Source organism: Primulina tabacum, chromosome 8, assembly GCF_025594145.1.
Source record: "Primulina tabacum isolate GXHZ01 chromosome 8, ASM2559414v2, whole genome shotgun sequence".
NCBI classification, from domain to species: domain Eukaryota; kingdom Viridiplantae; phylum Streptophyta; class Magnoliopsida; order Lamiales; family Gesneriaceae; genus Primulina; species Primulina tabacum.
The window spans coordinates 9,189,078-9,329,695 of NC_134557.1; the positions used below are offsets into that span (position 1 = coordinate 9,189,078).

At 34.2% G+C, this 140,618-nt stretch overlaps 20 protein-coding genes and 1 pseudogene across 33 annotated transcripts in view; 13 read left to right on the forward strand and 8 right to left on the reverse strand.

The window, feature by feature from the left end:
• Window positions 1-4,903: 4,903 nt before the first annotated feature.
• Window positions 4,904-5,377, reverse strand: LOC142554551 (uncharacterized). The gene has a single exon (XM_075665215.1). The coding sequence runs from the start codon at window positions 5,375-5,377 to the stop codon at window positions 4,904-4,906; it is 474 nt and encodes a 157-aa protein (XP_075521330.1).
• An 8,374-nt stretch (window positions 5,378-13,751) lies between these two features.
• Window positions 13,752-18,612, forward strand: LOC142553635 (hexokinase-3-like). Its single transcript, XM_075664026.1, has 9 exons — window positions 13,752-14,378; window positions 15,484-15,634; window positions 15,731-15,913; window positions 16,005-16,079; window positions 16,658-16,813; window positions 16,916-17,014; window positions 17,115-17,242; window positions 17,851-17,932; window positions 18,026-18,612. The coding sequence occupies exons 1-9, from the start codon at window positions 14,092-14,094 to the stop codon at window positions 18,389-18,391; spliced, it is 1,527 nt and encodes a 508-aa protein (XP_075520141.1). The 5' UTR covers window positions 13,752-14,091; the 3' UTR covers window positions 18,392-18,612.
• Window positions 18,613-20,230: 1,618 nt separating this feature from the next.
• LOC142554552 (metalloendoproteinase 2-MMP-like) lies at window positions 20,231-21,131 on the forward strand. The gene has a single exon (XM_075665216.1). It carries the CDS (start codon window positions 20,253-20,255, stop codon window positions 21,129-21,131), a length of 879 nt encoding a protein of 292 aa, XP_075521331.1. The 5' UTR covers window positions 20,231-20,252.
• A 3,674-nt stretch (window positions 21,132-24,805) lies between these two features.
• LOC142554553 (metalloendoproteinase 1-like) lies at window positions 24,806-25,672 on the forward strand (annotated as a pseudogene).
• Window positions 25,673-29,696: 4,024 nt separating this feature from the next.
• LOC142554508 (ubiquitin-conjugating enzyme E2 20-like) lies at window positions 29,697-31,383 on the forward strand. The gene is made up of 6 exons (XM_075665177.1): window positions 29,697-29,996; window positions 30,318-30,345; window positions 30,467-30,694; window positions 30,784-30,847; window positions 30,995-31,054; window positions 31,178-31,383. Exons 1-6 carry the CDS (start codon window positions 29,857-29,859, stop codon window positions 31,219-31,221), a joined length of 564 nt encoding a protein of 187 aa, XP_075521292.1. The 5' UTR covers window positions 29,697-29,856; the 3' UTR covers window positions 31,222-31,383.
• Window positions 31,384-34,265: 2,882 nt separating this feature from the next.
• On the forward strand, window positions 34,266-37,165 carry LOC142553636 (uncharacterized). 2 transcript variants are annotated; one of them, XM_075664027.1, is made up of 4 exons: window positions 34,266-34,451; window positions 34,561-34,663; window positions 35,460-35,628; window positions 36,828-37,165. In XM_075664027.1, exons 1-4 carry the CDS (start codon window positions 34,374-34,376, stop codon window positions 36,874-36,876), a joined length of 399 nt encoding a protein of 132 aa, XP_075520142.1. In that variant the 5' UTR covers window positions 34,266-34,373; the 3' UTR covers window positions 36,877-37,165. The 2 variants fall into 2 exon arrangements, with proteins under 2 accessions (XP_075520142.1, XP_075520144.1); XM_075664029.1 differs by lacking the exon at window positions 36,828-37,165 and having other exon boundaries at window positions 35,460-35,892.
• A 2,030-nt stretch (window positions 37,166-39,195) lies between these two features.
• LOC142554509 (transcription factor BEE 3-like) lies at window positions 39,196-40,771 on the reverse strand. The gene is made up of 5 exons (XM_075665178.1): window positions 40,251-40,771; window positions 40,030-40,143; window positions 39,871-39,936; window positions 39,701-39,769; window positions 39,196-39,597 (listed from the first exon to the last, which is right to left on the reverse strand). Exons 1-5 carry the CDS (start codon window positions 40,644-40,646, stop codon window positions 39,367-39,369), a joined length of 876 nt encoding a protein of 291 aa, XP_075521293.1. The 5' UTR covers window positions 40,647-40,771; the 3' UTR covers window positions 39,196-39,366.
• A 722-nt stretch (window positions 40,772-41,493) lies between these two features.
• LOC142553638 (uncharacterized) lies at window positions 41,494-45,074 on the reverse strand. Its single transcript, XM_075664032.1, has 4 exons — window positions 44,414-45,074; window positions 44,004-44,106; window positions 42,461-42,655; window positions 41,494-41,911 (listed from the first exon to the last, which is right to left on the reverse strand). The coding sequence occupies exons 3-4, from the start codon at window positions 42,594-42,596 to the stop codon at window positions 41,520-41,522; spliced, it is 528 nt and encodes a 175-aa protein (XP_075520147.1). The 5' UTR covers window positions 42,597-42,655; window positions 44,004-44,106; window positions 44,414-45,074; the 3' UTR covers window positions 41,494-41,519.
• Window positions 45,075-45,267: 193 nt separating this feature from the next.
• On the reverse strand, window positions 45,268-58,509 carry LOC142553637 (DDT domain-containing protein PTM-like). 2 transcript variants are annotated; one of them, XM_075664031.1, is made up of 9 exons: window positions 56,766-58,509; window positions 56,070-56,684; window positions 49,705-50,848; window positions 49,076-49,364; window positions 48,861-48,985; window positions 48,075-48,535; window positions 47,697-47,725; window positions 46,226-46,750; window positions 45,268-45,978 (listed from the first exon to the last, which is right to left on the reverse strand). In XM_075664031.1, exons 1-9 carry the CDS (start codon window positions 58,322-58,324, stop codon window positions 45,377-45,379), a joined length of 5,349 nt encoding a protein of 1,782 aa, XP_075520146.1. In that variant the 5' UTR covers window positions 58,325-58,509; the 3' UTR covers window positions 45,268-45,376. The 2 variants fall into 2 exon arrangements, with proteins under 2 accessions (XP_075520146.1, XP_075520145.1); XM_075664030.1 differs by having other exon boundaries at window positions 46,226-46,831.
• A 6,708-nt stretch (window positions 58,510-65,217) lies between these two features.
• LOC142554510 (protein GAST1-like) lies at window positions 65,218-66,462 on the forward strand. The gene is made up of 4 exons (XM_075665179.1): window positions 65,218-65,532; window positions 65,756-65,809; window positions 65,904-65,937; window positions 66,077-66,462. Exons 1-4 carry the CDS (start codon window positions 65,233-65,235, stop codon window positions 66,256-66,258), a joined length of 570 nt encoding a protein of 189 aa, XP_075521294.1. The 5' UTR covers window positions 65,218-65,232; the 3' UTR covers window positions 66,259-66,462.
• A 5,135-nt stretch (window positions 66,463-71,597) lies between these two features.
• Window positions 71,598-76,956, forward strand: LOC142553639 (uncharacterized). Of its 2 annotated transcripts, none has more exons than XM_075664034.1 (12): window positions 71,598-72,028; window positions 72,299-72,366; window positions 72,652-72,735; window positions 72,894-73,187; window positions 73,719-73,858; window positions 74,217-74,304; window positions 74,555-74,734; window positions 75,105-75,266; window positions 75,569-75,762; window positions 75,914-76,064; window positions 76,275-76,445; window positions 76,663-76,956. In XM_075664034.1, the coding sequence occupies exons 1-11, from the start codon at window positions 71,683-71,685 to the stop codon at window positions 76,443-76,445; spliced, it is 1,878 nt and encodes a 625-aa protein (XP_075520149.1). In that variant the 5' UTR covers window positions 71,598-71,682; the 3' UTR covers window positions 76,663-76,956. The 2 variants fall into 2 exon arrangements, with proteins under 2 accessions (XP_075520149.1, XP_075520148.1); XM_075664033.1 differs by having other exon boundaries at window positions 76,275-76,441; window positions 76,658-76,956.
• Window positions 76,957-79,169: 2,213 nt separating this feature from the next.
• On the forward strand, window positions 79,170-83,467 carry LOC142553640 (1-acyl-sn-glycerol-3-phosphate acyltransferase 2-like). Of its 2 annotated transcripts, none has more exons than XM_075664035.1 (11): window positions 79,170-79,512; window positions 80,058-80,180; window positions 80,288-80,327; window positions 80,457-80,530; window positions 81,172-81,231; window positions 81,444-81,521; window positions 81,614-81,772; window positions 82,155-82,280; window positions 82,571-82,663; window positions 82,820-82,906; window positions 82,999-83,467. In XM_075664035.1, the coding sequence occupies exons 1-11, from the start codon at window positions 79,435-79,437 to the stop codon at window positions 83,212-83,214; spliced, it is 1,134 nt and encodes a 377-aa protein (XP_075520150.1). In that variant the 5' UTR covers window positions 79,170-79,434; the 3' UTR covers window positions 83,215-83,467. The 2 variants fall into 2 exon arrangements, with proteins under 2 accessions (XP_075520150.1, XP_075520151.1); XM_075664036.1 differs by having other exon boundaries at window positions 83,125-83,467.
• Window positions 83,468-87,818: 4,351 nt separating this feature from the next.
• LOC142553641 (ADP,ATP carrier protein, mitochondrial-like) lies at window positions 87,819-91,072 on the reverse strand. The gene is made up of 4 exons (XM_075664038.1): window positions 90,934-91,072; window positions 89,140-89,661; window positions 88,665-89,055; window positions 87,819-88,311 (listed from the first exon to the last, which is right to left on the reverse strand). The coding sequence occupies exons 2-4, from the start codon at window positions 89,640-89,642 to the stop codon at window positions 88,015-88,017; spliced, it is 1,191 nt and encodes a 396-aa protein (XP_075520153.1). The 5' UTR covers window positions 89,643-89,661; window positions 90,934-91,072; the 3' UTR covers window positions 87,819-88,014.
• A 7,363-nt stretch (window positions 91,073-98,435) lies between these two features.
• Window positions 98,436-103,779, forward strand: LOC142553642 (outer envelope protein 80, chloroplastic). Of its 2 annotated transcripts, XM_075664039.1 has the most exons (16): window positions 98,437-99,217; window positions 99,664-99,757; window positions 99,882-99,964; window positions 100,061-100,155; window positions 100,236-100,305; window positions 100,625-100,718; window positions 100,824-100,908; window positions 101,015-101,050; window positions 101,265-101,418; window positions 101,493-101,633; window positions 102,082-102,152; window positions 102,236-102,314; window positions 102,410-102,525; window positions 102,674-102,821; window positions 103,151-103,220; window positions 103,421-103,779. In XM_075664039.1, exons 1-16 carry the CDS (start codon window positions 98,534-98,536, stop codon window positions 103,573-103,575), a joined length of 2,175 nt encoding a protein of 724 aa, XP_075520154.1. In that variant the 5' UTR covers window positions 98,437-98,533; the 3' UTR covers window positions 103,576-103,779. The 2 variants fall into 2 exon arrangements, 1 of the variants encoding a protein (XP_075520154.1); XR_012821980.1 differs by lacking the exon at window positions 103,421-103,779 and having other exon boundaries at window positions 98,436-99,217; window positions 102,403-102,525.
• A 4,636-nt stretch (window positions 103,780-108,415) lies between these two features.
• Window positions 108,416-109,287, forward strand: LOC142553643 (zinc finger A20 and AN1 domain-containing stress-associated protein 5-like). Its single transcript, XM_075664040.1, has one exon. It carries the CDS (start codon window positions 108,683-108,685, stop codon window positions 109,109-109,111), a length of 429 nt encoding a protein of 142 aa, XP_075520155.1. The 5' UTR covers window positions 108,416-108,682; the 3' UTR covers window positions 109,112-109,287.
• Window positions 109,288-114,649: 5,362 nt separating this feature from the next.
• Window positions 114,650-118,914, forward strand: LOC142553646 (uncharacterized). The gene is made up of 11 exons (XM_075664043.1): window positions 114,650-115,785; window positions 115,897-116,297; window positions 116,378-116,449; window positions 116,523-116,618; window positions 116,697-116,776; window positions 116,865-116,940; window positions 117,066-117,276; window positions 117,395-117,591; window positions 117,675-117,783; window positions 117,889-117,976; window positions 118,075-118,914. The coding sequence occupies exons 1-11, from the start codon at window positions 115,272-115,274 to the stop codon at window positions 118,820-118,822; spliced, it is 2,592 nt and encodes an 863-aa protein (XP_075520158.1). The 5' UTR covers window positions 114,650-115,271; the 3' UTR covers window positions 118,823-118,914.
• Window positions 118,915-120,733: 1,819 nt separating this feature from the next.
• LOC142553644 (uncharacterized) lies at window positions 120,734-123,387 on the forward strand. The gene is made up of 6 exons (XM_075664041.1): window positions 120,734-121,206; window positions 121,621-121,746; window positions 121,822-121,965; window positions 122,193-122,312; window positions 122,392-122,478; window positions 122,734-123,387. The coding sequence occupies exons 1-6, from the start codon at window positions 120,832-120,834 to the stop codon at window positions 123,139-123,141; spliced, it is 1,260 nt and encodes a 419-aa protein (XP_075520156.1). The 5' UTR covers window positions 120,734-120,831; the 3' UTR covers window positions 123,142-123,387.
• Window positions 123,388-123,768: 381 nt separating this feature from the next.
• LOC142553645 (LOB domain-containing protein 4-like) lies at window positions 123,769-125,006 on the reverse strand. Its single transcript, XM_075664042.1, has 2 exons — window positions 124,728-125,006; window positions 123,769-124,252 (listed from the first exon to the last, which is right to left on the reverse strand). Exons 1-2 carry the CDS (start codon window positions 124,926-124,928, stop codon window positions 123,944-123,946), a joined length of 510 nt encoding a protein of 169 aa, XP_075520157.1. The 5' UTR covers window positions 124,929-125,006; the 3' UTR covers window positions 123,769-123,943.
• Window positions 125,007-130,793: 5,787 nt separating this feature from the next.
• On the forward strand, window positions 130,794-133,842 carry LOC142553647 (lysine-specific demethylase JMJ30-like). Of its 4 annotated transcripts, none has more exons than XR_012821981.1 (6): window positions 130,794-131,284; window positions 131,931-132,140; window positions 132,418-132,552; window positions 132,655-132,932; window positions 133,201-133,293; window positions 133,445-133,578. XR_012821981.1 is itself a non-coding variant. In XM_075664045.1 (6 exons), exons 1-6 carry the CDS (start codon window positions 130,835-130,837, stop codon window positions 133,622-133,624), a joined length of 1,212 nt encoding a protein of 403 aa, XP_075520160.1. In that variant the 5' UTR covers window positions 130,794-130,834; the 3' UTR covers window positions 133,625-133,842. The 4 variants fall into 4 exon arrangements, 2 of the variants coding, with proteins under 2 accessions (XP_075520160.1, XP_075520161.1); XM_075664045.1 differs by having other exon boundaries at window positions 132,655-132,798; window positions 133,445-133,842; XR_012821982.1 differs by lacking the exon at window positions 133,445-133,578 and having other exon boundaries at window positions 132,655-132,959.
• Window positions 133,843-134,974: 1,132 nt separating this feature from the next.
• Window positions 134,975-137,854, reverse strand: LOC142553648 (ETHYLENE INSENSITIVE 3-like 3 protein). The gene is given in 3 exon segments (XM_075664047.1): window positions 134,975-136,097; window positions 136,099-137,136; window positions 137,643-137,854. Coding segments are annotated over 3 exon segments (2,034 nt in total). The 5' UTR covers window positions 137,678-137,854; the 3' UTR covers window positions 134,975-135,136.
• Window positions 137,855-138,578: 724 nt separating this feature from the next.
• LOC142553649 (multiple C2 domain and transmembrane region protein 5-like) overlaps window positions 138,579-140,618 on the reverse strand; it is a 3,288-nt gene continuing 1,248 nt past the window's right edge. For all 6 annotated transcript variants that reach the window (XM_075664052.1, XM_075664050.1, XM_075664051.1 and 3 more), the window contains exon 2: window positions 138,579-140,618. This exon is cut by the window's right edge and continues 419 nt beyond it. In XM_075664052.1, the coding sequence (XP_075520167.1) occupies window positions 138,589-140,618 (2,030 nt within the window). In that variant the 3' untranslated portion in view covers window positions 138,579-138,588.

Here is a 140,618-nt window from a genome sequence, read left to right on the forward strand (position 1 = left end):
AAACGAGATGTCGTGAAGAGTTGGAGATTTGGAGTGTTGGTTGGACCTTGAGAGTCGAGAGTGGAACTGGTGGTGTGAATTGAAGAATGGGAATTGAGGGGTTATGTTAGATATTATTTTTATTTTGTATATTATTATTAATATCATCGGGACGAGTTCGGGGACGGGGATATCATCCCCATACCTGCCCCCGAATCATTACGGGGATTTAAAAATCCACGAAACCGAAACCGAACCCGAACCCGATAGCTCTCCCCCGAAACCGCCCGCAGGGAAAATTGCATTCCCTAAAGTCCACCTTCCTCTGCTCGGGTCAACTTTGGGGTGGGCTTTGATTCCTCATTCAACACTTCTACGAATCAATAAGTCGGCGTTTTGAAGTTACTCTTGCCCAATTCCATCCTAGCTCATTCTACCTTATGGATTATTTTTATTATTCAACTTAATGTACCTTGTCATTAATTCCGAGGTCTTCAAATATTTTTATATTTTCCAATGCAGAGCTATTATTTCAAATTTCGGTCCAAAAATCTTGATTCAAGAAGGGATGGAAAGAGAAGTACTTCTTCATAAGCCTTTCATCCACCTTAACTTACAGGCACTATCAATTATATATAATGGATCATCAAATGCTGTTAATAGATGCTTTTATCATCATCTTATGGGTGCGATCAAATTTAAGTTTTGAAATTTTTGTGATCAAAGGGTTGTTGCGCATAATGAAGCTAATTAGGGTAAAATTGTATAATAAATAAATGTTATCTCGAATCACATGAGTTGTGAACTCACGGCTAACTGTATCCCTAAATTATTGAGAGCCACACAAATATTGGATTTTGTATTCTTGTTGAGAAAATCTAATTCAATTAGCTGAATTTGATGACTAAGTTTGATGAATATCAAATGTATCGCTTATAAATGAGTTTATAAGTAAATTTCATATTTGAAAATTGTGAAAATTAGCATGACTGTTAATTTTGTTGTGAGAGTGTAACTTGTCTATTTTAATGAAATAGTTAGAAATAGGCAACTGTAAAAAATGGATAAGTGGAAAAAAGTTTGAATTTTTTCCCCATTATATGAACGAAATTTGTGTCTTAGTAGCATTGGTGTTGTCTGATCGTCAATCGAAAGTATAATATGTGTTGTTGGAAGCGTAATATTTTTGAGAGAAAAAAGACTCAGAACCTTTGAATCTATTTTATTTCTTGTTCTCACACCTGCGTGAATTACCTAGCCATATATTTATACTAAAATAATATCTAATCCTATCTAAGTTTTATTTAAACTGAAGAGTCCTACTCCTATCTATATGGGAAACTAACAAAACATGAGATTGATTTAAATAACTAGGACTCTTTGTTGTCATCCAACAGCCTCCCTTAAATCAAGCTCATCAGACTTCATAACACCGAGCATCTTCTTGCAGCTGGAGAATATCTCGTATTTAATGGTTTTGTAAAAATGTCAGCGACTTGTTCTTCGGTCTTGCAAAACTCAAGTGTTATCTCTTCTTTGTTCACCAAATCTCTGATGTAGTGATACTTGATTTCAATGTGTTTGCTTCTTCCGTGAAAAATTGGATATTTAGCCAGGGCTATTGCTGACTTGCTATCGCATTTGATAGTAGTCGGATGTTCTTGCTTATGTTGTAACTCGGCAAGCATTTGTCTCAACCAAATTGTTTGTGTAGCACAATTTGTTGCTGCTATATATTCAGCTTCTGCTGTCGACAAGGCAACCACTTGTTGTTTCTTTGATGACCAACAAAAAAATCCGGATCCTAACTGGAAAGCGTAGCCGGAAGTACTCTTTCGTTGTTCAGTGTCACCACCCCAATCACTATCAGTATATCCCACGAGCTGAAAACTATCAGACATAGAGTAGAGTACTCCATCATCTATAGTTCCCTTTATATATCTCAAAATTCTCTTTGCTGCCTGTAAATGAGATTGCTTTGGATTCTCCATATACCTACTTATGATTCCCACACTATACACAATGTCTGGTCTGGTTGAAGTCAAGTAACGTAGACTTCCAACCAATTTCTTGAAATATGATGAATTTACTGGTTCACCAGTACCTTCCTTGGTCAATTTCAGTCTTTCTTCCATTGGAGTGCGGATGGGTTTACAACTAGACATTTTGAATGTGTTAAGAATTTCTTTAGCATACCTTTTCTGGGAGATAAATATTCCTCTCTCTGATTGTGTAACTTCAATGCCAAGAAAATAAGACATGAGACTCATATCTGTCATCTCAAACTCTTTTATCATCCCCTTCCTGAAGTTTGCAATCATCTCTGGACTATCTCCGGTGAAGATAAGATCATCGACATATAAGCAGACAATTAATATTTTGTTGTCTTTCCCAACCTTGATATATAGTGTATGCTCAGAAGGACATTTGCTAAAGTTTTGATGTATGAAATATTTGTTGATTCTTGCATACCAAGCTCTAGGGGCTTGCTTAAGCCCATATAAAGCCTTGTGCAATCTATACACCATATTTTCTTGTCCTTTTCTTGACATATCCGTCAGGTTGATTCACATATACTTCTTCCTTAAGTATGCCGTTGAGAAATGCAGACTAGACATCCATTTGATAAATTTCCCATTGATGTTGAGCTGCTAAAGATATGATCATTCTAACAGTGTCTAGTCGAGCAACTGGTGAAAATACTTCAAAGTAGTCTATCCCTGGCTTTTGTTTGTACCCTTTGGCTACTAATCTAGCCTTGTACTTGTCAATTTCTCCAGTTGATTTGTATTTAGTTTTATATACCCACTTCACACCTATAGGCTTCTTTCCTTTTGGAAGACTTATTAGTTCCCAAGTACCGTTTCTCTCAATTGCATGCATCTCCTTGTCCATTGCTTGAATCCAATTTTGAGCACTTGACGCTTCAGCATAAGTTGTTGGATCACAGTCTGCAAAAAAGGCAAAGTTGATGATTTCATCATCAGAGGCATCGTTGTCGTTTGATAGGATGCAATCTTGTAGTCGCGCTGGTAAGATTTTTTCTCGTTGTGGGCGATCAGATACTGTTACTGTAACAGGTTGTTCACTTGATTCATCATTTTGTGTGTGGGATGCACCATCACTATGATAAGATTTATTGTCAACCAGCACAAATTGAAAATTATTTTCTTCTTCAATGCTCCATTGCCATTCATCATTTTCAAGAAACGTGACGTCTCGACTAACAATTATCTTTTGTGTAGCGGGGTTATACAACCGATAGCCTTTGGTCACACTGCTGTAGCCGAGAAATATGCACTTTTCGCTTTTAGCATCAAGTTTCTTTCTCAACTCCTTAGGCACGTGTGCATATGCCACACATCCAAACACACGAAAGTGTGCAACATTAGGAGGTCTTCCGTTCCACATCTCGTATGGAGTTTTAAACTGGAAGGTCTTCGTTGGACATCTATTCAAGATGTATGTTGCACATGCAACTGCTTCTGCCCAAAATTGCTTTGGTATATGTTTAGCTTGCAACATACAACGAACCATGTCCATAATAGTGCGGTTTTCCTTTCTGCAACTCCGTTTTGTTGAGGTATGTATCTAGTAGTTAGCTGATGCTTGATGTCAATTTGTTTGAACAATTTGTCTCCAACCATATATTCAGAACCTTGATCTGTCCGCAGGGTTTTAATTTTAAATCCACTTTGTCTTTCTACATAAGCCTTGAATTGCTTAAAAATATCAAGAGTCTCTGATTTATTTTTGAGAAAATAGATCCAAGTCTTTCTACTGAAATCATCGATGAATGTGATAAGGTACCTATATCCTTGGTTGGAAGAAACCTCAAAAGGACCACAAAGATCAGAGTGTACTAGCTCCAGCGGCTTTTTGGCTCTCCAAGACTGTCTTGAAGGAAATTCCTTACGGCACTTCTTTCCAACAACACAAGTCTTGCATATATTTTCGGAGGTGTGATGAGAGGTAGTCCATACACCATTTGTTTACGACTGAGAACGTTCAAACTGTCGAAGTTCACATGCCCAAATCTCCAATGCCATAACCATGATAGATCTTGAACTGATGTGCTAAAACAAGAAATATCATATTTAAGAGTCAAAGGAAAAAGTCGATTCGGAGTCATGTTTATATTTGGTATCAAACCATATTTTTTGTCTCGTATAGTGCAGTTCCCTTCATTGATATTGATGGCATAACCTCGTTCGGACAACTGTCCTATACTGAGAAGATTCTGGTGAAGACCAGGAACATAATATACATCTGTGATTAATGTCTTTGATCCATCCTTTGCAATTATGTTGATTTCTCCTTTCCCTGAAACAGGAATCCTCGTGTTGTTCCCAAATTTTACTTCTGACCGAACCGTTTCATCCAGTTTTGTGAATAGTTCTTGTCGCCCACACATATGATTGCTGCACCCTGTGTCTAAAAACCAAATATTTTTTTGATCTTCTACTGCAATATCACATGTGAATAGCATGGCTTTTTCAGATTCATCACAATAATTCACTTCTTTTGTGGTATTATCTCTCTGCACCTGTTCATTAATTTTTTCTGTGCATTGAGATTTGTAGTGACCATATTTTTGACACTTGAAGCATTTAATATGAGATTTGTCCTTCTCTTTACCATTGTTTCTCTCTGTTCCTTTGACAGATTTATTGCTGTTCCTTTTATTGACTTGTCTATGGTAACTTGGTTGTCCTTTGAAGTATTTTGCTTTATCGATCGTCAACTGACTTTGTAAAGCTTCCTCAATTGTCTTCTCAGATTTTTCTTTCAGACGTTGTTCATGTGCCAAAAGAGAACCCATCAACTCGTCAACTGTCATAATTGACAAATCTTTGGATTCTTCTATGGCTGTTATGATGTACTCGAACTGTATGGTCAGAGAACGGAGGACTTTCTCAACTATCTACTGTGGACTAAACTTCTCGCCATTGGCTTTCATCTGGTTGACTAACGCTAGCATCCTTGTGAAGAAATCAGAGATCGTTTCTGTTTTCTCCATTTGAAAAAGTTCAAATTGTCTTCTTAAAGTTTGAAGGCGAATCTTTTGAACTTTCTCCACACCCTTATAGGATCTTAAAAGAGTGTCCCATGCATCTTTTGTTGTCTTGGCTGTCGCGATTTTCTCAAAATTATTTGAATCAACAGCTTGAAAGATGATCAATAAAGCTTTTCGATCTTTCTTCCGATTTTCTTGCAATATGCTTTGGTCGTCTTTTGACAATGTTTCTACATTATCTGGTTCTGTGAATCCTTCTTTGATGATGTCCAAGATCTCTTGGTATCCAAATAGTACCTCCATCTGAATCTTCCAATGTTCATAATTCTTTCCAAGAAGCTTTGGAATTTGGGTTTGAAAGAAATCACTGTTGGAAGCCATCAAATAAGGATAACTCTGTGAGAAGAATTATTTATCACTCCTATAATTTCTTCTCACGATTTTGTTAAATCCTGAAGCTCTGATACCAGATGTTGGAAGCGTAATATTTTTGAGAGAAAAAAGACTCAGAACCTTTGAATCTATTTTATTTCTTGTTCTCACACCTGCGTGAATTACCTAGCCATATATTTATACTAAAATAATATCTAATCCTATCTAAGTTTTATTTAAACTTAAGAGTCCTACTCCTATCTATATGGGAAACTAACAAAACATGAGATTGATTTAAATAACTAGGACTCTTTGTTGTCATCCAACATGTGTTCACAATTTTTTAACTAGTAAATTTAGAATATGTTGATTAAATAATAATTAAGTAGTTTAGACCGCCATGTAAGATTCTCAAAGAATATTCTAGAATGTTCTAGAATTAATTGATTGATTAATTAAATATTAATCATGTTATCAAAAAATGATAATTATTTAATTGTATTTTTCAAAAGTTGAAAATATATATGAGAATTTTAACATAGGAAAAATACACTGATGAAGAATCCTGATATGATGATGGTTTTATTATTAAGAATAACAAATATAAATATGTAATGTAATAGTTGATAAACACGTAACCTGATACACAAGAAAGTCAACCTAGATTCTCAAATCCTTAATAATAACAAGAGTAGGTATTGTATGAGACACTCTTACGAATCTTTATCTGTGAGACGAGTCAACCATATCGATATTCACAATATAAAGTAATACTCTTAGCATAAAAATTAATATTTTTTCATGAATGATCCAAAAAAATATATGTCTCACAAAATACGACCCGTGAGACCGTCTCACACAAATTTTTGTCTAATAACAAATATAAATATGTAAATGTAATAGTTGATAAACACGTAACCTGATACACAAGAAAGTCGATCTAGATTCTCAAATCACTCTCTCCTCACAAGTCTACATAGGTGCTGCACTGCTGCCGGAAATGTACAATTTCCGCCAATTGACATCAACACATAACTTTGTGACTACTATCGCAATCTAAACAAAGAGCATCGATTCCAATCGTGGACTTGATTATGAGAATCAAAAGAGAATTCAAGTAGATCATTTGAAAGAATTTATAAAAAACGAAATTACCGCCTAAACAGCGAGTTAGCTGGTGTCATCAAGTGCTAATATCATCTAAACATCCTATCAATGTTTAATTGAATCATATGACGTCCAAGAACATTTTGAATGTTACTTTTTTAAATTTCCAATATATCTTGGATGCGAGAAAACGGTATTGAAACAATATTTTCTTAAAGAAAACAACATTATAACATACCTTGGATTTGGTTTTTAATTAATTCGAAGAGTTAATTGAGTTGGAGCATGAAAGAATTCCCACCAACATATTAATCATACAATTATAGGAAATTTGAAATATCACAAACAAACTTCTAAAAATTCAAAGTTTGTCTCCACAAAATAAGTTAGATACATTGATGGCACGTAATTTCTTCAAAAAATAAAAATAAAAAATTGATGTACTGTTCCAACTGCCAATCTAAATTCCAGTAATTAATGTCTCGCATGCATTATGTTTAACCAATATTTTCAACTATGTGCGTGTTGGTAATCATATATAGAGTGAAAGCGGATCGTCGTTAATTTCATTGGCTACGATTTTAGCGTCCATATATCGAGTGTCATTAACTATTAGCAACATATTTTTGAAAATCGTCACAAATTTAGTGAAAAAAATATTAAAATTGTGGTAAGATTTGAGATTGTTTATTGAAATTGTCGCTGATGTTAGCTATTGTTTCAATAAAATCATAAAAATTTTACCACGATTTTAATATTTCATCACTAAATTCGAAAATTTAACGATGAAATTTGCAAAACCGTCGCTAATTTTACCACGATTTTAAAAACCATGGTGATTTTCCCACGATTAACCATGAGCAACCAGTGGTTTTCGAAAAACTTAGTGAAGGGATTTGCGATACAATCACTAAATTTAGCGATGTTGTTTTGAAAATCGTCGCTAAACTAGCGTAGTGACGTAACATATTTATAGAATAAGTTTTGTATTTTTAAGAGATTTATTTCAATTAAAATGATTTTAGAGGCTCATAACTTCGATTTAAAAATTGGAAAGTCGATTATGTTCAATATCTAGATTATTGTTTAAAATAATATGGCTATTTGCATGTTCGGACAAAAATCTTGAAATTTTCCAAAGAGGAGGATGCACAAAGGTAGAGGCTCTTAGAGCTAGGAATTGACTTTTTGGCCGGGTAGACAAGCCGACACTAGCCCTAGCAATTGTAACTTGGATTGAATTAAGTCCATGATTAAAAAGTCGTAAATTTCAAACAATTAATTGATCCAATTTGATGATAATGACCTTCTTGATCACCAAAAAATAATTATTTTGCTAGTTTAATTTAATGGTTTACTTAAATTTGTCCAAATAGTGGTGGATGGATTCATATTTTAGTAGTTTAATGGAATACTTAAAATAGTTAAAGGAAAAAAAATTAAATGGTGTAGGACCGAACGCTTGCCGGTTTACCAAAAGTTATAGCTAGTGGTAATGTTGCAACTCAAATCTTTTAAATCGCACAGCAGCTCAAGCACCACGGTTCGATCGCTCTACCAAGCTTGCACCCAACAATCTCCCTCTCAATAATTGCATTCCCTGCAATCAATGGGAATCGAACTCGTGACCTTGGCTCTGATACCAATTGTAGGATCGAGCGCTTGCCGCTTTACCAAAAGCTATAGCTAGTGGTAATGGTGCAACTCAAATCTTTTAAACTGCACAGCAGCTCAAGCACCACGGTTCGATCGCTCTACCAAGCAGGGACAATTATTGCACACAACAAATGGTAAAATGTAAAAAATACAAAAGTCTTAAAATAAATAATCATCAAAAACTAAAAAAGAAAGATTGGTCATACAAACATACCAAAACCCCTTCGATTTTAACATATAGATATCGTTAGTTATTTAAGTATGTAGTTTTATGTTTGTTCTCAACCCTTTTTATTTAAAATAATATATATATCATTGACCATTTTCCTACTTAGAATACTTAAATTTAAATCCTCCATAGTCAACTCTTATAATATGATATATATTTATTATTGTTTACATTTTTTTCAACGCATATATTTGAAATAGTAAGTCTTTCGTGAAATGATCATACATTTTTATCCATGAGACAGATCAATTATAACTATATTTATAATAATAATTAATATTTTTGGTAAAAAAATACAATATTTTCATGGATGATCTAAATAAGAGATCTGTCTCACATGTTTTTTAAAATATAGTCGGAATTACAATATTTGGAACGGAACAGCTTGTTGTTGAACTTAGTCAATATATATAATATATATATATACACATACATATATGTATGTATGTATGTATGTCTGTGTGTGTATGTGTGTATGCGTGTATTTGACTTTCTATTACCTATTATATTGCATAATACATCACTATTGGTGTTATAAAAAAAGTATAGTACAAAATTAAGATAATTTTATAGGATATTAATGTAATTGAAAATCCAAGAAATTTCCTAGCACAAGATTTATTCAAAAATATATATAATCGGGAGTTACAATAATTTATTTTTTTATTTCACAATGGTTTTCAATGACTTATTATGGGCATTAATTATTTTACACAACACAAATCAATTTAATCAATGCAATCAATAAATATTTTACCCAACCATGCAACAATTCAATAATAAGATTTTTGCATTTATTGTATTTATTATAATTGGTACTTATTATTATTTTTTTATCAAATGCAAATATTATACTAACATGTAAAAGATGTAAGTGTCGAATATATCAAATATCATGGAAGTAAATGCAAAAATAAAAATTAAAAAAATCGTTAAATGATAAAATAAATTGAAAATATAAACTAGCTGGCTAACCATGATATGTTTTTCAAAGATAAAACCCGTAAGTATACATGTATTATTTACAAAATTAAAAGGCTAAACCGGAGAAATTTAAATTAATCAACGTTAGTAGCTAGGTTTCAGAGTTCCCAAGAGCCAATTTATATAAAATGAATAATTAAAAAAGCAGCACATTAAGCACGAGTTCATTAATTGTACATCGACAGTACATGTTACGCGTTTATATAATATTTTTTAAATAAAAATAATATAATAATTGCCAAAATTAATAAATGTCCAACTGGTATGTGGAATTATTATATGTTGTAATTTGAATGGATTATATTTAGATAATGTCATGTCGTAATTACGACAAATAGAGAAATATATACTGCAATTTCGAAATGATAGATTTAAACGAGGTTATACTATAATCACGTGGAATTAATGTTTTAAAATAGGACCAGTCTCACTCTTAAATTACATGTATAGCCTACTAGTATTATTTTTTATTTCATAATTTTAAAATTACATTTCAGACTCTCGTCAGTTAAATTTTATTATAAATATGAACATAGTTAACTCGTGATATATATTATTATTCTTACATATTAATGGAGATTGTCTCGAATTAATCTCTCAAGTTTGAGATTCAATTACAATAAATTTCATTTTCATTTGGAAATGAGATGCTGTATAGCCAACCCGTGCTTAATGATAAGGAGGGAATTTCCTGTGTTACCTCCTTTTCGTTTTGATGGAAAGGGCAACAAAAACCCTAATTAACATCCAACTATTTTTTCCTCTACATTCACCATGTCCACCACAAGAAAAAATAGAGAGTGACACAAAAATCGAGTTTTTTTCTTCTATCTTTTCATATACTTTAAAATCAAACATTTCAACATATCAGACATGAACTTTTCTCGTGAATAGTTGAATCACGTGTATTATCCCGCTCTACCCTATCAACAAAACTCAGCTATTCACATTCTCTAGCACGATTTATGCTATATGGAAAGCTCATAACTAACGTGGAAGAAGATCTATATCCTACGTAAGTTGCGTTTGCATGTTCTTTTGGACAATCTCGATTAGAAGCTCGCAACTAACGTGGAAGAAGATATATGTCCTATCAACGTTGCATTTGCATGTTCTTTTGGATAATCTCGATTAGTGTTGATGGAGTTAGGTTTTTATTTTTAATCGGGCTAGAATTTTTTAAATCATGTTGAGCTAATATTGACAAATGGAGCTCCGAGGTATCGAAAAATAAGACAAAATTTTATGTATTAAAAATATCGGAAAAAAACAAGCCGCCCCAAACGCAACACATGGCTCCGCCCGTGTCGATTAATTTCTTAAATTGATTTCAGTTGTATATTTGATTTAATCTTTGTATATTTCGTCCCTGTTTTTTGTTTACTTGCTCAATCTTATTTTTTTAAAAAAAAAAATTCATTTGTACTTTTTTTGAAAGGAAATTCATTTGTACTTAGCGGATGACAAAGAGTAAGCTGTTTGGGGCAGTGGCTTTTTTGTGTGCATAGCTGTGAATTAGCGGATGACAGCTGGAACAGTGTACGCAGCTACACGGTCGCCGTTATGCCCTGCTGCGCGTGTAGTCCCCAGCCCAGCCTTTTTTTTTAATAAATAAATAATTTAAAAATAAAACAAATATATTATCGAGAGTTTTTTTTATTATTTTATGAGATTCTATATTAAACTTAATATTAGATTTTGATAAATGAAATTTTCGTATTAAAATTTTTATATTATAAATTTTTTTTATATAAATTTGATTATATATGTAACCTGAGTGGAAATAAACATATATCAGGGGATGAGAGAATCTGAGCAAAACAAAAAGTACACACACCACAATCTACCTCTAATGTCCATTTTGCCCTGTGTGTATTTTCGTAGTGGCTTAAGGAGTTCTCGGTATTTAAGTTTTCTTCTTGTTATATCAAGTTGGAAGTAAAATTTATCCATGTTGAGCGAATAATCGAAACAGTAGCTCTTAACTGTTTGATTTAAAAGTTTTGAATTGCACTATTATTAACAATTATATTTTGAGTATGTTTCTTGTGAGACGATATCACGAATCTTTATCTGTGATACGTGTCAAACTTATCGATATTCACAATAAACAGTAATACTTTTTCATGGATGATCCAAATAAGATATCCGTCTAAAAAAATACGACTCGTGAGACCTGTCTCACACAATTTTTTGTCATATATTTTTTTTGAATTGCACTATTACTAACAATTATATCAAGTTGGAAGTAAAAATTATCCATGATGTAAAACTATTACATCTAAGAAAATGTTAACCATATTGATATGATAAAATTATAATAAAATCATTTTTTAAATAATTTAGGTACTTAAGTTTGATGTCATGAGTTGAATATTCTATGAATGACAATGTATAAGCTAAAGCTCATGCTCTACCAACATACTGCTCGTGACCAGTAATGATAAATGAATATGAATTAAGGCTCATGTTAATTAACTTACTGCTCATAGTCGTTAAAGTTATTTATTTAGTTGACTAATAAAATTATTTGTATTAGTCTAAATAAATCATATTGCAACATGACAGCATAATAATGATGCACTAGGAATACAAATTGGAAACTCAACTTGGACATACTACATTAGAGCACACGCATTGGTGAGTATTATAACACCCACCACCTCATCAAAAATCGTAGGATCCACATGCCACGTACACATTACATTAACACATCTATTCTCTCACATTCGTTTTAACATTCACACTCATTATTTGTAGGTCCCGCTGTCCACTCATTCATCTTATTCTTACTTTAAATTAAATAAATTCAATTTCAAATTTTTTAAGAAATTTAAATTATTATTATTTTATATTAATAATAATATGTTTTTATATATTTAGTACGTAAAATAATTTAATTTTATGAGTTGCACTTATTTAAAATTAAAAATTTATTATAAACCTAAAATAAAACGGTACAACATATAATAATAAATAAAACTTGTATAAAAATAAAAGAAAATAAATTAAACTTAAGAGGAGATGCAAAATACTAATTCAAGGATTGTTGTTGTATTGTGATCAAATATGTTCAACTAAGTCGGCACGAAGTTGGTGATGCACATGAGTGTCACGTATTTCGAAATTTGTTCGGAGATATTCATGAAATCCTCGGTTTGAGCCCTGGACGGGTTGTGCGGGTTCGTCACCTTCATCGTTGTACCAATTTGTCACGTGAGCCCCCTCATCTTCGACAATTATATTATGTAAAATAATGCATGCTAACATAATATATTTTAACTTTTTTTTGTACCAATAACGAGCTGGACCTCTGACAATTGCCCATCGAGGTTGGAGCACCCCAAATGCTCGTTCAACATCTTTTCTTGCAGACTCTTGTCTTTCCTTAAAAAGCCTCCTCTTTGGATCCTCCGGGCAAGGAAAACCCTTAACGAAAGTGGCCCATTCCAGGATATATTCCATCTGTTAAATAATACTCATTCGTATATTGAGTCTCGTTGACCATGAAATTAATCTCTGGTGCATTTCCTTGCAAGGCGTTATTGAATATGAGAGATTCGTACAACACGTTAAGATCATTACGTGAACCGGCGACACCAAAGAATGCATGCCATATCCACAAGTCTTGAGACGCGACCGCTTCAAGCACGATTGTCGGTGACCCATGGCCTCTTGTAAACTAGCCTTTCCAAGCAACTGGGCAATTTTTGCAAACGGCTACTTTAAACCAATACATTAAATAACATTAAATAAGGAAACAACGTTTAACGACGATTTGTGGAAATCCGTCGCAAATAGCGACTGTTTTTTCAAAACCGTCGCTAAATGTCCAATTTTATTAAAAAAATAACCGGACAGAGGGGCGTTCATAAAATATAATTAAAATAATTCAAAATACGTGGGACCCGCGTGTCAGCAAATCAACGACAGTTTCTAAAAAGCCGTCGCTAATTGTCCAATTTTTTTAAAAAAATAAACTGACACATGGGCGTTAAATTCTCCCCTGACCCTCTCTCTTGTGAGTGGGCGTTATAACGCCCACTCACAATAGAGAGGGGTGGGTGCCCTTAGTAAAAGGAAAAGTCCCCATCCTTGTGGCCTATAACACCCATTTAACGTCCCATTGTGGGTGTCCTTAGTAAAAGGAAAAGTCGCCATCCTTGTAGCCTATAGCCTATATAGGTTAATTAATCAAAATTCTCCATTCTTTTTCAAAGGTTTAACAATTCCATTCCAACTTCAAATTTAAAGTCAGTTGCAAAGTCGTAATTTCAATCGAGGGTCCATTTGGCATAAATTTTCTCAATCTTCTACGTAGTCAAACCAGAACAAATCAGGCATTTTGCTGATTCCACAGGGGCAAATATGTCACTTCGGTGTTCATTTAAGTACTCAGCAGGGGGCTCGCTTTCCAAACCACTCTCACCGTTGCTCTCTCTCTCTCTTCAACTTTTTGTTCCAGCCCAAGTCTACTTCGTTTCTCCGCAGTCGAAGGTTTGGGGCCGCCGACGGCCGGATACGCCGTGTTTTGTGGTCCCTTGCTCCGGAGTTTCTCTGTCAGCCGCCGTATTTTTCATCGGAGGGGAAGTTAGAGGGAAGAATCGGGTTTTTGAAACGTCGTTGTGTCTTGATCGCTTGGTTCTGAAAGGAGAAGCTTTTTTATTTGCTTTTTGGTGAAGATGATTGATTGATACGTCGTATTTTTAATCGAAAGGGGGGGCACGGATAAAGTCAGTGATAGGGAATGACGGCGTCGTGTGTGGGGAAGGTGGTGGTGGCGTTAGCCGCTGGGTGTGCGGCGGTGGCGTGCGTGGCCTCGGCGATGATTGTGGGGAGGAGGGCAAGGCGGTGGATTGGGTGGAGTAGGGTGGTGAGGGTGTTGGAGGAGTTCGAAGAGAGCTGCGCCACCCCCGTGGGGCGGCTGCGGCAGGTGGTCGATGCTATGGTAGTTGAGATGCACGCGGGGCTTGCTTCTGAGGGTGGTTCTAAGCTCAAGATGGTGCTTACCTACGTGGACACCCTCCCCACTGGGTAAAGCATGGATTTTTTTATATCTGTATTTATTTTATTATTAGTTTTTTGAATTGGTACGTGTTTGTATACGTGTTTTTGTATGTGTTTCTTTTGAAACTTGCATGTGTCCATTAATCGAATTGTGGCTGGTTTTTGACTGCTTTGATGTTCAAAGTTAGCGTTTATTTTATTTTTAGTATTAGTACTAGTACGTGTCTTTTCTCTTTCTCCGATGATTTTATTTTGAAACGTTGGATTAAGAAAATCAATTTTTTTCAAATGTTGTGATTCTTGACATTTTCTGCATTCTCTGGGTGATTTTAAATTTTAAACTTTAGTCACGTCTTAATTTTCCTCACTTGTTTTTACGGAGCATTCGATGCATATCCCCGGATTTCTTGTAAAAATGCGATGCTTTTAGTTATTAGTTTGGTTGCGACTTCAATTATTTGATTATGTATAGAATTAGGAATCCCTCATCTGAAGCTGCGGTAATCGATTTATGATTTCTTGTTTTTCATTCTACCTTATCCAGTGTAATTCGTATATTAAGTTTTGGATCATATATTTTTGCCACATTTACCTCTATCTATCTAGGAAAAATAAAAATTATTAAAGCTTGTGCTGGTCAAGTCTCTTGGCTGGATCTTGTTATGCCAGCTATGGGAGTGTGTGATATACCAATTTCCTACTCATCACCTCGGTTGTATTCATTTGATGTTAACTATGACAATTTCCATGACGGGAACTATCTCTATTAGAGAATATATTTCTAATTGTTCTTGTAATCTGTTTGTCTTACTCAATTTTGTTTATTGTCCTTTTCAATTCTCGTCTGATCATGTGATCCAGTTTAGAAATCACACATTGCTAGGCCAAATGTTTCATGTGTATTGTGTCCTCTATAGTTGATGAGTTTTTGTTGCATGCATTATCGCATTATTCTGTGATTCTGCTTCACATGAAAATTACCACGGTTGGTTGTGTTTTTTTTTTAAATTTAATCCTTTGTTTTGGAAATCTCGGGTTTTTTGTTACTTGTTCCATGCTGCAAGCTGGGTGTTAATTAGGCATTTCAGAATTCTAAGTGTTACCCCCTAAACGTGAGAAATTATTTTCCCAGGAATGAGAAGGGAACTTATTATGGACTTGATCTTGGTGGTACAAATTTCCGGGTCTTGCGTGTTCAGTTGGGGGGTCAACCTTCTGCTGTTATTGGGTGTGAAGTAGATGAACAACCCATTCCAGAACAGTTGATGAGCAGCACAAGCGAGGTGAGCAAGTTCCTATACTTTACAAGAATTCCTGATATAAATGTAATACAGAATAAATTATTGATGTTTCTCTCTTTGTTGTATCTCCAATTCTAGGAGCTTTTTGGTTATATAGCAGCAACATTGAAGGATTTTGTTGAAAGGGAAAATGGTACTTCTGAGCCTTCGCGAGGAGAAGGCAGGGAACTTGGTTTCACCTTTTCATTTCCTGTGAAACACACCTCTTTGTCGTCGGGGATTCTAACAAAATGGACAAAAAGATTTTCTATTGAAGACACGGTTAGTTCAATTTGGTTTACGTTGATGACTCAACTTTTACCAATTTTAAATCCTAAAACTCGTTTCATGACTTCATCGTGCCAAATGTCAGGTTGGAAGGGATGTCTCTCAGTGCCTACAGCAAGCAATGTCTCTAAAACGCCTGGATATGCGAGTGGCTGCACTTGTAAGCTTTCAAGTTCATAATCTTTGACATTTATGTGGATGATAATTCCAGTTTCCCATTACTCTTGGTCAAGTGATAGATTATTGACTTGACTCTATATGTTCATTACATCATCTCAATTGTAGTGTCGAAAAGTTGCAATACAGTTTCTTGGACGGGTTATTGTGATATGTTGAAGTGTTGATTACCTTTTTACTTCTACTCTGTTGGATTGCATTTTGACATGCCCTTTGGCTAGTTATCGCTGTCTTTAGGTGACATGTCTATGATACATCCTTCCATTTGCAATATGATTGTCGCTCTGCGTTTGTCTGTCAACTTTATTGTTTGTGGTGTTCATGTTTGTGGCTCTTTACCGTAATTCTTGGTCTGTTATACTCTAAAAGCTTTGAGTCGAGCTACTACCATATTTGCTATAATTTTTGGTACAATAGCAAGCGATCAACCTAATAATTCACTTCAATTCAATTCAAATATATCATTAGATGTTTTATTTATTCTTTAATCAGATAATGGTTCCTGCTTCGTCACTGTTTACTTCATAGAATATTTGAATGAACTAATTCTCGTTTAAACAGATAAATGACACCGTAGGGACCTTGGCCCTGGGTCATTATCATGATGAGGACACCGTCGCTGCTGTGATAATAGGGACAGGTACCAATGCCTGCTATTTAGAACGAGCAGATGCCATCATCAAGTGTCAAGGTCTTTTTGCAAATTCTGGAGGCATGGTATTCTTTCTAGCACATTGATTACGCTTTTGATTAATATTCCCCATTTACGCAGTTTTCTTTTTGAGCTTAACTATTTTGCAATATTCTTAATCTATTTAGGTAGTTAACATGGAATGGGGAAATTTTTGGTCATCTCATTTGCCGAAAACACAATTTGATGTCGACTTGGATGCTGATAGTCCTAACCCCAATGATCAAGTGAGATCAATTTTTTTCTTTTTCCTTTTCCTTTTTACAATTTAGTTAAAATTCGTCTACTTAACTTTATAATGGTCAATTGTTGATTATCATGCTTTAGGGTTTCGAAAAAATGATATCGGGAATGTGTTTAGGAGACATTGTTAGAAGAGTTATGCTTCAGATGTCACAGGAGTCGGATGTTTTTGGACCCGCTTCCTCCAAGTTACACGAGCCCTTCATCTTGAGGTACTAATCTAATTGTTAATTTTTTTCTTTTGCTATCCAGATTTATTCGCTCTCTTTTTTGTACGTGATAATTCTAGATCGAAATCCCATATTTAAAATTTGAGATGCATCATCTTTAGTCACTTTCTGAATCAGTACTGCAAGATCGAAGAAAATATTTGATACTAGTGGATGAGTTTCTAATTGGAATATGAAAGGAGTATGTTATTTGGCTCAAGGATTTTTTAAAAATCAGTTAGATTTTACACCTGTATAGCTTTCGTGCTATTGAATGATTGATGGATGAAATTAATAACAATGTCCGTACGCTTGCAAGCGTTTTGAAAGATCTGAAATTAAGGCCTTGTTTTTCAAGAGCAAGGAATTCCAGATTGTGCATTTTGAGTGGAATGTACTTGTTTTACTGTACTTCAATTTTTTCCTGTACGTACGTCGGAGCAAAGCTATTATCATTGTAATTTTGTTCTGTCCAATAATTTGCACGTATTAACCCATCGGCGGTCTCTCTCAGTTACGGCTTTGGCATTCAGTGAGTTCATGTATCACTACTGTAGTTGACGGTTTACACATGGATTTTAATATTTACGTCATTGTTTCGAACATTTCAGGACACCTTTGATGGCTGCTATGCACGAGGACAATTCCCCTGACTTGAGGGAGGTGGCCAAAATCTTGCGAGACACTCTCGAGGTATGAACACATTCATTCCATTAGTGTTTCGTCTCAAGTATGGCAGATGTGACTGTATCTTTTTCCAATTTTTATTGTAATTTTACCTTTCAGATCCCTGATGTTCCCCTCAATGTCCGGAAACTTGTTGTCAAACTCTGTGATATAGTGACATGCCGAGCAGCTAGATTAGTAGCTGCTGGTATTGTCGGAATCCTAAAAAAGATTGGCCGTGATGGAAGTGGTGGAATTTCGAGTGCAAAAACGAGGCAATACAAGATGAAAAGAACCGTGGTGGCAGTCGAAGGGGGTTTGTATACAAACTATATGATGTTCAGAGAGTATCTGAACGAAGCGATGGAACAAATATTAGGGGAGCATATAGCTCCTCATGTCATTATTAAAGTTACAGAAAACGGTTCGGGTATAGGGGCTGCCCTTCTTGCTGCGTCTCATACATCATCGGCTGTGGTTACATGAAATATTTGTTGATTTTTGCATCTTCTGTAAATTTGTAAAATGCATATATCATTTATAGTTTGCTCAAGGGGAGATTTCATAGGTTACATGAATCCTCAATCATATTATATTTTAGAATTTAGAAGTTTTGAAATATGGTATCTCTTCCTCTCTGTAATTTATATTGTACGTTGTAATTAATTCATTAAATGTTAATGCTGATAAGGTTTGGTTTACTTGCACATATTTTCAAACATCAAACAAAGTTGTAATAATTTATCATGTGTTGCAAGAAATCAAATTTGCTTTTCCATACACTCTTGTCCTCTTAACTTATATACGCTCGTCATCTGCTATCCAACTGATCCATATGGGACGTAAACCTGAAGAACCTGTCGAAGATTCTCGCTAGTACCACGGTCAACTGTCCCAAACGATAGAGTATCATCGACAAAAAAGAAAAGGATTATGTATTTAGGGACGACCGTGTTTTCATTTTCGTAACGGATAGATGTGACGGAGAGTGGTCCTCTAATTTTTTTCCACAGGTTATTTAGGGGGATGAGTGGCTAGGTTGAAGCCCCTTGCCCCCCTTATTAAGCAAGAGACCTTTAGAGTAACTAACTTTTTGGTGTCATGGTTGTTTTACTAAATATATATATTAATAAACTGTTAAAAAAATTAATGCAAGTCACATGTAGTTTAGTGGATAAAGTCTTTATTACTTAGCCATGAGGTTGTAGGTTCAAATCCTATTTGGGTTTTTTTTATTCATTTTTTCCTATTTATTTTTTAAGTTCATATATCAAAATTACAGTGTAACTACTCACTATTTCTTATAAAAAATTTTGATCTTCATTTAAATATAAACAAAATAAATTATAAAAAATATCGTATAAGCACGCGCACGTGGGATACTAGTATGAATTAGAACTCTGATCCTATTCAATTTTTTGAAATAACATATTTTAACTTAGAATTGAATTGATTAGATCTTAAATTCTAAATTAAAATTGAAAATTTTCGAATTTAAAACCTTGTATCATTTTTTTTCTCCCAATTAATTATCATATAATTTTAAATTCTCAAAGATACCGGATTACCATGTCTATTTTGGGTACTTTTAATTACCGCTACCCCCTTTTTTCATTTCATTATTTATAAGAATTTTACTAGTACATCAACCTTGAATCTTGTTTAATTCTATATATATATTTTTTAAAAATTATATATGGTGATATAGGAATGGTTTAACAAATTTTTTTTTTATCGTTTATTTGTTTTCATCGTAATTTAGGCATTCTGGTTCCCTTTTGTTAGTGGTATTTTTATTTCCCATACCGTTATACGGTCTGGCCTTTTTAGAAGAGTAAAAATTAAAGTCCGATATCAGTAAATCACGGAAAGTAGAAGAATTTTGGTGTCTTGTCAAAGATATGCTTGTGATATGAGTCATGTAATACATAGTATGCGTTTCGAAATTTATGTATTTTGTTATGTATGTGCTCAGACGACCTCAACTTGTTGAGTGACGAATCACTAACTCCTTACTCCTCCTTCCCAGATAAGTTGGAAGAACAGATAGAGAAAGAAAAATATGACTGGTTTTGGGGCTGGTAATGGACAAAATTTTAATTAGATCTTTGTTCAATTTTTTATTATTTCAATTGTAAATGTTTCCGCTTAATTTTATCGTTTTGTGGATTTTTGTCGTAAAGACAAATTTAAGGCATGCATAATTGAATCTAATTGTAACAATATTATTTAAAGTGTTTGGAGATTACGAAAATAGCTAGAAAAGGCATAATTATAAATTGTGGTCGGTGGCAGGGGGAAGTTCTCGAAGAACACACACAGCATTGGCGTGCAAGAAATCAAAATCATGACCTCCAAAATTTCTTTTTTATACATTCTTGTCTTGTCTGCTATTCTTATCATCTGCCATGCACACCATGAATTTCTGAAGGATTTGAATGGAACCCGAAAGGGAGACCACGCAAATGGCTTGATTGAGTTAAAGAAGTTCCTCTCTTATCTTGGATACGTCAACCCCGCCAATTCAATCCACATGAACGATGATTTCTTCGACGACGAGCTGGAATCAGGTGTCAAGGAGTACCAGACGTTTTTCAAACTTAAAGTCACGGGAGTTCTCGATCAAGAAACACTGAACCTGATGTCGAAACCTCGTTGCGGAACCCCAGATCATTATTTCATGAGAAACTCCGAAGTGAATCACAGTTTCGAAAAAGTTCACCTGTCGATATCATCTCGCTATCGACTTGTTAAAGCATGGCCCCCGAACAAGAGAAATCTCACGTTTTCGTACTCCCCTAACACCAGACTAGATGCAAAGGTCCCGATTGTGATCGCGTTCCGCAAATGGTCTCGAATCTCACCGTTCAGATTTCTAATCACTCATGGCCGTTACGTTGATGGTGATATAAAGATAGGGTTCAAGAGATGGGACCATGGGGACGGGTACCCGTTCGACGGCAAGGGAGGGATCTTGGCGCACGCGTTTTATCCACCAGATGGGAGGTTTCACTTCGATGCAGATGAGATCTGGGATACTAAAGTTCGGCAGGGGACATTGGATATTCAGGGCGTTGCACTGCATGAAGTAGGACATATTCTAGGGTTAGGGCATAGCGCTGATCGGAATGCTGTAATGTTTCCGCATGTAGAATATGGAGAACCGAGGAAGAATTTCAGTCAAGATGATATCGACGGGATTAGGGCCCTTTACCCCAATAATTAATTATTCTTTATTGGTTAATAAATTGATATTAAATAAATAAATAAATAAAATCTTTTTGTAATAATTTTCTATATGTATTTTTTCTTCTTCTGAATTTGATTTTATTTTGCTTGATCATGGTTGCATGTTGGTCAAAAAATTAGTTTTCATATGAGACTACGAGAGACTCTGACACCACCAAGCTTGTGGGGGGTGAGATGATAAAATATTTATAATATGAAAATAAATAAGATAATAAATCGAAAGATATTGATCACATAATTATTTTTAGGAGAAATAGTTCTTTTTTGTTCTATTAATTTGTTTAATTTTGATTTTTGGTTTATTATATTTTCAAATTTTGGTTTTATTACAATAAATTTTACTATTTTGATCTAATCGTTGATTTGATTTCGAAAAATCGTGGCTACTTTAATTTAGTCTAATTGCTGGTTTGGCTTTGAATTTGGATGTCAGTACATTAATAACTAAAATCGACGTCACTTTTCACAGATAAGGTACACATTGGCAGATCACGTAAGAAATTTTTGCAACAAGTAAATGATAGATTACTGGCGATCGCCATATCAATTTCTGATTATTATATTAAAAATAAAAAATCATTATAAGGAGCACAATTGCATTCAAACATCACATGTTTCTTCTTTCATTTGTTTTTCGTTCTTACATGTTGAGAGAGAAAATAAATGATCGAGTATTTTGAGAAATCTCAGTAAGTGAGAGGTCGTTCGAGACATGTAACAACATATACATATATTTAAATCCAAATTTTACATAACATATAATAACTTGAATAATAACAAATATTGATACTTCATAATCATAACATATAATTACATATCATACTCGTATAACATATTTGTTTAACACTGAGAGTTATCTCATTTTCATGGTTTATTGATATCATTCTCATATATGTTAATGCTCTAAGGAGTGAGGCCATGTCCAATATGTTAATCTTCTATGGAGTGAAGCCGTACAACGGTTACCATCCTACCGTATAAGAGTCATAGTTCAAAAATCCTTTCACATATCCAATCGAATCATAACAGTACTTTGAACATAATAACTTGACAAATCTTGAAGAAAACATTCGTGAAAAATGAATTATGCTCGAACGAACTTTCAAATAAAAAAAACTGAAGGAAGATTTGTACACAAATTATAATACATCAAAAACTCAATTACGAAATTATATATGCATAACAAAAGCACACTTATGAAGGACAAGTGTGCAAATTATAGTATAACAAAAACCCACTTGTACATAATTCGAAAAACGAGAACTGGTAATGGTAGGATTTCGAAACTGAGCCTGGATTTGGACTGCTGCAGAGCTTCGCTACTCAGCAGAATTTGGAAAACTAACTTTGAAAATATGTGGAGAGTACAGAGAGCAAGTTTCGAAATTTTGCTTTCAAATGTGGTGTGATTTTCGAATGGGGGGAGGCCACCTATTTATAAGGGATGACCGATATCTTGATCTTGCATTATCATGAAGTTTAAACATTTGAATTTAAATTTTGAATCTAAGATAGATGTTATCTCTTATCTATCTCATTATCCTTATCTTCTATCTATATATCCCAAAAATCGAAATATAGACATATTATCTTCTTAAATTTTGAACTCATTGGATAATTATACATAAAGATTTAATTAACCACACATCTTTATATTATCTTAAATAAGAATCTTGATAACTAAATACAAATTTTGAGTACAAAAATAATACACCGAGTTTGAAATTTGCGAGATTTACAACATCAACTGATGATTCATCATTATGAATATAGTGAAATTATTCTGTGGAAGAGAAGCCTGTTTGTTGAGTGGTGGAATAATGCACGATCTTGTAAGAGTGGAGTTTAAATACACGAGTCGACTTGGAAATTGATTTTTTGAAACTTAAATTACAAATTCAAAAACTTTGGAGACATATAAATACACATAATTAAGAAATTTTAGACATTCTATTTTATTGCACATCAAATAGGACAATTTATATTACTAATAGACATCATTTATTCATATAATCATTCATTAAATGTTTTCAAATATGGTATCTCTTCCTCTCTGTAATTTATATTGTCCGTTGTAATTAATTCATTAAATGTTAATGCTGATAAGGTTTGGTTTACTTGCACATATTTTCAAACATCAAACAAAGTTGTAATAATTTATCATGTGTTGCAAGAAATCAAATTTGCTTTTCCATACACTCTTGTCCTCTTAACTTATATACGCTCGTCATCTGCTATCCAACCGATCCATATGGGACGTAAACCTGAAGAACCTGTCGAAGATTCTCGCTAGTACCACGGTCAACTGTCCCAAACGATAGAGTATCATCGACAAAAAGAAAAGGATTATGTATTTAGGGACGACGTGTTTTCATTTTCGTAACGGATAGATGTGACGGAGAGTGGTCCTCTAATTTTTTTCCACAGGTTATTTAGGGGGATGAGTGGCTAGGTTGAAGCCCCTTGCCCCCCTCATAATTTTTTAAAAAATAAATTATATTTTAAAAATATTTATAAAACAAAATAAAGTAACAAATATGAATTAGAAATCATATTCAATTTTTTAAAATAACATATTTTAATTTAGAATTGAATGTATTCGATCTTAAATTCTAAATTAAAATTGAAAATTTTCGAATTTAAAACCTTGTATCTTTTTTTTTCCTGTTTCTCCCAATTAATTATCATATAATTTTTAATTCTCAAAGATACCGGATTACAATTTCTATTTTGTGTACTTTTAATTACCGCTACCCCCTTTTTCATTTAATTATTTATAATAATTTTACTAGGACATCAACCTTGAATCTTGTTTAGTTCTATATTTTTTTTTAATTGTTTATTTGTTTTCATCGTAATTTAGGCAATTCTCGTTCCCTTTTGTTAGTGGTATTTTTATTTCCCTTACCGTTATACGGTCTCGCTTTTTTAGATGAGTAAAAATTAGGGACTGATATCAGTAAATCATAGAAAGTAGAAAAATCTAAGTGTCTTGTCAAAGATATGCTTGTGATATGAGTAATGTTATGCATAGTATGTGTTTCAAAATTTATGTATTTTGTTATGTATCTGCTCGAACGACCTCAACTTGTTGAGTGACAAATCACTAACTCCTCCTTCCCAGATAAGCCGGAAGAACAGATAGAGGAAGAAAAATATGACCAGTTTTGAGGATAGTGATGGACAAAATTTTAATTAGATCTTTGTTCAATTTTTTATTATTTCAGTTGTGAATGTTTCCGTTTAATTTTATCGTTTAGAGTATTTTTGTTGTAAAGATAATTTTAAGTTTGATTATTAGTTATAAACTGGTTTGACTTATTATGTACTACGAGATTTGATATTTTCAATTATGTGGTTGTAAAATAACGTCGGTGTCCACTAACCTCAATCTTGGGACGTGACCTCAGGAATATTTATGGATAGTAAACATAATCATTGCTTTATAAACATAATCATTGCTTTAAAAATTTGACCGAATGATTTTCACATCATATGCTGAAAATAAACAAAATCACTTGATAAATAGAAATTAGGCATGGATTATTGAATCTAATTGTAACATCATAATTTAAAGTGTGTGGAGATTAAGAAAATAGCTAGAAAAGTCGTAATAAATTGTGGTCGGTGGCAGGGGGAAGCTCTCGAAGAACACACACGCAGCATTGGCGTGCAAGAAATCAAAATCATGACCTCCAAAATTGCTTTTTTATACATTATTGTCTTGTCTGCTATTCTTATCATCTGCCATGCAACACCATAACTTTCTGAAGGATTTGAATGGAACCCGAAAGGGAGACCACGCAAATGGCTTGATTGAGTTAAAGAAGTTCCTCTCTTATCTTGGATACGTCAACCCCGCCAATTCAATCCACATGAATGATGATTTCTTCGACGACGAGCTGGAATCAGGTGTCAAGGAGTACCAAGCGTTTTTCAAACTTAAAGTCACGGGAGTTCTCGATCAAGAAACACTGAACCTGATGTCGAAACCTCGTTGCGGAACCCCATATCAATATTTCATAAGAAACTCCGAAGTGAATCACGGTTTCGAAAAATTTCACCTGACGATATCATCTCGCTATCGAATTGTTAGAGCATGGCCCCCGCACATGAGAAATCTAACGTTTTCGTACTCCCTTGACAGTTGACACCAGAGCAGATGCAAAGATCCCGATTGTGACCGCGTTACTCAAATGGTCTCAAATCTCACCGTTCAGATTTCTAATCACTTATGTTTACCATGATGGTGATATAATGATAGGGTTCAAGAGTAGGGACCATGGGGACGGATACCCGTTCGACGGCCCGGGAGGGATCTTGGCGCACGCGTTTTTTCCACCAGATGGGAGGGTTCACTTCGATGCAGAGGAGATCTGGTATACTGAAGTTCGGCAGGGGACATTGAATATTCAGACCGTTGCACTACATGAACTCTTCTTCTTCTTTTTAATGAATAAAGATAAGCTTTCATGTGTGTTTTTTGTAATAATTTTCTATATGTATTCTTTTTCCTGAATTTGATTTTTATTTTGTTTGATCGTCTTTGCATGTTGGTCAAAAAAATTAATTAGATATTGATATGAGACTATGAGAGACTCTGACACTGTCAAAACTTGTGGGATGAGATGATAAAATATTTATAATATAAAAATAAATAAGATAATAAATTGAAAGATATTGATATCATAATTATTTTTAGGAGAAATAGTTTAATTTTTTTCATTTAATTTGTTTAATTTTGAGTTTTGGTTAACTAAGTTTTCGAAGTTTGATTTTATTACATTAACTTTTAATTTTGGCTACTTTCATCTAATTGCTAGTTTGATACCGAAAAATGATGATGTGACATCGGATGACATTAAAAACTGATTACATGACAATAATATTAATTTGCTAACGTGACATTAACTTGTCCAATTTTGGATTTTGATCAATAAAGTTTTCAAAGTTTAGTTTTGCTACACTATATTCTTAATTTTTGGCACAAATTTTGACTTCACGTCAGCATTTTCCGGTGTTACACGACTATTTTTTCGGTGTTAGATTTATTTTTATTTATTTATTTACATATATACACACACACATTGTATGGTGACATACACTATAGTTTTTTTTTTAAATAGAGAATTGTTTTTGAAAGAATCTGATTGTAAAAGTGAAACGGTAAAACAAGAGATTTTAAAATGATAGAGTTGGTGATTAAAAGAAATTTTTCGAATTATAAAAAAAAAAATCACCAACATAGCAAATATTAGTTACTTTATAATAAAACACGAAGTAAATTCGCTTACATTATTGATTTTGACCATTTATTCAAATGTCCATTTTAGGAGACAAATTTTGAGTATATATTTTTTTATTTTATGATAAATCGACTTTTTATTAGGAAAGATTAAATTTCCTCCCAAGCTACATCATCTTTTATGTTGGTTACAGAGGCAACCACGATAATCGTGTGGTTGAAATTTTATACGAAGAAAATTCAAAATTATAATGATATTTTTTTTAAGAAAAATCTTTTATTCTCTTAGTTTATATATTTTAAAATTTTATGAATGACAACCTTTTATGGTTGATCTTGTTGGACTGAATATGCACACAACTCGAGGACCGTCGCTAGTTTTTCGCAAATAAAACTATCTTTATGATTTATGATTACTTAATGATTTTTATGACTTATGATGCTTTGGAGAGATTTTTAAGAGGATGTTAGAGTTAAGTTTATTTTTGAAATAATGTTAGTTTAGGTTGGTTGACGTTTTACGACTTTATGCCTTGAATTACTTTCTTTTAAATTTTCAAATAATAGTTATTTGGTTTATTTTTAAATGGTGCAATATATTCATATTTTAAATATTTAGTGTTTCGGCTGGATGAATTAGAAAAAAATTCTAGTATTTTTTTAAGAAAAACGAGTAGTTGACGTTGCATCAAGAGTATGGAGATGTTCATTCATAGAGATGGATGATCATTTTATGATGCAGTGAACAACCTTCTATCGGACTATCCAAGTGGTTATCACTTATTTAGTGGAATAGTCCACGGTTATGATTGTACACCATTAGTTCTTTTGACCCGGGACAACGTATAGGCTCTACGTACTAAAATCTACTTTGATCCGTTTACCAACTCCATTGAGGGTCATCAGATGGCGAGGTTGAATGTAGTTTCGAAATATGTAGGAGACGATACATTGTAGTTGGGAATTAGCCATTTGCCTAGGGGTGAAGATATCATATGTGATCTAATGAGTTAGTAGTGCAAAAATCTATAGCCAGATTAAGATATGTGCATTTTGGAAAAGTATTTCATCAGTTGCACATATCATGTCATTGTTATTACTCAAAGATACAAGGGGTTGATGAAAAGAATGGAGAAAATGAGAGTAAGCTCGAATAAGAATAAATATTATTAATCACAAGAAGTTGTTAACCCACAGTTATTTGTTTCCCTGGGCCATTGAGGATTACACAAGTATTGTCTTCTGTGTTCCCGTTGATATAGTCAAGTTCAAAGAGTTGAATTTGGTGACTATAATGTGATCGAGATCAAACATAAGGAGTTTATAAGTTGATTCCATGTATTGGAAATTGTGGAAGTTATGTTAACTGCTAATTCAGTGAGGAGAGTAAGAACTGCATGTTTTGGTGAAAGAGTTCACAAAACTTTTGGTTGCCAAATATGGATCAGTGGAAATTTTGATCTTCTAAAATTTTCAGTTTTATTTATATGAAAAATATTTGTTTTTTCAGTACATCACTGATGTCTGATCGTCGATCGAGACTATAATGAGTTCACAATTTTTTTATTTAGTAAGTTAGAATCAATTAATTAAATAATAATGTTAGTACTGATAACTGCTACATGTACATGGTTCTCATGAAATATACTAGAGATCTAGAATTGATTAATTAATTAACAATTAATTGAGAAATTAAATAATGGTTATTTAATTTACATATATGTCTCAATTAAATAATGATTATTTAATTTACATATATGTATATACATGTACATATATGTATATATAGATGTATTAATATATATATATATATATCACGCATTATCAAGAGTTGACTTTGTATGATATATACAATTTAAGAATTTTAATTAATTAATGAAAATAGAAATCCTAATATGAGCGGGATTCCTGATGTGATCAAGAATCAAAACTTATTCTTTGAGAATCATATGAAAAAAACAGAGAAGTTTTACATGCAGATTTTGGCTGGGAAAATCCTCCACTCAAAATTTTGGCTACCTTGTTTTTCAGAAGAAAAATTCACGGTCACATCACCGTAAGATCTCTGAAATTCCGGTGATCCAGTCTTGACGTAAAATTGTTTAAGATCTCTAGTACGATCTAAACAAGAAATCCGACATTCGATCTTGTACTTGATTCGGACTTCATAGGTAGAAGATTCATTCGTAGGGATTGACAAGAAGAACCAACTCCGCTAATCTCGGAATGATTTAGTGTCCAACATTAAATACACAAATATAAACAGTTCTAAACACTATATGAATGTCTTAGTAATACGACACCCAAAGAACGTTTTGAATGTCAAAACTAAATTTTTTTAAACTTAGGTTCGAGAAAAAAGATACTCCAATAAGACTTGGCATATGTTGTTTTTTGAATTTCACCATGATAATCAACATAACATTAAAATCGATTTCCATTTTGCAGCTCTCATGGAAAAATGTAGAAAAACTCTCTTAGATGAGTTGCAAGTGGTCCGGCTTATCGTAATGTCGGTATCACATATCAACATTCATATCGTAGTGCATCCTTCAATTCCATTATGTACGTCCACAAGACCTCATCTTGGTTCTATTGATACAATGTATTAAGGGAATTTGCCCACAATTTATAATACTAATAGATATAATTTATTCATATAATCATTCAATTTCTCCACAATAAATACATCAAATAATTAATTATCCACCGATTCATTTTCTAAATCATTAATCATCTCTCATATCCCAGTAAATCTTCATATTTTTTAATATATTATTCTTAAGAATTCTTCTATTTAAAGCGTTACACATTCAATGAAAGCTACATATAAAATAGGGGTAGAACTGAATCTCGCTATTGATGAGTGGTTGGTTAGAACTCGATTTGATCGAGCTCGAGCTTTTCAAGCACGATCTCGAGTAATTTGATATTTTCATGAGTCGAACTTGAGCTTAAATTTAATACTCGACCTAGCTCGACCCTACAAAATTTAAATCGAGTCTAAGCTTGACTCGGCTAGTGTGCACCCATAATATAAAATGTTGTTTAATATATATATATATAATATATATATATATATATATATATATATATATATAACAATTGAAATGGGTCACAGATCCGGGTGCAGACCCGATACTATATATGGACGCCCAAATGGTCTATTCAGTATAGGATTAAAATATAAAATGAAATCAAATATAGCCGTTACACAGCAAGACTTTTCCGCATATTCTGTAACGGTCAATATTTTAATTTGAAATTCATAACCTAAAGTAAGGGCATCATTTTATACATCTATTCACTCCTTCAGATCTCTCCGCCTCTGCTATTCTAAGAAGAAGAACCGATTCCGTCCATTCTTCTTCTATTTCGACGAAATCTTGGATTTCCGACACTCCATTTTTCAAATCTTGAACTCGATTTTAGGAATCAAACAGAGTAGGGATTAAAGATGTCCGCTGTTAACAACTCCTACAACCAAGACAGAAACCCCAACACAAACACTACAGCGGCTGAGGCTCCGGCGGCGACGCCATCAAAGCAGCCTGTACCCACCGCGAAAACCGTGGATACCCAGTCTGTTTTGAGAAGGTAAGAGTCGGTGAATTCTGGAATTTTTCTTGCCCTAATTTTCATGAGATTTTCTATTGATTCTGTAAACTCTTACCATATGGTTAATATGTTGTATTTTAGGCTGATTATGACCCCTCACTCTGAATTTTGTTTTAAATCTGAAAGGGCTTGGTCGATTGAAATTTTGGGGTCCTATTTCTTCGAGTGTAGATGGATTTTGAAATAGCGTATATTTCTTGATTGTTTTAAAAAAAAAGTTTCGTTACCAAATATTTGTTGTTAGCCCTTGGTACTCTGATGTTACGGCAAAAGTCTAACTCTTGTTGGTTCAATGAGCAGGTTACAATCTGAGCTCATGGCACTTATGGTGAGTACTATGAAAATCCACCTAGAACTTTTCTTTGAGGGCTTTAATGTAAAACTTACATGAATTGTTGGGTGTCCTGAATTTATTTTTTCAATGTTGTTTTTCTTGGAATTATCTTTAGATGGGTGGTGATGCTGACATATCAGCTTTTCCGGAGGAGGACAACATTTTCTGCTGGAAAGGAACAATTACGGGTAGCAAAGATACGGTTTTCGAAGGAACGGAATACAAACTATCCCTTTCCTTTCCAGCTGATTATCCTTTTAAACCTCCGAAGGTGAAGTTTGAGACCAGTTGCTTCCATCCCAACGTGGATTTGCATGGGAACATATGCCTGGATATATTACAGGTTGCTAATGAATTGTGTCTACTGTATTCTTGAATGCATTACCTAGTGTATTTCATGTAAGTTGAATATTTATTTGGTAATGTTCACAGGATAAATGGTCGTCTGCTTACGATGTGAGGACCATCTTGATATCAATTCAGAGTTTACTTGGAGGTAATACCCTTTCCTTCCATCAATGGCCTAAAATTTAGGAACCAAGAACTCATTTTTAGAGAAGTTCAAAAAACTGAGAAGTTTCCTCTTTGGATGCCTTCCATGATTATGTCTGATCTTGTTTTCCTGTTTCTGATGGTATCCTAGAGCCAAATACAAGCTCACCGCTGAACACTGCGGCGGCTTCACTGTGGGAAAACCAAGGAGGTAATATCACACGCTAACACTTGTACTTGAGATCTATCACTTGCCTTGATAAATTCATGGTACTCCTGAAGAGCTGTGCGGTATGTGTGCCTGATTTCAGTTTTTTTGTTTTGCCAATTGCAGAATATAGGAAGATGGTTGAGAAATTGTACAAGCAATCTGCCTAAAGTTTTATCAGTGGAGATGTTTTCTGCTGTCAAATGTTGATGGAATGAAGAGATTGTTTTCTACATGTTTGCATAGTTCTTTGCTTGTGGGAAAAAATTGATGTCTTTTTATTGTTTTTTCTTGTTCTTTTCACTAATAGAAATCTTGGCTTCCGAACTTTACATGATTGTTCCATACTGTTTTATCTCATTCGTTCCCTTTCAAGTTTCAATATCCGTTCCTCAAACCTCATATAAGGGCTTTGCTTTAAGAAAAATTTCAATTCATCCACTACCACCACTGCTACAACTGTGATTATTACTGCCGCCTCCGCCACCCCACGGCTGTGCGTGCATGCATATATAGAGGCTCTCGACGCACCAATAATAAACATTAGTACTAGACACAATCTGGATATGTGTAGTAGAAATATTGCATTGCTCATATACTGCAGTTGATTTTCTGTGGGTGCTATTATTTATGTCTACGTTTTTATAACGTGCGTATGCCAAGCATAGAGCATGGACGGATTTAGCTTAGATCAGTCGAGGCCTATAGCTCACCCCAATTTTTATTTTTTTTTTAAATTATGTATGCAAGTTTTACTTAGTTCAGTCTGGGACACAATTTCATTCAACGGTATAATGTAACGACTTTTTTGTTATATATATAATTTGTTAGATTAAGTTCAAGTCCATTCCAACTTTAATTCTTGTATTCATCCCTGGCATGGATCGACATGTTCTATCAAAATGAGATTTTGACGAATCTAGTTTTAAAGATTTAAATTATAAACGAAGGCCTAAAAGGTTATGCCCGATGACCAAACTTGAATTGTATTTCAAGAATCACAAAATATTATAACCTGCTACCATTGTACGGTTAAAAAAATCGAGGGTCACATGGTCATCGATTATGGATTACTCATTGATGTCCTTTAGATTCAAGAGGTTAAATTTAACGTTAAAGAATTTAATATGATTAAATGATCAAACTTGTAATTGGGATACAAGTTTAGGAAGGTTCCATTTTGGTTTTTGTTCAACTTGCTCATATGATTGGAATATGATTATGAGGTTATTCTTGGATTTTTATTCGACCCTACTAAAAATATTATTAATTGGATGATCCGATAAATATTTGATTGGGATATACGTTTTGCTAAAAAAAAAAAACAATACAAATATAAATATATTTAAGGTTATGAAGGTAAAATTCATGATCACTTATTTTTAAAGATTGAATTAATTATGTTAAAATTAATGATAGTCATTTTACTTTTCAAATTTAATATAATCAGTTTAAAATATCTCTCATTTATTATACCTACAGGTTTTACCTAGGCATGATCTGGACCATATCAGATTGGTTCCAGATTGCCGGGTGATGAAATCAAACCAATTATATACCTATTCTGTCTATTCTATTTTATTAAGATTGAGCGCATGATAGTAACTATCTTAAAAAGACACCAATTTTTTCTTCCAAATTTACCCTTATATAATACTAATATTACACTTTTGTTTTTCGTTATTTTGGTTTTTTTAAAAAAAAATTCAACACAAACTTTTATTTTTTATTTTTGTTATTTCAACAATTTAAATATCAATTTAGTCACTACATAAATTGTCAAATTACACTTAAGTCCTTCGATAATAATAAAAAAAAATTGTAACTAGTATACAATAATGTATTGGATGGTTTCCGGATCTGAACATTCTTCTTCGGTCAATTTTTTTTTTTTTTTTTTTTTGGATTAATTTCTATTTATTAAGCTCAAATATTCTAACAATTTTTACGGTTATTTTTGGAGTGTTCTAAGTAATTGTATTCGTTCTTGATATTTTGTTAAATTGGCAAACATAATCTGTTGTATATAAATTTGGATCATCTGATAATCATGACGATGCTAATGTTAGTTCTAAATTACCTTTGCTCGAATTTTTAGACGAAAAATGTTTGAATTCATTAATTCAATCCATCGAATAAGAAGAATCCCTAATTATACGCCCATTCATCATTATCACATATATTGGAAAGAAAGATATAGTCTAAACCGAAAAATCCAAATTCCAAATCAGAAAAAATCGAAAATCAAATCGAACTCTCATCTTAAATTCTTATATTTTGGTTTTATAATCTAAAATCGAAATTATCATGGTTTGTTTATGGTTTTATGTAACTTAAACCGAACCGGTAGTTTAAATCATGATTTAAGCAAAAAATATTTTATTTACTATTAATAACTAAATATAATGTTAATAATTCAAATATAAATTATTACATTTTATTTACATATTTGTTTATTCTTAAATTTGTGTAGCTAATTATAATTTAAAAAATATTTATGTTTATTTAAAAATAATTTAATTTATAAGTCATACAATTAGCAAATCTATAATAAAACAATTTAAATAACTTAACTTTATTAAAAAATTACATGAAATAAGATAATTTATATATACTTGTAATATCGAAAAATTGAAGAAAATTATAAAAACTGAATTTAAATTATTATTTTATATATTTTAGAATAATAAATAATGAATTAATTGAATTTATATTCTGAAATCGTATAACTGACCATATATGTCAAAACATAATATTTGGTTATGGTATACTCAAAATTAAATTGTAATTGCTTAAAACTGAACTAGATCGATCGTTGTATATCTTTAAATTCAAATATAAATAAAATATATATTTAGGTTAATATTTTTAGTATAAAATCTTATTTGAGTGGTCTTTCTATTTAGAAATGTAATCGAACCTAACCAAGTCGAGCGGAACTCTTAAATGTTTGGGTTCGACTGGTTTATAATCGAATCGAACTCAAATTTTATTTAACGAATGTATTAATGACTCACGAGTTTATTCAATCTTTTATCGAATCTAAACAAGTTTAATAAATATAAATTTAAATCTTCGTTAAATTCATTAAATAATAAATTATATATTTTAAAAAATATAACATTAAATTTAATAAATTTTTTTATATATATTTTATAATGAATATGTAAAATTGATAAATCAATTACGAATTAAACTTTTGTCAAATTTAACATCCCTGTTCCTGCTTGAATCCCAAGATCGTCGGCACGCACAGAGCTCCTTACCTCTTCTTGAAGTAAGCTTTGATTTTGTGAACATTGAAGTTTCATCGATTGAGCCCATGTATAAGCTAAGCGTGCTAGGGAATAATGATATAGACGATGTCCGCTGGCTTTGCTCTTTAACGGAATCTGAATTGGTAAATCCAATTTTGTTTTCAAGTTTCGTGATTTTGTTTCTGTTGGTGCATAATCTTTTCTTAATGACTTAAGCTACGCGGTTTGAATTTCATTATTTTTGTTAATCAGGATTTATTGATGGGTTTAAAAAATTTGGTCTATCTTCGCGCGAAGAAGATTGGTCATGAGGATATAGCGAAGAAATTTGACCTACGGATGCTTCGAACCCTCAGTATGTTCTCTTATGAATCCTTTTTGTCTGTAGTTCAAATTGATATAAAAAATAGGACCTTTTTTATATCTTTATTTTAATGTCAGTATTTTTTTATTATCATCGATATCATTTTTCAAGACCTCTTATCAATGCATTTGGTGACGAAGATATATAAATATAATCGAATTTTATTAAGATGTTATACTTTCAGAACTTTCATGAGCAGTTGAATATGTCTTGTTTATTACATTGTTATTACAAGGCCATGAGGCGTGTGCCTGACCTCAAGACATAGCTAGGACGCACAGTCCACAACTGCGACTGAAACCTCAGTTTCATGGCACATTTGCACCTTTTATAAAAATGATTTGTTATGCCTAGATGCTAATGCATTTGTTTTATGAATTTTGGCATTAAAATATTTGGATTGCTCTTTTGACCTCGCGAACTCAGAGTTTATACCCTCCTGGTCTGTGACTTTTGGTAATTTATAACTATAATTATAATTTGAAAACGGTGAATGTTATGCCCCTAAGAACTGAAAGATAGTGCTTTATAGTGATTATTCAATTGAAAGTTGAGTGATGTCAGAAATCTGAACTTGGATTCTTGTGCATTGCGGACTTGTATCTCACAATTTTTAATGATAAATATGTAACCATATTAGTAGCCTTTATACCCTGGATGTCCTTTCATCCGTTATATTTTGGCTACGACTTTGTTTACTTTTTTCTTTGATTGATTTATTCATTTTTCTTTTATGTTTGGCAACACTCCATTGATCGACTCTGGCTTACATTCGGCATGCTTTCAGGTTTCAATTTCATGGAAAATTTGGAAGGACGGCTTAAGGATTTACTGGGGACTACAGGTTTTGGATCTAATATATCGAGTCAGAATCTCAGTGGTGATTTTGGTAGTATGACCATTGAGGATTTATATCCATTCATCTGTTCTGATAAGAGGAAAAGAATTGCTGATATGTAAGTAATTTCTTTGAGGTGCTTCAGCATAATGTAATGTAGAACAATATCGTAATATCCAAGGTTACCAGTTCCTAAAAGTCTCATATTCATGTTCTGAGAAACAGTTAGTGATTTGTCAAGCAATGAAGATTTGGGGGTTACAGTTGTTCATGTTAAGTCTCTATCTGATTTTCGGGATGTTAGGAATGTTGGTTCTCTCTCATTATAGATTCATATGCTTGTAGGTCTTGTGGTGTATAATTAAAGGTTTCATAAAGTTAATATCCTGTGCTGCACTGCTCAGTTTGGTGGTCAAGATTCATTGAACATGCACACATGTTACATTTGAATGTTGACATTGTTGTAAACATACTCATCATTTGAACAGATTGTTGGTGAATTCGTTTCAACACTAGACATTGAATGAAACTAGGGCTCTAAGTTAAGTGGAGACAACTCATGAGCCTACTGAGATGAGCCAAGTCTCAAGCACGTGAACTTAAGCATGAGCTTTTTTTCTTTTGGATTCTACGAGCTGGAGCTGAGCTCAGTATTTTCCATTTATCTCAAGCTAGTCAGTAAAATTTCACAAGCTCAATTCGAGCTCCTGTCAGTCTCACCTCCTATATCTGGGAAAATTTGGTGATTAACTCTCCCTAAAAATGTTATCATAAATATGACATTCTTATGTATAAAGGTCATAAAACAAAATAATAAAAAAACTATTGCTTTGAAGTTTGATTTCAAACTATCCCCCTATATGGAACTACTTTTGGGGAATAGAAATTTAGGAATTTCTAATTTTACCATAACTTTGGTTAAGTCTGAAATAATTAATGTGATCCATGAAAATGATAAAGTTCACATCCGATTCTGCTTCAGTAGGATTTGTGCCGTGCCCATTGGGTTTCGCTGGAGTACAGAAAATTTTTGCTTGTGATATTATTGATTGAAGGTGAAAGAAGCTGATTATAACGTTCCATAATCATCGGGGATAGTAGCAAGTTTATCGGACCTTTTTATTTGATACCTCAGCCTGATGATACTCATCATATAATCATGCTTCAAATTTACCATGTCTGTTAAATGCTGTCCAATGATTTGCTCGTGTACAAATGGGTTTATTTGACATTTGATTCGTTGACGGGGTTTATGTTTCATTAATATAATCAGAACCTTTATTCATGCTAATGCTAATGAATTGCGTTTCTGTATAGGTTTTCTCTGGATATGTCTGCAAATTTAAAGCAGAAGACCGGCAACTAAAGGTTAACTTAGACGTAGTAAAGTTGTCACACCTGGGCCTGGCCAGCCACTAAAACAATAAATATCCAGTTGCCGTTCAATCTCTAAGAATATAGTGCTGCAGATGCTGAAATTGTATCACTGCTTTGAGGAGGGCCTCACTTGGGGAAGATTTTTGTTAAGTTTTTTATTGTTTGTTTGATTTTTGTCAAGGGACAAAACACTTGTAGAACTGCATTTTATACAAAAGAGTAAGGAACGTATTCCTGTGATTCCCTTAAATCACTGTACATTGGTTTGTACTTTTTTTGCTTATGAGTCCAAAATTTGATGCTGATTACCTTTTAAAACCAAAAAAAAAATTTTTTTTGATGCTGATAAATTGTACTTCGACCTACTACCCAAGTAGCATGTACAGAAATGAAATTACGCAACATGCTGATGCAGGTCAAGGAGACTGGGTAAGTCTATGTGACTTAAAAGTTGGAAATTTCCTAGGATTGCATTATTCTTCTCTAGTCCGGTACAAGTCAAAGAATCCCCCATTTGTTCTGTTTTGATCGTTCATTTCAGATATTATTCGAATATCCATTGAATACAACTGATAACGTCCTTTGTCAAAGTGGCTTAAGGTAATAATTTGAAGAGACAAAAAATATCTACTCCGGAGGGCCTCGACCACCTTTACAATCTTTTCTAACAGCTTCGACACCGATAAGCCACGTTCAAGACTAACAAAGGGTTGATCTCATAATCTTTATTTAGTGAATAATGAACAACTTCCACCATCTTTAAAGCTTGATAGACACTGTTCTTGGATCCTTGAACTTGCCCATATTAGTTAAAAGGAATCTGTCCCATCTTCGCCTGATGTATGTGCAATTACGTGACCCCTGATCAATATTAAGAATATGATTCTATCCAATTTGTTACAAAGGGGTCCCAATAGGCCTAGTTCCTCCTTGTTCATGCATATACTCCAAGAAACAGGCAAGAATGAGTCAAAATGTAGTCAATGGAGAGATTGGATGAAAAGAGGAAGAAAAGGGACCTTAAAGGTTCATAAACTCTTATCATTTAGAGAATTTGGAGAACCCACATTGTGTATCATCTTTGAGGCAAAGTCTGGCCCATTCAAAGCTGTAATTTAATGGATGCAATGTATCTGCTAAGTGGTGCTCTCTGTGGTTGATAATTTTATAGAGTAAAATGCATTATGATCCCTTTTCAATCATTCATATCATGAATTGGCAACATCTGTGAGATTTAGTGTAGTGCATTATTTTTTGTGGGTTTCACTTGCTTTTGTCGACATGGGTTTTTATAGATGGATTCTCATGTTAGATTGATTTTTTTTGTTTCTTGAATATATTTATTCAATAAAGCGGAATATAGGGGAATGTTAAAAGTCAAGTTGCTGATAAATCCATTCATTTCCCTATCATGTTGGTTTCACTTGGACTATTGTCTCCACTAAAAACAACAAATCTCACGCGTTGGTTGCTTGTTTTTTCACTTGACATAAAAGAAATTTCTATTTAGTGTTTTAGTTGGAGACAGATGTTACATCACCTTCTTGCCCAATTATGGTTCTTAAAATTTTTATACTTGATGATTATAATATTTTATCAGTTCATATTTTAAATTTTCAAGTGTTGTCTCACAATCCCAACATTCATTCCATTTAGAGTCTTATCCCCCATCACCTACCCAATTGCACCTTAGTTGCGAGAGCTATTGTCTTTATTTTAAAAACAAGATTTTATATTTTCCAAGGGCCCTACTCCACTCCTCCCTTCTCGACATGTTAATTGAATGTCTATTTAGGTGATTGCTATTTATCAACTGTTAATAATTGGTGAGGCCAAGAAATTTAATGCATCCACTCCAGAAGAAAACAAAAATAAGAAAAAGAGCAGACCCAAGGAAGAAACTCTACTGACAGATGAACTTTTGATGAACATATGATCAACATTTCCAGGCAGGAATCTAATCTATCTAATTAATAAATGGGGTGAACTTTCTTTCCACTAAGAATTTTATTCGTTTCTCCTCTTCAAAATACAGATTTAATGTGAAATGTGGTGCTTATATTAATGCTGTTTTGAGTCCCATATTATTTATCAAAATTATTTGGAATATCAGTGAGACTGTCTGCGTATTTGATTGGCATCATGTCATAAATATTAGAAGTCAAAGACATGGTTAACTTCTGTCTCTTGTGCAATCAACATATATGTCACAAAACATCAAGTCTTGCTGAATAAATTCAAGTCATTACACGTTTAATCAGACATCTGATTGCAACTAAATGCAAGATAATCCAAGAAATAAGATGGAAAAAAATAGATTATACACTTTATTAATAATACTTTGTTAATTCCACCATGTGTCAACGATGGATACAATCGACTCGAGTATAATTCTTGACCTCTGGATTTGAGTTATACAGATTAAATTCGGGGGTGGGGGGGGGGGGTGGTCGGGGTGGGGTGGAGATCTCTGTAATCTTCAACTGTTCTTATCTGGCAATTGTGGATAAACCTCAAAATTGAGATATGATGGAGCAAACTGCGCGGGGGAAGGTCCCTGTCTTGCTACATCTTGAATCTCGAGTGCTTCAAATGGTGCCTTTGCTTTCTGCAAGATATACAGAGGAAGTCCTTGCATGGCCTCTATGAAATCTATGTCTGGACTGAAGTCATTAGCTGTGCTTGCTGCTGTGAGCTTCATTGACAGGAACTGAATCGCAAAATACAAAAAAAATGTACCAAGATTGAATCTTTTGACTAAGATGAAATAAGTTTAGTTAAAAAATAGTCCATGGATCAATTCAATTACTCACCTCTACCTGATTCTGTAGAGACTGAACATAGTTGATTATCTCATCCAACATTACTGCCATTCCCATTGTCTGTTCAGTGGTTTAATTTTTATAAATAACGTTAGTAAATAATCCACATGATCGAAGAAATTCTTCAGAGAACTCTTTGAACTGAAAGATATATTCATCACCTTATAACATCCTGGAACAATGTCTTGCAGACATCTCAATCTCTCATTGATTTTTTCTCTTCTTACCTGGTACAGAGCAGATTTCACACTTAATTTGTTGTGTTCTTGGATTTGTTTGGATAGGATAAGTTAATGGAAAAACAATAGGAAGCTACCCACTCTTTCTGCTAAACTGTGGCTATCAGTAGCTTGGCCCCTTTTGGCTCTAACGTGTACCACTTCCCTTGGCTTTTCATTTTCAGTGTTTTTCACTTTCTTCCCTTTTCTTGAATTCTTAAAACATATAAAAATATATATAATTAAATAACACAATCTATACCTGATCAGATTGAATTCATGTGAAATCAAGAAACATGATCAAGAATTACTAGAAAGCTTACATTTTTCGCCATTTTTCCATTTGCAGACACTTGAGGGGATGAATTTGCTGAGGTACTATGAGGGGTGTTTGCAACTATTGCTTTCCTTTTCTTTTCTCTACGATTGTTCTCGTTCGAGATAGTTTGATTAGTAGCAGCCGGGAGCACCACCACCGAGCTATTATCTTGCATATATAATCCAGGGAAAGATTCCGATTTCCCAGTGTCATCCGATAGACGAGGGAAAGGATTATGATTGGGAAAACCAATCAAGCTTTGAAAGTTTGAGGCAAAGGATTCTTGATGACTTGGATTTAGCCCCGAAAAATGGTGCAAGAATTCAATGCTTGGATCAATGTCTGATAAAGAGAATACCTGTTTATGGGTTTGCAAGCCTGATAAGAAGTGATTTGCCATTTCTACTCGAGGAAAAACTGTTGAAGGTTTGAGCCAATGACTGTTTCTCTTTGTAACAAGTTGTTTCTTGTGATTGCTACTATATATAAACAAGGAAAGATCACAAATTTGGGTAATGGGGTTTTAGTTTTTTTTTTCTTTTTCCTTCTATGTTGTTAAAATATGGGGAAAAAAGATTCAATCCAAAGGCGACACGTGGCAATTTGGACTTTTTGGTGGGGTTGGTGTAATTGGTGAATGGTGATATATCCAAAATGTGTGGTCCATTATAAGCCATTGGCTTTTAAACTCACTAGCATATAAATAAAGTGGCATATCTTTTACTCTGAATTATGCCCTCTTTGGTTCCAAATTCCATGAAGATTTCCCCCTCTTTTGTTTGATGGAACACAAATTCGATTAAGATCTATTTTTCCCTTCGCATAGATCCTAAAATATTAATATTATTTTTGTAAATTGTCATTAAAAATAACTCCAACTTTCTTGTATTTAAGTTCACCAAGAAACGAAGATAATTCTTATCTTAGTAGGATTATTATAATTGCTTTCCTTTTCCTAACAAGGAAGAGGGAACTCCAAATGTCCAAATGATATAAAATAAGTTGATAAATCATAAATTGCATGTCTAATATTAGAAACCAAACGATGAAAGCTTGACTAGATAACTATAATTATATATCATTCATATATATCATCGGAAGAAACAAAGTTTGAATAAAATCATCAAAACTACTTGGTTTTTTTGAACAACAATATATTAAAATAAAAAGAAATCAGATAAAAAAAATGACTCGGTCTTGATCGGTATCAATATATAAAGAAATCAAACCTAACCACTAATATGCTTCGATCAAGATTTGTGATTCTGATGAATCAAATTTCACTCGCCTGGCATGAACGTACTAGTTCGATCAACTGACTATACAAAAGATAATCTTTTTCTTCGTCTTCCTTTTCAAGTTTGGCCCAGATTGCCTTCTGACGTGACAGTTGTGTATGCAAATCATCATCCCATTTGATTTCATCAATGAACATATTAGGATCCATCAGTAGCCTGATATCGGCATATGGGAGGTCGTTGATTCGGGCCAAATACCGGCATTTGGCAACAGAGAATGCTTCCTCGGCTGCTGAATCATCCCAACGCAGGACTTTGTGATGATTCTTCGTGTGCTGCTTGGCTTCCAGGAAATGTTTCCATGTAAACAAACCGACTTCCAGGCAGAAATCTTTTTCCCATTGCGGTATCTCCCTTTCCCCGAACACTAAATATTAATTGTATATCAAATTAAATAATCACGCAAAACCAAATCCATCAATTTAACTCCCGCATACTGTTCCAAAATCAATTTATGTATTCATATTAATCCAAGAATAATCAATCACGTTCTTAAACTAACAATCCATATAAAATTTACAGCCTAAAAGTGTGCACATATATGTTCCCAGGAAAAAAATTATCAAATTAATGGAAGTAAGAATACGTAACAGTTGTTTAAGGAATACAAGAGTATTAATTAAACAGATGAAGTTTCAATATCACTGCATGCGGCGTATACAAATCTACTCGTGCATGCAGTCGCAAATATAAAAAGTTTAACGTAACTTTAATAGATTAACCCAAACCAAACATGAACGATCTTTTTAATCTTTATATTATAATCTTTCATTATAGTTTTTGATTGAAGAAACAACAAAAACAAGTATCCATGCACAGAGATATTCAAGAACGAAGAAGAAATTATTAACACTTTTAATTCTTTAAAAATTAAGATATATATATTCAGAAGGAAGAAAACATGCATTATGCATACCGATATCTGAATTTCTGTTATCACTCGGCATGTATGGCGGACGTATCATCTTCATTCCGCTGTCAGTACCTTCTTGACAATATTTTTCCGCCTTTGTTTTCTTCCTCTTCGCCTTTGTCTTCTTCCTTTTCGCCATCAATTAATTGTTAAAGAAAGAAGAGAAAATTCTGGGGGGTTCGGAAGAAATCGGATGTACTGCACAAGAAAACAACTGGAGAGATTTCTTGCGGTGATCAATCTTAAAAACAATCATGGAAGTAAAAAAATATTTAATGCCTTAATTTTTTTATATAGGTTTCGAGTCCTACTCCTAATCAGTTTGTAATTAAGGAATTTTTCAAATTTTGGTAATAAATTTAAATGTAGATAAGGTGAACCACTGTATGTGTTCAGTCAGGAGTTAAAAATCTGATTTTCAGATTTTTTTTTCATTAATTATAGGGCCAAATCAGATTACATGGATTTTGTGTGATTCGACAAATTTAATTTCGTTACTATTAATTATTAATTACTTTTTCTTTTCTTTTCTTTCTGAAGGTAATTACATATTTTTCCATGTATAATACATAATAAGTAATTCAAGTTATTATTATTATTATTATTATTTGATGCAAACGCGTGATAATTAGAAAAAGATAATTCCAGAAAATCTTGTTGATAAGTTACTGACAAATTGTTAAGATGTGATTCATCGAATGATATCTGTATCTAATTTTTCTTATATTCTTCCTTAAATATTTTAAAAATTAAACACCATTGCCCGATGGAAAATTCATCAATAGGAAAAACAAGTATGGAGTTTTCGATTTGAAAATTAGTTTACAATTTAAAAAATATGGCTTTTAAAACAATACTTTAATTAAATCTATTATTATTATTACGCAAAAAATATAAAAATATATTTCAAGAAATAATAGTATTAATGTATAACATCCATAAACAACATTAATTTTAAATTTTCATAAAAAAACTCGATAAAGAGTCGAATAATTTTGAAAACAAATGTACAGTATTTTTTTTATTAGAGTTTTACGCGTATAAACCTGCCATACTAACTATCTGCATTGTCTCACGAACCAAACAATGTCTAAAAAATCGAATTAAGACGGCAAACTAATCATACGCAGAAAGCGTCGAAATTGTTGATAAACAAGTAAAATCATGGACTCTTCGAATGGTTTGAATTTTGTAAACTAGCTGAAACACCAAACTGTTTAGAGGGCATGGCATAATATTCATGCTCTTATCACATTGCACTCCTATGCCGAGCACGATGCCATATTTCCGAATAGAAAAGAAGCCATATTTCCGAATATTGTTTCTCCATCTGAGTGTATTTTGTGATCTACAATTGTCAATATAAAGTTTATACTTCACAACCAAGAACATTTCTGACTCAACTTTAATACTCCTCTATCTTGGGAGCACAGAGCACACAAAGTCTCTATGTGTATATATATAGATATAGATATAGATTTTTCATCTCCAAGAAAATATCGGTAGCAAAAGTGCTGTGCGGGTTTACTCGATGAGAAAAACAAACCTCAATACCCAGAAGGCAAGAGCCAGATGTGCTCCAGTGTCCTCCAATATGCTTTATTCAATTTTCAGGCAATTTCTCGAATTCTGATAAATTACATGCCTCCCTGCACATGGACATAAAATCCCTTGCAAATAAGGATAATACCCTTGAATTTAAAAAGCACAGGGTTAAATGCGCTGGATTTTTCAAAACACAGGGTGCATAACGCCTATTAATTTCATGCAGGGCATTTTGTGATTTTTTGTATTGTTACAAAGGTGTAAAATGCTATTTGCCTCAAACGTATGTATGTGTGTGTGTGTGTGTATATATATATTAAAAAAAAGTCAACACCCATCAAGAAGGAAGTAGTACAGAAAAGTAAAATTCACAGCTAATTGAGCAAACACCAAATTTCATGGTTTCCGAACCTGGTTAATATGAATTCATTTCCATCTTCAATCAGAACACTCGAAACATTTGATTTGATAATCATGATGGTTCCATAGCATACTCTTCATCGATCCTGACAAATCAGATTGGGACGTAGGCAGGAAAAGTGTGAACGTTGGGAATTCTACTGGAGGCATAAAACATATAATCATTTAACTACAGTTTGTTAGTTTGCGAGCAGAGTACAATAACTTCTCCATTCTTCTGGTCGAATATATCATAACCCTGAAAGCTAAAAGGAATAAAAATTAACATGGAATCGTTTATGCACCAGTACTAAAACAAGCAGCAGTGTATAATAGAACTTTTAATGTGATCGTTCTATTGCCACTCTACACGGCATGGATTTATTGTTCCTCAGTATCAAAATGAAAGGATTTGTTATCCTTTTAGAGAAGAAAAATACCGCACCAACTGCACACAGTAGAATGAATCAACTCTTTCAGAAATCAAATATACCACTAAAGAATTCAAAGCTAACCAAAGATACATATCAAGTTGCAGCTTGAGTACTAGCCACTAAGTTGATAGAGGAGATTGAGAAGCACTTTTCTAACCAAACAGCAAACGGATTTAAAACAGCGCCCTCTGGATTGCTGCTTTTTTATAGATTCAATTCAAATATTGGAAGAATTTAGACCTCCAGGCGATCAGGCAAAAAAATCAAAAATAGAGTGACAATATAAAGCACAGTATAAGAAATTTAAAGAAAACCAGCCTTTTATCTCACAAAAAGTAAAGCAAGAAACAATCATAAAAACAATAAGACATATCTTTGCCAGAGAAAAAGAAGCCAGAAGTTAGTTCTTCATTCTCGGTAAATAGATGGAAATTATCTTAACGAACTTCTGAATTTCAGCTAGTATTTCAAGTTCCACATAATGTTTGAACTATGGTATTACGACATTGTCTAGAAAAGAGAAAAGTATCAACTGCTAGACTTATCTATGTTTTACTCTCCCAACATACAGTATATCACCTGACTGCTTTTGGGACAACTCATGTGAGTTAGATAGAGGTCCGTTTGCCACAGATTCTATTTTACCGTTTGTCAAACTATTCTCCACAAGGTTATTGGTTAATGGTGAAAATTCAGCTTCTTTAGCCACCAGGTCGAAAACAGAAGCTGCAGACTCAGTTTCAACAGCATTGAACACCTCTGGCTTTCTTTCTTCAACAGAACCATTTCTTTGTAATATCTTCTCATCTAGTGCCAAGTCTTTCTTTTTCTGGTCCAACTCAGGCATCAATCCAGGTGACTGCTGCTCAAGGACGAGATTCAATGATGCATTGTTCACTCTATCATCAGATCTAAATTTTAAATCTTCGGGTCTGTCGTATGAGAGAGACAGATCCTTATAATCTTCCTCCATGCACCCGATCTCGGCATTATTTTCGGGCATCAGTTCAGTACTAATGATTCCAGGAGGAAAATTATAAGGGCAGACAGGAGGTGTCCTATTAAGACACTTGTGACACTTAAAGCCGATGAGATTCAAAATTTTATCAGCACTGAGCTCCAAAGCATCTCCATGAAACCAAACTGCGGGAGTCAGCAAAAAAAAAAAATCAGCTTAGGAGTTGGGAGAATATAATATAAAAACTTAAATGAAAGAAGATTGTATTCCATTGACCAAAAAAACGCTAGTTTTAAAAAATGCTGCTTTGACAATACCTGAAACTTGAACAAAGCCACTGTCTAAAACACAAATCATTTGTAAATAAATTGAAGTTGGGTGCAGGTAAGTAAGCAAATGGGTTTTTCAAGCCGATAGTTAAATGATCATTACCTCCACAAATTTGACATGCCACGTAAGCCAGGTTTGGCGTATATTCTAATTCACAGCAAAGGCCGCATTTTGGTTTGTCATTGTTGGAAGCCGCCTCCCCAGCAAGCACCAGAAGCATTTTATTCCGGAACTGCGTCATTCTTTCATCATCTGGTTTTCTTGATAATAGCAGACCATTCGACCAGTAACTGCTGTTAACAGGTGTCCTCTTCTTCTGCCAACAATCTTTGTTCAGCTTCTTCAACTTGTCCTTTTGGGACTTAGCTAGTTTTTTCTTCTTGCCTTTTTTAACCATAGTATTCTGTGACGACAGCTTTGACATGCGTTCAGCATTCCTAGCAGAACGTCGCAAAGTAATAACCAAAGGAGCCCTTTCTGACTTTTTAGGCTTAACTTGTGTTTTTCCTTTTTTCACCAGCCTTTTCCTTTTCCCAGATTGCACCAGCTTCAGTTGTTTGGAAACATTGGTAGGTTTTGGCAACCCAGATTTTCCCTCTGTAGCACCACTTTTCACAAACTCCTCGTCTGGGCATTTATGACAAGTATATGTAGGATCATCAGCGATATAACCAAAAGATTTTCGAACATGCCTTCTATGAAAAAAGCCTGAAAGTTCATTCAACTATCAAATGAGTAGATGTTATAGGTCACAAAGAAAAAAAATGAATAGCCAAACGTGCAACATTATGTACCAGCCAAATTCAAAACTAGTTCCAGAGCATAATATATCAATATTCAATATACAAGCATTTCTCATTCAAAACATCATAGCCATCTCCAACATCCAGAGTAGCACCTTTGTCAACTACATGCATCAAATATTTCCATTTCCTGGCCACCACAATACGAAAATTCAATAGGCCTTAAAAGCCAAAAATAGTGCCCCTGGGCCACTGCGACTAGTTTCTACCTGGACAATATGACTTCCAACCGCCGGAACAATCGGGCAGGAAGTCTAACTAAAAAGTCAATAGTACAGCCATTTTCAGTTCAAGGCCATTGAATTATTAGGATCATTGATTTAAAATAATCAAATTCTAACAACAATATTAAATTCTCGGACGTTAAAGTTCATCCCCCTAGTCTTTATTCCAATAACCCCTTCAAATGCCAGAATTAATGTCTAACGAGCACCAAGCTAGTTCTAATTGTTATTGTATATGATTAGTGACACCTTTGGATCAGATCCCTCAGCTCTTCCAAACAGACTTCAACATGCATGGCCACTAATTTTCAGATACTTCTGCTATTCTGCATTTATCACACGGATTATGTTAGGAGACTTCTGCGATGCTTTAAAGTGTGTCTGTGGCCACAGGAGATACAAATATTTTCTAAATTGGCTTCCAAAATTACAAGACTGACAAACTAAACAAGGTAAATGTAACAATCATTTAATTTTGATAAACTAGCAGTCACAAATAAATTATAGGTCATCAAGAAGAAACCAAAATATGTGAATAGCATTTACCTTTGCAATACTGGCAGCTCACTGCTTCCCTGCACACCAAGAGGAATAATCTGGTCATGCCAATGCAGAACCAAAAGTGATATTTACAAGCAAAACAAATCTCATATGCAAAGATATAACGGACACAAAGTGAAAAACTAGTCTATGAGGAACGAATCTCATTAAATTACGTTTGCTCAGATCTTTCCACTGCATGAAGGTACTACAATAGTTTCTTTCAATCCGAAACATCAAAGTCAATACTCTGGCCATAAATCTGAAAACAAGTTGCATGTTTTGCCCTCAAATCTCCTTACAATAGTAATAACAAGATTGTATGTTCAGTTCTCACCCGGACTATTAATATTAATATACAATAAAGCCACACATATGACATACCTAACAAGGACATCTTTGTTACAGTGCTGACACTGATAATTCTCCAATCTCTCTGCTCTAGAGAAAAGGTATGAAAATCCCCTTTCCTCCAATGGCTTCCTTATTACTCTACTGCTCTCACGAAGTTTTCCAGAACTCATCTTGTTGGATTTACGGGCAATTCGCTTCTCTTCAAAAAATTTCAAAAGATATAACGGGATATGCGACTCTTCCAACCAATATTTCTTCCTTTCACTTGATGAATCTTCAAGCATGCATCCATGTCTAGCAACAATATCAGGGATAAATCTTCTTTTGCCAAAATCTAAAAGATACCTGATAACTGTTCCCTCGGAGCATTTCCTCCTAATAATAACCTTTTTAAATGATCTGGCAGATTTTTTGGATTCCTTTTCCATTTTTGAGAGAAGGTTAGTTTGGCCAATATCATCCCATCTGATGTTTGCATCAAACTCTCTAACCTGAAAATGATATTCATGAACATTTCTTCCATTATATGACAATAAATTGCTAAAGCTACTCTCCACTCCCGCCTCCCCTTGCCCTCTTCTATGAGTAATAGCACTTTCCCTATGCAGCCCACAAGCTAAAAACTATGACTATCGCAAGTGCGATCTTTAACGCAATTTGACCAACGCAGAAAGTAGCTTAGTGAGAAAAATCTAAATATCATAGAAAATCTGTTTCAAGAGAACCTTAGCAGTCTATATGTGGTTGTCCTTCGGCTGGCTGAAAACGTATGTAACAAGCCTATTTGAATTGGAAAACAGAAAATGAGAGATATACCTGAAGAGCAAGTTGCTCCACACTTCTTGATGTCTCAACAGCGGCTCGCCAGGCATCACATTTAGTCCTTTTGGCATATTCTCCAACTTCAGGATATAGAATGCCTGTTATCTTCTTGCATCCACCTGAACCATTTTAAATTTATAGTGCAGTAAGACAACTAAAAATTCACAAGGCCTGCACGTTTGTCACGAAAACATAATAAATGTTTGTACCTTGTCGAGCGGCTTTGGAGACGAGAGAGCGAGGCAAAACCTTCCAATTGAAAAGCCCACGTGAACCCCTTCCACCCCTCCACCATAATAAAGTTAGCCCGGTGATGACATTCGAAGATGGGGTGATCTGTGGCTCTGAACTCTTGGCTCTTTTTCTTCTGATTCCATGTTTCGAAGAAACTCTTGACGATCTTATCACAATATGGGAAGCAGAGCCCATTGTTGCAACAGTATCAACATTCTGTCGCCATCCCGTAGAGAGCGCCAAATGATTCAAATTTGCCTCTACCTGGTAGCAAAACACTGAGATAATTACATAACTAGAACAGCACAAATTAACTACTCATGACATAAATATTTTCCAGTTCTGGTGAACCAACTCAATAAGTTACTAGAATCAACAAATCCGCTAAATATCTACCAGGATTCTTTTCTGGGATACATATGACCCGACATGGTAATCCAGATCCATGTGTTATTCAGTCAGACATGGAAATCAATGAACCGCATCACGTGGCTAAAACATTTACAAAATGTTAACGTTTTATGCAAGGCGTTTTCTTAGTTAGAGAGATGAGTCTAATATATATGGATTCAGTACATATATTTAAGGGAAAAAATGTGTGTACCTTCAGCAACAAATTTTTCAGTGAAGTAATGTCAGTCACTCCAAGAACACATTTACGCCAAAACTCAGAATAATGTGGATTTAACCACGGGCCCAACAGCAGACCATGCAAATGATCTTCAATGCATATGATATGGCACATAATATCAATAAGATGATTTTTCCTATAATTTCCTGACTGAATACCAAATGCCTCACTTTTAAAATTTTCTACAACTCGAAAACTGTCATTCAAGATGAATAAGCAATCCTTTTCTTCTTCAGGACTTTTGCAATAGAAGCACCAGCCACATTTTTCTTTCACGGAATTATGAATATTTGACCAATAAAATTCAGCAGATCTATTCGAAACAATCTTCAGTTGCCCTGCTATGATTCCTTCCACGGATTTCGGGGCACTAGTCCCATCTGACGATTTAGATATCAACTCTTCGAACACAGATGACGCTGTTCGAGCAAATTCATAACAGTTGACATATTTTGACCAAGGCTGTACTTGGGAGATTATTTCTCTATTAATTATGGATGGTTGTGCGTTGTCATAATTTGCAGAATTAGGATTCTTCCTTTGTCTAGTTACCAAGGTAGGAGATATTGTAAAATGATCTCCAGCATTCGCCAGGTTCCCTGGAATCTTAGACTCTGGCGATATCTCGGTCCAGATAGGCAAACAATCCCACCCACCTTCTTTTGACACATCAATTATGAATGCTTGAGAGACTTCAGTTGATCCTTCAGAACTTTCCAATCTATTTTCCACCTTCACAGTATGGTCCTCAGTCCCATGAACCACATTATCACGCTCTGCAATTTCAAGATCTATATAACTGGAATAGGTAGTTACAATAGACTTTTCATCAGACTTTTTCTCAGTATCGACTTTGTACTTGTTTTGTGCTTCTGAGGTTGTTGGGTGTATATCAAGCAGTTGTCTTTTGTTAGTAAAAGCTGAATTTATAGAGTAGGACCGAATGTCCAAATAGTTTCTGGTCCCATCAACTTCACGAACTATATTCCATTGCTTACAGATAGCATGTATAATTGTGTCATACAGAAAATGTGGCGACTCTAGTGCTTCAATAAGGGGCGGCAAGCCATTTCTATCGTAAAACCAAAATGAATATTGATCATTGCATGACTCTAGCCTGCAAGAAAGACACGTAGAGGTTAAAATACATTCAAATGTAGAAATACAATAAATATATTGTAGTTAAAATTAGGATTACAAAAAGAATAGTAATCTTAGTAATACGTAATAAATTACGGAAATAAATATTACAATAGCATGTCGTACGTTATGGAAAAGTACTAACTAAGCAAAATGAAATTATAACAATTATGTAAATATGATAAAATGCACATATTTGTTCTTGTTCCAACAAGTTATAAAGCGGGCTAAAAGTTCTATCAAGCATCCACAAAAATTTTGAAGCAAATGGGGACAAAAAACAAAAGAATCGAGTTGAATCTTCCGACATACTTTATCAGAATCAATAAAATAAGCTCAACTTAAAGTCATAGTTACATCGTAATACGTGTGACTAGACTCAACCTAATGTGAGGCTCAACACTTCTTCCTAGATGCGAGCTAAGGCATGACCATTATTGGAAAAGTGTGTCTCTTTTTGCGGCTAATGCACAACTTAAAAGCTCATCCGCACTTTAAGTGCACTTTAAACCCAAGGACCGTGAATCTGAGATGAAATGTAACATTGTCGTTCATTGTATTTACAAACTAATGAGTATTGATGTAATGTTTGTTGGGATATAATAATTGTTCATGCTATGGGGGTCGATACGTGCCGCTTGGGTTGGTGTACAACTTAAAAGATCTGAATTTCACCATTACTACTATTTATATTTTTTGGTAAAACAATAAACATTTGATCATAGGATCAGAATAACGTGTTTGATTCTCACAGATTGCAAAAAGTACAGTTGCAAAGAGAACAGTCAACACGTGACGCTTGGATGGTTGTAGGATTTAAAATATTTGAGTTGCACTATTACCATCAACTATAATTTTTGATAAAACAGCAAACATTTGATCTTACACTGTTCAATAATTTTTAAATCATTTTAGACCATAGATGACAAAATCTTATTTATAATCTAAATTATGGAATGTCATGTCTTAGATTATTATGATTACAGACAAGGATGTGATTTTCTATTTTTGAAGGCTCCTCGTGATGGACATGCTCACCCGGTCACTTAGTTTTTAAACTATGGGCACACTTTAATGTTTCTATCACTTTTAACCCTGCTCTAAATACAATTTGTAAATATTTCTTTATGTAACATCATTCAAAGGTTTTAATTAATTTCAAAATAAGGGCTAACCTATTTAAAAATTTTAAATCAATTTCAAATCACTTGGTCACGTTATGCTCAAGAAAAAAGACCAACATTATGTGACAAGTTGAGTGAAGACAACTTTGTCTTAAACTGGCATTTACATAATAAACTGACAAACTAAAACAATCTATTAAAAATAGGGAAAACACTTAACTGATGATATACTAAGTTTTGGCTATGTTTTAGACTACACTTCGATTTGCAGGTTGATAGTTCTAATTTCTTGTTCAAACCAAAATCAAATCATATGCACATGTTATAGATTATTCTTGGTATTCTATGGTTTGGTTTCTGTTATATCAAATAAGGCTTGGTTTGGTATATAAAAATACATAAACCAAAGGTTCTTGCGAAACTAAAACTCACACCTACACCACTAGGGGTGAGCAAGATTTCGGTTAAATCGAATTAACCGACCGAACCGAGCCAATTCGGAAATTCGGTTCGGTTATTTCGGAAATTCGGTTTTCAAATTAAAAAAATTCATATCGGTTAATTCGGTTCGGTTACGGTTTTCAAAATTTTGAAATCGGTTAACAGAATTAACCGATATAATAAATACTATTATTTAATAAATTTTTATTATTTATCAATTTTTATATATATTTTAATTTTTTATTTTAAAATCGATATAATATGTATTAATTGTGTTCAAATAAAACTTATGCATTTGTGATGTGTGTGATTTTATGTTTTTATGCATTTGTATAGAATGTAGTATTCAAGAAAAATTGCATATATAATTAAAGTTAAATTACAAATTTTTTAAAAAAAAACTAATCGGTTAATTCGGTAACCGACCGAATTAACCGATTTTAATTCGGTTCGGATTTCATCGGTTATGAAAAATAATTCGGTCGGTTCGGTTATGGCTAAATATTTCGGTTCGGTTATGGCTAGCGACCGAACCGACCGAATGCTCACCCCTATACACCACTGATTTTTTATGCTATAATACTACTTTAGCTTAACCACCAGTAATTTACATAGGCAATGACAATTTTGCAGAATATACTACCATTATTTAACAAAGAAACTTGATAATCAAAACCTCGACACTTGAAAAAATCGAAGATATTAAAAACGTGAATGTCATGACTCGATATCTTTGCATCATCAATTGCCAAAATAACCATATGACCAATGATAAAATCCAAAGAGATATACCGTTTGTCATATTTGCATTAATGACAATGATCCACCAATATGGTTACTAAAACCCTAGAAAGATGGATTTGCCAAATGATGGTTGACGGGTAATTTAAAGAGAGAATCTAATTCTTTACTTTCATTTCCAATACGAACTTGAAAAAATACGCTTCCAAATATTAATTGATGCTCAATTGATAACAAAAGATTTTGACACTCGAGTAAAAAACAGATGCAAGAAGGATATGATAAGCCAATTCAAAATTAATAATATTAACCTAGTTGAAACATGCACAATAAGTTGTGATTCTCTTACCTACATAAACTTGAAGCATTTTTATTAGAACACTTCTATCAGAGCTTTCAAAGAATACCAAAATATACAATTTTATCGTTTATATGATAATTGCGATAAGAATTTTAAAAAATTTAAGATAGCATTTATAGCCAAAAGTAGTAAAAGGTTAAAAAACAATTAAAAATATTTCCCAATGACTATTATAAAGCCTCCAAGGTACGATAAATCTTAAGCCTCGTGCAATCATGAACGAGATAGCAATTTAAAGGGTCACACAAATCTAATCTAGTATCATACTCGATCCACTAGGACCAGGATCAAATGAGGTAGGATTGCTCTTTGTTATACATGCGAGAGATAGACTGAGGTGCACGGATCCCATAAAACTGATGCGAGGCGGGCTTTGTCAAAAATGAGTTGTCAAAAGAGATGATAAACCAGAATCAAAGCATTTAAAAGAAAAATTATCACATATCATCCATTATCATTTGGCCTATTAGTCAGAATGAATTGCTCTTACCTTTGATTCAGCATATATACATTCAGTGATTAAAAAAAGAAGAAGAAGAACCTCTCAATCTTTAAAGCACACCAATGTTATAGTTCATTATTAAGGCATAAGCTTCATTGAAGGGCTAAGCCTTTGTTTAGTCGCAAAGGTAGAGTCTCACTGCACCGTGAGTCTGTACACACATCTTATAGGCTTTCGGTGATTTTGAGATACCTAATGGATTATATGTCTATGTTTAGTCTCCTATTTATGTTTCTTGATATGTGGATTTTGTGGACTGTACCGAAGAACGTGATGTACGTATTTCCTTAAAGAGCGATTTTTATTGCAGATATCATCTCATTCAAGAATTTTTTGGTTAGCAACGATACTATATCATACATATCTTTCTAATAGTGCATTGATTGGATAAACTAACAAAGTATAACACATTGGGTTAAAAAAATTAAGAGTCGATGTAAAGACAATAAAGTGATTGACTACGTTAAAAAATGTAAAAATAGAATGTAAATGAGGCTGCTGTAGGAAAATAAATGTAGGTAATAATGTTTGATTTCATTTCTGAAGATGAAAAATATTTATGAAATAGGACCAAACAAAGGTTTTAATAAGCGATGCCTAAAAAGATGAAAAATGTTTAAGAAATAGGACCAAACAAAGGTTTTAATATCTTCTAGAAGCGAAGCCTAATTATATGCTTCTCATGTCTCGTGGGCAGCCAAGGCATTAGAACATCAAACGGTCAGCATATCCAGTCTTGTCTCATTTTGCTCCACGGGGATCAAGATGAAGAGAGAAAACAAACCGATCTTACAGAATTTCCAAGAATTCCATATGCAAATGATTAATGTTTTGTGGATAGTCAGGACCTTGAAAAACATCCAGAACGACAGTTTAGGAGTCAGTTTGATTACATCACTTCACCATGTATATCATCTCTGTTCGGGAAACTATAAACTAGTGAAAATTCGTAAAAATAAAAAGGTAAGCAACTTAAGAAAAACGACAACTTGTGATTGAGAGGTGAATTGATGTACCAAATACATGTGTTATGTGTGATGGTCGGAAAGTAGAAAATGCAAGATTACAGTTCAGGGTATAAGGTCCTAAACCACTAGGTTTAATCATCACCTTCAAAGTGGAGAGAACCAGAAGGCGCTTAACAGCAAGGACTAACCATCACCTTCAACGAAACAGGTAACCAGAACAAGCACAAAGGAAGGACTCGCATAAATTAAGCAGAAACGAGATGAACTTGATCAAATAATCATGTCATATCACAAAGAAATAACATGTCTCCCTGAAATGCATTGGTGACTTCAGGGTTGACAAATCGAAAATATCCTGAATCTACTAGATAAAAAAGGGATTTTCAACACAATAAATGACATGGTTCACAAAAAGGAAGAAGAAACAAATGTTGTCAATCCAAAAGCTTCCTCTAACAACCTACCAAGGAACTTCCATCATGGAATAAACAAATCGCAGGAAAAATCAAAACACGTGAACTTTCTCAGACTACCGCAACACTATAAATCAAAAGTTTAAAAACATAATTTTATTGGCTAGATTATTTCAAAAACAAAGATCACGTGCAGAGAGGATCAACGTTTTTTTCACCAAAACTTACTCATATCATCATCGTTATTATTCAAGTCTGAGTCCCTAAAAGGGAGTTGGGGAAATGGAACCTTATAGTGCTGCTAGTGTCTAGTAGACATGCATAAACAGAGAGTATATAAAAGGCTAACAAATGTATTAAGAGTGTTCATGACATCCATACTAACATCTAGAATCAACACCCCAAAGTCAGGTGTACTTAGTTAGGATAAGATTTACCTTCTGCATGTTAGTGTTTCTTTTCCAATAACATGCACTTTTCGTAGCAAGAAAATTATGAAAATTATTAACTAAGACATCTACAAGTCTTACACATAAAACTTAGTCAGATTACTTTTACTGTTTTATATTACTGATCATGTATTCACCAAAAATAAAAACAGAAATGCTAAAATACTCTTCTTAGGGAACTTTGTATAGAGGAACTTACACCAAAAGGTTACCACAGCTGCTATAATATAGTCGTCCATAAGGATCCATTCCCAACAATTCTGCTCCTCGAATCGACTTCTCCACTTTCATCCAAGGCTTATCTTTGTCAATCTCACATTCAGGGCAATACCAATCGCCCTCAGGCAAGAGGCTGCTAACAACACCCACACATCTTGGATGAAATGCTGCAGGGCATCCATCACAGCATATTAAATTCCCGTCCATCCTACAAAGGTAGCATTCATCACTGTTCCCATCAGTTGGCTCATCAGCATCCTCTTCAGTAATGCAAGAAGGGCTAGCAACATCCATCATAGACTTTCTTGTTCTCGAACTATCTAACTTAGTATTCCGATCAAAATCCATGTGCTGCTCTGTAGCCAAATTCCTTCTGTTTATCTCTGATCTAAAGGCATCCACTTCAATTACATCATCACAAAGATTCCGCATTATCTCAACCTTTGCTGATACAGGCAGTTTGTAGTAATCCCTCTGACAAAGCTTCAAATGATAAAGATCTAGACCAGGTATATAACCAGGACTATGCAATAACAGATACTCAACCACAAATATGGGCCACGTAATCAAGTCGAGAAAATCCCAGTTAAGAGACCTACATGCACAATTGAATAGCTAAAATAACAAGTAACCAGGAAAAATGTTCATTTTTTCCAGTTAAGAGTGAATTTAATACCTGAGACATTTGGATGCAGACACAGAACCTTCATTAGAAAGAGCCTCCAAATGCTTCCGTAATGTTTTCAAAAGGGAAACATGAATAGAGTCGAACAATGACGTTGAATCATTAGATTTAACTGATGCCACAAAACCATCCAGTGGAAAGGGGCTTAGAAACAACAGAGTACTAAAAGATCTCAAAAACGCGTAAACAGACAGCAAATCAAATCCAGAAACTCCATCGAGATCCAGGTTGCAAGAAGAAGGCGGCAACTCCACCTTAGGTGGTAGAATGTGACCCCCGTAATTTTCAGGACCTGACACGATGATCTTTTCTTCAAACACAAAGCTAGCTGCTGGAGATGATAACTGAAAATTGTTTCCATCCAACCCTATCGTACTAAAAACATGAACTTGATCAGAAAGTGCGTCCCTTTTAGCTCTCCGACTACTCCTCCTCAAACCCATCTCTGATGTAGGCAAGGTTATATTACTATCTGATAACTCTTTTCTTCTCCTACCTCTTCTCCCTCTCGAAGATCCAACTGAATTTCCATTATCACAGTCAATTAATTGACAATCATTTTTCAACGGGGTTTGTTCTCTATTTTCAAGCTCTGAGTTTAAAGTGCCAGTTTCACCGTCCAATTCTACAATTTCAGGTGTAGCCACTTCAATTTTATTATTTGAAGTAGCCTTTCTCTTCCTGTCTCTTTTCTTCCTTTGTGCACTTCCGGCTGCAGCATTTTCATTATTAACCCCATTAGCCTTCAACAAGTTCTCTTCTTCTTGCTCTTTGCACAAATCAACGTAACCCACGTCCACGTCCCCATTCTCTGAAACTCCCATATTAGCATTTTGCACTAACTCTTTACTCATCTGTGCATCTCTTTCAGCACACACCATTTCATGCGCTCTGGTATTCCCCACATAATCATCCAAATTAATAACATCATCCTCCACTAATTGCAAATTCAAGTCAAATAATCCTCCTCCTCTTTCCGCAGACAAATTCTCAAAATCCTCACTTACATCTAAATTTAAATCGAACAGTGCTTTATTTGCCCCAGAAGTCTCCTTGATAAACTCTTCATTAATATCTATCCATACATCCAACTCCATATCCAACCCCGCATTCAAGTCCAAGCCATGCAGCTTAGCCCCATCACCAACCGCATTAGGCCCGTGATCGTCGTTGTTTAAACAACTGAGCCCGCCACCATTCAAATCCAATCCTTCATTTAAATTCAAACTCAATTTACTGGAACCACCACCTCGAGCCTCCAAATCACCATTAATTACTGAATTATCATCAGTTTTACCTGTGTCCGTGAGCCGGCGCTTCTTCGGCCTTCGCCCACGCTTCCTGGCGGAGGACTCCGGCGGCTGAGGTGAAGGAAACTGCTCCGGTGACACCAAAAGCAAAGCAACCTCCGAAAACTCCAATTCCTCCGCATCTCCATCTTCGTATACGATCCTGAAAAAACCGGTGTCGGGTTGGTATGATTGAACCGTCCCCAAAAATGTACCGTGCCCTTTAAATTCCTTCTTCACCCTTCTTCCCACGAACTCCATTCCCCGATTTCATAAAGAAACTTGAAGAGTAAAAAAATCGAAAACCAATTGAGCCAAAAAAAAGTAAAATCCAAAGAATAAACCCCCAGCAAAAGCACTCCGAATAGAGAGAGGGAAAAATGAGGTGTGCTGATGGGGTGACAGTGGGGACAGGCTAGGCTGCCTTCAATTTCACCAGGAGCGAGGGCGGGGTGGGGGAATTTTATTTTACTGGTCCAGGGTACAACTTTGTATGGATTAGGTACTGCGGACATTTTTCTCGAAAATCATTTTTATTTATTTATTTATTTATTTGGATGCTTCTCCTCATTTTTAAATTTTGTTTCTATTTTAATAAATCTGATTACAATAATATCAAAATTTGGTAGAAAAAGCATTCGGCCCACTATGCTAGTTGGACATGTGTACTGAATTCAAAATTTGTGTTGAAAAGCATGCATGCATCACATTTACGGATGTTTACCTTCTTTCTCTTTATTTGTTTTCTAGTTGAACATAGATAGATTGCAGTATTTCGATTTTATGTATATTTTTTGGAGATGCCTAGTGTACTTGTATTTGTAACTCTTTTTACATCTTTTAATGGAATTACTTCATTATAAAAAATAAAAATTAAAAAAATGCATGGTGTTGTCTCTATAGTTTTATATTTTTTTAAGCACAACACTTATATAATGTAATTATTTGTATTATTGACGGAATTTGAACGTGGACTCGAGATTTGTTTATATCGATCAAAGAAATTGCTAAATACACTTAAATAAATTAAAAAAAAAAAAAAAAACTATCTGCAATAGCGACAGTCAAACTTAATATCAACAAATCTCAAAATCTCAATTTTAACCGTTAAGCTAAGGCCGGCTTATAGCTTTATATTTACTTCGCACTCTTCAACTAAATTTGGTTGCTTTCACCTAACATTACTTATCTCCTTTTTAAAAATATATTTATTTAGTGTTGTAACTAACATTGTAGTTGGTGTATCAAAAGAAGACATTTTTTTGCAACGCTGAGAGAGTTATGCTCACATTTGGATGTGATGGATTTGGCGCATCTCATGTTGTTTAGTACGATAATCATTTATATTGTATAAAACAATCGAAACGTTGTGCTTGAGTTGTTGTATGGTTTAAATATTTGAGTTAGGTTGTTATCACTAGTTATAACTTTTTGTATAGTAACAAACGTTTAGTCCTACACAAATATATTCTACCAATGTGACTCAAAATTAGAATTAAATTTTCTGAGTTTCTTTTTTTTTTTTTTCTGAACATATGATTTTGCTTCGATTTTAAACACAACTTTATTGAATACTTATGTCTGAATGTTTTATACATGCAAGCACATCTCAATTTTGAATTACAATCTGTAGTGAATGCAGCTCGTCCTCTAATCGAATAGAAAGTATCGATTGGCGTCTCTGATTGGACACTATTTGATTAAATAAATGAGTTGTTGTTCTAAAAATATTTATAAAATAATATATATAAATAAAATCTGATGTAGATGGATCTTAGATAGGGGTGGGAAAAGATACCGAAAAACCGTACCGAAAAAAATATCGAATTTACCGAAAAAATCGGTATACCGAACATTTCGGTACGGTATCAGGTATCGGTATCGGTATGAAATATTTTTTTGTCGACCGAAATACCGAAAATAATTTTTTATTATTATTATTTTTTAAATTTAAGTTCGGTATACCGAAAAAATGTCGGTATACCGAAAATATACCGACATTTTTTCGGTATACCGACAAAATTTTCGGTGTCGGTACGGTACCGGTATGAACTTTTCTCATACCGAAAATTCGGTATACCGAATGTGCGGTATACCGAAATTCGGTATCGGTATCGGTATGAAAAAATTTCATACCGATATTTTCGGTACGGTATACGGTACCGTAGTTCGGTACGATATACCGTACCGTACCCACCCCTAATCTTAGATCAATTATGTATTTTGTACAAAAATCGTATTATTTGTTGAAAATCCAATTTTAAAATATATTTTAGATTAGAAATTGCCGATGCGAGATTAATCGCTTAAACTCAAAATCTCATGTGCAACCACTTGTAACATCATCCTTTGAACCAAGGGTTCTATTGCAAATGTGTTTATATATAATGAAAAAATGCTAAGTAGATTATATATTTTTTAAAATAATAACAAAACTAAAATATGTATGACTAGCTCAAAGTTGTGCTAGGCTCAAGTTCTGAAAGTCCGTGAAAATAAAGATCCATGAAGTTAAGAGTATTTGGGCGATTTGAAAGTATGGTCTGCGCTGCTGAGTAAATTAACTTCCGATCCACGATCAGTGATCATGGAAGATGAGATAAAGCCGCTTGGATGAATGAACAAAAACGAACATAATCATCAGAAAAGACTCTTGCAAAATCAATCAACAATCTCAACAAAAGCTCTGCAGCTGAGTTTATCCAAATGCCAATTTCAATTCAATTGTTTTCGGTTTATCACAATTCTCTTAGGATATTCTTTTCGATTTTTCTGCTTTTAGTTTTAAAAATGTTATTTCAGTTCATAACAAAACGATCAAATTATATATTGTTCGTGGATTTTTATGTTAATTTTATCAGATTCTTCGTTTAAATTTTTATTTTGTGTGGCTTACCGATGGAGTTAGAACCAATAATCGAATCAACGTCCACTTCGTTTTATCGTAGAAGTCAAATTATTCAAAACTTTTAGCACGATTTCGTGTCTGAGACGCCTACCCAATTTTCATTGCAAATACTTACGATCATATATATACACAAACTATTTTAAATAATATAAATTTTCAAAATCCATCAAACGTATATGAATCATAATAAATAATATAAATCTTTCCTAATTCATCAACAGAAAACCATACATAAACAATTATAAATATTTTAAAATTCATCAACTATACATAAATTATTATATTATTTTGTTTTCTTCTCTATCGTTTTCATTTAAGACATGGCACACCAAGCAACCCGCGTCGGGTCAACCCATTTTAATATGTCTCCAAATGAGTTGCCACAATCTTGACTTAATTCGACCATTTTAATGGCAGGGCGGTTCGTCAAATCAAATTGACAACTCCAATCTATATTTATATCGCAATACTAATTCACGTAATCTATTTATATACCATATATTATAAGAAAAATGTTATATGTACACTGATAATTACAAATTAAATTTCAAAATACATTTGAAATGATATTTTATCTGCAAAACTCTTTCAAAAATACATTTATGATATTTTCGTCATTTCAAATGAATTTCGTAACTCAACATGTACTTCTCATTGTACATACAGCGTGACTCATTTTCTAAATAGCAATACTATTATTATCTCATTAAACAAATTAATTTTGAAATCACAATACTACCTCTATCCCTCAAACAAATAACACACCTATATATACTATTTTATGAAGAATTTATCATTAATACAAATTAAATTGATGCCTTGTTATGACCATTTCTCAAAAAGCTACTATATATACTAATTTTCAAATGACAATACTACCATTATCTCTCAAACAAATTATACACATATATTTAATATAATTTCTAATTATTTATAAAAAAAATTTTAAAAAAATAATACAACACCTAAAAAACACTATATAAATTTTTTTATAATTACATCATCAAATTTGTTTTTTTGTTTAAAAAGATAGCACATTATCTAAACATATAATTTTAAAAGTAACAACAAAATAATCACAAATATTTTAGTACAAAATTTTTCGTACTATAAATATTAACTTAACTCCGACAACAATTATTTCTAAAAAGCAGTGTACAAACACGTTCATATTACTAATATTATATTCAATCAATCTTCTTATATGAAATATTTTGGTGTTGTGATGAAAACTAATATTTTTATGAGTAGATCTATTATGATACGGTCTCACAAATCTTTATCTGTGAGATGGGTCAATCATATCGATATTCACAATAAAAAGTAATACTGATGCGAACACGGAAGGTCAAGCCCCAAGGAAAGCATGGGACCTCTTAGAGTTGTCGGAGTGACCAATCACGAGGGGACGACTGAAGAGGTTTAAAGAGGCATTGCATGGGCTTATGAGCAACGAAGAAGGAGTTACAAGCAAGGTGCAGAGTGCTGAAGGGTTCGTGGTGCATGGGAGTAAGTTTGGGAGTCATAGGAACACCATTCAAGTGATGAACGAAGAAAATGGCCAGAACACTGCGCGCCCGAGCGGTAAAAAAACTACCGCCCGAGCGCCAGACGTACTCTCCAAGAGGTGATTTCCAGAACCCTCGGCGCCCGAGCGCGAATAGTATAGAACCCTCGGCGCTCGAGCGGTCAAATTCTACCGCCCGAGCGCGAGTCCTTTTCGAGAAATTGTTTATTTCCTTGATTAGGGTCCTATTTATTTTGGCAACTAGATATTGTTATCTTTTCAGTATGTAAAGGATATTGGACGAAATTTTGAACACAATTCAGATTATTATTGATATTTTATCAAGGTTTTGAGTTTTCTCTCAACTTTTTTTCAAGGCTTTGCTTTGTAAATCAAAAATCAAACTTATCAAAGTTTTTAACTTTGTGGCGTTTGTCGATCGTTCTTACGCGGATTGTCAAAGACGAGTTCTTTGAAAGTTCATCATAATTTCGGTTGTTTATTTCGTGATTATTTGTTGCTAAACTTTTCATAGTTTAGAGGTGAAAATCACACACACACACTTGATTCAAAAGATCGGGACAACAATGATTCCGTGTTCGATATTGAATTGAGGGCGCGATTCTAAATTAATCGTGTTTGCTATTCGTTCGTACAAAGATTCACATCAAATACTCTTAGCATAAAAAATAATATTTTTTCATAAAAATACGACCCGTGAGACCGTTTTACACAACTTTTTGCCTATTTTTATTCCACATTATCTCTTCAATCCCCTCATCTTTCTCATTTTTCAATTAATCAACCAAATAATATTAATTATATAATGCTTAACACAGTTTTAATATTTATATATTTTTTCTCTCTCTCATTCAAATTAAATAAAATATATATGATTAAAAATTATAATAAATATATAAATATGTTCATGCAAAACGTGTGCGTTGAATTAAAGCTAATACGATTTATTTGTTGAATTTGTTATAGGAATGCGTGTGATCCTATGTGTATACATATAAACCTCAATCAAATCCTTATTAAACCCTCTCTATTACATGCACAACTTAGTAATTAGCATGCTAACACAAAAATTGTCCCCATTTATTAGTGTCTCATAGGCTATTCGATTTAAAATTTTGCTCGGAAATTTGATTCACTTAAAAAAAAAAAAAAAAACTCGAATCCAATCTTTATTACATAGATTCTATAATCTTTCAGCCGAAATACCAAAAATACCATTCTATTCTCCGGAAGAAACATGGATTTCTGCTCAACAACTGGACAATGGACTGATTTATTGTTTGGTTCTACAACAAACGAGAAATGGTCAAAAAGACCAAAACCAGTTTTCATCACTCGTCATTGGTTAGGAAGAACGGTTGCCCGATTTCAATTCTGTGGAAACTTGCTGGGAAGTATGAGGAAACGAAATCCCTTATAGGAGCTCAACAACAACGGAGATAGGCTGCATAAATATGAAAATTTTGACTTTTCTGATGGTTATTTTAATACGTGTGAGAGTAAACATACACAGTTGAGATGGTACGAGTAATTTTAACGACAAAAGAAACTGAATCTATGAGAATATAAAGAATGAAACTTGACTTTCGTTTCGTATGCAAACTGGGGCTTGTAGAGGAAAATCTTTCCGGGCATGTCGAACTCTGGTGTCATGAGCGCAAGGGGAGGTGAAGCGGAGTGCGAAGTCCAGAAAACAAGGATTGAGTAAGATTTCTCGATGTTCGGCCTGGCTAGTTTGCTCGTACACTCATTGTTACATTGTTTTCTTCTATTAATTTCGATTAATTTAGATAATTAGTTAGCATGTTAAAACTTGATTTGTATGCTTTGAGATTCTCTCACTTCCTAAAAATGTATGGGATTAAAACATGCATCTTTTAAAATAAAAAGTAAAGAATTAAAATTCAAGACTGTTCCCAACTATTGGTTAAAAAATTATGGCAAAACATACATGATGTACCCACCAAACCAAACAGAGAGAAGAACATGCAGTGTTCCCGGCCCCCAACGCCCAAACAAGTGGGTCATAATTGCTTGCCCATAATTCAGCTAACAAAACTTACTTACATACGAGACAGGTCAATCCTGAACATCCAATTCTGAAATTTGAAGTATTCTTATTTTTCGATCCAAGCAAAAAACATTTTTGAATCCAACCAGCACAAAAATATATATGTAACTTAAAGATGTTCATGACTTTTCAATCCGAAAACGTGGCAAACACGAAGATACATAATCAAGCGTGCGCGTTGGAATCTCGACGATAATCAGCAGGGAGATAAGTAAAAGAAATATGAACTTCCTTCGCAAAATCAATTTACTTGTAAAATGTGGTCTCAAAATTAAGAGAATTTCATTTTAGGATAGCTGAAATTTGAAAAGTCCTTGATTTGAAGCATGCATATTATACATGTTCCTCGGAAAGTTTTCCCAATCGCCATTTGTTTTCGTAGTACTTTTTTGGTGGGGGAATACTTAAAAAAGGTGCACCATTGATGCATGTGGTTGCACATGTCTATGGGCTCTTCCATCAATTTCCTGTTCCCTATTGCACATGGATCACTTCAGAAGCTCTAATGGCTTATAGGTCCAAAATATGGCCCATACCCATTGAATTTCACCATTTTATCCTTCAATATTGCATTTAGTCTTGAGGACCCATGGCTACAAAATTCCATCTTTTTAGTGTCTCCGTTCTTGAAGATCAATCCATAGTAAGAAACACAATTATCAATGGAACAAGGTGGGCCAAGAAACTGTTCGAGCAAGGGGAAAACTGTCATTTCAGTCGAGCACAAGTTACTTGATGCGTTGTTGCTGATCTTTAGTGAACTCAAGACTGTCCACTTATCCAATTCAGGACTTGAGATGTATGTGCATAGCCCTTGTCTATATATAAATCCCAGGCTTTCTTCATATCTTCCCCACAGAACAGATCTCTCCCTCTCAATCAATACACAAGAAATGGCCCGGAAACATGCCATCTTCCTTTTGTGCCTGATCTTCATCGCAACCATTCTTGCCCAAATGCAGGTACTCACAAATTACACCTTTCATAACTCCACATTTTCTTGTGGACAAGATAATGGGAGATCACCAAGTTGTCTCTGTTTAAGCAAAAAGATATTGAATTTCAAGTTCACCTCAAAATAATCACGTCAATTTTAATTGCCCGCAAGAAGCTTTTGAAAATATTACATCTGGTGACGGCTGTGAATCTGCAATCTTTAATAATTCATTGATGTTTTTTTTGTAGGCTTCTACCACCACACTGCCGGTTTCTAGTCAGCATAAAGAGGGGAGAGTCCAGGTGAAACCAAATAAGTTGTATCTCTACGCATATCTGATTCTGAACCATTTTGAATTTTTTTTGGCTGATATTTCCTGAAATTCTTTCCCTGCAGTATGGGGTAAGTGAGGGGACACTCAGACCACAAGGTCGGTACTTACTTAATAGTTAATACTCATGCCTATGTATTCACATTGATTTTTTACCTCAAGAAATTGACAAAAAAATCAAGATACGCGTAGCGTAGCTCAGGGGTCATGCTAATCTTCTCTAAATGGTTGTGTACAGAGTGTACCCCAAGATGCGGATACAGATGCTCAAAGACATCATTCAAGAAGCCATGCATGTTCTTCTGCCAGAAATGCTGCGCAAGGTGCCTGTGCGTGCCGCCGGGAACATACGGCAACAAGCAAGTGTGCCCTTGCTACAACAACTGGAAAACCAAGAGGGGTGGTCCTAAATGCCCTTGAAATCGGGAAAACTTCTAAAAGACCGCAACCCTGCATTGGTGTGGCTATTCTAGTTTTGTATCAGTAGCAAGTGCTTAGCTATTTGGACCGACAAATCCATGCTCTTGTTAATTTCTTGATATGCCTACGATTTTATATTGACATCATCCTCCAACTAGAATTCGCAAAAATCGAAAATATCATGTTTAAAATGGCATATGAAAACATCTCTCTTTTCTTTCTCGGGTTTAAAAGTCCAACATATATGGAAGCATATTGATTCACTAAAATGAATTTTTTTTATTGAAAATTTTAGTCAAAGGGATAATTTCACTTAAATATATTAAATCTATTATATATACACAAAAGCAGAGTTTTTGCAAAAATAATAATTTTCGTTAAAATATCATTTCTAAAAAAGAAAAGTATATAATATTTTGAAATATATATATTTCAATAAATATATGGAAGCATATTGATCACTAAAATGAATTTTTTTATTGAAAATTTTAGTCAAAGGGATAATTTCACTTAAATAATTTCACGAAAAATTACTATTTTTGCATATATATATATATATATATATATATATATATATATATATATAAAGCAGAGTTTTTGTAAAAATAGTAATTTTCCGTCAAAATATCATTTCTAAAAAAAGAAAGATATATCATGAATATTTTGAAATATATGTACTGCAATCAATGATTACTTCAATTATTGTTTGTATTGATTATATCAATTCATTTAATTCAATTTTGAATTTAATTAATTTTTATATTAATTCAAATGTAATTTATGTATTATATGTTTTTTTATTTTTTACTTGAGTTGGGTTAAAAACACGGAATGTATTTGCACCATCAGCATCTTCAAAGAAAGTATTTTCTACGGTAGCACCATGAATAGCGCATAATAAAACAGCGCCCAATACACTGGCAACTCCCATCAAATGAAATGGGTTCAGTGTCCAATTATGAAATCTTTGAAAAAAGAGGATAAATCGAAATATAGCTGCTACACCAAAACTATATTGAAAACGTAAACTATATTAAAATTTTTTGCATTGATTATATCGATCAATTTAATTAAAAATTGTATAAATAAATTAAAATAGAAATGATTGCAATGTTCAGTATAACTCATGAGGTAAATCATTAAAAAAATACATTTTACTATTTTATGTAATTTCCTGCACAAATTACTTACTAAAAAAATACAATATTTAATTAGTTTATTTAATTTTTCTAAAAATAAATTGGTTGAGTGTTAAAAGTTATCACTACAACAAGGTTTTCCAATTGACATTAAGTTACCAGTTAATAATCATAAATTTTTGATCTCAAATGCATATTATTTCGAAATTACCTTAATTTGAAAGAATTATGCATTGTAGTTTTCTTCCAAAACCATATATGTATATTGTATATCTTGAATTGTCTTCTTAAAAATTCAAATAAGAGAGCAGAAGAAAATTAAAAGAGTTAGATTCAAAAAAGCTTCAATTAGACATTAAATTACTCTCAATAAACATGTATATTACCCCCAATAATCAGAAATTTTGACACTCAATGCATGCAATTCGAGATATCCATAATTTGAAAGAGCTAATGTATGATATAATTCTGTCAAAAGCATCCAATGTATAATTTTTGTCCATTGAGATGTCTTATTTGAATTTTAAATTATAAATAATGCAATATTGCATATTATATTAGAAACCAATTTTATCTATTTATCTTACTAAATTTATTTACTCCAAAATTGAATTCGGAAATGACTCCTCTTTTCAGCACCATATATGAGTTGAATCCTTCCAAGATGTAATGTTCGTTTAAATTTAGATTTGTTCGTTATTATGAACTACCTACATATGGAAACAACGAGAACAACGAGACATTAAGTTTGAAATCCGTCTTTCATGATCGAGAAGTAAAAAATATTATTCTTCTATTTGTACAAAATTTTAATTATTACGTATTACCAATGTGATAATTTTCTTCTATATTACAAAGTTCACGGATACATGATAGTATAAAATGTCACGTAATGGAAATGATTAAACCAATTCTAAAGAAAGTACGCACCTTATTAGAAGACACCTTATAAAATTTATTGACATTATTTTGGAACACACATAGTAAATGTTAATGAAATAACTTTACTGATTTATACATAATTTACTTATGATCACATGTTTCATTTTTTCTTTCGGAATAATAGGTTGTTGTGTATATTATGAATAGATTTTGTAGATAAAATCACAACCCATTTGGATACAGATATTGATGAAACAATTATTGTTATCATTCAAATGTGTCAAACACGTGTCATGTCACAAAATTTTTTGTCAATGTGGATTTAGACAAAATTAATATTACATGATGGTGAAAATATTTTGTTAGAACCACAAACTACTGTATATGTTGATTATTTAAACATCATTAGAATGAATAAGAAAATTCAAGAAGTTGTGTTGTATTTGAAGGAAGAATCTGAAATGAAGGACCTTTAAAAAACAAAGTATTGTCTGGGTTTGCAAATTGAACAAAAAGAATGTGGAATATTTGTTCACAAGTCAAATCATATAGAAAATGTCCTTACACATTTTAATATGGATAAATCAAATCCTTTAAGTACTCCAATGGTTGTTAGATCATTAAACATAGAAAAAGATATATTTCGTCCATGTGAAGATGATGAAGTTATTATTGGTTCAGAAGTACCATATCTAAGTGCTATTGGTGCCCTTATGTATCTTGCAAATTGTACAAGACCTGATATATCTTTTGCTGTAAATTTATTGGCAAGATTTAGTTCATATCCAATAAAGAGACACTGAAACGGAATTAAACATATATTCCGTTATCTACAAGGAATGAAAGACTTATGACTTTTGTATTCAAAAGTACCAATCAAAGAATAATTGGTTATGCCGATGCTGTGTATTTATCTGATCAACACAAGACACGTTCCCTAACTGGATATGTATTTACCCGTGGAGGCATTGCAATTTCTTGGCGTTCACTGAAACAAACACTTGTAATAACTTCATCAAATCACGTCGATATTATTGCACTACATAAAGTAAGTCGTGAATGTGTGTAGCTAAAATCAATGACCGGACATATCCAAATCTCGTGTGGATTATTATTCGACAAGAAGCATGTGACACTATATGAAGATAATGACGCATGTATTACTCAAATGAAAGAAGGATACTGATTGGAACATTTCATGTTCTCAATCTTGATTTTGATAATAACAAAACTTGTAATTTTGTTTCTAATGAATTTACCTAAGTGCGCAGAAATCTGAAACTGATCAGGCTTCGAACTGATCAGTTACCGAGCCAAAACTGAAGCTATCGAGACATAAAATGAAAGTATCAACTGATTGTCCGAACTGAACCAATTCAACTGATATATCAAATATCAGTTCAACTGATTGTCCAGCTGATAGGTAGTTCAGCAAAAGACCTTCAGAAGCCGGGCCAGCTGATTAAGAGTTCACGGCTTCTGAAGAGTTCACTGATGAAGAGCCTAACTGACCAGTTCAACTGAATCAGTGAAATCCGTTCAGCTGATGAGCCAACTGATTTCACCACACCAGTTCAAGACCAGTTCAGGAGCATCAGTTAGGATCCGATCAGTTTACAGAACACGACAAGCTTATCTAAGTAGAATTCAGCTGTGCACAAGGATATAAAAGCAATTGTACGATCCAAGTACAATAGTGAACTTTGCAGCAGAGCTTAAAGGCAAAATATTCCAGAATGGCTGTCGAAAAATACAAGACAAAATTTCGAGGAACGAATTCAAACTGCAACAAACATATTTGATTAGTCTTGAATTACTGGACATAAAGCCTATATAAATACAAGATCAAGATTATCAACAAACAAGTGTGTGAAGATCTATAAAGAAGAAGAAGGGCACACTCAACGTATATCAGCTTACAAGAAGCAATCATCCCAGATTTGAGGGAACACTTCAAAGTGTTATCAGCTTAGATTAGAAGCACAATTCATTTAGTGTGCGAGAACACCTTCGTGTTATATTCATATATCAGTTCTCACACACTCACACTCACATATACATAGAGTTGAGCTTATTGAATAGTTGAGTGAGTCTTGCACAAAGACGTTAAACTTGTGTATGTAGTCTTTAACACATAGACGTTAAACAAATGTTGGCTGGAAGGTCCTGCTTTCAATCTAGACTAAAAGTACAGTTAGGCAGTTGTGTAAGTCCTAAGCTGAGTGGGTTTGTACAAGGTGTTGTATAAATCAAAGTCTTCTAGTAGATCCTACCCGAGGTGGTAGAAAGGGTGACGTAGGAGCAGTTGAAGTCTCCTAACATCTATAGACATATATTATGTACTTAAATGTTTAAATACTGTTTTCAAACTGATTTGATCAGTTTGAGCTGTTATCAGTTCGGTTCTTACCATAACTAAACTGATACATGTAAGAACCTGATCCTCCTTATTTCAATTATTCAGTTCACACAAGGAAAAAGGCTTTCAAACTATTTAGCTTTCTTAACAAATGATTATTTCGAGTATTTTCCGCTTGGTTTAAAACCAAACTCGATCTAATTAATCGGTGTTTACATTCTTAAAACACGACCTATTGCAGCTCATTGAGAATATTGTGTTTAAAACACCTTCGTAGGTGTCAGAACTGATCCATCAGATACATAAAAAGCAACAGAACTAAACATATTCCCCTAAGTTCTTCGCATTCACCTAAGAGCTTTAGAAGAATAAATATATTGATATTGTCACATTCAGTCAAATGAAAACTCATCGGATCTCTTCACAAAAAGGCACTTCATACGACAATATTCAGAAAACATATATATAATATTGGGATGCGCAATATACGAAATTTGTGAAGAACCATTCGTGTTAACATGAGAGGGAGTTTACGACACTGTACGCTTTTTTCGCTTACTATAATTTTTATCCCAATGAGTTTTTCCTAGTAAGGTTTTTAACGATGCAGTATAAAAATACGTAACGAAAACAATCATTGTATCATGATCATTATCACGAGGAGAGTGTTGAAAATAAGAGATTGATTGTTGAAAATAAGAGTTGTAAATATTGAAAATTAGTGTGTGATGATGTATTTATTTTTGGATTATTTCTAAAAAATTCTATAAATAAATCTCTCAATTTGTGAAAAAAAACACAATTAACTAGACAAAATTTTATAAAATATATAATTTAATATATTTTATGAATTCTAAATTTTTACTTTTTATCCTTAAATTTTTACTTTTATAACAATTAAACGAATGTATGTCGATTTTAATACTTAATTGTATAGAACAACAATTGTTGCAACTATTGCTGATCGGGGTACTGTTGCATAGAGGAGAGAGAGACGGATAACGTTCGGAATTTCTGCTCCCCAGTGCTGACAGAGTGCAAAACATGGCCAAAGTATGCACAATTGCTCCTCTCTGCCAAAAACTTCCTCACCTCTCCGCGCTACCTAAACCTTCTTCATCTTCTCCCCCAATTTTCTTCTCTCCTTCCACCCACTTCCCCCACTTCAATCTTCGGAAGTCATTTCTTCCTCCGCGGCCAGCCACCGAAGAAAACGATGATTTCTTGTTGTTGGGTGCAAGCGACTACGTGGAACAAGGGTCTGAATTTGATGAAGAAGAATGGTCATCGGAGGAGGAAGTGGAGCCGTTTGATGTTCAGGAAATGGAGAGCCAGGCCAAACTAGTAGCGAGGGAATACTCGGACTCGTTGTCTCGCGAGCTACAAATCGGTTGGTTCTTGAATTCTTGACCCTGTTTATTGACAGTTTTTTCATTTCTTTTTAACGTTACACTGAAACGGAAAACGGGCGCCTGCTAGAGTACTCCTGAAATAATGGAAAAATGATGGTCGCAGGTGGCCCTCAATGTTTCCAGCAATCTTGAATAGTTTCCTTCCAATTTATTGACTCGCTCATGACTTGAATATTGGTTTTAGCACGAGTTAATACGTCATGTGCATCATCTCATTTTGGAATTTCACTTGTCCTTGATGATTTCAGAAGATGAAATTTCTGGTGGAAAGGAAAGTCGGAGACGGAGGAGGAAGGTCGAAAGTAACCGTAAGAATGTCGGTGGTTTTTTTTTTTTTTTGGGTTAATTAATTGAGCTTTGTATATCCTGGTTCCCTTCTTGCTTCATTTGGCGCCTAAAGAAGAAAGAGCAAGAGTAAATTTAAATAGAGTTTACAAGAAATTCATGTGGTTTGATGGATGAGGAAAATAAAGTTATCGTATGCTTTGTTATTGTTTTTGTCAATTCAAATGGTTATTGAATTTTAGGCCCTTGAACATGAAAATTAAGTTTCTTCGATCAGAAATTTGGCTTTTTGTTGAAACTCATAATTTTTTTGCAGATTCCTGACCATCTTCTTCCAAGAATTGCAATTGTTGGGAGGCCCAATGTTGGTAAATCAGCTCTGTTCAATCGTCTTGTTGGGGTATGTGTTATTAATCTTGGATATTGTTGATTTTGCCGCTTAAACTTAAAAATGAGGTAGAAGGAAATCTCTTTGATAATTCAAGTTTATAATAATCTTATTTTTTGTTTGTGATTTATCTTTTATTTTCTTCATTTAACACAGTGACATGTTTTCAGGGGAATAAGGCCATAGTGGTTGATGAACCTGGTGTTACCAGGGATCGTTTGTACGGTCGAGCATACTGGGGTGACTATGAATTTATGGTTGTGGATACTGGAGGTGTGCTTACAATTTCAAAGTCTCAGGCTGACGTGATGAAAGAATTAGCTATTTCAACAACTATTGGAATGGAGGGGATTTCACTTGCCTGTAGGGAGGCTGCGGTTGCCAGGATGCCTTCGATGATCGAGAGACAAGCCACCATAGCTGTGGAAGAATCATCTGTCATCATATTTCTTGTTGATGGTCAGGTATATGCGTTCATGGAGCTTTTTGAGGAGGTGTTCCAATTTATTAATATTTTTTGATTAATTCATTGTATATTTTTCGTGTCTCTTTCTCCCAAAAGATGTCTAAGAAATTACTTAATAACCAGTGAAGAAAGTAGAACTCCGATGTAGGTAACTGAATAAAAAATATAGGATGCCAGCAAAATAGTTGAAAGTCGTGTGCAAAATTATGGTGGGGAAAAAGAAAGTTAAGAAAACTACCAAGATTTTTTTTCTCTATTGGAATTGAGAGAAGTTTTCTTGTCTTATGTCAATGGGATGTGGATTGGCTGCTTTGGATCTCGACAACTGTTCTGATTAGCTTAAGTGAACGTTCTTCGCGTTTTTATTATTATTCTAAACATTAAAGATATTTGAAAAGATAATGGAGAAAAAGAATATCATAATTCTATCGCATATTGCATGGAAATTTCTTTTTTAAAATTGGTAAATTGGTGGTGTTATGCACAACTCTTATACATCATGGACTGTTTTATAACCAACCCTTAACAGGCAGGTCTAAGTGCAGCGGATGTGGAAATAGGAGATTGGTTGCGTAAGAACTATTCGCACAAATATATTGTCCTTGCCGTCAACAAATGTGAATCTCCTCGCAAAGGAGCAATACAAGCATCAGAATTCTGGTCTTTGGGGTGAGCTACACCCCATATACAAAGTAAATGTGACTCGTCAAGATTTTATTTTCCACGTTTTTTAAAGTGCTTCTGACCTAGTATTTTACGGCCATCTCCTGTTAGGAAAGGTGGCATTGAGTGGAGTACACTTGACAGACAATTTTCCAAAATGCACAGTAAATTGACTGGAAATATATTTCATCTAATTTTCACATATCCGATCAAATAAAATTTGAATTTGGACTGCAAATTGTCATCCTTGCATCTTTTAGTTTAATATATGATTTGATTAAATAAAGTAAACTATGAATTTGGACTTCACATTGTTTCATTGCATCTGGCATTGGCTGTGTGTTCTCATTTCTTGATCTATCAGGTTTTCACCCCTTCCCATATCTGCTATATCCGGTACTGGAACTGGGGAGCTTCTTGGCGCCGTTTGCTCTCACTTGAAAAAATCTGAGGTAAATTTTCCTTTCATTATGCACAAACATGCTTTTATATGCAACTTTGTGTAATATTATGCTTCGAGAATTTAAATTCTTCCTGATTTCTCATGCTTTAGTAAACCAACAACGGATTTGTCACAGACTTTTCCCAAATAAAAATTTCCTCAACTTTTGGTTTCAGTTTGATGTTTGTAACGCTTTTCGGAATCTCTCTAATATAGCTCGTTGCTGGCAAGTGACTTTTTTTATTGATGTTTCCTTGCAGGAGTCGGAGAGTATCGACATAGAAGATTATGTTCCTGCAATTGCCATTGTTGGCAGACCAAATGTTGGCAAGAGTAGTATTTTGAATGCTTTGGTTGGAGAGGATAGGACTATTGTCAGTCCTGTTAGCGGGACTACCCGTGATGCCATAGATACTGAATATGTTGCACCTGATGGAAAGGTCTGTTAGTAATAGTTCTCAATATTGTCTAAACCAACTCTATCTTTGTTCACACCAACCTAGACATTCTTCAAAGGCTAAAATTTATGAAATGAATATTTGTAGCTTCTCCAATTTATCAATTAATGGCTCAATATTCTCTATTCTCTAGTTTTATATATATTACAAGATTGCTTTGTGCTTGTCTTTATCCAAATCTTATCTTCAGTACTGGCTTAGGTGTTATCCCATGGTGTGAACTTAGCTTTGTTAGATTGACATGTTCCTATATTTTTCTATAGAAATGTGTTTCTTGCGCATGGTTTGCGTGTGTATATATGCATAACAATCGAAAATATTGGTCAGCTGATATGAGTGATTTGTTTTGAAGAAATTTCATCTCATAGATACTGCTGGTATCAGAAGGAGAGCAGTTGTTGCTTCATCGGGTAGCACCACTGAGGGCTTATCTGTAAATCGAGCATTGCGTGCCATTCGTCGCTCTGACGTGGTGGCCCTAGTTATTGAAGCCATGGCCTGCATAACAGAGCAGGTACTTCATACAGATTTCCCTATTTTCTTTATATTGATAAATGAGTTTTTCCTACAGGAAAAAAGAGCAAATCAAGCCTAGAGTAGTTTTTAATTGATATAGTTATGAATATTGGCGCTCCATTTAAGGAACACTGATTAAAATTGACGTGCAAAATTCGATCTTTTTTAGAGTTGTATGTCTTAAAGTTGTGTGCACATGTATATTTGCTTGTGCGCATAGTTACGTATTTGTATCACCATTTGTGACTTCTAGGCTTCTGGATCGGCAAACTTCATATATTTTGTGTTTTAAACTTTAAGGATTTCAAGATTGCTGAACAAATAGATAAAGAAGGAAAGGGTTGCCTAATTGTTGTGAACAAATGGGACACCATTCCTGATAAGAATCAGCAAACTACTCTACACTACGAAGATGATGTCAGGGAGAAGCTCCGCATTCTTAAATGGGCTCCTATTGTATACTCGACGGCAATACAAGGGCATAATGTTGACAAGTATGGATTTATCTAGCTCATTCTCTTTCAACCGAGTAATAAGAACTTTTATTTGCTATTAGGATTCTTCACTAACTTTAACAGATTTTTTATGGATGTTAGACTATTTTGCACTGGCTTAATCTTGTTTAATGTCGTATTCTTATTCTAGAATAATTGTGGCTGCTAGCATGGTTGAGAAAGAGAGATCTAGGAGGTTGACCACGGCTATATTAAATCAAGTGGTACGAGAAGCAGTTGCATTCAAGTCACCTCCAAGAACTAGAGGAGGAAAAAGAGGACGTGTTTATTATTGTACTCAGGTACTTATTACTTGTAAAATCATATATTGTTGAGGGACTCGATAGTAGTGTCATGACCGTTGATAGACATTAAAATATATAAAACTTCTCTCTGTGGAATTATTTGGCTGTTCCTTGCAAATGCTTCTCGATTTTCTGCTATATTTATGCCTTAATTATTTGTGAAACAATGCGGATTTGTAATATACTTGACAAAACGAATTTTCACAGGCAGCTATCCGGCCACCTACTTTTGTCTTCTTTGTAAATGACGCAAAGCTTTTCTCTGAAACATATCGTCGATACGTGGAGAAGCAGTTAAGAACAAGTGCAGGTTTTACAGGCACACCAATTCGGCTTCTGTGGCGTAGCAGAAGAAAGTCGGAGAATAGTGAAAGGTGAGTAGAAAGAAATGGATTTAGACTCACCAACCGTTGTCCTTTCTTGCGGCACTGGGTTTCAATAATATTTCTCACCGCTCTCTGTCGTTTATATTATGCATTTCTCGATTGTATATTTCCTCTGAAGCAACATATTTTTTACATTTTTACATCGTGGCATATGGTTGACTTTGAAGTATCAGCGGATTCACGTTTAGTGTTGTTAATCTCCAGGAGAGGATGCTTCCCCAAGGAAACAAGTGAATCTAGCAAAAGCTGACAGAAAAATTGCAGTAGCAACATGATTTGAATTTGAATATGAGGAGTTCCGAGGATCCGAATTTTTGAAGGAGTTGGAGAAGTGAATACCTGCTGACTGAATTGGAGGGAGGTTATTCACTGTAATAGAATACAGAACAAATATATATTTTTTAAATTGCAATTCAACTTATTCTAGCTAGCTTAGATAATCTTTTTCTGTATTGTTATTATGACAATACGGGATTTCTAAAATGCAAATTTGAATTCATGTACTTGGAGATGCTGTGAGAATTAAAGAGAAGCTAACAAAATGCAACAACCGAGCCACTTTCTTTCTTTCTTTCTTTTTCTTCTTCTTTTAAAAAATCTTGCCCCATGGGCATGACATAAAACAAAATATTTGAAAGATAATGTGAGGGTCATAAGTTTAAATTTCAGTAGAGGATAAAAACTAAATTAAACTCAGGGGACGAAGCAATGGAACACCATCATCTTCCATATTTAGTTGGTCATACTTGTTGAGGAGTAGGTCTCTTGTGAGACGGTCTTACGAATCTTTATCTGTGAGACGGTTTTACGAATCTTTATCTGTGAGACGGATCAGTCATACCGATATTTACAGTAAAAAGTAATACTCTTAGTAAAAAAAAGTAATACTTTTTCATGGATGACCCAAATAAGAGATTCGTCTCACAAAATACGATCCGTGATACTGTCTCAAACAAGTTTTTGTCTTGAGTTAGAGAGATTGTCCATAACGAAAGAGTTCTCTTAGCATCTTTTCGAACTTTATCATCGATCATTGATATTTCTCAATCAGTCAATATATAAATAAATTACAGTATCTTGTGAGCATACTTTTAATACATCAGTAGAAATTTCACCTTTGAACGTTCGATATTTAGGTTTGTCTTCTGAAGATATACGAATCTTATATGTGCGCCGTCTAAAGCCCCTGAATACTCCTATCATTAAAAAAACTGTCATAAGTATATTGTAAGATATAAACTAACTTATATAAAATATAATAAACTAATTAAAATACCTTAAAATATTTCCTTCTCTCATCCGCAGAGTCATCAGACACTGCCTCGGGTTTCTTAAGTATTTCTCCTTGAAGGATAATTAGAGCATTTATCACTTTTTAAAATTATCTACTAATTATTTCTCCGGGACGTTCAAAAATTATGTTCATATGTCGACGTTGAAATAATAAACTTATTATGATTTTCTATACATTTAAGAACAATGATCCAAAACCAATTTACTAATAGCAGTATGTTCAACAAAAAAGATAACATTATTATGTATTTTTTTTTCTTGGTCAGTTTTCTTGTTAAACTTAATCTTGTCATGACTACAAATATATTGAAAAGAATATATATTAGCTGGTTTATACCCAACAAATTCACACAACAATTTGCTAAAGACTCGGTCATTGGCCAATTTGGCTCATGCGACAATTCTTGCGCCCAACTTCTGTAAAGTCTGATTTATGCAAAGCCCGCCAACAAAAGAATCACATTATATGTGTATAACCCAATTTTAAAGTCCGTCTTATGTTGGTTTGCATGATTGGAGACGTTGATTCATGATGCATGATTGATGATCATGGAATATTGCCAAACAGCACGAAAGATTTGAACAACAATTGACAGAAGTTATCAGATGAGGTGCTTGCAAACTCATTAGCAAAAAACTACGATAAAGCTCTGCAAATTCTCTCAATTAATTGTTCGCTTATTTCTATTTTCAGCAGTTGAATTCTTCGAGTTTTTCAGCATGATCTTCTAGTTTTTTTTTTGTGAAAATGTTGCTCAAATTCATAATAACATAATTAAATTTTATGTTTTTCATGGATCTTTTCTGTATTTTTCACTTTATTTCTCAACAAAATTCTTATCTTTGAAGTAACGTTGAGAGAATTATAACAAATACTTGAATCGGGACACAACACGTTTAATCATATTAATCAGATTAATCACAAATCTAAAACGATCAACTTGACACATCCCACAATTTTATGTGCAAACAATATGGATATGTTAAAATAATTAAATATATCAATTTCATTGTGTTACATTTTTTTAATTATCGTAACAAAAAAATCTTACGATATAAATCAATAACTTTAAACTTCTATCGTATTATTTAAAAGTTCGTAAAACAAATTATATGACATGTATTTATATCTTTTTAAAATAAATTTAGCCAATTCATTTTAAAAAAATAAAAATAAATTTAGTTAAAATGTAAAAATTTGTGTGAGACAGTGTCACGGGTCATTGTGAGACGAATATCTTATTTGGGTCATCTATGAAAAAGTATTACTTTTTATACTAAAAGTATTATTTTTATTGTGAATATTGGTAGGATTGACCCGTTTCACAGATAAAAATTCACGAAACCGTCTCACGAAATACTATTCTAGTCAAAAACACTCTAAATGAATATATTAATTTTCAAATCTCCATAGGTCATATTGCAAATATTCAGAATCTCTGTGGAAGAGTGACAATAATATCTTTTGATTAGTGGCGGTTGATGCAGACGGCGCAAGTTAGTGTTTTCCGTTGGTATCGCTAAACGAATTCCTCGTTCCACCGAATTCATATAAACGGTCAGATGCCCAGCAAGTTTGCATTATCTCCTTCTATTTCTCCCTGCGATCCATCAATTCTCAGTGCGTGAATCAAACGAAAAATTCACTAATCAAGCTAAATCCGGGGCTGCATTGGGTGTACGCTGCAATGGCGGTCGCAGCTGCAGTGATTCTGCCAATAGGTCTCCTCTTCCTTGTTTCTGGCCTCATTATCAATGTCTTTCAGGTATATCGGCCTACCGATGTTTGGGTTACCAGTGCTCCTGATTAGTGCGTGAAGCGTATGGATTTTTCTGTGAATATTCATTTATTTATTGTTTTGCCCCTTTCCTGGTTCAAAAAATGTTTGGATCATCATTGTTTTAACTGAGATTTGGATGTTGGTGCTTTATGCGTTTCATTTGGTCATGAATTTGATAACATGTTCTGCTTTTGTTTATCAAGGAAATAACATCTGCTGCAGGATTATTTGAATCCTTAACCATAAATTCATATGGCAATGGAGCCCAAGTTTTTGTAAAGAGACAGAAATGAAAATTGGAAATTTTTGGGTGTCAATCATATTTTGTGGCCTGAGACCTTTTTTGCCCTGACTTTGAGTCATTCCTCAAGTTTTCATGCAATCCACTTTTATCAAAAAAAGATGACATTAAAGCAGGACATTTTTTGTAGGTTGTAACGTTTGTTCGATTATATGCTGCACATCCATCTTTCCTAACCTCTTACAGTCACAAAATTTATTGCTCGTATTAATTTTATATTTATTTTCAGGCCATTGTGTTCGTTCTTGTTCGTCCACTGTCAAAAAGTGCTTACAGAAGGTTCAACAAAATAATTATAGAACTGCTTTGGTTGGAACCCATCTGGCTTCTTGACTGGTGGGCAAACATTAAGGTATTTTGCAGTTTCCAATAAAAATGAAATAAAATCAACGAGGCACACTTCATTTGTACCATTACATTCTACATCAACTATATGACTGGTTGACTACTGGTGGACAGGTTGAGCTGTATGCAGATCAAGAAACTTTCGAATTACTGGGTAACAAAATTTTTTGTGCCTTCTGCTGGATTCCAAGCATGCAAGTTTTTTTTGTTTGGACTTTCAAATAAATTTGTCATGCTTAAGAAAGTCCGTCAAATTGGTATATAAACTTTCTGCTAATCGCAGGTAAAGAACACGCTCTTCTCATTTGTAACCACAGAAGTGATATTGACTGGATTGTCGGATGGGTCTTAGCTCAGGTTTTTACTCATCTGACTTAAAACTTCATGTTTTCACTAATTATATCCTAATTAATTAACTTTTGTGATGGAAATCAATTCCAAAAATATTTTAATCTACTTAATTTCTGAAAAAACCTGATAATCCTTTTCTTCCTAAGTCGGGTATTATAGGCTAAATAAAGTAGTCGAATTTTCGGAATTTGTGTAACTACAGAGTACGAACAGATTCTAGGCCCGTGAGCATAAATCAGATAAAGAATACTTCACTCAATTTATACCAAGTGGCACACCAAATATAATATACTGGTGATGGATATTATAACAGATAATTAAATTTTATGAGTTGGCCAATCTAGTTTCTTTACTTTACTCCATCCAAGTCCAAGTAAACAATATTATAAATCTTTAAGGCACTGAATGATTGAAAAAGTTCCATATTTCTGTAACGTGAAGAGTTCCATGTGTGAAGTTTCATACATTCTCCATGATAGTGTAGTCATTTAACATCTTGATTCATAGCTACGCAGTTATGCGGTATCAATCCCTTAACCATAACTCCATCAAATGTATATTTTCCTGTGATTAAACACTTAGAGTTTACATCTACATGTGCTGGATTACTATTTTTTTAATGGCTGTTTCTCGTTTTAAATTCGCAGCGTGCGGGTTGCCTTGGCAGCGCACTAGCTATAATTAAGAAAGAAGCAAAGTTCCTGCCTGTGAGTTTTTTCATTCATCAGTTTTTTGAAATCTATGAGTGAAGTTCTATACGGGTGATCTCTTCTGGCTAGAATTGATAATCTCGCATAAATGTCTTCTTACATTTTCTTCTAACAAATACATAGTAATCAGAATATACTTGGATTGAGGTGTTCAAATTCCTGTGTTGAGCTCAAGTTTTATAAATTACAATTTACGTAAGCAAATACAGGTTATAGGTTGGTCAATGTGGTTTTCTGGCTATATTTTTCTTGAGAGAAATTGGGCCAAAGATGAGAGCACACTGAAGGTGTGTGTGGAACACTTCTTTCATCTAGAATGTAGAATACTAATCACAGCGTAGTGCCTATTAATTCTTATCTTTTATCTTTTGCTATGCAGTCAGGATTTGAAGGGCTAAATGATTTTCCCATGCCATTTTGGTTGGCTCTTTTTGTTGAAGGAACACGGTTTACGGAGTCAAAGCTTCTAGCAGCCCAAGACTATGCCATGTCTGCTGGGTTGCCTGTTCCAAGAAACGTTTTGATTCCTCGTACTAAGGTTATGGTCATTAATTTTTGTCGGAAAGTACAAAATTCAGATTTTGAAGATGTATTATTCCAACTTAGACTGAATCAGGGCATTCTTATGTTCAGATTTTAGAATAATAGTTTTTCATATGAATTTAGGTATTTCAACCTCTCAATGATTTGGGTCCTAACTTTTCCTATGACTGAAATTTTGATTTCATGTCCAACTTTGGACATCATCAAAATGTTCTAGGAGTCAGAACTGAATTCCAACTTATTTTTGTTGTTCTCTTTCAAACAATTATCTTTCGACTCTACAAACCTTGGCATATATGTCTGGTCCAAGTGCATATTTGGACGATAATTTTATGATAGTGCTTAAACATTATTTTCTCCTTGTTATTCTTGTCCAGGGTTTTGTTGCAGCAGTAACTCATTTACGCTCATTCGTTCCTGTTATCTACAACATTACAGTGGCTATCCCAAAAAGTGAGCCACGACCAACACTGTTGAGAATTTTCAGGGGACGCTCTTCTGTGGTAAGCCAACTTTGAAATTTTGCAAGAGATTCACAACTATATAAAAAGCCAAAGCTAGCGTTCTCATCTGCTTCCTGAATCTCTCAGGTCTACGCATCAGACATGTATTATATTTTTTAGTAGTAAATATCAACAATAGAATTATTTTTTTAATAGTGAACAAAGGTTTTCCATTTATTTCACCTTAGGACATCTCATTTCTTCTGTCATTTGGATTGGAAATTTTTATGGAGCACATTGTTTTCCAAATTCCCAGAAACTTTGTTTATTTCTAATATATGTTAATGCAGGTACACGTACATATTGAACGACGTCTAATGCAAGAATTGCCTGAAACAGGCAATGAGATTTCACAATGGTGCAAAGATATTTGGGTAGCAAAGGTGATGCTTTCTACAATTTTTATATGTTGAGAAAATTTGGCTGCCAAAGCACTAGTATTGGATATGACTAGGATCCACACACATTTATGTGCAAATTAATAAAATATTTATCTGCTTTCGCCTAAATTGATAGTGAAAGTTTTTCTCGTAAACCAGGATGCTTTATTAGAAGGACATCTTGCCAAAGACACGTTCGGTGAGAACATACGCCATGACATTGGCAGACCAAAGAAATCTTTACTGGTAAAAAAAATGTTTCTACATGGCAAACCGATGTGCAAATGATTTCACTTACTGCTTTAAAATTACATACTAAAATACCTCAATTTACTCAGGTTGTCGTCTTCTGGTCATGCATCCTCATTTTTGCCGCTGTGACAGTTTTTGAATTGTGTCCATTCTCATGGACAGAAGTTGCTGCTTTTGCAGTTTTCTTGGCCCTAATTACGATCCTCATGCAGATTTTCATCACCGTTTCACAGTCGGAATATTCTGATCCTCCAAAGGCACGACAGCCGGATCCCTTGATGCAGACACTTTTGGAAAGCTGAGATGACGTCAATTAAGTTTATTTGTTCAATTTATTTGTTTATCCGATCCCCAAGTAAGCATACGTTATTCTTTTGTAAACTACTGTGCCGGAATGTAATGGTGTGGGAAATTGTGTGTTTTCTGCAGCATGTGATATTGCTTTGCAAATTAGTTTTTAACGAGTGTTCCTCTGTAAAATTGTAACATGTTTCATTGCTTTGCAAGCTGTTGTTTACCCTTTTTTTTTAATACGAATTTAGAACCTTGAATGAATATTTTAGTCTTATTGGCAAAATTAAGGGTAAGAAATTAGTTTCTATATGTTTTAGCTCTTTTGAGTAAATAGCTAGACGTGTCAAAAGGTGACGGCGGGGCGGACCAGCCCGCCACCAGCCGTAACCCGCCATTAGGTGGGGTGGAGCGGACCTCTAAATGGCCAACCCAGTCCAACCCACCTTGGGCCGTAGGTTAGACGGGCCGACCCGTTTATTTTTTTAAGAAAAAATACTATCACAGTAAACATAGAAGCATAAAATACTTAAAAGCATTGAAATAAGAATTAAGAAATTATACAACATAATTCATACAAAGGTAAAGTGTTTAAACTAAACATGAGAAATTAAAAAAATACTATAAAATCAATTTCATTAAATTTCATTCTATCTTGATTTTCTACATTAGCACATAGATTCAGATTTTACTAGAGTGAGTGATGGAGGTGAGGCGCAGGAGAAAAATAAGGAAGAGATAAAATAAGAGAGTGATGGAGGTGCATGAAACTTATTCTTTATATAAAACTTAAAAATATAAAATTCTACTCTAAGCCCGTTCCGTCTTGACCCGCAACTCAAAGGGGCTCAACCCGTTTGGCCCGTCTCCAAACGGTATGCTATTTTATCAACCCAACCAGCTCAATTTTTATAGCGGAGCGAACCATCCCGACGGGCCTGACCCATTTGACAAGTCTATAAATAGCATATCTCTTGAGAGATGATGGTCTCTCGGATATTTATTCGTGAGTCAATCATGTCCATATTTATATTAAAAAATAATAATATTTTTTTCATAAAAAGTAATAGTTTTTTATGACTTATATAGAATATTCATCTTATAAAATTTATTTGTGAGACCGTCTCACAGAAATTTATGTGTTAAGGTAAATTGATATGACTGATTAGGGTATTGTTGGCTCCTTTGGCTCTTAAGTATCCCAATTCAATCTATGACATAATTGAATATATGTTTATGGTGTACGACTCCACGTCTTATTGCGAAGGTTTTATATCGTATACTCGAGTACTCTTCCATCATATTAGATTTTGAAAAATTACTTTTTCTCTATACATATATATATTTTAAAAATGATTTCAATTTTTTAAAATAATATAATACAACGATTGAATCACATGTTTTGAGCAAATAAACGTCATTTTTAAAAAAAAAAATAACAAGAAGGTTAAAAGGGAGATCAAGGGGAGTACAATAATGCTATGACAATTCTTACTCCCCTCTAATCAATCATCATGTCTTGATCGATGTGAGTTGCATAATGCTATGATAATACTTAGCCCCATTAACTTTTAAGTTTAAGTTAAAAAACTATCCAAATATTTTTGCCAAAAAAAAAAAAACGATAGTGAGGGAGCTCAACATGCTTTGATGGTGGAAACAACTGACTCGTAGTGATAATGTGGGTGATCAATGTGCTGCGAAGGTGGTGGTGAGGCATATGGCTTGTATGCTGCCGCCATTCGAGTGCTGGCGGCGATGCAGATTGTCAATGCACATATGAACATTTTACGAGCTTCCATATTTAGAAGCTCCAACTTTACTGAGAAGAGATTATCTACAAGTCAGTGATTTTTGGTATCAGGAATAAAGACACCTTTTATAGTTATCAATCTGTCCCAATTGCTTTATTTTAATGGGAAGAAAATAAGACACCCCTTTATGTCTTCGCTCAACCTATACATGTGCCCAAGTGGTAATTCATTAATTTAATATGATTTTTTTTATTACAACACGCGCAGGGAGGGGGATTGAACCAGGGGAGGGAAGCCAGCTAATCTGGTTGATGAGACCACTGGGCTACAAGCACGGTCTCATTAATTTAATATGATTTGAGTACCAAGAAAAAAAGAAAAGAAACAAAAACTTTTTTTTTTTTTAACTGAATTTGGGGTCAGAAAAGAGAGAACTATTTATTGCAGTTTAGATGTAATAATAATTGAAATCGATTTGAAATACAGGTTAAACATATATAGATTTATTATTTATATTGTGACGTAAAATATGGGGAGTACAAGTAAGAAATTGAATAGTACAACTATCTATTCAACCGTACTTCAGTATAGATAATGCCAAGTTGTATATTGACTTCTAATATGTTACTTAGGTTAGTTGGTGATGGTACATGTCATTCTTGAAATCTTGCAAGAATATAGATTCCAAACGATGACAAAACTTGTGTGAGACGATCTCATGTGTCGTATTTTGTGAGACGGATCTCTTATTTGGATCATCCATGTAAAAATATTATTTTTTTATGCTAAGAGTATTACTTTTTATTGTGAATATCAGTAAGGTTGACCCGTCTCACAAATAAAGATTCGTGAGACCGTCTCACAAGAGACCTACTCTCAAATGATACAAATAGTTGAGTTCGATTTATGAGTATTTTATATCCAATAATTTATATTTATTTTTACATTTGAATCCATATACTTTATTATCATATATATGAAATGAATAAAAATCATTGTATGCAACCTTAAGGTGATAGCGTTGATATAGTCACACTATAACATGTATTTGCAAAATAAAATAAAAATAATAATAATAACGAAGAGCACTCACATTCGTGTATCAAATGAAAATATAATAAGATTAGATTTCTAAATCATGTACAGTTTTTGTTTGACTACATCAATAGCATTTAATTTTTATTATAAATTCCTAATTTTTTTTAAAACTAAAAAGAGATAGCTCACTGAATATTTCTCAATAAATTTAATGTAAAACCCCATATAGAAATAAGCTGACTTATTCCTTCCTACACATGGTTAACTACAATGTTTATTTCATTATAATCCACAATTTGCTTAATATCATTCATCGTCCTATTTTTTTATTTATCGAAATTGCAATATTCTAGACAACACTTGTTTTAGTCATGATTTCTTTTATATTCTTCTCATTCAAGTATAATGACAGCAAAATAAGATTAAATAGTAAATGTTAGTTGGCATTGATACGACTAACACCAATCTATATCTATATGTATATATCTATCTATATTATATATAAAAGTATGGATAGTTGAAAAGTTTTTCAATTGTGAACGGACATAATTATCCTTAACATGTTTTCTTATTTTCATTGTCAAGTAACATATGTGGTAATTGTACAATTAATCTATTAATTAATAATTAACATTAATTAACCACATTTTATGGTTATGGTTTTGTGTTTGACTTTCTACCCTAATCTTTTTTTACATATAAAAGTGTGGATCATTGATTTATTTTTCAATTCAATCCAATTGTGAAAAAACACAAATATCCTCCTTATTAATAAAAATCCAAAAACTCAATAAGGATATATATGTAAAATAAATTGCTAATAAATTATCAGTACTACAATTACATTGATTGTTGTAATTTATATCATTTCAAGAATAAAATGTAACTCCTAATTAATTTTCTCAAATAATTTATCTTTATACTACCTTTAAATATTCTATCTTTTTAATTTTCTCTCTACATCATATTTTATTATTTTAATGCAAATTTGTAATTGTGAAAAGACACAAGTGTCCAGATATATTTTTAAAAAAAATTGTTTCAATTTATCTGATTCTATATATTATGCTAATTATAATTTATTATATATCATAAAATTAACAATTTGAATTTTAATTTGACAAAAATTCGAAAGTAAATTATATAAGTCCTTAATTAATTTATTCGTCTAATATAACAATAATATAAACTCAAATAAATAATAAAATGCTTCAAATTATTTTTTTAAGAAATCAAAATTTTTATTTTTATCATATAATTGTTATTTACGTGTATCACACGTGCTTCATGCTATTAATAAAAATACGAGAAAAAAGATAGAATATAATGATACAGCTAAAAATTAAAAAAAAAATTATAGAGTAAGGTAACTCGAAGTCTCGAACTCCATTTTATGTTGCATATACCCTCCAACACAAAATAGACTACAAATAATAACCGAATTAGATTTGTAAAAACCCTTGCTTGAGAACAATATATGAAAAAACAAACAATTTCATATAGGGTAAAAGTAGAAAAAAAGAAGAAAGCAATTTTTCTAAAAAAATAAGCACACATTTCTTTTATGAAGAATAAATGAAATTAAAATCAATGTAATTTTTGTGCATATGCACATGAAGCATGATCAGGATGGATATCAAAAATATGTATTCATCCTAAATTAGAAAGAATTACTAAAATGGTAACAGTGGAGAAGCACAATTGACAAAAATAAAATGTAAAAAACAATCATATGTTGTACTCTGGAAAGGATGCTAAAGTAGATGTATCTGATTGATCCGTAACTAACTTGAATCACATCTCATAAAATCAAAATCAAGATCTCAGCATAAGTCGATCTCTTCCTTTATAAGGCCACAGCAACAAAACATCCTTCAAGACAAAAATATATATAACCAAAGTTTTGGGTTCAAACCCCTCAAATTATTCAAATCGCGTAAAATTTCACATTTAATGAATTCTCAGACTACCAACAAAAAGATTTTCATCACCATCTATTTCATATGTGGTGTTAGGAAATTAAGCTCCACCAGAGCCATATTTCTTTCCAAAGACAATCACCTGAAGCTTGTCGTAACCTGCAAGCACACCAGCACCAGCTACGGCACGAAGGATGTTTGCACCAGCACCCTTGAATAAAGATTTAGCACCCTCGTTCTTAAGAATTTGAGTAAACGCATCCATAGAGCTCTTGTATTTCACGGCTTCACCAGATGTCATCATCATTCTTCTGCGTACCGTGTCAATAGGGTAAGAGGCAAGCCCAGCACCATTTGTGATAAGCCAACCGAGTGCAAAGCTGGCAAAGAAACTATCCTGTAATCATGTAAACAAGGAAATCTCAGCAAAATTCTGGAGCAGCAAAATATCAATCAAAACTCAGAGACTTGGCTTTCGCCTTAATAATTGGTTTTACGAAATGGATGTCATTGTGGATTTCAGATTATTCTAAGAATTATGTGATCCATTTGTTTAAAATGATAGCTACAGAAGTTGAAACCCATAGGATTGAAAATTTTCCTACAAATGCATCGATTATAAACAATGGATTTCAAATTCTTCACACAAATTTTTCAATAGGAACAAAATATGACTTCTTTCACAGTGAGCCTCGTGAATGATATACTTTACTAAAACTATCACAACCAGTAGGTAGAGGGTACATGAACCTGCAAGGATCCAGTCAGGAGTACTGGCTTCAAGGAATCGTACATTCCAAAGTACAGACCGCGATACACAATAATGCCGACACAAGAGATGTTGAATCCACGATAAAGACCAGCAATACCATCAGATTGCAGGGTCTTTCTATAAACATCGACCAAACCATTAAATTGCCTATCACCTCCTCCCTTCTTTGCAGCCTTGGCATCATTGGCAAGACGAGTTCGAGCATAATCCAAGGAGTAGACAAAGAGCAGTGAGGAAGCACCAGCGGCACCACCAGATGCAAGGTTGCCCGCAAACCATTTCCAGTAGCCATCTCGATCTTTTTTGAAGTTGAATAGTCTCTTAAAGTAGTCCTTGAAAGCAAAGTTCAAGGCCTGTGGAACATGTAATCTAATAATTAGCATAAACAAGCAAACAGAATGTGAAAAAGATATGCATTCAATCTTTGCGACATCAAAAAATCAAGCAGTGAACCTGAGTGGGAAGTAACGAATGACGTTAGCAGTATTTCCTCTCCACAATGATACAACTCCTTCATCCTGCATGGTTCTTTTGAAACAGTCTCCAATACCCTTGTATGGTTCTGATAGTCTACCCGACTTGATCATTTCATCTTGATTCTGGATCAAAAGCTTCACACGCTCGATCGGGGCGGCAGCAGTTTTAGACACAGCAGCTGACACTCCACCCATGAGAAAGTCAATAGCAAAGCCAGCAGCGCCTTTCTCTGAAGGAGCTTGAACAAAAACCGGTGAAGCATTTGCAGAAATCAATGACAGCTTCTGGGTCGCTGGACAGGTCATAGGATACTGTAATCCTGCATTTGTATAAGCGACATTTGAAAACCGCCTTTGATACATAACAGGCCGTTGGAATCCCCCGTATCGAGCTTGAACATCCTGGGAAAAACTGGAACTAAGATGTAGCTGGCTAGCCACCTTCTGGATGATAGTTGGGTGTTGGTGATTATCGGCCATTATGCCTGAAAATTAACTCCTGCAGGGACACAAAATAGATGATCAATTAAAGGCAAAGACTTCACTTCCAAGAGAATGCTAGTGACAAGGGCATCTTTGCAGTTTAGGGACACAGCATAATCCAGCATAGAATTCAAGACTCGAATACATACAAGAAAATCACATCAATTAGGAACATGCAATACTTGAGATGAGAAAGGCATGCATTATGTATAATCCAAGGTCCACATAAATTCTACTGTACCACTTATGTGAATATTACACATTTAGTATGCCCCACTTAAAATCCGACACTGAATGGCATGCAAAGTGCAAAAATGCAACAACATTGACATAATTAAAAATCATAACTGACATACAGCAAGGAAAAACAGTTCAAGAATACTAGAGAAACCAGAGCGGGGAAGTATAAATTAAACCAAAGAAAAACATCGACTAGATTACATCAATAAACGACTAAAATATTGTTATGGTTAGAAATTGCAAAAAAGAAGATGCTAAAACAAGACTTGTCTGTATAGAGTCTTACAGTCAAAATTATTTTCCATAATTAGATACCCACATTAGGCAGCACATTCCATAGGTAAATTATTTAGAATATGAATGTAAGCATTCATGGACGAACTTGTAGATGTGTCAGAAATGCCTTTTGCAACGAGAAACAATCATGACCAATAATTAAGTAATCAAACGTTAAACAGAAGGCCCAAAAATTATCTTCTTAATTATTATTATTATGATGATGTATTAAAAGGCAAAACAGAACCAAAAAAGCTTAAATCCCAAATCAAGCAAATACATAATCAGAGAAAGCAGAGATGGAGCTATTTAAAGCAATAATATACAATCCAGATAAAAAAAATACCACGATCAATATAAATTGTGTTGTACCAATGGGTAACCAAATAGATCTCAGAGAATAAAAGCAGCTTTAACAAGAAAGACTGTCAGCAAATCACAATCATTTCCATACATCCAATCTTATGCGTCATATAATTCAGATCTACACAACATAAACATCAACAAACGCAATCAGATCTAAATACCTAACCGCTTACAGACCTTTTCCTTCTCAGCAAATAAATGTCGAGTTCTCTCCGTATAACAGATCCGAAGAAATTTGAGTACTAGATAACATCAAACTTCTACAGAAGTAATTAAAATGAAACAAAATTCTAAATACAGAAAAAAAATTACAGTCGCACAATAGCTAAAATTTCGCTGGATCCTCAAAAAATAATAAGCATGATGAATTGAAAGCAATCAAACAATTGGAGCTAAGATTTTTTACCTTCTCTTAACTCGCCAGGGGATACGGGAACAGAAATGAAAAATGGGGAGGAAAGTGAGGAAATTCGAAGCTTTTTGTGCGGAGAGAAGCGAAAGAAGGCCGATGGCAAACAGTTGGTCCTCTCTTTATATCTCGGCAGATGGCTGACTTGCCCTATTTTGTGCGTCGTTTATTTAAATTACAACGAAAGTCCCCAAGTTTTGCGTAATTTGTAAAAAGTGAAAAATGAATATTTTAGTGGATAAAAATTGGTTATTTGGGTGAACATCAAATGAAATGATACGATGTTTTCCAAAATAGAAGGAAAAGACGCGTGTTGTGTGTGACTTAGTGTCTATAAAAATAAACAATAAATATGAGTCTACTGGTTGGGATGAAACATACTCTTGCTCGATGAATATGAGTTAAAGATTGGGTTGATCGGGTTGATTCGGGTTCAGATTTGGGTTGAGAGTTTTCGGGTTGGCTCGGGTTCGGATTGGGTTCGGGTTGAGCAATTTTTGAATAGTATTATTGCTCAATCCGATCCAACCCACCTGAATTGACACCCTAACTTACGAGAAAATTAATTAACTAGTAGATAGTTTATTATGCGTTATATGTTTTTAAATGTTTTATTATGTGTTTCTAAGTCTTTCAGATATAAAGATGTTATTGGTGACGAGGGGAAACAAGGCAGTCTAATAAAAAAAATTATGAAATGGTGGACAATAACATATTTTTATTATTAAAAATATATTTTATGTTATATGATAATTAGTTTCCTACGATTTTTATGCATATTCATAAAAAAAATTATTTGAAGTAAGAAATCATTTTTTTTTTTTTGGTAACAAATCAATTAGCATGACTTTTACTCTTTGAAACGTGAGTAAATTTCATGCCATGAATGTGTTCATTAAAATTATGAAATGAAAATAATATTTTGATGTTATATGTGTATTTGTGGTAGCTTCGGCTAGTGCAGACTGTATCAGACTGATGGTATGCGTATTGGCTTTGGCAATGTGGGTTGTATCATATGTTATGACAAGATTGTACAACTATATATATGATCATGAATCAATGAATGTTCTCTTTAGTATGGTCTAATAAAATATATTAGTAATTAATTTAAGCCCTAAAATTATCATTTATGGGCTAGACTCTTTTAAATGAATTAGTCGATTTTTTTATGTACTTCAGCCCATTAAAATATTATTTTATGTTGGGACTGGAAAAATCCCGAAAATTCAAGTAAAAAAAAAGGTTGGTCTGGATATTTTCGAGGCGAGAATGAAGGATAATTTTGGGAGATTTTGCATGCCCTAGATACAGAGATTTGAGACGAAAATTATTTTATTTGGGTAGGAAGTTGAATAAGATACGTGATAGTTTAATTTGAGTGAAAATGAGAAGATGTTTAGATGTCTAATGACATATTTTAAATATATTTGTTGTCTCCCTTTAAAAAAAAATATTCGGATATACTTAAAATTTCCATATAAATTTACCAAATCTATTTAATATATGATTCTGTACTTTAATAATTGATCGATATAATAGATAAATGCATATTTACTATAGTATTTTAAGGAAAAAGTCATAAAAATTGGATAATAAATAAGTTCATTTTTTCTATGTTAATTTAATTTTAGCAAAAACATTAATGAACATATTTTTCGTGGGATTAATGTAGAACATAAACATTTTTGGGCCTAAAATGCTATTTTGCATGAATAAAGGGTCAAACTTGACTTTGCCAACACAATCATCGCCCATCGGAGGATTCAACGGAGGGGAGGATGCTAAGGCCTCAGGCCAACCATTGATTTGCTCAATCACAATAATGAAAAGCCATTGCTTACTTTTCTTCCAATAAATTTCAACGAGTGAACAAAATCAAACACACTTGGAATTTTTTGATTGTCAAATTCGACTACTAATAAATCTAAGTTGCAGGTTGATGAGATTCCGAAGTGAGTATATTGACTTTGTTGTAAATTCGACGATTATTATTGATCAAAACATACGAAGTTTATTCTCGATCTTACATAATATATTTTAATGCAATTATGATTGTTACAATTATCATATATATATTTACGTAGAGAGTTGTTTGTTGGTCCCACTTACGGTAATTTGAGATAATAAATCCGAAAATAAAGAATAAACTGCACACCGAGATTTACGTAGAAAACCCCAAAAATTATTAGGGTAAAAACCACGGACAAGATGAAAAGATTTCCACTATAATATTTTATGGTGTACAACTCATTCACTATATTTCCAAATAGAACACACACTCTCTTAATATATGAGAACAAACACCTCACAAATATTATAGAACTAATAGGATGAGAGAAAACTCGAAAATGGATGATTTCAGAATGAAGGAGATCTTTGTTTAGAGAGTCCCTTGTCCGTGTGAAGATGTGTCTTCCGTCTTCTGAATTATTCAAACAATCCACGTTTTTGCCACCAATATTATTAAATAGAGTCTGCCACCTTTGGCCCCACCTATTGCCGACATTTCTCCCACTTGGAGATTTGATTGAGAATCAAACACATATTCACACATTCTTTCAATCTTGTCATTCCATGCTGCTTACGTTTCCGCTAGGCCACTTGAGGATCTACACCACTCAAACTTATCAGTGTTCACTGGTTTGGTCAGAAAATCAGTTATGTTATCTTTTGTATGGATCTTCTGCATATTCACACTTCTTTCTTCTACTACTTCCCATACAAAGTGAAATTATACTCCAACGTGTTTCGTCCTGGAATGAAAGGCTGGATTCTTTGCGATGTGCAAGGCACTCTGGCTGTCACAAAACAAGACACATTCTTTTGTTTGTGCCTGATTTCTTCCAATAACTTTTTAATTCATGTTGCCTCCTTGCAAGCTTGAGTAGCTGCCATATATTCTGCCTATGTTGTAGATAACGACACAACTGTTTGCAGTTTTGAAACTCAGCTTACTGCTCCCCCTGCAAGTGTAAACACATAACCAGTAGTAGATTTCCTCTTATCAGGATCACCTGCATAATCTGAATCGACATAGCTCCTGAGTGTAAAATCTGATCCTCCATAACATAATGCAGCATTTGAGGTACCCTTAATATATCTAAGGATCCTCTTACAGTGCTTCAATGCTTTCGTTCAGGATTCGCCATATACCGACTAACTGCTCCCACTACTTGAGCAATGTCTGCTTATTGTACATATCATGGCGAACATCAAACTTCCCAATGTTGATGCATATGGTACTCGAGACATCTCCATCCTCTCTGTTTCACTGCTAGGACACATCTTGGAGGATAACTTGAAATTAACAGGAAGAGGGGTCGATATTGGCTTACTATTTTGCATGTTGAAGCGTTGCAAGACTTTCTTCGAATAATTTTTATGGGAAAGCCAAATCTTTCTGTTACTCTTGTCTCGACGAACTTACATCCCTAGAATCTTGTTTCCTGGTCCCAAGTCCTTCATATGAAATTCCTTAGCCAACTGTGCCTTCAATCCTTGGACCTGATCTTTGTTGGGGCCTGCTACCAACATGTCGTCCGCATACAACAGTAAAATAATATAATCATCAGCAGACCTCTTGAAATATGTACAAAGGTCTGCACTCAATCTGTTGTATCCAAGGCTCATGATATAGGAATCAAATCTCTTGTACCAACACAACGACGCCTGTTTGAGACCGTACAGAGATTTGTTCAACCTGCAAACCAAGTTCTCTTTGCCTTTTTTCCGCAAAACCTTCTGGCTGGAGCATATAGATTTTTTCTTCAAGATCTCTATAAAGAAATATCGATTTCACATCTAGATGTTCTAGATGTAGGTCAAACACCGCACACAATGCCAACACTACTCTGACTGTTGTAAGCCGAATCACAGGTGAAAATATTTCATTGAAGTCAATGCCTTCTTTCTGAGCATATCCTTTTATCACCAACCTAGCACGATACCGCTCCACTTGGTTATTGCCATCACGTTTGATCTTATAGACAATCTGTTTCCAATGGCTTTCCTCCATCGTGGTACTGTAACAAGATCCCAAGTTTTATTCTTGTCTAATGCCTACAATTCTTCTTGCATTGCTATCATCCACAAGGATACATCCGAGCTTTGATTAGCCTCGTAGAAACTCGATGGCTCACCATCCTCTGATAATAGACAATATGAAATATTGCTTTCAGTGATATAATCTGAAAGCCAACCTGATGGTCTTCTGTCTCGAGTTGACTGCCTCACATTGGAAACTTCAGACTCAACATGTTCTTGTTATTGTTCTTTGTGCTCTGATATTGCTTCACAAGAAGTTTGATATTCGTCCGTCTTATTTTCCACCTGAAATATAGTTGTTTCTGTATTCAGCGTGTCTTTGTCTCCCTTTACTTTATCTTCCTTGAAGATAACATCTCTGCTGATGACAAACTTGTGAACAGTAGGATCCCACAAGCGAAACCTCTTTACTCCATCAACATAACCCAAGAAGATACATTTTCTGAATTTCGAATCCAACTTCGATTTTTCTTGTTCATTGTACAGAACGTACACAAGACTTCCAAATGTATGCAAATGAGAATAATCTGTCGGCTTTCCAGTTCACATCTCCATCGGAGTCTTCAGATCAATCGCCACTGAAGGAGAACAATTGATAATATAACAAGCGATTTTGACTGCCTCCGCCCAAAATGACTTGTCTAGACCCGCAGTCCTCAACATAGCTCTTGTTCTGTCCAACAAGGTTTTATTCGTCCGCTCCGCCACTCCATTCTGTTGAGGTGTGTAAACTATCGTGAATTGTATTTTGATTCCCTCATGTTGACAAAATGCATCAAACTTGTCGCTGGTATATTATCCTCCATTGTTAGTCCTCAAACACTTGATTTTCTTTTCTGAATCAAGTTCAACCCGCGCTTTGAAATCTGGAAAACATCTCATTTCTTCTTGATTGGATACACCCAACATCTCCTAGAGAAATCATCAATGAATGAGACAAAGTATCTCACTCCTCCTAGGGATACAACTGGTGTTTGCCAAACATCCGAATGAATCAGTAATAATATACTTTTGCTCCTGGCAGTAGAAGTGACAAACTTTAATCTGTGTTGTTTACTGGTAACACAGTGCTCACAAAAGGGTAGTGACACTTTTATAAGTCCCGACAGGCAGCTTCCGTTCTGAGAGAATTTTCAACCCTCGTTCTGACATAAGTCCGAGCTTTCTATGCCATAACACTGTTAATTCTTCTCCTGAACCAATTGATGCAACAGCTAGTTCTGTATCTTTGTGTGTTTATCCCAAAAATACATATAGATTTGCAGCAACTTTTTCCGCATTCGTGACCACAAGCGCACCCTTTACAATTTTCATGATCCCGTTCTCGAAACGTGTTTTGCACCCGATGTCATCCAATTGCCCCAAGGACAAAAGATTCATCGTCAGTCCTTTCACATGTCGTACCTCATGTATGATGCGAATGGTGCAATCAAACATTTTAATTTTGATAGTACCGGCCCCAACGATTTCCAAGGCATGATTATTTCCCATGAATACAGATTTCCAAGGCATGATCATTTTCCATGAATACAGATCCGTAATTTTCACCGGTCTATAGTTCATCTCATTCCACTTTCAATATTATTAATTAATTTATTTTTAAAAAGTATTGATTTTGAAATGTTAATAGACAAAATGTATTAATATATGCAATTAAAATTATAATTTTCATTAAAGGATAAGGATACAAATATTTTATTATTTTAATTAATTCAAGACATTTAAATTTACAATGACGCATACAATAATTATGAAGTATACAAATATTTATAATTCTTTTTGTAATTCAGTAAAATAAATAAATAAATATATAAAAAATAATTATTCGAAAAGAAAAAAACTTATCTTAAAATTTGCTATAATATATTTTTGAAGGAAATAATATTAATAACATTATTATTTTATAATAATTCTTACGACACTTAATAAATATTAGAAATTAATAGTTTAATTAAACTGTTTGTCGACATATTTATGAAAATTATTCAAGATAGAAAAAAATTAAATTTACCTAAATTAGTTTGAGTAACTCTCTTGTGAGACGGTCTCACATATTTATATGTATGAGATGAGCTAAGTCAGTCTATATCTTGCTAACATCATCATATCCTTTGCATCTGATTTTCTTAAACTGGAGGTCATGATGAACAAGAACACTTGATATCTCTTTTTTCAGATTTAATGAGCTAGTGTCACTAGCACTTTTGATGACAAAAAATCTTTAAATCAAAATCCTACAATTATTTGCAATTCTTAATATAATGATCATTTGTTCTCGTTTAGATATATCTCGTGCTTCATCGATAAGAATAAAAAAACATTTATCTCCAACTTTTTCACGAACCATCTCTCGTATTCTATTGGCTATAATATATATATATATATATAATTTTTGGAGCGGTATATTATACATTTTTTGGAACATTCTCCAGTAACTTATTCAATTTTTGTACTCATTTTTTAAAAAAGCCTTCACCAATCAAAGAAATTCTCACAATTAGATGAAAATAAAGATTCATCATTACCTCTAAAGGCACAATCTTGAAGTGCTAGTGAGGTTTCCAAACACAAATGATTTTTCTCATTTTCTTCTTTAGATTGAGCATTCATCATGTTATCAATATGTTGTGGAGGTTTCATCAAATTTTCAGTCTTTCTCTCACAAATTACGAGGTGAAGAATCTGCATAACTAATATGGACAAGAAATGCACACGTTTTTCCTTTGGTTTACCCTTTTCTAATCGTAAAATCCTCCATTTACCTATGCTGAGATACTAGATGAGTTAACATCGTTCAAAGAAAGAAAAAATTAAAACTATACGCCTTATTTGTTAAAGACGAATACTCCAATCTGGTTGATAAAGATCATATTTAGATATGAACATTTTATCTCATCTCGTACATTAACACGATATTCACGTAACTGTTTTATTATTCCAGAATCACATTCAATACCGTCCGCAAAACCGTATGAAATTTTATGTTATTAGTTTATCCGAAGCGTTCAAATATAACTCTAATACTACTGTTTTTTGTTCATGTCCAATTATTTATCTACAGAGATTAAGAACCTCTAGCACCTGGCACCTGAGACTACTCAACTTTGGCGATGATGCCCTGTCAAAATCCCCCCCACCCCCCCCCCCCCCCACCAAATCGAAAAAAAAACACTATAGAAAATGAGTGAGTTATAGTAAGCTTTTGATCTGCCATTATCCGCTGCCATCGAAGGATCAAGACTTGGGTATGTGCATGCTTGCCGGAGAAAACGCGGACGACATGCAGAGGAAGGAACGCCGAAGGGTTAAAAACGATTCAATTCGAGTTTGAAGATTAAAAAGAGGAAAAATGGTTAGAACTTTATTAAGTTGATCGAAAAGTCAATTACCAGGTTGACAAATTTTTTTTTGTTAAAACTTGTATGTTTTTACCAAAAGTAAAATGTTCTTTTGAATTTGAGGCCTATTTACTGAGACTGAGTCACCGGTCATTTACGCGCGGCTACTCCCAAAATAGAACCCACCATAAACCCTAGAAGCTCAGGCGGCAATGTCCCAAAACGGTGACGTTCGCTTCGTCGCCTCCTCCATCAAGCTTCCTCCGTTTTCTCTCCCTCCCAGCTCTCGGCACTACTGCCATCCCAGCTCCGTCTTCTCTTCTATGGAAGTCGCTCCACGTACCACTTTTCCATTTAACATCAACTTCAAATTCAATCTGCACCCCAGTAATTTCATTTCCAAATTTCTCAAAAACCAGAGATTTTTCCATAACGATGACAATACCAAGGAACCCACCGGCAAATACAATCCATTTGCTACCGTCTTCCGAACACTCCCTCTCTTTTGCTCCGCGTCCTTTGCTGTAACCGATACTGACCCTTTACCCTCGTCAAGTCGGTCAAAAAGTGGCTTTGAATCCGGCGCGGTTGCTGAGTATAAAGGTGATGATGCAGGGGCGGTGACTCAGTCGAAGAATGTAAGCAGCAGTCGTGTTGTTGAAGAAGAGAGAGTTCTTATTAGCGAAGTGCTCGTGAAGAGCAAGGATGGGGAGGAGCTGGAAAGGAAGGACTTGGAAGCTGAAGCCCTGAATGCACTCAAAGCTTCGCGTGCGAATTCTGCGCTGACTGTACGCGAGGTTCAAGAGGATGTACACAGAATTATTGGCACGGGATACTTCATGTCCTGTATGCCGGTTGCTGTGGATACTCGTGATGGTATCCGTTTGGTTTTTCAGGTACCATTTCCTTTCATATGCATTCTATCTGATGTGATCATGTTTAGCTTTAGTACCGAAATGTAGATTCTGTGCTGTCAAGGTTTATTACTGGAGCATTTTGCTGTTCTAGTTTTATCCTTTTGGTATGATTTTGTGTAAGCGTACTTGCTATAAGCACAGTCGCAAATATGCTTCATTGTTATTTTCTCTAAATACTGTGTTATAACTTAGAAAATATCCACAAACTATCTTCAAAACTTTTTATATTCTTTATCCCTGTCAACTGAGTAGCTTGACCTTTAGTTATTTTGATCTCTCTTTGATTACTCGTCTCTGGCAAATTTTTAATCATATATTGTAATATTGACCATCCACGCTATTACGCTAAGACAGTTATCTGGATTATGAAGCTTCCAGTTTCATGGTTGCAATGAGTAATTTGTATCATCATATTTTGATATAAGGTAGAGCCAAACCAAGAGTTTCGAGGATTGGTCTGTGAAGGAGCTAATGTTCTTCCTTCAAAGTTTGTAGAGGATGCGTTTCATGGTGGATATGGTATGTTTCTCTACATTTACTGGTGTTTTATACTTTTTGATCCATGGTTCTGTTTATCTTTTTGCCTTTTCGAGTTTCTGATGTTAAATCTTTCCTCTTCCCGTTGTTGCACCAAGTTATGCAGGAAAAACTGTTAACATCAGACGTCTAGATGAAGTCATAAGCTCTATTAATGGTTGGTACATGGAGCGTGGTCTCTTTGGCATGGTTGGTTCTGTGCATTTAAAATTTTAAAAATTTCTCTTTCCTTGGTTCCTGACCACTGAACTTTTGTGTGTAATATTGATCTGTTGACTCTACCAGGTTTCAGGCGTGGATATTCTTTCTGGAGGTATTATTAAATTACAAGTTTCAGAGGCAGAGGTTAATAATATTGCCATCCGCTTCCTTGATAAGACGTGAGTTACTGTTTTTGGATTCTTTCAAAACTAAGTGCATGCACTTGTATCTCTGTATCATTCTTTGTGGTTTTCTTCAGTGGTGAGCCAACTGTTGGGAAAACAAGGCCTGAAACTATACTCAGGCAACTAACAACAAAAAAGGGGCAGGTATGTCTTGTGAATTTGATATCATGCTAATCAACATGGTCTTGTTTTATTTGTTGCGAAACTTGTTTGCAGTGCTTTTTGCAGTTTTTTTTAGCTAGAGGTTATCTAATTTCTGCTCCTCATGACTCCGTTTTTCTTTGACATGAAAGGATTGGTCACTTGCTTTAAGACAATTGCTTTGTCTTCCTTCTTCTGATACAGATTTTAAGAAAGCCATGAAATTTATGAATACGAAGTTTTTTATTTTTCATGTTGATAGGTGCATAATAGATGCTCTGTCATGTTTACGGAAATTTTTTATTTTCTAAATTTTATGTAGGTTTACAGTATGATTCAAGGGAAAAGAGATGTTGAGACTGTCTTGGCGATGGGTGTTATGGATGACGTCAGTATGATTCCCCAGCCGGCCGGTGGTACATGATCTTTTTCATGCATAATTTTTGTAATAATTGGTGAAGCTGCTTCCAAATGTGAGACATCATCCTGTGATTGTGTGTTATTATTCTGCTTTGTTCCAGACACCGGTAAGGTTGATCTGACCATGAATATTGTTGAGCGTAAAAGCGGTGGTGGGATTTCTGGAGGTGGTGGAATATCAAGTGGGTATGTATGTAGTATATCAGGTTAATAATTTTTAATGGCAATTGTAGTACAAGGCTTGCCTTTTTTTATCATAGCATAATATAATTTTTAATATTGTGATTTGTAGAATAACAAGTGGGCCCCTTGCTGGACTAATTGGGAGGTAATTAAGTGACTTTAATCAGTTAATTTTGCTGTTAATTCTTGTTCAGATGATGTGCAATAATATTCTGTTTTTCTGAAACATGCGCAAGAATGTTCTGATTCATATTGTTAACCAATCATTTTGATTGTTGCTGGTTCTTCTACTAATGCCTTGAGTTGTGCACAAATATTTCTTACTGAATCGAAAAAACTTCCATTTTTTTCCCTTGCAGCATTGCTATTTACCACAAAAACCTTTTTGGAAGAAACCAGAAACTTAATCTGTCTTTAGAGAGGGGGCAGATTGATTCCATATTTAAAATAAACTACACTGATCCTTGGATAGAAGGAGATGATAAGAGGACATCGAGAGCAGTCATGATTCAGGTGCGTAATATCTGCTGACAATTGACATTTTCTATCCTTTTACTTAAGCTAGTTCTTATCCTTTCATTTGTCAGAATTCTAGAACACCAGGTACACTTGTTCATGGAAACCAGCCCAATAACAATGGCCTAACGGTTGGACGCATTACAGCTGGAATTGAGTACGGTAGGCCGTTTAGGCCTAAGTGGAATGGAACAGTTGGACTTGTATTTCAGGTATTTTTAGGTGCTTTTGTTATATGTACAAAAAGTCCTTTGATATCCTAAACTATCTATACAAACTAGTTGTTCTTGTTGATTACATCATTGTCAGCCGATCACAAACTATGATGTGAAATACAAGCTAGTTCTTGTTGATTACATTGGTGACAGACTGACAAATTATGATGTGAAATTCTCCGATGGCACTTTTGTAGCAGTGTCTTCCTTGTCATTATTACGTCGATCAAATGAACTGGTAGTTATGCATTTCATATGATTTACTTGAGAGTTTAGTTCTGTTGACCTTCTAAAAGTCTGCCTTATTATGTTGTGGATGTGGTCTGTGGTTTCTAAACTATTCTCCTTTCTTTAAGAAAATAGTTAAATGCGTATCAGTTTTTGGTGTAAATATAATGTATATTACGAATGCTATTCTTTTAGATTGACTAATTCCTTATTCCAGCGTGCCGGTGCTCATGATGAAAAGGGAAATCCTATTATACGGGATTTCTTTGGCGGTCCCCTCACTGCCAGGTATATGTCTTGGTGTGATAATTGTCGTGCTTTTAAACCAAGATGCATGCTGTTCCTTTTCTTTACTTCTAGTCTTATTACAGTGGCAAAACTCATGATGATATGCTACTTGCTAAAGTTGAGACTGTGTATACCCGCTCCGGTGATCCGACTTCGACAATGGTGAGTTTCCTGTTTTGCGAGTAGACTGCTGATAATTGATTATGTGACTGTTGTTCTATTGAATTTGTGGTTTCATTGAATCTTCGAGTTTGCAGCTTGTGGTCAACATGGACCAGGGCATTCCTGCTTCTCCAGAGTGGCTAGCTTTCAACAGAGTGAATGCTCGTGCTAGGCAAGGTTTTTTCGTTGGGCCTGCATGCTTTCTTGTTTGGTAAGCTGTTATTTTCTCCAGCTGATTTTCTCAAAGGACATATGAATACATAATTATTTTTGAGATATTGTATTGACTAGTTTTCCCGATTGAAGTACACAATAGCGTGGCATTTCTTTTCTGATTATCATGGTCTATCCTTCCACAGTTTGTCCGGTGGTCATATGGTGGGTAAATTTCCTCCGCACGAAGCTTTTCCAATTGGTGGAACCAATAGTGTCAGAGGCTATGAAGAAGGGGCAGTTGGATCGGGTCGCTCATATGTGGTTGGAAGTGGAGAAATATCGTTTCCTGTGGTAAGATGTGGATCTTTTTTTTAAAGCCGCCTTTAGTTGCTATACTTGTGTGACATTGATCTCTCTCAGTCAGCATTATTTTATGTTTGCCATATCTGGAAATAAATTGAACCAACTTTTATTAATTGTGTTGCCTTTTTAATGGTAGATAGTTCTCCTCTTCATTGTTTATCCTCTTTTCAATAATCTTTGTGCGATCCAATCTTAATATATAATCCTCCCCTCCCCCCCCCCCCCCCCCCCCCCCTCCCCTCCCCTCCCCTCCCCTCCCTGCCATATGGTGAAATTCGTTTGGCTACTATGCCTGATTCCTGATACCTTTTCTGCAGATGGGGCAAGTATCAGGAGCTATTTTTGCCGACTATGGAACTGATCTGGGATCTGGTTCAACTGTTCCAGGTTCCGCCATGGTCCCAACTACTTATTTGATTGTTTTGCCAAGTCTTGGGTGGATATAAATGGAACAGAAAACGACCTTTAACCTTTTTTTTTCTGTATTCGTTCTAAGACCTTGCCACGACATATATAACTGTAATGTACTCATAATTTGTTTTTCTGTGCAACCGTGTTAGTTGACATGCATGTCTTCCTGTCATCAGGGGACCCTGCTGGAGCAAGAAATAAGGCCGGAAGTGGATATGGTTACGGAGTCGGTATACGTGTAGACTCTCCTTTGGGACCCCTAAGACTTGAATATGCCTTCAATGATCAAAGAAATGGTAGATTTCATTTTGGAATAGGCTTCCGCAACTAAGAACTCCTCATTTCCTCCTTTCTTCTTTCTTTAATTCCCCCTTTTTTGGTTTATATTATTTTTACTGTTGCCATGTTTTCCATTTTTTATTCCTGTGAAGGCTCTGTGACTATTAGTATTAAATTATAATATTTTTCTTGGTTATGTTGCTTAGCCACTACACCTTTCTTTTACCATTCAGTCGAAACTCGTTATCCTTGTTTGAATGTAACAAGAGTGCTTCACGCGCTCAGAGACGGGACCCCGAGCACCTATTGTTTTGCCTTTGATGATTTTTTAGAAAAGTAGAAAATGACCTATCAAGATCGATCAGATGGTAACTTTTTCGGGTTTGCCTTTGAACTCAACTAGTTTTTGAGTTTCTTGGATTCCATTGGCAGGATTTGATTATCAATGGAGATCGAGTCAAGAAACATTGTATTGATAAAAGGAAAATGCATTTATTTAGTTTTTTATTGATAATTTATAGTACAATCAAGTGTTTTATTGTTACATGAAATGATCGTGCGAAGTTTCTTTTATTGGTTGAAAAATTTATGTTTTGAAAATGATCGTTCTAAATAACACAACTGGAATCTTCTATATTCGTTAAAATCATATAATATCTGATAATCTTTAATTTGGGTATACTTTAATAATTTATATGATTTATTTAAGAAATCGACGAATTTCAAATATCGTCAAAAATATAAAATTTATATCTCATATTTAAAACATTGTCTATAAGATTTTAGAATTAAAGTCAGTTCATCAATCAAATAAAAAATAGAAACATTATTCTCTGCCTGTTTCTTAGTTGTCGTCTCTTAGGCCATCTCCAATCCATAACCTCTATTTTTCATCCTCTATACTTCCAAAATAGAGATCCATGATCTCTATTTTCAAACACCTTCTCCAACCCATATCTTCTAAATATTACCAAATACTCTATTTCTTTAATTTATTTCATTTTCAACTCATATCCTCTAAATATTACCAAATAATTTTTTTTAATTTATTTCATTTTCGAACACATACACACATATAATTAATTAATTTCATAATATATTATTTAACTAAACTTAATTAATTCGCTAAACATGGCACAACTACATGTAATTCGCTTATTAATTTTCAAAAGGACTATATGGCAATTTTTAAAATATCTATTTTGTAATTATTTTTCACCCCTTTTCAATCCTATATATGAACAGTGATACTCCATAAATAGAGGATCACTGTTGCATACTCTAAAATGGAGGAAACAAATAGAGTACGGTTGGAGAAGATTTCATCCTCCATACTGAAGTATTCCTCCATTAGTGGAGGACGGTTGGAGATGCCCTTAGTGTCGTGTGAGTTGGTGAGGAATTCTAACTCAAAATTTTATTTATTTATTTTTATTATTTTACATTATATAATAATATATTTAACATTTTCAATATCGATCTCCATTCGAATCATTAATCGATCAAATTTGTCAAAATCAAAACATAAAACTTATATATCTTTGAGTTTTCTTAAGCATCTCCAAAGTTCAACTCATTTGGATTTCGTATGATTAAGATATGTCACATTTCATCATTTTGACATCGTTAATTATTTAGTAATATCGCATTTCTAAATCAACAAATTTTTATATTTACTTCGGGCATTATATATAATCATAGTAAAAGTATTTTAATTTAAACACATGATAATAAATTTTTTTACCTGAATATGATAAGTATGTTTCATGTCTTTAAATATTTAAATTTAGTAGTCCAATTATCCAAATGATCAATTAGAAAAAAATAATTGTTTAAAAAATTCAAATATTTCACAAAATAAATATTACACATTTAAATTTCTTAAATTTATATTACGATAAAAGGTTTTCAAACATAAAAAAGTAATTTAATTATTTCGAGGCTAACGTCTCGTTTTTTTATTATGATTATTTACATTGGTCAAATCTTGAAACAAAACATCAACGTCTAGGACAAGTGGCAGGAAGACAAGCATGCAATCTGGCAGCAGTTAGGCTTGTTCTTATCCAGACATGGCAGTTGGGCTTGACAGGTGGCGGTTCCAGGAGCAGTTACTCGAGTTTATCTGATATTGTTGCCTTGTATTTCGTTTATATAAGCCTTGAGTTGCACAAGGCTTCGGGACACACGAGTGTTAAGCCTTTTTGTGTGCAAGCCATTGGCAGATTGTTTCCTTGTATTGTGAACTATTGTGTTAGTGCAAGGTTGGGCTGCCATTATTGTCATACTTGCTTGCTTGGCTTAAGTTAGTTATATTCAGAAAATATAATCAAAAACGAGTGTGATCGAAACTGAAAGGGTGATAGACTTGAGTGTGCAAATCTACCTGCACAAGAGTTGGAAAAGTTAGCAATAATCCGCTGCGTTGCTTAACCCCTGTGACAAAAATTAAATAAAAATGAAAGTTTGTTTTTGTTTATCTTAGTTTACAAATTTCAATTAAAATACTTTTATCAATAACAACATTATAATTATCAATAATGCATGGTAGCATTATTTATTTATTTTTGTCAGATTTTGGGTCAATCAAGTTGACTCAAACTCGATAAATTTTTCGAGTCGAATTTCAGGTCCTAACATGAACTGAGCCGAACCTGAAAAACCCTAACCTTAGCCTGAAACTTTTCGGGACGACTCGAGTCGTGTTGGTTGGTTGGATTCATTTTCACACTCCTAGTTACAAATAGACAAGATAATAACAATTTAATTCTCTTTCATTTCATTTTCATTTTCTGTAAGGCCCGAGAATTTTATCCTATTAATCTGAAATGATTTGGGAATAATTGATATGATTATAGACGGAAAGGATCAGGACCGGGAAAGACGAGATAATGCATGAAAATGTGCATGGGCAGAGGACCTCGCGCATATGCGCGAGACTGTACAAGCGAAGTCCAGAGGACCTCGCGCATATGCGCGGAGATGAGTCGCGCATATGCGCGAGCTGCCGAGAAATGATGTGCGATGACCAGTAGGTCTCGCGCATATGCGCCGAAAGACGTCGCGCATATGCGCGAGACGTGTTACTCGAGGGAGCAGACCACTTGCCTTGCTGCATGCGTGGTATATATATATATATAAAGAGAAACGAAGGGAGAAACGAAGAAAGAGTAGCTCCGAAAATCCTTACGCCTTTTGTGAGAAATCCGCACGTCTGATTTTGAATCCGAGTACGGTATCGTGTTACTAGCGACGACAGCTACAACTGGACGTAAGTTTTGTTACGTTTAGACATGATTTGAATTTATGATATTGTCAGAATTGAATATGAATCAGATATGATGTTCCTGCTACAGTAGGCATTGTATAATTGAAGTCAGATTAAAGAATAGACTGGTTATACAATTATTATGAATTTCAGAGTTGATTTAGTTGAGATTCTATATCAGAGTTGTGTTATTATTCAGATTATGAGTTGTACTGATACTGGTATTATATCTGTGATGTTGAGATAGACGATGATTATCGTGACTGTATTGTTATGCCGTCAAAATATCAGTAGATTGATATTGATCAGATTCAGTATTGATTGAGATTGATCAGATTCAGTAATGATTTCGATTGTATCGTGATATCATTGATATGAATTAAATTGTACCTTGTTCAGATATGGATCAGATTATATACCGATTTGAGTATTGATCAGAACAGGTCTTGAATTGAGTTATATACTGATATGGTATTTATATGATTGTCATTGCCAGACTGGGTATGGACAGATTGACATACAAGACTTCGTCTTCATTAGATCGTGAAGATAAAGGTATAAATAAATGTTGATTCGGGATTGCACAACTCGAGTTAGGTTTGACTTGAGTTTCCCAAAATCACATACTTTATTTTATTGCATTGATATTTGCAGATTATCAGATTGATATGTTTAGTCTATTGAATTATAGCAGAGTCAGAGTTTGAGTCTAGGGCAGATCAGCCTAGCTAGGGCAGAACCGCCGAGTCTTTGTCAGAACCGCGTAGACTCTAGACTTACGGTCTATCGATGAGCTTAGATGTAGATCGACGTCTATTGTAGACATTCGATACAGCATACCAAAGTCTAAATTAGATCGGGATCCCTAGATTAGAAATAAGTTGAGATAAGATAATAAGTCATTGACTTAAATACAGATTCGTATTGGTGCATGTAGTCAGATTGGATACATGTTTTAATGTTTGTTTATATGATTGCATTGAGACATTGTTTATACTGGGATATTTATATCTCACCGGAGTTATCCGGCAGTTGTCTTGTCTGTATGTGTGCATGGTAACAGGTGGGACAGGTTCAGGGTCACAGAGGTGAAGAAAGATCGAGTTAGAGTGGAGACTACGGACTTGGACTAGAGTAGGGTTTAAACACTTGTTATATAGTTGTTAAACCTTAGTTGAGACTGATTGTATATAGTGCAAGATTTGTACTTTTAATACCGACGTGTATATTAAGATGTATGACATTACGTTCCGCATTTTAGGAAAAAAAATTAGACCCTATTTATTATAATTAATTAATTAGTCCCAATGAATGATTGATAAGATGATTAGCGTCCAGGATCTCCACATTTTCAGTTTCATCTGTTCTGTAAATTATTTATAAAAGCTGTTAGAATCCGTAAAAAGAGAACAAAGTCTTAATAATCAAGAAAAGAGGAACAAAGGTTCGAAGAAATAACAATCTCCACTAGAAAATACTTTTAAATATTATAAAAATGAATTGCTTAAAACCGAAAAGACCAAATAGTCCTTACTACATAAAATAAGGTGGTAAAAAAAATATGAGATAGTGACGTGAAAAATGGTGTCTGCCTCGGTTTCTATTTCAATCCACATAAAAAGACAAAGTCATCCTTCACCCATGCGGGAACACGTCACTGTCTACGAATACAGAAACAAATAAAGCAAGTCCCGAGGGCGTCACAGTCATTTCACTCGACCTTAATGCCTCATGCCCCACACGCGTTTCCATTTATACCCACGATATTCCATTAATTTAATATTCGCCCCTTATTTAATTCAAAATCATATTTAATACCCCCCGATTCCTCTTCTCCATTTCATCTCACCTCCTCCTTTCGTTTCTGTCGTTCGATCTAATCAGCTCCGAAATGGCGCAGAAGAGGGAAAAAGAAGAGACCGAGCTCAAGGTTCCGGAAAGCTTGCCGATGTGCACCCCGCCGCAGCCGATCTCCACGACGACGTCGCATGTTCCAGCCTCCAGGACAACGGAAGGCTCAGATCCGAAGACTCCGAGCGCGTGTGACTCGAGAGCCAGCTCGGGGTTGAGGCCGGAGAGCCCAGATCCGATGGAGAAGCGTGTGTTGAAGAGACCAAGGGAGGTGAACCGGTGCTCTGGGTCGGGTTGCAGGAAGCGGATCGGGTTGATGGGTTTCCGGTGCAGGTGTGGGGAAATGTTCTGTTCTGAGCACAGATACTCAGATCGGCACGATTGCAGCTACGATTACAAAGCGGCCGGCCGCGAGGCGATTGCGAGGGAAAATCCCGTCATCAGAGCTGCCAAGATCCTCAAAGTTTGAATCGAACGGTCCGAAATTCTAGGTTTTGGTTTGGTGATGATCTGGATTTCCGTTGGAGCTGATTAATTATTAGCAGAATTACTCCCTGTAATTGTTGCCACGTCGCGAATTCTATGAATTATAGGGGGGTCGTTTGTGATTTAGAATTAAATTATTTATCTATATTATATTTTTAATTTTGAGCTCTGAGCAAGGTTTTGACTCGATGAGGAGGTCGCATAAGTTCTTATGTGAATGGTTTTTTTTTTTTGACGAAACTAAAATATTTAATTTTTTAATTATTTTACTGAAATATTTTCAAATTATTTCATATACATAAAAAAAATATAAAAAATATTTCTATTTTAAATGAACATTTTTTTTAAATTGAAAAAAAATTAATTGTTTAATATTGTTGGATAGAATTAAAAATAATAATAATAATATATGTAACGCATGTATATTTTTTATTAGTTAATATTTTATTGTTGTTGGTAGTTGATGAGTTTGTATATTGTACATGAGTCATAGGGATGATAATGGGTTTAAGTTGTGGACGGGTTTGGCCAAATTCAGGTCCATCCTGCTTTCTTTTAGACTAGTCTGTTTTTCGATTCCGATGAATCTAATCTAGATTGAACTTTTCAAAAATATATAATTTTATATTTATTCAAAAAATTAAAAATTAACAAATCATTAAATTTATAGATACAATTTTATATTAAATATATAATAATAAAATAAAATAATTTCAATCTGTAAATTTTATAAATTGAAGTTGTAGATAAGTTATTAATTATTTAATAGAAATAATATAATCATATCATTAATAATATATATATATATATATATATATAATATATTATATTTTGACATGTGAGTTTGACCAAATTGAGACCCACCTCGGACCAGTTTTTAGACCCATTAGACTGGGTTCACACCCGTTCTACAAGGTTGGCTTTACTCCATTCTTGTCCATGGATGTTGCCTTTACCCAATTTCAAACAATGCATGAATTTGGTTTGGGGCCAATGCTTTTATTAGAATATCAGCAGGCTTGTGCTATGTTGATATATTCTCGAGCTTTATTTCTTCTTTTGAGATGATATTTATAACAAAGTGCAACTTCAAATCTATATGTTTTGATCTCTCATGATACACTTAATGTTTTGCCAAGTGTACAATATTTTGATTATCACAATAAACTTTCACATGTTCTTGTCTTAATATCAATTCATGGATGATCATCCCTTTAAACCATATGGCTTTCCTTGATTGCCTTCTGAGACTGCCATAAACTCTGCTTCAGTTATGGACTGCACGACTATCGATTGTAAGATGGCTTTCCAACTTACCGTGATTCAAAATACTATGCATACATAGCTCGTTAATGACTTCCTTATATCCAAATTTCAAACAAATCGTATCACATGTTGTTCGCAATTCGTTTGAGTGTTTTTTTGTAACTTCTTGGATTGAAGGGCCGAATGTACTTTCTCAGTCACATTAATGGGCTTGGACTCTCAGGAAATGGTACGTGGACTCGATCTTGTCAAAATTTTCATGAGCTTGACTTTTTTGATATGTTCTTGAACTTGGTCTTTTTTGGAATGAAACCCGACCGTTAACGAGCTAAGTTTTTCGGATATGAGCTTGGATCCGCGGCTATCATATTTGATATTTGAAGACTGTCACATTCATCCTAGGCCGCACTAACAGGCAATAGCCAAAAAGTGTTGGTCCCAACTTTCCAACCAGTTGAGCGAGACATCAAATAATGAAATTTTCCCTTCTCTTTCCTAGTTTTATGGCTTTTTCACTTTCATTATCAAATTTAATTGAACAGCAAACCATTCCAATGTACTTTCATTTATAAATATACTTCAGGTAAACCCGGCGATTTTATGGAGTAAAGCTTCCAGGAATTCTAAATTTATACCAAATTTAGAATATCGTTTGAAAGAAGAAAAAAAATTTGAGTACTGACGTAACTGGAAACCGATTAACCTGGACATACTAAGCTGTTATTTACCTAAATTGCTCTTTCATTGAAGAGTAGATCTCTTGTGAGACGATCTCACGTATCTTTATTTGTGAGAAGAGTCAACTTTACCAATATTCACAATAAAAAGTAATACTCTTAGCATAAAAGTAACATTTTTTCATGGATGACCAAAATAAGAGATACGTCTCACAAATACGACCCGTGAGATCGTCTCACACAAGTCTTTGCTTACGTTAAAATTTTTATTGACTTAAATTGACAGAGCCAGCCAAAGTTTATTAACCACTCTATAAATTGTTAAAGAATCGACTGAATCTTATTTCTTAACAAAAAGGCCGAAGTTCTACGAAGAAAAAGTTCATAACCATTTTTTTTAGAGCTATTCGAAATGATTCTGATCTATCAATCAATACACACACCTAAGTTTAGGCTATATTATGGATATCAATATGAGCGAATGACATTTTTTCACGTTCTTGAAATGAATCCAAAAGATTATCTATATACCTATAAAAGTGGGTATAATTGACATTGTTTTCCGATTGTGCATTGACAAAAATATCCTTAATGCAAACTTGAATCTATATATACCTATAAAAATGTGTATAATTGACATTGTTTTCCGATTGTGCATTGACAAAAATACCCTTCATGCAAACTTGAACAAAATAAAACTTATTATTATTGTAATATAAAGATAAAAATAATAGGACATAAAAATATATTAGAGAAATAACATTTTCTTGCTACATAATTATCAGAAAAATATTAAAATAATATATTTTTAATTTTAAAAAATCATTAAAAATATCAAAATAATATATATTTATCTATTATATTTATAAAAGTGTAAAACTAATAACAAAGTTTTTCATTGTAAATTTTCTACTATGTCCCTTAAATTGTGTGTTGTTAGATTAATTGTATGAAAATTTTATACACAATTTATGAGAAATCTATTCATTAAAAATGAATATATGTTTGATAATAAAAATATATTTTTTTATCTATATACCTACAAAAGTGTAGATAATTAGCCATGTTTTCCAATTGTCAAAAGATAAAAATGACCTCCTTATCAATACAAATCCAAAGATTCAATAAAGATATATTTGTAAATTTCTAATTGTTGTAAGTGTAAAAATGAAATATCAAATTTTTTTATTTATTCCACTTAATATATAATTAGTAGTAGCCTAATTATTCCACATAATATATAATTAAATAATTAATAGTCTAACAAATGATAATGAATTATCACTACAATATACATTGATTGTAATAATTTATATCACTTTAAGAATAAAATGTAATTCCTATATTAATTTTCTCAAATAATCCATCTTTACACTAACTTTAAGTATTTATCATTTTAATTTTCTTTCTACATGTTATTTTATGATTTTAATGCAATTTTGTAATTATATTTTAGTGTAGTTTCTAATTAAGTAATAAATTATAGCATCACAAGAAGATATAAGAAAAAAATAATTATATATGCAATAGTACAAAAGGTAAAAAAGTTATGTGGGAGGTTAAATAATATTTAAATTGAATATTATATGTTATATTTTATTATCGGTATTATTATTTCATTTCATAATATTTTGATGAGTTAATCACAAATATTTTAAATTGATAATTATTTTTCTTTAACGTGCTTCACTTATATAAATTAAGATTTATGCATTTATAAAATCCATAATTTGGATACGTAATACTTAGATATATATATTTTCAAAATTTGTTTCATTTCAAATCGTTTATATACTATGCTCATTATAATTTATTATATAACATAAAATTAACGACTTGAATTTTAATTTGAGAAATAATTTTGAAAGTAAGGTATATAAGTTCTTAATTAATTTATTCATCTAATATGACAAAATACTAAATCAATATAAATAAAAAAAAATGATTCAAATTATTTTAAAAAAATCGAATTTTAATTTTTATTAAATAATTAATATTTACGTGCATCGCACGTGCTTCTTGCTAGTTCTGCCTAAATGGAGTGTGTCTCTCAATTCAATAAAATCATACATCATTTTCTTTGTAAGTTTTCCAACGTCTACCGTCTCCGCCGAGACGTTCTCGAAGATAGAGACCAGAGTTCTCATTTTAAGGAAAATGAATGAGCATTTAGTTTGAAAGGGAGATGCGTTCGGAGTGATTCGATTCGAGAGACAATCGTCCTAAACCTATACACTATAAATGTGATAAAAGTTGAGAGTTTTTTACCTTCGAATTTTTTATTTTTATATTGTTGTGAGTGTAGATTTTTGTGTTGTACTTTGGCAGAATGAAAAAGGTTGTGATATTTTAAGGATAAAATTCATAAATAACAATTATAAGAACCATCGTGTTGTTGCATCCATCTGGTGAATATAATCGAGTGCAGGCGAGAACTAGATGTCACAATCCGCCAAATGCCAGAAACTGGCCTCCCCCACCGCCAAGCAGAGCCGCATAATATAAATGCAAATGTTTATTTGTACTGATTTTGGGCTCTACAAAAATACACGTTGGTAGTTGTTTGATGATTTTTCAATATTTACTTGGGCTATATCTCTCAAATCAAAAGATCAAAAGAATCTTACCTCAAAAGAAAGCTGATTGGTATTGCACTGATGGGCTGTGAGGTTGCATTTTGGGCACGATGGGTACTCACCAGGCTTCTGAGGAGCCTTCTTTTGTGGCGTAGGACCGCAGCTATACATGCATACTAACTCGATGTTAATGTTTATGTTTACATTTTGATAACATCTATGAATTGTAAGGTCCAAAAGTTTGGAGGATGACATGTGTGAGGGTTCGGTCCATGTAGGCAGAATATTCAGTAGCTGGTTTAGGCTGGTTCGAGTAAAGATTAGGTCATCATATTTAGTCAGTTTAATGGTGTTCAATTTTTTGTGTTCGAGGAGTTTCAACCGATCAGCTGGGATAGTGTTCACAAGGTTCCCATTGGATTTGCCGAAGTGGATAGAGGAGATGGAAGAGAAGAAGCAACAAATTCTTATAAAACACAAACGAAAATCTGTCAAAGGCAAGGAGCAATCTCAGCCCAGACTGGTGGTTACTTCAAGTTGTCCCCTTCGACCACAATAAATGGCAAATAATGACAACCCGAATTTCCCAATGATAATTCTTTCTTTTGATCTTATCTTCACAAAATTTACAAGTTCAGGAATTCCACATGGGCTTATGCATATAAAATCATCGCAATAAAACAGGGACCAGAAGAAACTAGCTAGTCAGTAGGAAATGGATTGTTAAATTAAAAAGGGGTCATCTAACTCTCAAGTTTTCATTTTTGGTCGTGTTCTCGGTCATTTTATTGTCTTAGTCTAATACTTTAGACTTTTATTCGATTTTACCAGTATGTATCTTCTAAAATTCGACGATGAAACAACCAAAAAAATTCAATCTGGTTTCATGCTACCACCTAACAGAGAATCCCCATGATTTTTCACAAAAAAAGCAACAAGATTTACGCCCCTCAAATAATCACTAACCTCTCCAGCAACAACTTTTCCATGCAAAACCCAAATATAATCTTCAAATTTCAAACTAGCTGTTACAAATGTAGGATGAAAAACACAAGTCTTGTTGAGTCAAATTCAAGGGAACTTCAAAAGATAACGACACTTGATCCTACTTTGGCGTCATCTTCTGTTTCAATGTTCACGCATTTCATGCTATAAATATCTTTGGTTGTATCTATTAATTAATCAAGATTTCACGTTTAGTTCATCCTTTCCAGGAACTTCATTTCTTGGTTCATTTATTGCTATATGGAATTGAGCTCGAGCTTTTCTTTGATAAAGTCCTACTTTTAATGCTTCTATTCACGATCTTTTACTGAATTCTATAGGGGGCTATTTTTACGCTCGGTTACACATTTTTTTTTACTGCTCATTCCCTTTTGGTGTAAAAGATATCGGTTTTGTTGGAGAACTACTGTTGTACAAGAAACCATTCTTTGCTTTCACGAGACTTTTGATTGTTCAGGTTTACTTGTCCTATTCTTGGTTGATTTAGATTGTTCTGGATGAGTGGTGTTGGTTAAAACAGGCTTTTCCACTAGCCTGATTTCTGCTCTAGATCTTATATATATGTACGGGTTCAGTTTCGTTTCGGTTGTGTTTCGGATTCAAGCTCTCGATAAAAAAAATGAAGTCTTTGGTCCTGTTCAGAGGGCTGGTAGTTTTATCTTTATTGAGTGGATGTGTTTTGAGTAAAGAGTGTACTAACATTCCTACTGCATTATCTTCTCATACGTTTAGAAATCAATTATTGTCGTCGGAAAACGAAACGTTTAAACGGGAGGTTTTTTCACATTACCATTTGACTCCTACTGATGATACTGCCTGGTCGAGTCTGTTTTCAAGAAAAATGTTGAGGGAGGAGGATAAGAACAATTGGGAGATGGTGTATCGAAATATCAAGAATTATGGTTCGGTGAAATGGGATGGAGGATTGCTTAAGGAAGTGTCGTTGCACGACGTGAAATTGGATCCGAATTCAATTCATGGTGTGGCACAGAATACCAATTTAGAGTATCTGATGATGTTGGATGTTGATAGATTGGTTTGGAGTTTTAGGAACACGGCTGGCATCGAGCCACCAGGCCAGCCATATGGCGGGTGGGAGCAGCCAACTTCAGAGCTTCGGGGTCACTTTGTAGGTTGGTTACATTTATGCCACATTCTTTTTGTTTATAGCATGTTCCTTTGGGTGCACAGTTAATTGACATATGTCTTGAACTCAATATCTTTGTATTTTTTATGTATTGTAGGGCATTATTTGAGTGCCTCGGCGCACATGTGGGCAAGTACACACAATGAGAGCCTTGAAAAGAAAATGACTGCTGTAGTTTCGGTTCTATCTTCATGCCAAGATTTAATGGGAACAGGGTATCTTTCGGCGTTTCCTTCAGAGTTTTTTGATCGTTTCGAAGCCATACAGCCTGTATGGGCACCTTATTACACAATTCACAAGATAATGGCTGGCCTCCTGGACCAATATACTCTTGCTGGAAATGATCAAGCTTTCAAAATGGTGAAATGGATGGTCGAATACTTCTATAGCCGTGTGCAAAATGTGGTTTCGAGGTACACAATTGAACGACACTGGACTTCACTGAATGAAGAAACTGGAGGCATGAACGATGTTCTTTACAGATTATATAGCATAACGGTCCGAAATTACAACATTCTAGAGGTTGTCAACTTTTAAATTGATTCCAACATTGATACTCTATGTTCTCCTTCTCGCAGGGAGACCAGAAGCACTTGTTATTAGCTCATTTATTTGATAAACCTTGCTTTCTTGGGCTGCTGGCTGTTAAGGTGATCATCATGAACTTCTTCAAACAATAAACAATGTTTTATTTTGTTTACCTAACTGTTTTCAAACTTCTAGGCCGATGATATATCTGGATTTCATGCCAATACTCATATTCCTGTTGTGATCGGATCTCAAATGCGGTATGAGGTCACTGGTGATCTGCAATATAAGGTATTTATTACAAGAAGCAAGAACCTGAAAACGTTTAAGTTACTAACTTAAAGTTCTTTTTCCCCATCAATCTGCCAGGAAATTGGAACATTCTTCATGGATATAGTTAACTCCTCTCACAGCTACGCTACAGGAGGAACGTCAAATAGTGAGTTTTGGTACAGACAGCTACACCTTGATCCTGCGCATTTTTATACAACATCTATCATTATGTCCCTCAAAATTCTTGTTTGAATTGGTTTGCAGGTCTGATCCCAAGCGTTTAGCCAGCACACTAGACGAAGAGAACGAAGAGTCTTGCACAACTTACAACATGCTAAAGGCAAGTTGATTTGTGCTAATATACAATTATAAAGTATTAATGCTCTTTAAGAATAAAGGGACATTTGTTTCTTGTCTTTATTTTGGGTTTCAATTTTTACAAGCGATTGATGTCGGTTCTGCTAGGTTTCACGCAACCTTTTCAGATGGACGAAGGAGATTGCTTACGCTGATTACTATGAACGTGCGATAACAAATGGTGTTTTGAGCATTCAAAGAGGAAGGGATCCTGGAATAATGATTTACATGCTCCCGCTGAAGTCTGGTGGTTCTAAGGCCGTAAGTTACCATGGATGGGGAACAAAATATGATTCTTTCTGGTGCTGCTATGGCACTGGTATGAACAAGTGCCAGCTTTATTTTACTTTCATGATTGCAAGAAGCGTAAACTTTTCTTGTTTGTGCTAATGTCAGTGTTTGTCATTGTGATTCTGTTTCTTTATTTACTTGTGTAGGGATTGAATCATTTTCGAAACTAGGAGATTCGATATACTTTGAAGAGGAAGGAAACGTACCTGCCCTTTACATTATTCAATACATACCAAGCACACTTAACTGGAGATCAGGACAAATATCTCTCAGCCAACAAGTGGAACCTATCGTTTCATGGGATCAACGGCTACGTGTGGGATTGACTGTTTTATCCAAGGAGGTCTCTGTCCCCAAATAGGTTTTCTAACTCGATTCTGAATCAAGAATAAGCTAAATTTCTGTATTTTACACCTTGTTTTTCAGCAAGCAGTGGGGGAAACATCTACCTTGAACTTCAGAATACCTCCATGGACATATTCAGCTGGCGCAAAGGCGTCATTCAACGGTCAGGATATTTCCCTACCAAGTCCAGGTGAAATCAAACCCTTTATTTTCCTATGTTGAAAGAAAATAATCTTTTACTTTTCACTTTCAAAGTATAGTGCCTAGTTTCCTGATATTCAATGGTTTGATGCAGGCAATTTCCTATCACTTACCAGAAATTGGAGCCCTGGTGACAAAATGACTCTTGAGCTGCCTCTAAGCATAAGAACTGAGGCTATTAAAGGTACTTCTCTGGCTTGTTCCATCGAGACTTCATCAATCTGTAGCAGAATATCAGTTTCTTTATTCGAATACTGATGAATTATAATTTACATGGCTTGGACGACCGGTCTGAGTATTCTTCTCTTCAAGCAATATTATACGGTCCATACCTTCTAGCCGGTCTATCCAGTGGCGATTTTAACATCAATGCAGATCCAAAAACTCCAATTTCAGACTGGATCACTCCAGTTCCAGATGATCACCATTCCCATCTGATCTCCCTAACACAATTTTCTGGAAACACAACATTAGCATTCACAAATGCAGATGGATACATACAAATGCAGGACATCCCCGATGCTGGAACCAACTCCGCAGCTAATGCAACTTTTAGACTCATTATGAAATATCCTAAACTCGGAAGCTTCTCGGGACCAGAAGATGCAGTAGGAAAGCTGGTCATGCTAGAGCCCTTTAATTTTCCTGGAAAGATCATCGTGCATAACGGAGAAGGGAAAATTCTTGGAGTAACAGATTCCGAGGAATCCCCTCGTTCAAGTTTTTGGTTGATTCCTGGACTTGGTGGGAAAGATGGAACAGTCTCCTTAGAATCAATGGATAGAAAAGGTTGCTTTGTTCACAATGGTGTTGATTTTCATTCCAGGGCGATCATGAAGCTTAACTGCAGGTCAAATTCATTGGATGAAGGATTTGGTGAGGCTGCAAGCTTCAGTTTGAGGAAAGGATTGAGTGAATATCATCCAATAAACTTCGTGGCAAAAGGGATTGGCAGGAATTTCGTTATGGTTCCATTATTCAGCTTAAAAGATGAATCTTACACTGTATATTTTAATTTTAAATCATAAAACTCCTAGATTGTAACTTATATATATTTAGAGGTGATAACCGATATGTAATAAGAATGGAAGTAACATAATTCAGAGGTCATGATTTATGAGTTTTTGCTGGTACGATAAGCCTCTTTATTTCCATTCAGGCAAAGTCCCACGCAAGTTAGTAAATGATTTACAAATAATTAAATCATTTACGAAATTTTTTCCTTAGATTTTCGTGTAATACTCGTGTTGAATGTCACTTAGGTTTGGATCGTTAACATATTTCCTCATAATCAGATTTTCTTGGTCAATTTCTATTCTTTCTCACTCCCTTAACCTCATTTTCCACTTTCTTTCCATATTTTGCTCAATTCCTTCTCATTGGTCTAATGGTTTTGCCCAATTCATGTATGTCGTCTCCTTCATCGGAGACTATGGAGAAAAGAGATAGAGAAGATTCACAATCAATTTTCTTCATTTTCTTGGTAACATTCATCGAAACTCTTTTAAATTTTTCGAATGAACAGATCTTCAATTTTGTTTGCTCCTTCTCATGACCAAGCTTTCTCATCAGACCATGAACTCTCATAATCTTGCTTGAACCATATTTGAACTTGGGCATACTAAACAAAAAGAAAATCTAATTAAGAATTTGCTAATTTCAAAAAAAAAAAATCAGAATGAATACCTTCATTTCAAATGACGATCTGTTTTCGTTGAATGCTCTAATTAACTTGTTTTGTTTTGGAAAATGATACTCATTTCGCAACATCCGTAAAATGTTGATGCATGTCGTCCTGTATACGCATTTTTCATCCATTTGGCAACTCATGGTTATATTCATTCCAAACCAATTCCTAAAAACTAGAGTTGTTTTTATCATTGCCAAGTGCTGAATTGGTGGAATATTTGACCTTGATGAATGTTCATTATTTTTTTAATGATTTTTGAATATTTATTATTATTTTTTAATGGCTGAAATTGAACTGACCGTTAATAAGATCAATGACCAGATCATCTCATCAATTATTATTTGGCAAAAACTTGTGTGAAACGGTCTCATGGATCGTATTTTGTGAGACGAATCTCTTATTTGGGTCATCCATGAAAAATTATTACTTTTTATGCTAAGAGTATTACTTTTTATTGTGAATATCGGTAGGGTTGACCCGTCTCACAGATAAAGATTCGTGAAACCGTCTCACAAAAGATCTACTTTTATTATTATTTTATTTATTTTCATTTTTTAAACAACGAGCCATTGATTTCATTTTATATATGCACAAAAAATTTAAAAAGAAAAAGAAAAAGAAAAAGGAGACTTCATCATGCAGAGGGGGCCTATCCTGAGCATCGCATGTAGATGTTTCCGCGTGCTTCATCCTCGGCCTCTAGGCCGAGGAAACCAGTGGGCAAGGAAGCAGGTACATTGGCATGGTCTAAGAAAGATAATGAAATTTAAATTGTACAAATAATTGGTTATTATAAAGTTTAAGATGCGACTATATAGAAAATTTATATTTCGGTATGAAAAAAACTTGTGTGAGACGATCTCACGGGACGTATTTTGTGAGACATATCTCTTATTTGGGTTATTCGTGAAAAAGTATTACTTTTTATGCTAAGAGTATTACTTTTTATTGTAAATATCGATAGAGTTGACTCGTCTCACAAATAAAGATTCGTGAGACCGTCACACAAGAGACCTACTCTCTAAATATATTGTAGAGCTTCTGTTTACTTCTTAAATAGATTCACAATTATCTTATTAAATTAAATCAAATCAAGGAGCATGAGATAGCAACAGATTAGTTATATTTTAAAATTTTCACACAATTATATTATATATTTTGATATTTTGAAAAATACTTAAAATTTTAAAACTACAACGGCTACCGCACCTGTCTGTCTTCATTCTATATCTTCTAAATATTCACTTTCCCTCCCAAATATAAATTTGAAAATGCAATCCGTGCAAATTTTACGGTTTCCGAAAAATGGAAAAATAAAATTCCTAAGCAATTGAAGTTGCTTCAATCATGGATTTTGACGGCCACGAATCCTGCTTCGGCCACGCTCTACTCCCTGCGCTGGTGTCTCTGTCACCGTTCACTTCATCTGCATCGCCTTTCCCACGGCGGCTCCTAAGCCGCTTCAAACAGCCCAATAAGCCGGTGAGGGCGAAAAGGCAGCTCGCTTGGTTGTCTCTGCAAGGCCGGCTTGTGGGAGCTGATGAGGCGAGCTCGGCTAAGGCCATCGACAAAAAAGGAGTATTCAGTGTTGAAGAAGCAGAGACTTGGGATTTTTTCAACCCGATCCAGCGGGTTTTGATAGTTGCCGTTGTTGCAGCTGCCGCTATGAATTCGAAGAAGAACCGGCAGATTTTCGAGCTGCGAAAATCTGTTGAACTTACGGTCTGTTAATTACCGGGGCCTTTTCATTACTTGATTGTTTTATTTGAGAAAAAAATTAACTGACGTTTGAGTTTCTTAATTGATATGGGATTAATTTATTAAATGCTCATTTAAGCTGGTTTGATTTAATTCACTAACATTTGTTTTTGGAAACATTGGTTGTGGGTTATAGTAATCGGGCAGAATAATGAAGTTTCTTTTCATTAACATCACTTATTTATGCCTTGAATATTCTGAAATCAATACAAAGGTTACTTTTTGAAGTTTAATTTAATAAAGCCCTAGATCATATAATGATTCCCTTGGAAATAAAGCGTGTTGCCATAGATTACTCTGGATGGATTCTTCTTTTGAAACTCAAAATTTCGAATGTAGTTTAATTTTACAATTTTTTGTCCCTGAATAATATGACAGGACCAAGTGCTCTTAAGCATGCAACATAAGCTGGACTGTCTTTGCAAGGAAATTGATTATTTCAAGGATCAGCCTGAAATTGTGGTCTCTAATGATTACTCCTATCCGACCCCTAATGATTATTTGGTAAACCCTATTAGAAAAATTGTTTTTTTTACTCCTTATTGTTGTGCTGGTGATTAAAATGTTTTTTTTTCCCAGGTTAATGCCCCAACTAAAGAAATAAATGGGGATGATGTATTCAAGTACAAACTGCCACTTCTCAGTGAGGTCGGACCCGAGGAACGTCGCATGTCTGATTTGTCAGATTGGGCTCCCAGTGTTGCTTCTTCTGTGGATGTTAAGGTATCTGATGCTAGGAGAATCTTGCCAAATTTTCAGTTTATGAATTCTGAAAGTGTTTGAAGCAGTAAGGATGAAATAAGTCCCTTTTACGCCAATTTGTCTTGGAATAGAAACAAAACCCTCTTTTGCTTTAAGAATGTCCTGAGAAAAAACTTTTGTTCCAAATATGTATTTATTTGGTATGAGAGTGTTGGGTGGGCTAATAAAATAACTTGCCCATAAAATAGTTGGATGCTTCAGCAAATAACCAAACTATCAATAACCTGCAAATGGAATGTGAAGAGAAGGATGTCATCATCAAGGAACTTTCTACTATTCTTCACAAGTCGGAAGCTTTTGGCTCAAAGGTACCTGCTTCCATTGTTTTAGCCGTGAAAGTGTGTCAATTGTTTAAGTCATTGAGTGCACTTTATCTGCTGTTAACAGAGAATTTCAAAATTGGAAGATATCATTTGCAGGAAGAATATGATCATCAACAAACTTAGAAAAGACATGTTGATTCTTGAACAGAAGGTATAAGTATTGTCATCAAGTTTGTTTAGTTTAAATAGTAGTTGCGTTTCACTTCTCTTGATACAAAACTACTCAGCATAAATCTAAATTACTTGATAAGAGCACTAGATATTTCTGTCGGGTGAATTCTTTTTCGTATGAGATTGTAATAATATGACTTCATACATGACAGATGAACTGAACAGGCTTTAACTCAGATGTTGTCTATTTAATGCCATTCCACTTTACGAATTCCATGGTGATGATCTTACGCAGGTGGTTAGCTTAACGAGGCTTCGAAGACCCTCATTCACAGCACCAAGTTCAAATGTAGAGCATCTTCCAATCATGGCAGATAATGTGCTTTATGACATAGATAGCACAACTAGTGCTTCATCTTCTGATTCTGACAGTAACTCTCTTGAAAAGACAAACAAAGTCCCATCCTTGAAAAGGCCAGAAATCTCTGTTCGGATTAGCGAAAAAGATACAAATGAAGACCTAAAAAACAATCAAGTCCAGAGCTCTACTGTTATAGGGCAGCAGCATCAGAGATTGCACAAAACGAGCTCATTGAAACAGAAGCCATTGAATCAAACACATAATTCAGTTCCATCCTTGAAACCAAAGCGAGTAACACACGCTAGTAGAGAAAACAGAAGCAGGGGCCTCCTACCAAACTAAGGACGTAGCAGCACATAAGAGATTGGTTTACTTAGTATTTTCAGTTAGATTTCATGGCTATATCTTAGGCATCTGTAGATGAAATTTTGAATTATGAACATGGCTAGTGACTGCTGTTAAAATTCTCAATATTTCTTTTTGAAAATTTATCTGCAAAGCCTAAAGAAATCTTGTGGCACTTTGAGTTATTGGTGTTATGGTACATCATTCTCGAATATTTATGCAGATTGAGATCATTTTAATTTAGTAGAAATTTAAGTTCCTTAACAGAAGGTGGCTGTTTTGGTTGTAGATTCACAAATTTTAAATATGATTTATCAAGAGCAGGTGGGTCATCCTATTCTTATATACTAATATGGGTAAGATGTTGGAGTTTTTGTCACTATCCTTGTTATAAAAACAAACCCTTTTATTTGCAACTAGTGAGATTTGGATTTAAAAAACCCAACTTCTCAAGTATTTATTTAGTTGAGCTTTTCTGAAACTTTTTGTTTTCTTCAAAAAAGAGCTGTGCTTGCTTGACATTTGGTTTCTTAAATATAAGAATGAAAGCTTAAATTTTAGAGTAAATTAAGGTCACAGGGCCAACACTATGTATAAGATGTATTTTTATATTCAACACCACATTCTATATAGTTTAGAACAATCATATATTCTAATCATCACGAACTGTGTCAAGTAATACATATGTGCTATAAAGATCTGTATGTGTGTACGACAGTGAAGAGCAAAAAAGAGGGAAAAAAAAGCAGAAAACAATAAAGAGAAAGCCACAATGTATAGCGGTAGCACGAAAGAGACCCTAAGGCCAGATAGAGTCATTCATATCAGTCTGATCCATAACCATGTCCATGTTAAAAAGGGACCTGGCAGCCCGACGAGATTGTGTGTTCCCAGACGAGGGAGATGCATTTTCTGGCGACGACAATTGCCGCATATGCATGTGCACAACTTCTGCCTGTGCAAAGGCCAATTGAGTCTGCAGTGAATCAATCTGTTGTTGTAAAGAAGATATGGCTCCTACGCAGCCGTAAACTGGATCCCTAATCCTCGCATTTGCTTCGTAAACCATGGAACTAACAGCATCGCCTCTTTGATCCTCTGGTAATTCCTGCAAGTTCCAAATTCAGTCACATTTTAATGTTTCCTGGATAACCATGTCATACAGCCTCCTTTGCGGTTTTCAAACTTATCGAGTCTAACTAATGTAAAATCTTCATTCTATCCCAGCTACGACCGAAGCTTAATAAAATGATAAGCAAAACAAATATTTAAAAATGTTCTGAATCACAAATTAAAAGAGGCGAAGTTACAAGTTTTATCTTTTAGTCGAACATTGAAAAATCAGAGAAAGATACAGAGAAAAGTGGTGTCAATTGGTCCTGGAGCACGCCTTTACTATTGATTCTTTTGGCTTTGTGTATCCAATCAGCTAAAGGAGAAGACTGAACCTTTACCAAGTGAGAAGCGTACTGCTTTATCTCTGATAATAGATCGTGAACATTATTTGATCTTAATTGTAGAACAGAACAACCTATCTTTAATAACTTTTTACATAAATTATATGTTGAAATAGGGATATTAACCTGCAGCATCTTGTTGACATTGCTGGCACCAAACACCTTATGAACACTAGCAAACTTGTGGGGTTCATCGGCTGGAAAATAAGGGGCGAACACGCAATCCTGCCCACATCTCCGCCGCAGAAGCTTGCACGCTGCGCATGGGCACGCCGCCCCTTGTTTTCTACTGCCATCCTTCATTTCATTTACTTCTATATGTATCATGTATATGTATTCACAGCATTAATTCTTTATATTTACTTTAACTAGAAGGTTAGATTAGAGATGAGGGAAGGAGTTGAATTTGTTTGGGGGTTTTATATTTGAATATATGGATATGCATGCATGCTTTATGTAAATTCTTGGATAGGTCCTACCACAGAAGGAGCTTTTGATTTTGGTGGGGAAAAGTGTTGTTCTTTCTTACTTTTTGTCCCCAGGGACTTTTATCTTATTGTGCCACAAATATTTTGAATATTTTTTTTAGTATTATATAATATGCAATTAGCAGTGGACAATTGAATAATTATCTCGCAATCTCAGATTTTTTAAAAAATGAAAATGAATATATATAGATTAATATCAAATTTTACTTTAAATAAATAAAGGTGTCCACAGAGTAAATATTGTATCGATCAATGCCATTTTCACATTGTATTCATTGAAGGAAAAATAAAAAGTCAATATCTAACGCCAAATCATTTTTTTAACAAAAAGAAAGAATCACTTAAATCAAACGAAACTGCCATTTTTAGGGTTTAGGAAATACAATATTAAAAAAAAAATGACAAATCATCCGATTTAATCTTTTTCCATGTGACACCAATGAAACACTACCATTACATGGACATTTATATATATATATATATATATATATATAATATTACATCAACCCTCCATATTTCTTTAAAAAAACTAATATAACCAGAAGTTGAAATATACAAAACTAAAACTGACCAAAATCATAAAATTTAAAATACTGTTGATAGATGTACAATTTCGATATGCTTCATCAACTCCAACAGATGTGTGTCATCTCAGCTGTGAACACAAAGATGAATATGGTTGATGGACATCATCTCAAAACTCTATATATATATATATATATATATATATAATATTTGAAAGGTCAAAATGGGGAGTCCAAAATGGTAGTTGTAGAAGTTATATTACCGTTGAAGATTGATTACATTGGACCGCACGAGACAAGGGAGTAATGACGGTGCACACTAAATTTATTTTGTCGCTCACGCCTTTGTGGGATTATTGCCCTCCCTCCTTTTGTTGTGATGATAATCATTAATTTAATTCAATTGTCCAATAACATAATTGAGAACTAAACTTATTTTAGGGTGGAAATTCAATATATTTTTTTCAAAAAAAAAATAATGAAAATAAATGAAATTATTCATAATTTTTTTTTATTTGGTCGAAAAATCCATAATATAATATACATTTTATAATAACTTATGAATTGACTATCTATAATTATAATAATAGTAGATGTCTTGTGAGACGGTCCCTATCGATATTCACAATAAAAAGTAATACTCTTAACATAAAAAATAATATTTTTTCATAGATGACCCAAATAAGAGATCCGTCTCACAAAATACGACACATGAGATCGTCTCACACAATTTTTGTCTTATAATAATTATATTAAGCGTGAGCATTTTAGTGGTATGTGGTATAATTTTTTGGTTATTCGCACATATTACCCTATTTATTTTGATAATTTCAAATTTACCCCGGTAATATATTATTATCATTTATCGTTTGAAAATTTTAATAATCACCATATTAGATTTATTATCTAATAGTGTACCAATTTTTATATAAAAATTTAATAAATCAAAAGACAAAATTCAAAAAAATAAATAAATTATACAAACACATAATGCGTGCACCGAAATGTCAGTCTATGTTTATCGGATGGCCTCACTGTGTTAGTGAAACTTGTAGATTAATCTAATCTGTTGGTAAAGTAGCAAACATAAGCTTTAAAGAATCTCATTTTTATCCATTGGCATGCGACTACTCATTCATGATTTCACTACATAAATATAATGGGAAAAATCAAATTGGGGAATTTAGAATTAGTAATTTTTCCCTTGAAGGAAAATATATCAATTTTAAATATAATTTTTTACAAATGTTATTTTAACTTAAGGGTCAATTCTATAAAAATATATAAAGGATATTTTGCACAAAACCCTCATATATAGGATATTATTCTGACTAATAATATTGGGAGCAATTTAGACAATACCAAGCGAAGGAAATTGGGTTAATAATCAAATTTGGAATATTATACGTTTTCCGCAAATTAACATCAGTATTGATGGATCAAATATGTTAATATTTGGGAACATAGTAAAAGTTGTCGGCAATGTGCTAGGTAAGCGACAGACGGTATTCATGGAGGTGAGTGGCAAAACGCGTTAAGCTCATCTTAGGAGATTGCAAGAAGACGGACGAAACGAGTTGAGGGAACGTTATAAATAGTCCTCCCCTCGTTCCAGATCATAATTTCATCGAGTTTTTTTTTTAATCTTATAGCATTTGAGTGTTTAGTTCTATGATATTTGTGAATTGTTTGTTATCCTGTATTAAGAGAGCATGTGTTCTCTTTGGAAACATAGTGAGTAGTTGTACACCATAAAGTATTATAACGAAATTCTTTTCATCTTGTCCGTGGTTTTCACGTAAATCTCGGTGTCCTGTTTTATATTTTATTTTCATATTATTATCTCGAGTTATCATACGTGGGATCAACAAAAATTTCTCATTGAATTTTGCCTATTTTTTGGTTTTGATATTTTGTTATTAATGATATGACGTTGAAAAATAACACGTCGAAAAATAACGATACTCTATAGCTCCGCCAAAGTAGATTAAATTAAATTAACATGTATGAATCACTTCTCATTTGAATCTGAGTCATAATTTAAATAATTTAATGTTCTGCAACATTAAGGTCCACTGATATGTATTAAGCTTCGTTTTTAAAAAGTGTAGTTTTTGAAACCACAAAGATTTAACTATGGATGTATATCGTATCGTACCGTATCGAAAATTATATATTGTATATCATAATGAAAATTCCGGTACAAGAAAATTTATACCGATACCGTACCGTACCGAAATTTTTGATATAACGAAAATTTCGGTACATATAACTCTCATACTAATTATATTTAAATTGTACGATATACCGAAAGTTTCAGTACGTTATCGATATATATATCGTTTTATACCGAAAAAATCTTATATTTTAAAATTTTATAAATTTATTGTTTTAAAATATTTTATATATTTTTTATATATTTTTTCGATAATCTGGTATATACCGAAATTTTCAAATTGCATACAGTTACCGTACAGAAAAAGATATTGTAACCGTATTGTACCGAAATATTCGATATATCAAAAATTCAGTATTTTTTCGGTACAGTAATTGAGATATACCGAAATTCGTTATTTTTTTTCACCCCTAGATTTCACTATTAACGCCATTGATATACATATATGAACATGAAATAAATTACGTGGAATTAAAGATTGAACCTTGGATTAATATTTTCAAATAAGAAAAAATTTTGGCATTTCCTTTTCGAAGAAAGATTACCAAAATTTATTCCTCGTCTGGGCCTGTGACATTGTAATAAAGTTAGGCATTGTTTGGTACACGGGATAAGGGTGAGATTGATAAATAATCCTTCTTATCCCACGTTTGGTATTTTTTTAAAAAGCCCATTATAATATCATGGGTCCTTGATAAATAAATTTTGAGAAAGATAAAACATCCTTTGTAAGAGGTGTGATAATTTTAATGTAATGATAAAATACATTACAAATGACTTAATTACCCCCAATTTATAAAAATCCAAAACCCTATCTTCTCTCATTTCATTTGTTTGCATCGATCATTTGTTTAAATAATTTAAATGCATTTAAGTTAATGTTAAATGTTTATTAAATACATACATATATACAAATATATAGATACATATATATACACACGCAAATATATATATATATATGTGTGTGTGTGTGTGTGTGTGTGTGTGTGTGTGTAGCGTAATTTAAGAATTGAGATATGCAATTACAAGATCTTGATAACAATGAAATATAAGTTTCTGTGATAGGGTTAATTTTGTCATTATAATTCAATATATAAACTTAATAACTCTTGTTAAAATCATACCAAACATTCAACATATTATCTTATCATTATATTTATCCTTGATTTATCTTTATATCATATATCCTTTAGTTATGATATCCTATGTACCAAACTGTACTATTAGATATATTAATATCGGATTATTGACCCCAACGTGTGAAAATCTTTAAATTACGGAGTTTCTAGTTGCAAATATTTTATTTTATTTTAAAAAAGAATAAGTAAATAGACTTTCTTAGTTGAGTTTTTTTTTAAAATTTATTATAATTATAATATTTTTATTTCCTCTGATTGTCTACTTAATAATAAAGGATTTCTTGAGGTTAGATATGCAATTTGATGATTGGACATATCAAGAGACCATACAATTTCTTGTCGAAATCTGACATTTCTTAAAAAAAAAAAAAACCCTTCGTGTGAGCTCGACGTGCCCTCTTATGTTATGGGGAGACCTACTTATTTTATAATTTGGAGAAACACATGGTTTAATTATAGATACAAGACACAATAGAAGTATTTCAAATCTTGTATATCTAGATATGCCACCAGAAGCTCGTATTTCTTGCAGAGAATTTTTTAATGAGTAGATCTCTTGTGAGACGGTCTCACGAATCATTATTTGTGAGACGGCTCAATCATACCGATATTCACAATAAAAAATAATAATCTTAGCATAAAAATTAATACTTTTTCATGGATGATCCAAATATGAGATTCGTCTCACAAAATACGACCCGTGAAACCATATCATACAATTTTTTGTCTTTCTTAATTCTTCGAGAGCAACTATTTCTTGCTTGATAAATATATACAGATAATTATGATATTAATGTATGGGCCATATGTGGTGGGCTTTCTTTTCTTCCACATCCCACGAATAGACATTGACAATGACAGGCTAACGACTCCCAAACAGTTGTAGAAATGGAAGCCCAATATTTCAATGGGCTCATCATGAGGTTGGCCCAATGTCATTCACATTGTCCCTTTCACTTTAATTAACAATAAATCATATTTTTTTAAAAAAGAAATAAATATTATTACATGGACAACTGTCACAATAGTGTAATAAGTTTCACAACTTTTAATAAAACTAGTGACCAATAGACTGTAGCCACATCATTGGTGTCCTGTTTGATATTTTCTTTGATTGGGATTGCATAATGAAATTTCTAGAAAATTCTTTGCCTTTTTTTGTTCTGTGAGGCTTGATTCGATTTTTTTAAATCATTCCATTTGTCACACTTTTCAATTGTTCAGGGAAAAAAAATATCTTCTGAGATACTTGTGCGGGTTTTTGACCAAAAATAGACATTTTAATTAATTAATGTGAAGAAAAGAATTTTATGTTTTTTTATAAAAATATATATATTGTGAGACGGTCTAATGAACCTATTTTTGTTAGAGTAGGTCTTTTTGTGAGACGGTCTCACGAATCTTTATTTGTAAGATGAATCAACCCTACCGATTTCACAATAAAAAAATAATACTCTTAACATAAAAAGTAATATTTTTTCATGGATAATCCAAATAAGATATCCGTCTCACAAAATACGACCCGTGAGACCGTCTCACACAAGTCTTTGTCATCTTGTCAAAAGAGACAACTCGATAAAAACTTAAAGTAAAAACTAATATTTTGAATATTAAAAAAAGATTTTTTTATTGATCGGATCGGATCAAAATCTATGTCATAAAATTGATTTGTTATGATTATTTCATTAAATTTGGTTTTTGTTTTTATGATAAGTTGTGAAATAAGTTAATATTTTAGGGAAAGTATTTGTGAAATTGTTTGGATGCAAAGAAAATTGCCACGTAAGTCGAAAAAGAAGATATTTTACTACCCAAACGCACTTTAAATAGCCATCGAAATATCTCCCGTTCTCACAAATCTTGGAACTTTGTGAACTTTCTACACACATCCACCGATCTACCTCCTATGTCCACCGGCCCCTCCGCCGCCCTCGAAACGCCAACACTCGACTCCGAGTCCCCCACCCTATTGCGTCGAATAACATCGGAGGGCGGCTATGCCTTCGCCTCAATGGTCACTCGGGCGGCCGCCGGTGACGCTAGGGCGGCGGAGGCCGCCAAGGAGATGGCGTGGGAGCAGCTGCACTCTGGCCCGTGGCACGCTGTTGTCCCCATCTGGAGAGATGCTTATTCAATGGCGTGCCTCCACGTGGCGAAACACCATTACTCCGCAGGTGAATTGAAGCCTGCGCTCGGAGTGCTTGATATGGGGCTCATTATGGGTGGATTGACATTGAGAGGCGACTTGAATTTGTGCATTGAAAAAGTCAGCGCTGCCTTCGGAGGGATTGGGGTGAGCGATAATCGTGAAGGGCGGCAAAATGGTCAGTGGTCTAAGGAATTCGACTTGGAGAAGGTGAGGTTCGTCCCCTATTTGCTAATTCGTTGTTTCCTTTTTTTCCCAGGACTGGAAAGTGAATATTGTATAAAAAATAAAGTTTCGCTCACAGATGAGAACATCATTTTCGCTGGTAAAGAATTTGCATATACTAGGTTGTTCCTGTTTCGTGTTAGAGTTCGTTCTTGCACGTCATATCATACCTTCAGATAAGTGCTGTACAGTATTCGATTCGCAAACAGCATGATCTGATGGTGATCAACGAGTCATAGCTCTTGGAATCCGAATGTCCGGATACTTTCCGGATGCATTGCAATTCCGTGTAAAGGAAAAGAAGTCATTCACATGCAGTTGCTTCGAAAAATAGAATTACATTTGATAGATCAGACATTAAACCCCGTTTTTTTTTAATGAAAATTGATGATTTGCCACTTCATATCAAAATTTCTGGATGGGAGGAATAGAAATATAAGCACTGGAAAGTATTTAGAACTTGTTCGCTGAGTGATAGATTTGGACCTAGCCGAAATCACCTTTTTTCTTTCTTTCTTTCTCATATAAAGACAAACCATGTGGTAAATTTATATGCTCGTCGTAGATTCAAAATGATAAAAGTGGACTTGCAGTTGTTGACATCTTCTTGCGTGTGAATGTCGACATGCAGGTTCTTAGAGTATTACCTGTCAAGTCACTTTCTTGTAAGGTAGTGGAGGAAAAATCGGGCCTTTCCTTGGAAGGGTTCTTACGGGAACATCTTGTTCCTGGTTCTCCAGTGATACTCTGTGATTCCATGACTCATTGGCCGGCCATGAATAGGTGGAATGACACGAATTACCTTAAACAGGTTGCAGGTTTTCGTACAGTTCCAGTTGAGGTATCTTCAAAACTTTGCTTGGTTGTTTAGTTTCCCGTGAGAATTTCGTTTTCCCTCTTGCGCACATAAGGCCATTCAGCTTTGATTTTACCTGACTGAAGTCCCTTATTATTGTCAACTCTTTCAACAATGGGTAATTGCGATGTTGCATTCTATAACGTCGAAATGGTAGGAAAAAGTAAGTTAGATTCGCTATAAGACCAGTACATTATCTCATTTTGTTCTCTGGTTATCTCTTCTTCAGTGACTTTTTTCCCCTTTGTGTTGAACCCTACAGGTAGGAAAAAACTATCTAAGCCAGGAGTGGAAGCAAGAATTAATCACATTTTCCGAGTTTCTGGAAAGGATTATATCCAATGAATGCTGTTCTGCAAATGTGACATATTTAGCTCAGCACCAGTTGTTTGATCAGGTGTGTTTTATCATTTTTATGGTAAAAACTGTATATGACGCCATAAAATCAATGTTACACCATCTTAAATATTTTTCACAATCGATTCCATTTTATCTGCAGATACAAGAACTGAAGAATGATATTGTTATACCTGACTATTGTTTTGCTGGTGGTGGGGAGATAAAGTCAGTTAATGCTTGGTTTGGTCCTCCTGGGACAGTGACTCCATTGCATCACGATCCACACCATAATATACTTGCTCAGGTATGGATGGTGTAGTCCTTAATGCTGATTTGGTATTGCTGAGTCTGTACCTTTCACCAAAGCAGACCTATACTTGTTTCCTGTTCTGGATTGCTGAGCTGTATTTTTGCGGAGGATGAAGGCTGGGATATAAGGTGGACACGATCTTGCCTTCTCTCCATGTAGGCTGTGTTTGTTTTCGTTAGTTGAGAGGGTTGTCAGTTGATTTATTGAAAAATACCAAGAACATGTAAACTTTGTTCTTTTTGTGTTGAAAAGTGTTTTGTGATTCATGATAGTTACTGCTCTAGGCTATTGTAAGCAACACTCAAGCTATCCACCGTTCGTGTATATATATCGTTTTATATTTCTTGCTTCTTTTTAATCAGAGATTGATCAGAGATTGCGTATCCTTCTCTACAGGTTGTCGGGAAAAAATACGTGCGACTATACCCTGCTTCAGTTTCTGAAGAGCTTTATCCTCACTCTGAATCCATGCTTAGCAATTCCAGTCAGGTGGCCTGCTTGATCCCACCACTCTGCTCGCACATCTAGTTTTCCTCAGTGCTCTGCTATTTTTATCATCCTATCATGTATCCATTTCTTTTTCTTTTTATTAAAAGTTTGTATCGTTTGTTCCCTCGAAAAGTGAATTTCTTTTCTGTAGGTTGATCTAGATGACATCGACGAGCAAGAGTTTCCGAAGGTGTTGGATCTTGACTTTATTGATTGCATACTAGAGGAAGGTGAAATGCTATACATCCCTCCAAAATGGTGGCACTACGTGCGGTCTCTAACCACTAGTTTTTCTGTTAGCTTCTGGTGGAGCAACATGATAGATGACTGATTCGGTACCTCGATATTTTCCACTTCCCCTCTTTTCGCGTTCATTGCCGTTATGTGTAGCCATTTGTGTTGCTAAAGAACATTTGTTTCGTGAATTGAAAGAACTAGTGTAGTTTTTTGGGGCTTGAGTATTGGACTTTAGTCCAATTGATTCCTCTGTACGTAACATGCATTTTGCTTCTTCGGGTTTGAATTAAAATTACTCGTTCTCTGCTTTTTTTCAAATCAAATGTTTAACCATATACACCATCTCTGGTTATCGGATTCAATGCTTGTGTTGATGTATAAATAACTATTTTTTACCTTTGAGGAAAAGTTTAGAGTGATGAATTTTATTTATTTTCAATGGATTAAATTGATTGTTTGAAGGTGGTCTTATTTAATAATGTATAAGTATCAAATTACACATAAAATCAGGACTGAACTATTGTTATCAACAATTAATGAATATGCTTCGCTAAGTCGTGTCTTGTTCTCAACAAAATCTAATGCTTAAAGCATGGTTTGGTATATATTGTAACGTATCAAATATTTGTTGTGCGTTATTAAGATTATGATAGGTTGGTTTTACTCACACTCTAAATATATTATTTTTTTGTTGATGGCTATATAAGAAATAACGATGTTTTGATTAATTTTTAATTTTTTTTAATATCTTAAAATTTAAAATAATTTTAAATTTAACAAATTTAATAATATTTAAATATAATATATAAACTTACTAATATTATAACTAATTTAATTGTTATTAATCATATTTTAATTATAACTATTACAATATCTTTAACCGTAATATTAAAATTATTACTAACTTATTTAATATTCAAATTTGTATTACTATTTTAATTATCATAATAAATTTTAATTATCACAATAAATATATATTTCTGTTATTATTAAATTTATTGATTTTTAATTGTTTTCGAAAATTGAAATTAGTAAAAATTTAATAATTAATATAGCTTAATTTTATTTATAAATTTTTTAGATAAATAGATCAAGAAATTTTATTATTTATTCAATTATTTTAAGAATATATTATTAATTTATATATGACAAAGACATTTTAATAATCATAATCTAATTAATAAAAATAATTAAACAATTTAAAATTATATAATTTATCTCAATATTATTTATCTTTATTTTTTTATTTTATAATCACTCACGTTATATATCATTTACTTATTTTATCACACGAACCAAACAACCCGACACTTTTGCTAATCCAGCGAATAAACCCGTTTTACTTGCAACAATCCACCAATGTCTCAAAAGTTACAGCAAAGTATGTGTAGCCCAACGACAATTATAGAATTATTTAGGTATCAGCTTAGAAGCCTAGGAAAAATAATACAACAGAAAATTATATTCACGGTTTACAGTTACAAAACATCCACCACATAGTTAACCTGCAATTCGTTCGGCTGAGCACAAGAATGTGTATGCTTGAACCAGAAATGCAAAATATAGAGCATCATCTATATGCAAGGAGATGCACAGGCTTTGAAGCTTATGACGCAAAATACTCCATCCATTCAGCAAAGTTAGTGTTGGACGCCGCATCATCATCAACAGAAAAGTCAAAGTCGATTGTATCTAATGAACTGGTGCCATCAAAGGGAAGACTGAATGGGCTGCTATATCTTGCCTCTTCACATGGCAAGTTATTGAGACCAGAAGTAAACTGTGGATCAACGGGCCTATCTGGCTGATGCGGTAATGCATCTTTAAACAAATTTGGGAACTCTTGTCCGGAAATATCTTTACCATTTCTGGGTGGCAGCACTGATAGAGGGAAGCTCAAATCCACTGGTCCATATTGCATCTTAGTGAAAGCTGCCTCGGGCAGACGCCCTTGATGACTTGATCCAACATCAGCTGAGTAACTCCGATACAATGTTGAATCTTGAGGTCTGGGTTGCCACAAAGAATTTTGGGGTCCATGATGCAACCCCGGACCTTGAAATTGTTGGATCAAGGTAGAATGACGACTTTTTTCAGGTAAAATAGTAATTTCTTGCCTTCTATGCGATCTAGAATCTTGAGACAGTTGAATATCATGAGACCCATGAGGTACTAGGTCAGCACTCGGAGTCGCGGTAAAAAGCACGGGTTCATTAACAGAGGACACGTTTGTGGGAACATCATTTGAAGAAGGAAACGAGCAGACAAAGTTGACATCAGATTCCACTAAGCAGGATTGGCCTTGAGCATTATTCTCCTGAGGCCTCAAGGCTGCTATTGCATCATTTGCTGCCCGGCCTTCATTCATCAGGTATCCAGAAATCTGTATGCTGCGGTGGCTTATGCTCATTGCCACATCTTCTGGATCCTTAGCCAAATGTTTGTTGAGAGACGGTGCTGCCAGTCGATTAGCAGGACTTCTTAATTTAGGCCGTCTTCTTTTATGTGGCCGTTTTGCTAAATGTACTTTCGCTTTGACTGGATCAGGTGTCACATGAACTGGAGGAAGATTCAATATCTGCAGATTCATTGTTCCTGACATCTTTAGATGAAACGGATCCCAGCCCATCATCCACATGATCAACATCATAATCGCTATCACTGTCCACCAAACGTTTCTTCTTATTTCCTTGAGTTTTTAAAGGTGTCTCACTAATGCTAGACAAACCATTATCACTGCTGGAATGCCGAATTAAGGACTCCTCCCTGCTCAAAACTCCTAACCATATAAAGCTCTCTTTAGCTGTCATCTTATCCTGTAAACACTTTGAACGCCTAATTAGAGTCCTAATCCTTGCAATATCAGGCGACATATGCTTTATAACAGCCGTGAGAACCCCTACTTTCCACATCTTTTTCAGATCATGAGGCTTTTTATACAGGGGTGCCTGACCCTTCGGTAATCCCAACCTCGTCCACCATTCCTCATTCCCTGTTGGCCACCAAGGAGGTGGGATGGCCTTCTCAAGTGGATACTTCCGCTGAGGTGGATCACAATGCTGCATCAAGGATGATAAAAGTGATCCTAATGTTGCATCTTGCAGATCTTGAAGAACCATCTGTGGATTCCCATTTTCATATCCACCTCCGTTTTCCCTGGAAAGGCACTCAGCCTCGTACTTACAGATGGCTGCAGGGCCGTTTTTATCGAACTTCACCTTTTCCTTCCACCAAGCTCGTATATTATCTGATGCACCGCTGACTGGCTTACCCTGCTCAGGAATAATTCCATACACGAATCCACGAACCTTGCAAACCTCCATAAGCTTCAACATGTACTTCAAAATGCCATCTTGGGCTCGTGCCATCTTCTTCCTGCGCGCCTGATCCGTCGAGGACTTCTCCTTCTGCTTCTCTGAAGCTTGCTGTTTCAAAAGCTTCTGCCTTTCATGGATCCTCTTGAGCTTGATGCGATCCTTCCACATTCGTTTCTCCAATTCTTCTTCCTCAATTTCCTCATCACTAACATCCTTCTCTTCTATGTTATCAGCAATTCTTACATCATCAATGTCAGTACCTCTTACATCATCAATGTCAATATCCGAGCTATTGCATAAATGGGTTCCGATCAGATTCATCAATGAAAATCAAGAGCAAATACTGAAATATTCCCCCATAAATAATTCGCTAGAAAACATCGTCTTCAACAAATTCTCGAACAATGTAAAGTTCGTATCATGCTCAATTCCAAGCAAAATTACATAAGTTAATTTCGTCACAATTTTTCGAGAGCAACGTAGCAATTAAATAATCCACAAATGAGTAAAAAAAAATCAACGCTCTATTCGACCGAAGAAATTAACAACATAATCATCTCTATCACAATGATATGTTAATCGACTCAGGAAATGAGAAACGCAGATCAAATTTTATAAGCTCATCAAAACCACACGAGAAGTTTCAAATTCCTCCCATGGCGTACAAACCCTCAATCATTCAACATCAATTCCAATTTTAAAAAAAAAGATACAAAAAATCCGGTAGAGAACAATTAATTATTAAAAAATCACACTAGTATTCATTTCTCCAGCAAATAAAGAGACCGATCAAACCTGATATCAACTCCTATATCTTCCATCACAGCCATTAAAAAATTATTCCTGATCACCGCCGGGAGAACCCCTTCGAAACTTGGGTAATTCAAGACTTGGGTTGAACTGCGTGTGTGGCGGCCAGGAGACAGGTAAAATGGTACGGGAAGAGTTTGTCCGTTTTAATCCAATTTCCTGTTGTGGTAACTAAAATCGTTCTGGTAAGATAATTGCGATTTTAGTGCAAAAATCGGAGCACCGGAAATAAATAAAAGAAAGTAAAAAAATATAAAATTATCCTTATCTAGAGGCGATTTAATCTATACTTATATATATATATATATATATATATAGTGTCTCTATCCGGGGCAAAAATAGATACCAACTTCTTTTTTAACCTAAAGTCAATATATGATATAAATATTATATTTTTGTTTATTCGTTTTTTTTCGACATTTTAAAAATTATAGTTTATTGTTTTAATAATTTTAAAATTATGATACGAATTAATTTAAACAACAATATAATATTTCATTACTTTCTATAAATATAATTATTATTTTTATTTGAATATAAATAAAAAATATAAAATTAGCCTTATTTGGAAGCGATTGGATATGTTAATAAAGCCAAAAGATTTGGTGTCACAACTAATTTTGTAATTAAATAAATCAATAAAGTGTCAAATTTTTAGTTCGAGACATGTATAACTTAGTGGATAGTATGTATATATTTTCGAAATTTGAAGTTCAAGCTCTATCGTTAGCTGGACATTCTTTATTGCTGTTTTTTTTTAATTCATTATATCAAAATATACAATTTTTATTTTGACTATTTTAAAAATTACTACCTTATAACTCTTATTTATATACTAGTGTGTACAGTTTTTTTTATCATTATCGATAGACTAAAGTGAAATTTGACAAATTAAGTTAAGGAGAGACTGAATTGATTGATTCTACATAAATTACAGCATGGAATCTGATCTTGCAGACAACCTCTTAAAGAAATTAGTTGAGAATGGCGGAACCTTACTCCTCAGCTTAGGATGTCTCAACAGATAAAAACCCGCCACCAACGCCACTATCTGCAATGACGTAATATACAGCACAATGGCCGCAACCAAGCAAAAGGTCACGAACAATGCCGATGCTCGCGGATCCCTCCAATTCAACAGAGCCTCGAATCTCTCCCCCTGCATAGCCAAGTCCCCCATCACCGTCTGAATCCGCCCACCGATACTCCGCAGCCGGTCGTATCTATTACGCACGATGTCCGATGATTTGGACGTCGGGAACGTGTCGAATTCCTCGTCTAGCTCGTCGGGACCAACTGCGTCTGCGTTCGAGAGGCGTATATCCATGTGGGGCGGATGCCTCGGCTTCTGTCTGTATCGCCAGATACCGACGAAGAAAAGGAAGAGAAAGAAAGTGGGGAAGACCAGTTCAGGGAAGAAGACTAGTATTACAAGGAGTATGTGTGTTAGAATGGTGGTCAGTGGATTTTTCCAATGCCTTATCTGATCAAACCATTTTGCAATAGAAACCAGCCCTCCCATCACATTCATTATCCTCATAAAGTTTGCTTTCGCCTTTCGAACGCTCCATATATGCGATCCAACGTCTAGTAAGTACTCGATTACCTCTTTCTTCAACGGCGGTTCAGCTCTTCCCAACCTGGCGGAGACTATCTGAATCGCGTGGAACCGTAACATGTCGAGCTGGAAGACGGATAATGGATGGATATAGTGCATTTTGGGGAGTAATGGCTGAGTGTACTTGTTTAACATGTTGAGATATGATGAGCAGGAGAATCTCACAGCCAACTGAACCTCCCCCATCTTCTTAACGCCGGTCGGCTTCAGCACGAGTAGAGGGTATGAGTGGGTGTACACACGTTCGGTTTCGAGGGTGGATAGCCTTATCCTAACTTTTCCTATGCTGGCATCTTTTCCTCCTTGTAAATGACCGTTGTCGAATACCCCAATTGTGATCACAGTACAAGAATCGAATACTTCCCATGTGTATTGCTCGTTCCATTTTGGTGAAACACTGTCGATTATTGTCCTTGTTCTTACCCATTTAGGACCGTATTTAGCCACACAATAAGCATCTGTAGTTCCTGTTCCATCTTTAGATTTCATCAGTGACAGACCTGTGGCGCTTATGATTCCTAGCTCGAGGAGGCCAATGCTCGATTTCCAGAGAATTTTCGAGCTTGGTCTATAATCGCTGCTATAATAAGTCGACTCATCCAACACATGGTACCCACCATCCAAGCTGAGCCTCAAGTGAATCTTGCTAGCAAATTTAGTAACCTTCTTTTCTCCCTCAACAATTGCATGCTTCTCAAGATTAAGCCACTTGGCTGATACTGACTTGTTGTCGGGTCGTTTAGGGATGGTGTTCAGCAGAATCATGCATTTGCCCAAGATTTCGTCTTTGTTGGGTGCTACTCGATCCTCCACGGTCAAGACAAGTGGCTCCTCAAATGGCTCCGCAACTACTAAAATTAAATCCTCATTCCAAGATGGATTCACACTCCTCAATGATGATATTCTAGTTTTAAGAGCCTGGTTTCCAAGATTAACCTTCACAAAAACTTCAGGGGGCCTACTCCTGTCACTTGGCTGCAAATCTTGGCATTGAATCACATTAACTCTAAGATACCAAAGCCTTGGAGAAAGGTAAACTTTTCCCCGAATCTTTGAAACTCCTTCACTGCCAACAGCTGCTGCATCCGAATGCCATGCATCAGGAAACACCTCGTCTGCCTGAGTACCTTTCCAAAGAGCTAACATTATTTCTCCCTTTCTCAGCTTTTCATCTCTCTTTTCTTCGAGCTTGTACCATTGTGGTGCCAAGGGACTATCAGGCGGAACACGTCGTGGGATATCAGCAAGCTCGAAGGTGACTCTACCAATAAACTCATCCATCACAAAATCCTTATCCTTCACAACCACTTCGACAGATGAAGCTTGGAGCTGGTCTTGAGAGA

Bases quoted from the DNA above. Each gene is read 5' to 3' on its own strand.
- LOC142554551 (XM_075665215.1), bottom strand. From the start codon at position 5,377: ATGGCTTCCAACAGTGATTTCTTTCAAACCCAAATTCCAAAGCTTCTT.
- LOC142553635 (XM_075664026.1), top strand. From the start codon at position 14,092: ATGACGGCGTCGTGTGTGGGGAAGGTGGTGGTGGCGTTAGCCGCTGGG. The intron at 15,914-16,004 runs GTTAGTTCAATT...GCCAAATGTCAG, and splicing joins GATTTTCTATTGAAGACACG to GTTGGAAGGGATGTCTCTCA. The intron at 16,080-16,657 runs GTAAGCTTTCAA...TCGTTTAAACAG, and splicing joins ATATGCGAGTGGCTGCACTT to ATAAATGACACCGTAGGGAC.
- LOC142554552 (XM_075665216.1), top strand. From the start codon at position 20,253: ATGACCTCCAAAATTTCTTTTTTATACATTCTTGTCTTGTCTGCTATT.
- LOC142554508 (XM_075665177.1), top strand. From the start codon at position 29,857: ATGTCCGCTGTTAACAACTCCTACAACCAAGACAGAAACCCCAACACA. The intron at 30,695-30,783 runs GTTGCTAATGAA...TAATGTTCACAG, and splicing joins TATGCCTGGATATATTACAG to GATAAATGGTCGTCTGCTTA. The intron at 31,055-31,177 runs GTAATATCACAC...TGCCAATTGCAG, and splicing joins ACTGTGGGAAAACCAAGGAG to AATATAGGAAGATGGTTGAG.
- LOC142553636 (XM_075664027.1), top strand. From the start codon at position 34,374: ATGTATAAGCTAAGCGTGCTAGGGAATAATGATATAGACGATGTCCGC. The intron at 34,452-34,560 runs GTAAATCCAATT...TTTGTTAATCAG, and splicing joins CTTTAACGGAATCTGAATTG to GATTTATTGATGGGTTTAAA. The intron at 35,629-36,827 runs GTAAGTAATTTC...GTTTCTGTATAG, and splicing joins AGGAAAAGAATTGCTGATAT to GTTTTCTCTGGATATGTCTG.
- LOC142554509 (XM_075665178.1), bottom strand. From the start codon at position 40,646: ATGGCAAATCACTTCTTATCAGGCTTGCAAACCCATAAACAGGTATTC. The intron at 39,770-39,870 runs GTGATGAATATA...ACCACTGAACAG, and splicing joins TTGTTCCAGGATGTTATAAG to ACAATGGGAATGGCAGTAAT. The intron at 39,598-39,700 runs GTGAGTAATTGA...TTTGCGATTCAG, and splicing joins CTCTACAGAATCAGGTAGAG to TTCCTGTCAATGAAGCTCAC.
- LOC142553638 (XM_075664032.1), bottom strand. From the start codon at position 42,596: ATGGCGAAAAGGAAGAAGACAAAGGCGAAGAGGAAGAAAACAAAGGCG. The intron at 41,912-42,460 runs GTATGCATAATG...ATTAATATTTAG, and splicing joins TAACAGAAATTCAGATATCG to TGTTCGGGGAAAGGGAGATA.
- LOC142553637 (XM_075664030.1), bottom strand. From the start codon at position 58,324: ATGGAGTTCGTGGGAAGAAGGGTGAAGAAGGAATTTAAAGGGCACGGT. The intron at 56,685-56,765 runs GTATTAAATTCA...TTGTGCATGTAG, and splicing joins TCTGCATCCAAATGTCTCAG to GTCTCTTAACTGGGATTTTC. The intron at 45,979-46,225 runs GTAATGATCATT...TGACTCCCGCAG, and splicing joins GGCATGTCAAATTTGTGGAG to TTTGGTTTCATGGAGATGCT.
- LOC142554510 (XM_075665179.1), top strand. From the start codon at position 65,233: ATGGAACAAGGTGGGCCAAGAAACTGTTCGAGCAAGGGGAAAACTGTC. The intron at 65,533-65,755 runs GTACTCACAAAT...TTTTTTTTGTAG, and splicing joins CCATTCTTGCCCAAATGCAG to GCTTCTACCACCACACTGCC. The intron at 65,810-65,903 runs GTGAAACCAAAT...CTTTCCCTGCAG, and splicing joins ATAAAGAGGGGAGAGTCCAG to TATGGGGTAAGTGAGGGGAC.
- LOC142553639 (XM_075664033.1), top strand. From the start codon at position 71,683: ATGGCCAAAGTATGCACAATTGCTCCTCTCTGCCAAAAACTTCCTCAC. The intron at 72,029-72,298 runs GTTGGTTCTTGA...TGATGATTTCAG, and splicing joins GTCTCGCGAGCTACAAATCG to AAGATGAAATTTCTGGTGGA. The intron at 73,188-73,718 runs GTATATGCGTTC...AACCCTTAACAG, and splicing joins TATTTCTTGTTGATGGTCAG to GCAGGTCTAAGTGCAGCGGA.
- LOC142553640 (XM_075664035.1), top strand. From the start codon at position 79,435: ATGGCGGTCGCAGCTGCAGTGATTCTGCCAATAGGTCTCCTCTTCCTT. The intron at 80,181-80,287 runs GTATTTTGCAGT...ACTGGTGGACAG, and splicing joins ACTGGTGGGCAAACATTAAG to GTTGAGCTGTATGCAGATCA. The intron at 81,773-82,154 runs GTTATGGTCATT...ATTCTTGTCCAG, and splicing joins TTTTGATTCCTCGTACTAAG to GGTTTTGTTGCAGCAGTAAC.
- LOC142553641 (XM_075664038.1), bottom strand. From the start codon at position 89,642: ATGGCCGATAATCACCAACACCCAACTATCATCCAGAAGGTGGCTAGC. The intron at 89,056-89,139 runs GTTCACTGCTTG...GCTAATTATTAG, and splicing joins ATTCGTTACTTCCCACTCAG to ATTACATGTTCCACAGGCCT. The intron at 88,312-88,664 runs GTTCATGTACCC...ACATGATTACAG, and splicing joins TCCTGACTGGATCCTTGCAG to GATAGTTTCTTTGCCAGCTT.
- LOC142553642 (XM_075664039.1), top strand. From the start codon at position 98,534: ATGTCCCAAAACGGTGACGTTCGCTTCGTCGCCTCCTCCATCAAGCTT. The intron at 99,218-99,663 runs GTACCATTTCCT...TTTTGATATAAG, and splicing joins GTATCCGTTTGGTTTTTCAG to GTAGAGCCAAACCAAGAGTT. The intron at 102,315-102,409 runs GTGAGTTTCCTG...TCGAGTTTGCAG, and splicing joins GTGATCCGACTTCGACAATG to CTTGTGGTCAACATGGACCA.
- LOC142553643 (XM_075664040.1), top strand. From the start codon at position 108,683: ATGGCGCAGAAGAGGGAAAAAGAAGAGACCGAGCTCAAGGTTCCGGAA.
- LOC142553646 (XM_075664043.1), top strand. From the start codon at position 115,272: ATGAAGTCTTTGGTCCTGTTCAGAGGGCTGGTAGTTTTATCTTTATTG. The intron at 116,450-116,522 runs GTGATCATCATG...TCAAACTTCTAG, and splicing joins TTGGGCTGCTGGCTGTTAAG to GCCGATGATATATCTGGATT. The intron at 117,977-118,074 runs AGGTACTTCTCT...TTTACATGGCTT, and splicing joins ATAAGAACTGAGGCTATTAA to GGACGACCGGTCTGAGTATT.
- LOC142553644 (XM_075664041.1), top strand. From the start codon at position 120,832: ATGGATTTTGACGGCCACGAATCCTGCTTCGGCCACGCTCTACTCCCT. The intron at 121,207-121,620 runs GTCTGTTAATTA...ATAATATGACAG, and splicing joins GAAAATCTGTTGAACTTACG to GACCAAGTGCTCTTAAGCAT. The intron at 122,313-122,391 runs GTACCTGCTTCC...TGCTGTTAACAG, and splicing joins CGGAAGCTTTTGGCTCAAAG to AGAATTTCAAAATTGGAAGA.
- LOC142553645 (XM_075664042.1), bottom strand. From the start codon at position 124,928: ATGATACATATAGAAGTAAATGAAATGAAGGATGGCAGTAGAAAACAA. The intron at 124,253-124,727 runs GTTAATATCCCT...TGGAACTTGCAG, and splicing joins ATGTCAACAAGATGCTGCAG to GAATTACCAGAGGATCAAAG.
- LOC142553647 (XM_075664045.1), top strand. From the start codon at position 130,835: ATGTCCACCGGCCCCTCCGCCGCCCTCGAAACGCCAACACTCGACTCC. The intron at 132,141-132,417 runs GTATCTTCAAAA...TGAACCCTACAG, and splicing joins TTCGTACAGTTCCAGTTGAG to GTAGGAAAAAACTATCTAAG. The intron at 132,553-132,654 runs GTGTGTTTTATC...TTTTATCTGCAG, and splicing joins AGCACCAGTTGTTTGATCAG to ATACAAGAACTGAAGAATGA.